Raw genomic sequence first — 144179 nt, forward strand, 5'->3', positions numbered from 1 at the left:
CCTTTAGCTGTTGCTGTTTATCATAACAGCAGGTCATATATGTATCTATAATGACAATCTGGGTATTGCTACAGAACAAACCAAGGGAACAGAGGGGTGAGATGCTGAAAAACATTTGCATGTTTATGCTGTTCACACTTGGTGACCAATTAGGTCTTCAGTGCAAATTGAAGGTAAACCAAGTGCATCTCCCAAATGGGAAAATAAGGATTATTGCATGAACAAAGAAAATTCAGATTGAATCATTTGAACCTAAGAATTCAGAGGCTGAAACTACTTTGTATTAATAGCTGTCTATTTAATTTCAAGTACTGACTGGAATACATCCTACTAATAGATAGGAACAGAGGACAGTGCTATTGGTGAATTTAGTTGAAACATTTCTGCTGAAACATTTTTGTGAGCAGAAACAGTAATTTTCACATATAAAAGCCTTTCTCTATTCCATAAAAGAAATCCAGATTTTCCTGAGGAAAGCCAAAATGCTTCAATACAGCTAAAACTTCATTTTGTCAAAAAATATCTCTGTTGGAAAATGAGAGGGAGATAAAGAGAGGATTTTCCTAGTCCACTCTAGCTGTTAGCCACTTTGTTGTTTGATATCTTGATTTCATGACCTCTAATAAAAAGTTAAGCTACAGGACAGGGAATAGTCCCTGCACGATGAAGTTATTTTTTCTGTCTCTACAAAATGCCTCAATAAATGTTTGGCAGAATGCAAGAAGCTCTGATAAGAGATATTGCCAATAAATTCCCAGCTGCATTAGGATGTAAACATAAAAGACAAGTGTTACCAAAATAAAAAAAAAAGTTACAATTTATGTTAAGGGCATTCAGGATGGAAAAAGCAGTTGCTATAAACAAAGCTAGAGGTTTGAATTAGATCTTTCTTTTGGTTAGCCCACCTACTTCAATCTGGCTCAGGAACTGAAGGCAGAATCTGGCTTTTTCAGTGTATATCTACCATTTGCATATCAGGTCTATGAAGAAGTGCTTCAAACTTAAATCGTTACTTCTCATCTGTTCCCTAAAGGTGAACCCTTTGCAGAAAGAAGACTACGTGGCCACATTTTCCTTACAGTAAAACAAATGAGAGCAAGGAGGGAATAAAAGCCACCAGCAAAACTCACTCCTTCTGTTTAAAATTATAGATGTAAGCAAAGAGCCCAGGGAGCAGCCCATATTAGGCAAAGTGCACTCTTTTCTTGTAAAAAGTTTGAAGAATTGAAGGTCTGCTGTCCCCACTTACAATCATCAGCACGCTAGCGTACTGCAAATGAAAACAAGAGAAGATGCGAGGATACCAGAGCAAAAGGAGGGACTTTAAACTCCTTGCTGTAGGGACTGAAGGGTGGAGGGGGTGACGAGATGTGCACAGAGGGAAATCATGGGGTCACCCCGGTTTTGGCTTGGTCCCTTCAGCCAAGCCGGGGTTGGCATCCCTGCCACTGCACCCGCTCTGCAACCCAGAGGGGACTTTTTGGCCAAGCTCCTCAGGAGAAGGGGCAGCCCCAGCGAGAGCTACATCCCAGGGATTTGTTTGGGGTGCCCACCTCCATGTCTCAGGTAGTGGTGATGGGCTGCACTTTGCTTGGCAGCCCAGCAAACCGTGCCCTGTGCTCCCGAAGCGCCATCAGACAGACTATGTGCACCCAAGACACAACGCTCTGCCTGCGATGACAAAATCAAAGCTCATTTTAGCTCTGAGATCCTCACCGTACGTGACAGTGCTGGGTAACCTAGTGAGGACATCGCCAGTAATCAAACCTGTTCGAAGCACGATGTAATGCTATACCTGGGTCAGGATCCCAGGTATGATTTCTGCCAGCTCTGCAGCTGAAAATGTGCTTTCTGGTATCTGGTCTCTCTCAAGCTTCAGGGATCAGATTGGTTTATGAACCTGCTTATATTAAGAGCAAACAATTTATCACTGCAGATTTTCCGTGGAGTCGCCTCGCTGTTGTTCCTCTGGTTTCACAGCTACCTGCCCCCAAGAGCTCAAACCTCGACCCACAGCTTTTGGGAGTGCTGCAGCTTGTAGGGACTCTGTGGGCACCTCTCCCTCCTTCTGCCTCCAAGGAACACCTCAGATCTGGCATTTTTAACCTTTCTTTTTACTTTTCCTGTAATTATTCCTGCAAGGTGGCTTCGATTGCAAACATTTTATAAAACGTGCTGGTGCATAACATGAGCAGGGATAGTACACTCTATCCTTTACATGCAGTTTTCTACTTTACGTGCCATGGCTTTTGGGCTGGTTACACCACGATCAATAAGGTGTGTTTTTTTCCAGATAGACTCCACATACCATACAGTATGTTTAAAATTGCTGCATCAACAAATCAAAGTAAACAACCTTCTCTCCTCTGTGAGATGATGAAAAACATAAATTATGTAGTCTTTAAACAAATGGTAAAGAGTTTCCTTATTAGGCTTCAGGGTCCTGTGTGTGTATATGCCCCTTGTAAAATCCTTGTCATTCCTGGGTCTGTAGGTCTGTATAATGTTCTTCACAGATTCAATTGAGTGGTCAGCATACCATGCCTGGGCTGGGGGATTTGACATAGACACACACACATATGCAGATATATATATATATTTATAAACTGCAATGAAAAAGTTAAAATCTCTGCTGATTCTTTTGCAGAAATTTTCTTGAGAGTGAAAGCTTGCCTTGCTTTTGGGAGATTTCCTCTTCCATTTCCCTTCTGTAGCATTTTCTCTATTTCTTGGCTTGCATAGAAATGTCTTCTACGTTCAGCATCTGGCTTTACCAGGTAAGAAAGACACAGGCTGGGGACATGACCTTGTCTTTCCCAGCCACGCGTGCCCTAGTCCACCTCCATATCCCCCAAATGATGGACACAGTCACATCCTCACCCACTGCCCTTCCCTGCTCGCCACCTTCTCCTGGGCCACAGCCACCAAGGCACCTGAAAACCAGGGAATAACTTGGTTGAAAACTGAAAAAAGACACTGAAAAGACTGAATAAAAATGTATCGGCAGCTTTGCTCAGTTCCTCTGTGGCATGCTGGGCTGTAGTAGACATCTGGGTGAGCTTCCCAGGGGCAGTGGGTGGGGAGAGCCACGAGGTGCTGTGCTCGCTGCCCCAGGCTGGCAGGGCTGCCCGTGGGCAGGGGACCAGGGCGGCTCACCGCAGCCCTGCAGGAACTGGCTTCTTCAAAACAGGACAACGCGGTGACTGTTGGCTACCCGAGAGCGCCTGTGAGTATGAGAGTCACAGCACCGGCCTTCCCTACATAAATAATTTTGCTTAAACAAATAGCATCCAGTTCATTGTACTTGTTATGGGTAATATCTTGAATAAAGCAAATACTAAGGTTATCAGAGAGATATGTCTTATCTAAGTCAAATGGCAATTTTTAGGGGGGTCATCACTGTTGACTGATTAAACATGATCCTGATGGGATGTCTGGCATGTACTTGTCCATAGAAATGCCTCACTTTTTCTGGGTAGCCTTTAAGAGCAAAACCCTGTCCTGGTCTCTTGCCCAACTTCTATTTCCCATGCAATTACCTGCTATCTCAAAGCAAATGTTCAACAAAGGAGGAGAACCAACAAGAACTTTGCAAAATGGGGTGCTGAACCACAGCTAGGCCTCCAAGGATTACAGCAACACAAATAAGAAGTGTGCATAACCAAATGTACTCAATATCTCACAATCCTGGCAGTTCTCCATCTCCTTTCTACACCAGCTTTTCACCCCACCATGTTGCTGTGTCTAATTTGAGGTGTTACTCACATTAAAGCTACGAAATCTTTCAAGTTACTTTAACTGAGTCAATGAACATCCATCCTAGGATCAAGCCATCAAACTGCAATCTCTGAGGATGATCTTTTTTTTTTCTCTTATTTCTCATGGACAGGTAGGGAACTGTTCGTATCTTTGAAACTGTAAAAAGGACTGAAAAACCACGGTCTGCACAGGTAAAATAGCAGGATTAAGGATGTCTTTAACTATATCATCACCTCAATTTTCTTGCCCCATTGCTAACAATTGCTCTTTGCGGTAGCTGAGCTGTTTGCTGGCATTGAGGAGTTCACCAGCATGACCCCCTGTGAGACCTGATGGCATTACATCTTTTTGAAAGCTGGAAAAAGGAAAAACTAGGAGATTAAAGCCAAAATTACCAACTTCCCAATTACTAGGAGTGCTCAGCTTGAGATTTTTCTGAATGCTCCATGTTTTATAGCATCAAACAGACTTTGTGGTTTGAACATAAAGACTTTGCACAGGCTATGAGCACTCAGACATCTGGAAATCTGAAGTCAAGTAGTAAACCAGTCCTTGTGCCCTTACATCCCTACTGAAGCACAGCCAAGTCAATGGATGTCTTCCACCCGTCCCCTCTCCTCCCTCCCCCAGTGCACGCATACACACCCATTCAGTGGACCCATGAAGGGACAGGAGTGTCAGGAGCAGAGAGCAAATAACGCAATGATCGTTATGTCCAGGGACTTCACTTTGGCTCTCCACTTCACATGGAAGGCACTCAGGTGCTATAAAGCGTGGTGGCAATGTAACACAGTAAAATAAATGTCTCACACTGAGCACCTAGAAAATGTGGAACACACTAAAAAATCGCATGCAAGTAATTTGCCATGTATTTTGTGCAACTCACATGATGGGAAAATCACCTCTGCCATTGCCACCAGGCAGGGTTCACCCCTCATGCCCTGCCCTGCTCAGCTGCCCAGCCCCAGCCTGTGGGAGAAACCAGGGGACATGGACATCAGGTTGTCCACTGTGGCATAGGGATGCTGGCCGTGTGGGAGATATCCCAGCTGCGTGACAAATAAAGCCTTGGCCAGGTGGCATGGGGTCTTGACTGAAACCAGTCTCTGAGTTTAGTTAAGGAGATTGTTTTCAATTAAATGGGCATTTTCTAAGGTGATGAGTAATTTGAAGGTCATTTTTAGCTTTGATGTCTTAGCATATACTGCAGTTGGCTTCTTTAAATCACTGCTGTTTAAAATCCCCGAGGTAAGACAATATACAGTTTCTTCTCTGCTTTCAGCACTATCAGTCTTTCATGGTGCCACATGATTTTTATCTGATTACTCCTAATTTTACTTGTCCTGCCTGGTGAGAATTCCCTGGAGTAATAGCCCTCACATCCTCACCTGTGGCTTTGAAGTAGAAAGGTTCATGATCTGGAAAAGTGGTTAAAGACTTACTGGGAGAAAAAAAAAGCAGCTCAGGCAAGAAAAGCTAGAGATAAGCATTTAAAAATCTTCAATACTTGCCATTTTACCTTGGTTGAGATTTTCTGCCACAGATAATTCAACGCAGTTTAACATAACATTAGGGACCTGACTCCCGTTTCATTTACCTCACTGAAGAAACAGAATAAATCCATTCTATTCAGAGGAGCTAAACCATTTTAAAAGGGATTGGAGGTCACCAGTAGGCGTATGAAATCTAGGCGAATTTACATGATGTAGGAGTCCCCAGCTTTTCAGCCACAGTGTAGCTATTAAGTGAACGATCAGCAGTTCATTATATTAGTGTTGGCACGCAGTACAAGGTAGCAGATGACTGGGTAACACAATTCAAATGATCGCTGTGAATCAGATTTAGCTCATGCTTTCATTGAAGGCTGCTCACCATTATCTCCTGCGCAGATCTTTTCAGGCGTCGGCTTCAGGGGAGCGTGCACTGAAATGCTCTCTCCCTATAGATCAATAGATGGAGAGAGAAATGGAGCAGGAGGTCGATGATCTGAGCAGGACCAGGCTGGGCACTGCAGAAAGCAGCCCTTACGTGGACCAGCAGAGCTTCAAAGCCCCATTGCAGCATCTCCTACCCAGGGTGGAAACCACTGCCCACCCCTGCGCTCCCAGGACAGTTCGTGCTGGGGCAGGACCAATAAATAGACGCTGTTTACATCTGCACTTCCTCAGTCTAAATGTCAGGAGGGTTACAGGGTATATTTTGCTTTTGTGCGCAGTGTTTGTGAGGTGCATCCCACGTTTCCTGCTCTCGGTTTTGCCCGTGCATGCACTGATTGTGTGGATACTGCCTTATCTTTATCCCAGCTAAGCTTTTTTATCTGGACTCTGCTGTTTATTGCTTAATACATCCCCATATAGTCATTTGGTGGCTGCACACATGCCTTGTGAAAGGAAGGAAAGAAGTGGAAGAGCACTTCCAGTAGATTTAGAAACTTATTACAGTAACCAGCAGTTCATGCCAGACATTATACAGCCAAAGCACTGAATAGGATTTCAAAACCTACCAAAATCCAGAGATTTTAGGCTGATTTTTCTATTATTTCTCTATCCCCCATTACTGGATCAAAATAGCACTTTTCAATGTACAGACCTGTACCAGTAATACTTTTCCACATGGGTAAAAGAAAGACCCGAGCACAGGCACACAGGTCTCCAGCAGAGATAAGAATTTGCAGCTCTGTGCCTCCAAACAGCTCCCCAGCAGCGGTGGTGGCTGGACGAAGCACTCTCCTGAACACTTAGGGAGGAGGAACAGCGCCCGTGACCCAGCAGTCTGCCACAGAGAAGAACTGCTAATGGCATTTCTTATCTCTTGGCAAAAGCTGCCAGTGATCACAATTTCCATTTCCACCCATCCCCACCTCCCATTAGACCAATTTGTCTCCTGCAGCAAAGTAGAAGAATGAAATATTTGTGGCGCTGGTATATATCATCACCTCAGTGGCCAGCAAAGCCAGCCATGCAATGCAACTTATTTAGAATGTCATTGTCATGCTTTAGAGACATTCTGGTGGTTTTTTTGCTTTTTCCTCACTCCTCCTTCTTCATCCCTCTGTTTTTTGCCACCAGGATTGCTGTCTGCTTTTTTGGCTTCCACCACAGGCAGAGACACCCGCAGTGACCAGCCCTGCCTGCCGTGTCACTCAGCCCGAGCCGACACCTGCACAGCTCCTGGGGCAGCAATGTGCACCATCTGGAACTGATGGTCAGGTCACAGTGCTCCCTCCACATCCATGGGAGGACTTGGAAATAGTGTAAATGTTGCTGCATCCAGTATCCAGGTCCCTGGCTCCAGGAATAGGGCTTACAATCCCAAATCACGCACCTGCCCCCTCCAAACTGCTTTCTGACCTGTCCCAGTTTGAAGACCTTCCCTTCCCAGGAGGTGCCCCGGAGGGAAACTGAGGCCTGCTGGCAACAGGGCTGCAGTGCCTACGCTACAGATCCACGCCCTTGTTGTTTGTGGTGAAGTTAGTTGTGCCAGCTCAACGGATGGATGGGATGGTGAGACTGTGGGAGCATCAGGGAAGCATCTGGGGATGTGAGGACTCTTTATGGTGACACTGTTGTCACTTCCACTGCACCAGACAAGCCCCAGCAGTGGATCTGGCCATGAACCTTGGGTTTTTTACCCTGCAAAAACTGAAGGGTGGATCTCCCAAGGCAGCAGTACTGCTCTGTGTTTTCACCCCGCCAGAGGGAGGGCAGGCAGGTGGGGATCAGGCCCCATGAGGTGAGCCACACTGCAGAGCTGGGTCTTGGAAGCCCCTCAAAGGGCAGTGGTGTTTGGATGTAGGAGCTTCATTCAGTCTGCAGTGAAGACGGAGCCTGTTTGCAAATCTGTATTTCAGCAGGACTCAAAAATCCTGAAGTAAAGACATTCTGTGATTTAAATAGGGCATGTCTTACTTAAACGTTCATTCAGGAAAGAGTTTAGCTCTTAATCCTTCCTTCTTGAGCCAGAAGGGAAGGATCAGTCCTCTCTGTTTTCCTCCTATTATACAGCACCATCTGAAAGATCATTAGACCCTTCATGATGTTTAGATATAACGCTGATGGGCACATCACGAACTCCTTAGAAAAATAAATTTGCTTTGACTGTTGTAAGTTAATTGGGGATTTATTTTCTTTAAAGCCCGAAGCCCCACCTCTTCAGTGTCTGGGTCGGTTTGAATAGGACTCAGAGGCCCAGCGTTCAACCTGGGCTTTGAATAGGATCCCACAAAGCATTTGCTTCGTTCAGACCCTGAATGTAATGGTGAGAACCCAACAAGTGAGTCAGTGAGGTTCTGTGAATCTGTTTATCAGACAGCAACAATCATTTGTGGAAATGTCTTTTGTAGCAACAGAAGAGTCTATTTGATGGTAGCACTGACTAATGTAAATGAGGATTAATTAATGTTTTCCTGCAGTGATGTTGGCACTGATAGCGCCTTATTCATGTAATTTAATTTCTATTGACAGGCTGCTAATGGAAATGGATAGCAATGGGTGTCTCTTCCATCAGGCACGCTCTGCCACAAAAATAATTCTCTGAACTGGCAGTTGTACTCATTCGTTGCTGGAAACGTGAGGCAGTAAAAGAAGACGAGTCAGAAATGGGAAACAAAGGGACTTATTGTCTGATTCGTAGCAGTCGTCTCCCAGGTATTTGAACCAGGATAAATTTGTGTGTTTGGGTCTAGTTTGGGCTCAGCTGCCCCTGAAGCCCAGCTTCGATTCAGCTCCAAATCATCGATGTGCAGCTTCACAGTGGGAAGGAGCATATTTAAAGTGGGCAGGGGGATGTGCAGACAGTCCCATAGCTCAGGGCTTGGGAGGGGAGAGGCTCAGCTCCTGACCTCCGCCTCCCTCACAGCCCAGCACCGTGGCCGGGGCAGGAAGGGTACGGCAGGGTTAATGTTCATTAAGTCGGGTCCTTCTGTCCCCACAAGAAATCCTGCACATACAGATGCAGAGCAGTCCCCACTTTGAACACATCCCCAGGAAAGCCACTAGTGTTATTCTAAAGCAGTAACCAGAAACGAATGCTTGTGTTCAGGGATGGTTTGAGTTCAGCAAAAGACTCAGGTTGGGACCCTCTTATGAACTGACAAAAATGAGCCAGTTTTCTTCTGGTGTTCAACTCCACACTTTCTACAACTGTTCTCAATATTTTGAAGTGCAGTTGGGGAACTGCAGTTCATCAGAAATCATAGAAGTAGGAAAGCAGAAAGAAATAATCCGATGAAAAAAACATATTCCCTCTTACCTAGCTAATTCATGTACAAAATAATACAAAAATTTTTTTCTGTTTAATGTAATTAGTTCTGCACATTGCTTACTTCTTGAGCAAAGATACACTTTCTAAGTGTCCTTTTGTCCATGGAAACTCATGGTTAATTTCCAGGGGACCATGATTTTATCCTGTACTGAGGAAGTCCCACACAAAGCTGACTGAAAGGGCCTCCGGGTGAGCAGGGAATTACCACCCCATCAGAGCCCGACACAAGCCATCGCCCCTCTCCTTGCAGAACTGAATGGCAGGAAACCATCTTTCAACACCTTTATACCTTCAAGCACCACCAAATGCCTGACACTGAAGAAACTTTAGCTGTTGAAGGTCTTTCATATGGTCACCCTGAAACAGTCAGGGCCACATTTTGGGTCATACTCCCGCTCATATGACAGCCAGTAGAAAAATACCTTGAAATGTGAAATGTGCCTGGTCATAGTAAGTGGGAAGATTGGAACAAAAGCAACATACCAACCTGCCCACAACCAACCTGGAAACAAGGCACAGCAGCACCTCTCTGAGAGGCAGGAGCCGCCAAAGCAAGAGCCCCATGGCCAGTAGCTGCCCCATAACTCTGCTTGTCCCCACATGTACCGGCCTGCAGCTCTCCCTCTAATCTGATCAGTCATTTACATGTTCACCATTAGCATTTGCTTAATCTTCATACCTTCGCTGAACTCCATCCTTGTCCTTTCAAAGGGAGAGCAATAACCTCTCCCCTCCGGGTATGCTGCTGCTGGTATCTCCATTCTCTAACCAAACTGGAGGCTCTAATTTGACGCTTCTGCTGTGCTCTGCCCTGACTGTGGCAAGAGCAAGGAGAGTCCAGCACCTCAGAAAATGAAATCTTTGCCATCTAAAGTCAAGCACCCAGAACTGGAGGATACTGAAGTCGTGAGGGGCTGTGATGTCCAAGTGGACTGCAATGCTACCCCATACATCAAGGTGTGGGGCTGGGTGAGATCAGCTGTGCTCAGAGCTGCGCCCTGGGTGCTGGCAGCAAAGCTGTGGTGGCCTAGCCTGCACAAGCCCTCCCAAGATCCCACCAGCTGAAATCATTGCTGCAGTAGCAATTTATTCCCTGCCGCCTTCTGGCATATCTCCTTGCTGCTGTGAGCAGGGAGGATCCCAGCTGTGGGGACAAGTTCCCCCCTGGTTCCCACCATGGGCACATTCAGACAAGGAGCCAAAACCACTGGAATTCCCCCAGGAGGGCGCCCATGCCTGGCTGGCATACAGAGGCATTCTCCATCCCTCCTCCTGCTGATGCTGAATCAAAAATAACTGTGGCTTTCATTAGCCAGGAGATGAAGAGCAGAAACAGCTCCTCAGCCTTGTGCTCAGGGCACCCCTAAGGAAAGCACTCTGCATTTAAAATTAATCAGGTGCTGAAAGAGTTGGGGGAACAGATACAAGAGCACAGGGCTTTCCTCTCCCTGCCATTAGGCAAGACCAGGGTTGTATGGAGAAATAATGCCCCTCATCAGACAAGCTCACGTGATTAGAGAAAACAGGCAGGTTGCCAGGTCTAAAAGCCCTTCCTTGGGTTTGAAAGAAGCAGCAATTCCAGTCTGGGGATATCTGCACTCAATTTCTTGAATTTAATTTTGTTAATTACTTAAGGTAAGTGAAAAGAAGGGTTAGCACCTGCACAGAAGAGAGGACTATTAGCAAAGAGATAAGGTTAGGAAAAAAAAGAGCAAGAATTCCTGCCTAAGGAAGGGAGAGAGCTTAGTTCAAGGTAAGACCTGAGGTAAAGCATTAATAAAAGCCTGTGGAGTTTTTTTGCAGCCAGCAGAGCTATGGCGTCTGGTTTCCAGGCTCACCTTTGTCACGGAGGTATTTCTCTCCTTTCCCCTCCTTTCCTACAAGCACCTGCCTGCAGAAAGTCCTAAGCATCCCATCTGTGACCAGACAGCTAGAGTGCTCTCCTAAAAGGTGAAGGGAATGGGGCTTGAACCTGTCCCCTCTTACAGAAGTGCTCTAATTAGGTGATGGTACGGAAAGTGACTCCAGCCCACCTCCCTTCCCCTCCTGCCTAGGGAGCCGAGCAGCAGCCCTGGCCCCTTTTAATGGGGATGCCAGTGGGGGTTATGCAGTGTGGCTTCTCTTCCCTTTTTCAGTGTCTCACAGCCATGCGCTGCGGCTGCTGCCTGGATTGGGCCCCTCACTGCCGACAGCATCCTGAACCTCAGCAGGGCTCGGGCAGCAGGGAGGCAGGGGCAGGCAGGAATTCCCACCCAGACAGCAGGTTTGCAGGGGACATGTGGGAGAGTGGGCGATGCATTTGGGTGCTGGACAGAAACTCCAGCTGCCTGCCACGGGATGCCCGATGCTCAATGCTCCCAGTCTGTACTCTGGCCATGCCTGCACGTGCCCCTTCTCCGGGGATCTGGCTGTGCTGGGACTCATTAGCTGATTTTATAGGGCTGCCCCGAGGCTTTGCTGCCAGGGTGCATGCATGGGCAGTTTGCACCCAGTGCACAGCACCCAGGGGACAGCACAGCTCGGAGAGTTTGTGCCAAGGCTGAGCATCGACCTGCTCCCACCTGGGCAGTGGTGGGTGCCCAGCAGCACCCCTGTGTAAGTCTTGAAAGCCATCGCCCTGACAGAGGCACTGCTAAGGAGGCTGGGCAGCTCTGGGGTGGGCAGAAGAGGTTCAATCTTGGGTGCTTCCTCCTATTTTTATCACCTATATCCTTTGCTGAGCATAGCTTACAGAAGCCCCACACCAGATTATAGCCCATGAGAAGCATGGGGTTGCACAGAGGCTGGCAGATGCTGCCTTGCTGGAACTGAAACAGTTGCACAGAAGACGGGAGGTGTTCTGTGAAAATCACTTTTGCACTGTTATGGGGTTCTGCATTTTGGGCATTGACAAACATCTTAAAACCCACTTCCATACGTTTGATCCCTGGGAGGCTGAGTGCTGAGCATCTATGTGCAAGTCTGCTTATTTTCTGCTGGGGTACCAATAATTTCTTTTTTTTTTCCTCATTCATTTGCTGTTTGCTAAGCCCATGAACTGACCTCCATGAACACGGTCACTTAGATCGTCTGTCGAGGAGATATGACTGGCAGGACTCACTTTCTGCTGGATCTATCAATCAAGACTGCCTAGCAGTGTCTGACGAGCATGCTTGCTGATCTTCCGATAATAATAGCATGTCACCCTACATCTTCAACACTCCTACCCCACACAGGCTTTCCATATCTGTTTCATTTACAGAACACAGTAATTATCTGTTTTACACATGAAGATACCAGCGGCAGCCTGTCATTGTTCAGCTCGTGGTGTTTCACCGCAGGTTGTAGTCTCCTCTCGCAGCCCAAGAGGTAAACAAACAGCCTATTTAATAAGTACCAAATTCTGTCAATGCCGGTAGTTGCTATGGTGAGAATTCCTGGGGCGGTGCTGCAGCCCTTGGTCACTCCAGGCAGACAAACGTGGGCTTTTCGGATCACGACACTCTGTTTACCAAGGTAGGTCTGAAATGCATCGGAGGGCAGGGGCGGAGGTTGCTGGAACGGGGAGCCTGCTAAGGAAACCGCCAGAAACAAACACTCGCGGATGGGAATATTTAGGAATAATCAGAAAACCAGCTCGGGTCGGCAGCACTGGTTTCAGTGCCGGCTGAGAGCTGTTCGGTTTCTGTTGCATTGGTATTTTTCAGAGCAACCCAGAGTGTGCAGGGATCCAGAGCACAAAATCCCTTGGTGCAGCAGCCAGCAAAAGCACCACCGAGCAGCTGCAGATGGAAAAATATCTGCTCTTTCAGCCCTCGGGGAAGGCTGTGCAGAAGAGATGAGAAGGCTGATAGCACGTTGCTTGATCTGCCTGCTGCATCCTCGCCTCGCAAGGAAGATTGCAGGCTCCAGGGTTGTCAAACCGTCAACTTTCACTTGGTTTGACAACAAACTCGCTTCACATATATGGTTACATTTAAAGAAAATAAGAGGAGGAAAAAAAGAAAGCTGTTGGAGCAAGTAATGTCCACAGATGCTTCCTAGAAGTAGAACATTATTTTGCGATCTGGCACCAACATTTTAGCAGCCTATAAAAGGTAAAGTTGGTACTACAGCCAGCCATTTGTACTGTACAAATAAGAGCTGTGAATATATTCTGGAAGTAATGTCAAAGAGGACCAGATGGGAAATGAGCAGCATTCATTCTAATTTAACAAAGACAGCTAACCCAGAATATGCATTAACATGTAGCATTTTTCGTCTGCCTCCATTCAGAACAGATTCTCGGTATCATTTCCAAGCAAAGGAAATTGAAGGAATACTTACTCCTTGGTGAATTACTGTTCTCTCATAATTGGAAAAGTTTGGCATCCGAAGCTAGGTGTAATATGTTTTGCCTGGAAATGTATGCAAGGACACAATACACCCACAAAACCCTGCGTTTGGGCGCACAGCCAGCTCCGTGTGTTTTGGTCCATGCTGGATGGATCCAGGGTTTCGGAGGCCCCGGGCACGTTGCTGGCCTGCGGAAAGAGATTTCATACGGCGTGGCAGAGAGGGGAGGCTGCGCCAGCCGTACGGTGGGTCTGACATAGGAGCTGGGGGGTCTCTCTCCAGATGGGGGGGCAGTTTGCACATTAAAGTAACAGCAGGTCCGATTCCCTGTTTCCTTGCATACATACATCACGGCTTGTGTGTGACATATGCTTTGGACACACACTTTGGGGGCTAAAACCAAATTCGGAGGCTACCAAATCCTAGGTGCACATTTTTAAAATGCAAACTCATTTTTGGCTCTTCCAGGACTGCATCAAGTAGGGTGAGCCTGTTTGAGGGGGGGGATCCCTCAAACTGGGATTGCTTCATGTGTTTAGTAGAACCTCTGATCATATTTTTAAACAAAACACCATTTCCACTCCCTCTCTTTTTTTTTTTTCTTAAATATTTAGAAGGGATTAACTACAGAAAACAAGACACATCCTGAACATTTTTTTGCAGCTTGAATTCAATCTTTTTATTCAGAATTGTTCATTACTGGAACCTCTCTCAACTTCCAAGCTCCTTTGTCTAACATTTCTTTTTTTGAAGTCCAGAACTGCTGCAGTTCCCCAAAACCCCAAATCCTGCCACATCACAAAGCCAAAGTTTTATAACATTCTGCTCAGTGGAGCTCTGCATTTAAAGCATACTGTTAATTTATGATAGCAATGCAACTTCAACATGTGGTTAACGAACAGGCATTTGCTGCACTCCAGAGCACTCTTCCTTCGTCCGGGAGAAATGCAGACACAACCTGTGCCAGGTGCCGGGGCTTTTTCTCTGCTGCTCAGCAGTGTTTTCTCAGTTTGCTCTGGAGCCCCCGGGCCAAATCCTGCCCAGTGAGTGGCCCTTCCTGAACCGAACTCATGGAGCCCTGCTCCACAGCCTCTCTTAATAACAGCAAACTGAGTGAAAGTCTGAAAACCAGTTGAGGTCAGACCGGATCACCATCAAGTTTCCATCTGACCTTGAAAAATCTGATCAAAATGCACAGCTTTAACTGCAAGTTGACACTGTACACAAAATGCTTTTTGTACAACTGAAGCATCTGGTTTAATGGATCCCTTTGGTCCCTTAGCTTTTTCTATGCAGAATCATACTTGGAGCAGCTAAGTGTAACTCCTGGCCAGTCATCTATGTCTGCAGGGCACAAATCCTCCTTCTATCTCTCTCAATAACAGCTACAATTCATCCAGCTGGTATGTGAAGAAGCCACTTTCAGAAGCAGAATGGGATCTCCAACTTTCCAGGCGAAGGCTCTGCCCTTGATCCCAGGGACAGCTGTGCTGGCCTGGCTCCACGGGGGACAGGGTGCACTGGGGGCAGACCAAATCCGGCAGCAGTCCCCAGCTAAGGTCTGCAGCCAGCGCCAGATCTGTCCCGGCAGACTCACCCAAATCCCCGCTCCCCCCAGCTCTGGGATTCTGCCCTGTAGGTCCCTGCACCGCTTCCTACGGCGTCACTGCACTAACACGTATGTGCTGTGTAATTCTCCGTGAATAAGACGCGGCGGAGCTTGCTGAAAGCAGTGGCAGCCTGTTTCACTACCTGCTTCATCGCTGCTTCATGTGCTAAGCAGATGCAAAACTTGCTATCGGCGAGTGAAGCGAGGTACACGCATTGAGGCTTGCTTGTTCATGGCTTTGAGAGTTTACAAAGCAATACTGAACAATGTGAGACGGCTGCTGTGTGAGTATGCTAGGGATCATCATGGCCAGGAACAAAAACGCAGGCTGGAAAAAATCTTAACCCGCAATTATGTGCAGTATAGTGCACCAAATCCTCTACGCCCCACAACCTTTTTTTCCTATGCTTTCAGCCTCTGCAAAGCTAATGTGCAGGTTGTGTCCTATTCATTAGGGCTGGAGTAATGACTTACAATGGCTCCTGAAATCGCTACCCTTGCTGGCTAGGGCAAAGCAAGCAGCATGAATCTTTATAGGCAAGAAAGACTAATAATCTCTCTCCCTTCTCCCTTCCTCTAAAATCCTCCCTCACTCCTCCTCTCCCGGAACAAACACACTTTTAAAAAGGCTTTTAAATAATCTCATGTTCCTTAACAAAATTACAGCAGCAGTTTCCTCCTTTAATAGCACTCTTCTTCTTAGTAATCTTGTTTTAGCTACAGTTTTTGATGGGAGAGCACTGGTAGATGAATCATCTGTTGCCCCTCTTGGTTATTTTGCCTGGCTCCAGGAAGAAGGAATTCTGTTTCAGAGCAAGGTCTCTTGTTCAGAAGAGGAAGCTCTCATTTATGTCTGCTTTTAACTAGGAGTGATAAAAATTTTATTTGAATGGTTAATCAGGGCATAAACAGATGAATTGTGAATGTGACGCTGATCCAGCACAATGGATGGCATGGTCCTGGCTCTGAGTCACTTATCTCAAATGAATTGGCCTGTCTTCTGCAAGCTAGAGGTCTGCTCCTGCACATCGCCTTCTTACAGAAAGCACTGGAAGGCACCGGCTGAAAGAACGGTCAAAGACTGACCGAGATCCGAGTGCTAATGGAGACAGGGGGCACAAGTATTTTAGTTCAAGAGCTCTGATGTGTGGGTGATCACTTCTCTGACAACCTCAGCTATACATAAGCCCAAAGAGAGAAGTTTTTAGAAAGAGATCTGATTTTATTTATGAAAATATAAGGGGCTGGAAGAGACAGTGAGGAAGAAGAAAGATTGCGTGAACACGCACATCAGATCAAATTATGCATCAAGCAGTGATGCAAATAAATGCATTAGGAACTGGAAAAAAAATCTACAGGAATGTCATAGCTATTGGTCTTTTTTTTTTTTTTTTTGAAATCAGTGTCACTGTGTAAGTACATTACTGGGCCTTTGCACTGGAAGAGCTTCTCAGGCGCACCTCTGCTGCAGAGGCTGCGCTGGCATGATGCTCACACTGGGACATCACCAGCGTGGTGTTCAGCAGTGCCACATACAGATTTCCATTTCCTTAGGTCTGACTGCTTTACTTTCAAGCACATTGTGTTACAGTGGTCCCTACATGACAGAAGACCCTCATAAAAAGCAATCCCTCCTCTGGCATTGGGTAGGTTTTCCAGGTGACCAGAAATAGTGGGCAGTATCAGCTGAGGATGCTGCTGTGCGAGAGCCTAATACCAGTGAGGAATGCATGAACCCTACTCCACTGACGGTGAGTAGGATGCTTTCAAACAAAGAAGATGGAATCATAGCTTTAAACACCTCACATTTTTTCTTCTGTCATCTACCATACTCTCCACCTTACTCACATTTAAGTTTAACAAGCTGTGAGCTGATCAAGGCCAACCACATGGCTAATGTGGTAAAAGGAATGTCTTTGTATGAAGAGAAATGTACCATTACATCTATGTACATACGTCTGATACCTCAATCCATTGCACCTTAACAATTCATTGCATAGATACATGTCTGCTTTCCTCCCTACTCATTGAATATGTCCCTTCCACAGACGTGGATATTTTATTGCATTTTCTTGAATTCTGCCACCTCCTCTTGGCAGGACAACAGCACCTCCTGGTCAACAACAGCTCCTGCTCCTCCAAGTGGTCCAGATGCAGGACAGGGATGTCAGGCCTCCCTCCTCTGACAGCAGATTATCCAAGATGTCAGTGGCTTAGTCTGAATCTAGATTGGGTTTCAATTAGATAAACTTCTAACTGCATCTTGGATAATTTCCCTATGAATTTTCCATGGGAATTAGAGATCTGATGTGTTGGCAGTTGGCTAGAATCAACATAGCCAGAGTGGGTTTTCTTAGCATTGGTCAGACCAGTTCAGGTATGAAAGGAGCAAGGTAAAATTCCTTCCATGAATAAAGCACTAGCTATTTTGGTCACAAGTGGCATCAGCTACTTATAACTCTTTTCCTGGACATGAACGCATGGCTGTGCAGGTGGCATCACCAGGAAGGTGTTGACTTGCTTGAAACTGGATGGATGGTCCAAGAAAAAGAATTGGTGATCAGAGCTAGCATTCAACTCACAAGGTGCAAAGAGCATCTCTGTGCCCTGACCTGCTGAATTAAAGCAATTAGGATCCTCAAGGACTGGTTTCAAAAGTGAACAGGTAACTACAAGCATCAAGTACTTGGGCAGAGGAGTTATAAACTAGGGGAAATACCATTACTCATAAGAACATCATTGGAGGGATGCTGAAGAGGATAATGGATCACCTGATGAAATAAAGCAAACAGCATAAAGAATAAATCAGAAGGGATTAAAGCCTTGATATATAATCAAAATGAGAACTGAATTTGACTCTAACAAAAGAGAAGGAACTGCTTATAACATGCAAGAGGAATGCAGCTTGGGTGAGAATGACCATGAAACAACAGAGTTCACAAGTCATAGGAAAGGAAGGAAGGAGAACAGCAAAATAAATACAATGGACTTCCAGAAACTATATTTCAAAAACCTCATAGAACTGATAATCATGAGAAACAAGTCTCAGAGAAAAGAGAACTCAGGAAGGTTGGCAGCACCTTAAAGAAACAATGGTAAGGACATCAATTCAAACAATCCCAGCAGAGAAGGGAAAGCAACTGTTGTAAGAGACGGGTGATTTCCTTAAATCATGACCACTTCATTGGCCTCTAATGCAAGAAAGAGTGCATTCAGAAAATGGAAAAGAGATTTACTTGCATGTGAATTTAAATGCATAGGCTGAAGATGTAAGGACAAAACCAGAAAAGTCAAGTTGTAAAAAGAAATACGACCAACAGGATCAACAGGACATTAAGAAAACATAAAATACATTAGCAAGGACATGAAGGCCATGGAAGAACTACCCAACAGGGAAGGAAAGCTAGCAATGCGTGATGTGAAGAGGGTGGAAGTACTTGCCCTTTTTGCTTCAGCTTTCAGTAAAGAGACCACTCGCACACAATTAGTGCCACGGATGTCGGAGAAAGAACTCAATCTAGAAGGAAGAAAGAATAAGTGAAGAATACTTAGCTGGATTAAATATTGTGTGGTTAGACTGCTTGTTGAAGCAATCTCATGGCTGTTAGTAGCTCTCTGAGACCCCACAGAGAACCAGCAAGGTGTCAGAAGACTGGAACAAATGTTCTATAAACATCTGGAAAATAACAAAGAAGTGAGTAACAGCTAACACAAATTTGTTACATCACCCCGATATTTTTCCTGTCATTGGGGCAGCAGGGTATGTGAGAACTAGTAGATGCAACAAACCTATCCTTTATTAGAGATTTTGACACTCGTATCACATTCTCATAACTAGAAAACACGATCTAAAGCTCCAAGGGTAAAAAGCTGCTCAGTGGAGGGCAAACCAAACTGAAGTCAACAACATCAAGCTGTTGCAAGAAAGAAAGAAAAAAAAGGAACATTAAAGCAAGCATCATGCTTGCACACATAGCCAGGAGTGACTTCTGCCTGGTCTGTGATGTATTCCTCCCATTTCATCCAGCACTGCTAAGATCTCACTGGAACTCTCTGTCCAATTTGGAGCACTATATATTTTAAGAAAATTGAGAAACAATGCCAGAGAGACTACAGTAGGGCAATAAGAAGAGGAGCCTGAGGGCAGACCTTATTGCTCTCTACAACTACCTGAAACGAGGCTGTAGTGAGGTGGGGGTTGGTCTCTTCTCCCTAGTAACAAGCAATAGGACCAGAGGAAATGGCCTGAAGCTGTGCCAGGGGAAGTTTAGGTTGGGTATTAGGGAAAAACTTCTTCACCGAAAGGGTAGTCAGGCCCTGGAACAGGCTGCCCAGGGAAGTGGTTGAGTCTCCATCCCTGGAGGTATTTAAAAGACGGGTAGATGTGGTGCTTAGGGACATGGTTTAGTGGTGGACTTGGCAGTGCTAGGTTAATGGTTGGACTCGATGATCTTAAGGGTCTTTTCCAACCTTAACGATTCTATGATTCTATGATAAGAATGATCAAGAGCCTAGAAAATATGGTGTACAATCATATAAGACCAGAAAAATACTTTTTTTTTTTTTCATTTAAAGAAGAGACATCAGAGGGAGGCACAACCATAGTCTTCAACGACATAAAGGGTAGCAGCAGAGAGGAAGGGAATATACTGTGCTCCACGTCTGTTACAAATAGGTCAAGAAGTGGTATCAAAGCGCAGCAATATAGTAGCATACATTTTCTGATGGTTAACCACTAGAACAGGTTATCACAGCTATGAAATTTCTATCTGGGGATGTTTTTAAGAAGAGGTCAGATACCCATCTGTTATGCAAGAAGCAGGCATCATTTGTCCTTCCTTGTGGAATGGGATAAACTAGATAATCTCTGGATATCCCTTCTGACATTATTTTCTGTGATTCATACATCAAGAAAGTCATAGGTAGAGGTTTCTTTGAGGATAACTGCAATGAACCTGAAGAGCAACAGCTGGCTGTAGATAGTGAATATAGCATGGTTCGGTCAGTTTTGAGAAGGCTTCTCAGATGTGTTATCTTCTGAAAATCCACAAAGAAGACAAACCACTAGGAGAGCAAGAACTTCACTTTTAAGAGAGTGGATGGAAGTCAGATCAGCTGAGCTGGTTTTCTAATTTTTTTTCGCAGGTGACCAGTTAACACCTCCACCCTCACCCCAAGTGTTAACATTTTAGGCAGGGCTTTGAAACATGGAAGGTGATCAGTTAGGAGGAACTCCCAACGACTGTGTTCAGTAGATCCCTTCATTTTATTATTGCTGTCCTTTAGTACCAAGCTGTACAAACTGAGACCAACTGACTTCTTGGGCCAGACTCAGCATATGCTTCTGCTGGCAGAAGGCCAGGCCCGAAAAGCAGAAAGCACGCCAGGCAGCAAAGTTGAAACAATAGGAAAACCACCTTCTTTCTGCTCTGGAGCCCGCAGAGACCAGCACCAGCTCAGAGCTGGGCAGCCACTGAAATGGGAAAGGGTGGTACCAGGATCTCAGCTCCTTTCGTGGCACAACTTCCATCAAGCATAACTTTACGTTCCTAGTAGTAGTCAGGAAGGAAGACAGGTATAAACACTACCTTATGCCTTCTCCACTTGGTCTTCTCTTGGGCTGTACTAGCAGCTCAATCCTAACTAAGAGAAACCACTCCCAGGTCTTACACTGGAAGATATTTAAAAACAACATGCTTGTAGTTCAAGCCTGCTTTGCTTCCATGAAGAGCATGCATATGCATGTATACACTCATTAAAGACATTACATGAGCCATACAAATCCGACAGGACTCTTCAGTCAATGTCAAGGGAGAAGACATGTCTTTACCCTGCCAAGTCCACAGCAAAGCTCATAATACCTTGCTCCAGCCAAGTTCCACAAAGAAGAAAGAAAGAAAAATCCTTCTCCTCTGGTTACCCTCTAGCTCTCTTCCTGAGCAGTCTTCTCCATTCATACTGTTAGCCCCAGCCCACAAGGCTTCTCATGGAGGAGGAAGGAGAGAAATTAATTCTTCACAGCTGGTTCTGTCCTGCAATGCCTTGCTTGTAGGACAGGCAGCTGTAGCCTTTCTGGCCAGAAAGGGAGGGTTAACTCCTACCCTGCCAAGTTTCAGATGGACAACATCCAAAATGACCTTCTTGCCTTCAACTTTCCCAAGCGGATGCGTTCTGGCCTGGGTAAATGAGATATATGTCCATATCTATATCCACGAGTATACTGACAAATGACATCCCTATACCTCTGCTGTCTCTAAGGCAGATGGATAAAACCTGCCCTTTCCTAGCTGCTATGATCCTCCAGGGATATTTTATGCAAATGATTTAATGAGCATACTTGCAAAGGATTTGCATACAGGCATAAACTTAGCACAAGCGTGCAGCCAGAGCACAAAAGCAAAAATCCTGGCCCAGAGGGCTGGGAACGAGGAGGTGCGGGATGCCGGCACTCCACCCTGCCTGAGACTGGCGGTGAGCATGTCCCTCCCCTGCCAGAGGGACCGATGTTCTCCGGTCGCGTCCCTTGTGCAGGATGAGTAACTGCTGACTGCAAGCTCAAACCCCAGTTAAAGTCAAGCATGACTTTCCTCAGCCCTGTTTCCACCCCTCTCTCATGCACAGCCCCCCATTCCCACTTGCTACCCTCAGCAGGGGCTGCTGGAGAAAGGAGAAGGAGCAGCAGCAGGAGGAAGTGAGAGAGCAGCAATGGGAGGATATTTATGGGGTTTTTATCTGGATCTTGACAGCCCCTGTTTTGGTGGGGAGGGAGTGAAAGAAGAGCACCTAAAAGCTTGTGCTCGGCATAGGGAAATTTATGTTGACTTCCCCTGAGCGGCAGGCAGGTGCCTGCCTGCACGGGGCTGCATGGGCGGCCCCGCGACTCAACGCAAAGGCGCAGGGACCCTTCTCTGGGGAAGGCAAGGGGAGGATGACCCCGCAGCGCAGAAGGAAAGGTCCCGGCCTCACTCGCTGGGGAAAGGACGGCTGCCGGCGCAGGGCGCAGCCAGATGCAGGATGGCCGGGAAAGACAGCGGGTTGGGTGACAGCAGGCTGGGCTGCAGGTGTGGGTGTAAGAGGAGACACGTTACACTTGGCAGCCAGGGCCTCGAGCGGGCCTTGGAGAGCGCAGCTGATTGGGAATGAGTTATGGAGCTGGCCGCCTCCAGCATGCTTGCTCAGAGTGGGGGAAGCCCGGTCCCATGAGCTGTCCTGCGGCAGGGGTCCGGAGCCTGGGAAATGCTGGAGCAAGAGGGGGGCAAATCCTGCCACCGCACCCCTGGGTGCAGAAGAGTTCGCTGGCCTGTTGGAAGAGTCCAAGACACCCCAAGGGCTGCACAGGAGACCTTTTGCTTTTCATCTTATCTAACTTTATCTCCCCCAAAATGCTAGTGGGCGGCAGCCCCCGCGGGAAGGCAGGGACTGCGCGGGAGGCTGGGCTGTCCCCCTTCAGGGCTGGTCCTGCATGGATGGTCTGACGTGGGTTATCCAAGCTGCAAGGGATGGCTCCTCTTAGCCTTGCTCAAGCATTCATCTCCAGATCTGGCCACTGGGCTTTTTTAAAAACTCAAATTTTGTATGTTAAGAAATATTTTTGCCATGTTTCCTGAAAACCGCCACTATCTCTGCATAATGATAATGAAACAACTTTGCATACCTGCAGAAGAAAAGAGTGAATATCCATAGCACTTGAGAAATAATAATAGCCACAGTGAGAGAACTAAGGAGTTCAGGCTGAAAATGGGGCTGCAGCACCAAGCAGAATAAAATGAAAATTTCCCTGAGCAGAGAGAATGCCTGGAAATAGCTGCACCTCCCCTCTCTGGTCCTGTGAAGTCAGGTTACAGTGAGAAAAGGCATTTTTAAATGGCACTAGAGTTTTTGAGTACTGTAGAATACTTAAAAAGGCAAAACCAAAGCATAAAAAGAGCATGCAGCTTGCTCAAGGTAACAAAGAAATTCTGTGATACAGCAGGTAACCGAGCTTGGCTCTGTAGAGCCTGAGCATATGCTCTAACTATTGGATCATCTTTCTTCTGTATTACATTTTCTTAGCTTGGTGATAAAAATATATGCCTTCCTCCACAGGCATATTGACCACATAATGCTGAACGTAGATTATGAGGTTTTATGTTTGTTTATGATGATACATGCAAACAAAATACCTATCTTGCAAAATATTTTGGCTGCCATCCACCACAAAACAATAGTTAGGCAGAAAGCTAGTCTAAGAAACTCCTTCCCTTCAGCCACCAGAAAAAGTAATTATAAACTAAAGAGCATTTGTCTATTTGGAAGCCAGTGAGCAGCACAGCTGGACAAGGGTAGGGGCCCAGCAAAGTTTCCGATTAGCAAAAAGCAGTGACTTTAAAATAACACCTCAAACCAAGGCCCTGGCCCTCCCTCAGCTCCCCCTTGCTTTCCCTTTGCCGCCTTCTAAAGGTGGTTACAGCAGAGGTTATCTTAACCAAAAAAATGCTTGAATGCAGTTATGTTGGGAGGCACAGTTTCAAAGAGAGGACACAGAATAATTAAAAGCAATATTCACCGCCCCACTTCAGAGAGCTCCTGTTTGAGCTCAGGAGGGATGAGAGGGAAAGTAAGGGATGCTTCCCGGAGAGCAAGTAAGGTGAATCAGGACAGTAGAGGGGTAGGCTCAGGACAGGGGGGAGATAGGAAACCAGAGCAGATTGTGGCGAGTGGGAGACGTGGGTGGGGAAGGAGAAGCAGGTCTGTAGGTGGGGAAGCAGGAAAGCAAGGGGAGCAGGGCGGACAAGAGGATTTTGGAGAGCGGCTAGCCAGCTGGCACACATATAGCAGCTGCTGCTGTGTCAGCCTAGGAGAGTAGCTGCAGCTGCACGCTGGCCATGAATAGCAGAGGAGCAGCGTGCCGGCTGGCTGCTGGAGGGACGGGAGGCAGCCGGGGCGCTGAAAAGGCAGGGAGAGGCTCTGTGAAAGGTTTTCCGTGCAGGGGAACATGACAGCCCTTTGATTTCTGAGCTGTTTGTTCTCCAATTGTCCACTCCGGTGGATGATCAGTACTAAAGAGTTAAGGGGGGGGGGGGGGGGGGGGGAGGGGAAGAGAAACAGAAGGAAAACTTCGGTCCTAAATGCAGATCTGGGCTTTGATAGCGTATCCATAGCATGCAGTTGTCTGGATGTATAGCTTTCATAGTTGTCAGCAGGGATCAAAATCACAGGGTGCTTAAACTAAAGGAGAAATCTCTACTCAGTTACTTTCATACTTGCTTGAGCCACCACTGGAGGAGGACATGATCCCACCACTTGGCCATCTGCTCTGTGTACCGCACATGTCACTGAGAGTGCTCTATAAGCGATCCTGTGTGAACTCCTATGTGGCCGTGGGTGCGCGCACCCTTTGTGCTCCTACATGAGCGTGGGTGCACGCACCCCATGCGCTCCTCCATAGCTATGGGTTCATGCTCCTCAGCAGCTGCGGGTGCATGCACCCCACGCACTCCTCTGGGGCTGTGGGTGCTCCCACCTTCGGCGTTCCTCTACAGCCACGGGTGCGCCCACCCCATACACTCCTCCACAGCTGTGCGTACGCACACCGTGCTCCTAGATGGCTGTGGGTGCTCCCAAGCAGCGCAGTCCTCCATGACTGTGAGTGCATACAGCATACGTACTCCTCCACAGCTGTGGGTGATTCCACCCTGTGCACTCCTCCACAGCTGTGGGTGCTCCCCACCCTGTACACTCCCCCACAGCTGTGGGTGCTCCCCACCCTGTGCACTCCCCCACAGCTGTGGGTGCATAAACCATGCATGCTACATTGCTGGGGTGCTCCCACCCCAAGCACTTCTCCTTGACCATGTGTGCTTGCACCACGCGTGTTCTTCCACGCCTGGACATGCACACACCCCGTGTAGCTCTAGACGAGCGTGGATGCACATACCCCATGTGCTCCTCCACGGCCAGGGGCGCGCCCACCCTCCGCACCCCTCCACCGCCGTGACGTGCACATATCCCACGGTTATTCCTCCAGCACTGTGGGTGCAAGCACCCACCCGCTTACACACGAGTGTGGGCGCTCGTACCCCACTCGTGCTCCCCGTCCCCCACCCCCGCGGCCGGCGGGCAGAGCACGGCACGGCGGGGCCGGGTAGGGCAAGGCGGGGGCCGCCGCCCGCCGCCCTTTAAGAGCCGCGGCGGGAGCGGCGCTGGCCCCACCCGCCGGCCGCGGGGCCGGGCCGTCCCCCTCATTAATATGAAGGCGGCGGCAGCGGCGGCGAATGGGTAATGAAGCTGTCACTCCGGCACCTACTTGTTGGGTGTCCGCGGAGCCGAGGCGCACAGAGGGCGAGCGGAGCCCGCGGGAGGGGAGCGGCGGCGGAGCGCTCCGGGCGGCCCCGCCGGCAGCCCATGCCCTGCGCCCCCCGGCGCGCTGCGGGCGGCTCCCCCGCCGCCCATGCCGGGAGCGGCCGCCGGTGCGCGGCCGGTGGTGGGCTCGGCGGGCTCCTCTGAGGCGGCCGCGCGGAGCAGCAGGCATGCGGGGCGCCGGGCGGCGGAGCCGGGCCCCCCGAGCCGCCGCGCTCGGCCTGGCGCTGCTCCTCGCCTCCTGCGTGCAGGTAGGGGGGCGCGGGGGGCTCCGCTCCCGGCCGCGGGGCGCCGCCGGCGGCGCGGCTCCCTCCTCCCGCTCCGTTTCCACCTTGCGCCTATCTCCTATATATACATATATAACATATGTATGTATACGTGCCGCCGCGGCGGGGTTGAACCCGCAGCCGGCGAAAGTTGGAGGAGGAGGAGGAGGCGGCGGCGGCGGGGGGGGACCGGGGAGCGCCCGGCCGCAGCCCCGCGGTCCCGGCGCTGCCCCCCGGCCGCGGTAGTAACGAGTCCGTCTCCCCTTTGATTTTTATTTTTAGGTGTCCCGGTCCACGGGCTATTTCGAGCTGCAGCTTAACTCGGTGCGGAATGTAAACGGCGAGTTGCTCAATGGGGAATGCTGCGATGGCATGAAAAGCCCCCAGAACCTGGACTGTACCCGGGACGAGTGCGACACTTACGTGAAAGTCTGCCTCAAGGAATATCAGGCCAAGATCACTCCGGTCGGACCCTGCAACTACGGATTCGGATCTACCCCCGTTCTCGGTGGAAATATTTTCTATTTGAACAGCAACAAATACTCCCATCAAGGCAGAACCCCCGAGACGGGCAGGATTGTTATTCCCTTTCAGTTTGCCTGGCCGGTAGGTTGATGATCGGGCTGTTACCGCCCCCCCTTTTTATTTTTTTTTTTTTTATTTTTATTTTCCGCACCTCTTCCCCCCGTCGGTTCTGCAGCGCCTGCCCGCTCCCCCGTTAGAAAGCCGGGAGCTGCCGGTGCGCTGCCCGGGCGGGGCCGGCCGCCTCCCGGGGCCGCGGGGCAGGGCCGGCGGAGGGGGTGCGGGGGCTGTGCGCTGCCCCGGCCCCGCGGAGGGGCGCGGGGGCCGCCGCAGCCTCGCACGGGGCCACCGGCGGCGGGGGGGCTGGCGGGGACGGCCCGGGGGTGCCGGGGCGCGGCTGCGGACTGACCGCCTGAGGGGCTCCCGCACAGGCTGCAGGTGCGGCTCGCAGCGGCTTGTGCGCGAAAAATTTAAAAAAAAAAAAAAGGGGGGGGGGAGGGAAATAGCGCGGTGATAGCGAGAAGCCGCCCGCGGAAACCGGAGCCCGACGGCGGCCGCGGCGCCCCCGCGGCTCGGCGCAGTGCGGGGCTGCCCCCGGCAGGGGGCGCCGCCGGGCGGCGCAGGTGGGGGCGCGGGGCGCGTGCCGCGGCTCGCGAAGGGCGCGAGCTGCCGCCCCTCCTGGGGCGCGGGCGGGGCCGCTCGGCGGCGGCGGCGGCGCGCGCGGCGGCCGTTGGGGCGGGGGCTGGAGGGGCGGGAGCCGCCGCCGGTGGGGGCGAGGGCGCGGGCGGGGGCCGCGGCGGGGCCCCGCACCTGCGCAGGGCTGAGCGCGGCGCTCTCCGCCCGCCGGGTGGCGGAGGGAGGCTGGCGCTGCCCGCCTGCGGGTGCATGAATCGGGAGGGAGCGTCCGAAGCGGAGCCCTGCTCTGATCCGGTTAGAAACCGGATCGGTGCCTCGGTTGTGGGCGTGCGAGACCCTGGTGCTGCCCCCGTCCCTCTCCGCCCTTCCCGCCCCTCAGGATCGGGGAGGGGGGGTGGTGTCTGTGAGTCGCCCCCCAGTCCGTTACCTCAGCCCCCGCCTCCCCATGCGCCGCCTGACCGAGGGGGCACGTCCGCAGGGGCTGCGGGCCAAGGCTCGTCCCCGGCTCGGAGGACGGGGGTACTTCGGCTTTTCGGGGGTGCTGGGTGCTGAGAGGGGCCCGGGCTGGGGAGCGGCGGGCGGGAGGAAAGGCCGGGCTTCCTGCCCGGCTGCAGGCAGGTAGGATCCTGCAGGGAGTTTCACAGCTGTTGCTCCTGGCCCTTCCAAGTGGGCCACGGGGTGGGAGCTGGCAAGTTGCGAGGTGCTGAGGAATGAGGATGGTGCAATGCCCTTGCTCAGGAGGGAGATGAGTATCGGAAGCCTGGGTACCTGCGGATTGCATTTGGCATCTGGTTACTAACAGATGAAATGGCCCTTGCCGACCTCTTGAGATACGTAGCTCGCAGGATCTTTGTTACTTGGAAAACTGCTGCTAGGAATGGTCAGGGACAAAACTGCTCACTTGTATTTTATGGTAAAGGAACCCAATCCCCATAAATCACTTAACTTTCTGTGCTACCAAGGACCCTCCAACCTGATGGTCATGGACTTCAAATTAAGAACTGACCGCTATTTGAAGGTAGGGGTTTTGCTCGAGTTAGATGGTTAAAAAAATGGTACAACCAATGAATTTCTCTGCCCAGAGGCAGTTATGTTCTGATTGCCACGTTGGGATGTTTTGATTGCATTTGTTGGTGCTTTGGCCTGTTGAAGTTAGAAAGATTCCTGTTAACAGGTATAGCCAGTACCATAAAAACGGGGTATTTAGAACGCTGCTGCTCTTAAGTTATAAGATCAAAGGGAAAAATAAGATTCTTTTTCTTCTTTATCGACCATTTAATACAGGCTTGACGAAATCATATACTCTTCAGTAGGAGATTTCGGTAACTTAGCACCTCAGACTTTGTATGTTATCTGCATGAGGAAGTAAAGGTAACTTAACTCACACTTTTATTTTGCCAGTTTCTAGTATTGCTACTTGAAACAAGAGGAGGGTTTGATAATCCTTACAATGCAGGTCCCGAAGCCCAGCCTTCTTTGGTTTTTCTCTGTTGGAATAAGCACATTCCTACCTTGCAGCTGCCGGATATTGTTGTTCTATGCTCATCAAGTCCTAAGAAAGGCCTGTTTGACCTACCTCTTGCAGCTAAATTACCACAGTGTCTCTAGCATACAGAACTGTTGCTGCTGCTGTGTTTTTATCATTGCCTCCAGCACTTTAAAGGACTTGAAATATTTGGTCTTTCTGTCCACCGTTTTCTTGCAGCTGTTGCAAAGCAGCCTGTAATTTATTTAAACAGTGCCACTGCAGTTTAGTGGGTGGCTGGCTGATTTTTGGAAGGTTTACTGAATACTCTTCCTGCCCACCCTCGGTTCTAAAAATAAGTTGTGGAGTAGTTGTACTTTTAAAAACAGTCCCTGTATTGCAGTCTGTGGAGGCACTTATGGAAAGAAGTTCCTCCTGTATGTTGTAGTTACATCCTGAACTCTGGATGTTCAGCCCGTTGATGGGGAACATGGCATCTTTGTCACAACTGTACGTGAACCATATAGATTCTGCAAGGAGAGGCTTAATTGTAATGCTAGTTTAACGCAAGGGGTTTTTGAAGTAGGTTGAGTTCCTGGGTTAGGTTTCAACTCCGTGGGGCAATTTCAAAATTATTCTCAAATAATATTCTCTCTCTATTCAAGTTTTCAAATAAGAAAAGACAATATGGACATAGTCTTTTCGTATGACTTTTTTTTTTTTTGCTGTGCAACAGTAATGAAATTAATGTTCCTTTATTGAATATGCTGGGAAGGGACAAGACTAAAGAGAATCAGAAATTGTGTCCTTCACTTAAGAAACAAATCTGCCTTGGTGCTGGCAGTGAGCGAAGGACTTATTCCAGTAGTTCTAGGTTGCATTTTTACGACTGAAAAATCCAACCCTAATGAAAGCCAGCATTGGTATATGTGGACTTCTTGCTGAACCTCATGTGAAGGATAACTCCCTCACTTAAGGAGACTAACTTATAAATGTGTAAGTCACTCGAGGGAGGTTTTCTTGATGTCTGTTTGATATTGTAGTGTCCTGAGCTAGCAGTAGCTGTAAGGCAAGTAGTATCTTGAAAAGTGTTTTTTTGCCTTGGTTTTGTTATACTGATTAATTTTTTTATTTTACATGGTAAAATTTTACTGTAAAATATGGACAAGTGTCTCTTCTGTAAAGCTGCAGTACCAGAGTTCAGTGACTTCTACTGTTTGATACAGTGTCAGTTATCCAGTTTATTCCTATTTCCTGTCTTTTTTAAATATCATTAGTCTGATCTCTGATTTGCAAGAGGAGCTTGGGATATTGCCAAAAAGTTCTTAAAATTGCTACCTTGGGATACATCATCCACAGAAATCTGGCAGTGGGAGAGGCTGAGGAACAGCTAGAACAATACAGCTGTCTTCTTCACCCACCTACCTCACATTTCTTTCTTTACCTCCTACTGTAAAACTTGAAGCTTAATGCTCGTTTGAGATTGTTAACAAACAAATGATGCAATTAAAATTTATGTGCAACTTTAAAACAAAAAAAGAAGAATTCAAGCAGCTTTGAAGAACTGATTCTGATCACTTAACGCAGTTTAGGTTCGTTAGTCTTGAGTATTTTTTTTTCTAGTACAAAGCTGTTTGTTTGAACACTGAAGCTTCAGAAATACACAGCAATATTTATCAATAACAATTAGGTTATTGGCGGAATTTTAGATTTGGGTTTAATTGAAGGCTGCTTCTGAAGATGATGTTTTAAAGTTATAGGTGTTCTGCTGGATGGGTTGTGTGGAACCATTTTTCATACTCCTTTGCAAGATGGCATGAAATGGAGTTGTGTGTGTGTGGTTTTTCCCTCCACCCTGTTCCTTCCCTCAGGGAATTCACAGCTTTTCCTGCACCATAAATATTGGTATGGCATCCATTACTTCAGTTAATTAGTCATATAGAGGAATTGTTCTGACTAGTTGTGGATGTTGAAATCATGTATTACAGTACGCATCATTATCTCCCCTTGGCCCCTCTGTTTTTGAGATTCTAGTGTGACTGACCGTGCAGTATACATCCGAGTACAGTATACTCTGAACTCCACAGGTGAACTTCAGAGTTCAGGGCCTTGGAGATGAGTAGCAGAAACAAGCAATTTCACCTCTCTTTTTCCTTGGTGCTTAGCTAGGACTCTGGGTACTTATCTGAAGAAGGGGTAGTAGAGGCTCAGGCAGCCCTCATGACTTGCTTGGGTAAAGGGTGCATTCCCTACTGGAATGTGGGCAACTAACTTAGTATTTTTGTAAGTACCGATCTTAAATTTTTCCTATTTAGAGTGTGATTGTAGCACCTCTCTCTCAACTTCTGAAGTAATATTAACTTTCAGGTGGATAAAAATGTGTGAAAGTATATAAATTTAATATCCAGGCCCTGTGTGAGTTTCATCCACCTGCAGTCCACATGTGAGTCTCATCCAAATGCCTGGAAGGGTTCAGTCTTGATCTAAAACATACACAGGAGTGTGAACCATCAAATATGTAAAGCTGTTGAGAGGATAACTTGGCTGCAGCAGTAAATGTTGAATTTCTTAGAAAGCAACCCCTCCTCTGCCAAAACCTGAGCAGGAATACTTGAGCTTATAGCTTTTATTACTTAATGGGTACAGTGTTCTGTTTGGCACTTTCAGATGTTGTCTACTTCAGTGTAGGATTCTGCATCAAGCTCTCTTAATCCTTCTCATTTGAAAAATGAAGGTGGTTAGGCCCTGGAAGGCATCTATCCTTGAAGTGCGTTATCTGGGATCCTTGGTGCCTGTAGGGAACTAGATAGCCTGACTGTAGGAAACGTTCTTGTCTATTTTTGTTTGACTGGTAGATCTACAGTTGGTCTACCTTCTGTCTTAACACAGCCATCGCTATTCTCTGATCAGGATCTTGAGGCTTTGTAATGAAAACATCCTGGATTAGGTTACTCCATGCTCCCTGATAGAGTAAACATGCATCCTGTCAGCTTGAATGGCAACCCATCGTGACAGATATGCCTAAATTAAGCAAGCTGAAGTTAGGCCATTTAGCACTGAAAAAGGTGCTTGTACACAGCTGTACCTGAGGAACTGTATGTACACTTTTCTCATTTAAAAAGATCAGAATTTTACAACTGAAGCATCCTCAAGTGATACACAGCAGGTTTTACCTCTAAATAGTTGTTCTTTGCTCCATTGACACTCCCTTTAAAAAAACAGTGCATACAAACACAGAGTCCCAAGCAAGACCTGAAGGCAGGGAATAAGAAGTGAGATGTAAAGTTCAGCTGGTATAGTGGTGGGTTATAATGCACATGCATCACACCTTGTTAGCAGAGGAAGTCAGTATGGAGAAAAATAGTGTAGTTGATAGCCATATATTGATGAACTACATAAATGTTTAATGTTTTATTTGCCAGGAGCCTAACTTTTTCCCCCCAGGTGGAAGGCTCTGCTGATAGCACAAAGCTTCCTTTTTAATACTGCACCACTTCCCCCCCACACACCCTGAGCTGGCTGCTCACTTACTGACTGCATGATTGGCTTGTCAGTAGATGGGGTCTGTGGTAGACTCTGCTGTGGTAGCTGGGATGCCAAACTACTACTTATTTTGACGAAACACCTGCAGTCCTTTGTGCTTATAAAGCCTTCCCCTGCCTGTTGCAGGTCATGGGCAGATGTATTGTGGATCAGAAAACATGGATCCATGTTTCTCCAGTCTTGGGGAAGCAGATCAGGGAATTGACTGCTTTCACCTCCTCAATACTGTGTTTGCCTTCAAACTTTTTTTGATCAGAAATGAAAGGTTGAGGTTGGGGGAATGATATATAAATGATATTCCTTTAGTTTCAAGTTACACAAATGCAAAGAGTACCTTGCAGGTTTTGTTATATTCTTTACTAAAAGAAGATAATCAGGTGATGTTTTGGAGACCGACTTTAGCAATGCTGGATAGTGACAACTCCAGTTGATTTCAATAGCAGCTGCAGGTGTCACCTCTAAAAAAGAATCAAGGCCTTAATGGTGAGCACTTCAGAACCACTCTTTGAAAAAGGGATTTATTATTGGCATGCTGTGTGTGCCAGCAACTATTTGCAGCTTGCCCAGAATAGAAAGCCTAAAGACTTAAGTTTCATGTAACTATAGAAAATCTGTCTTCTAATTTTAAGCAGAAATGTTCTTTGCACTCTTAATCTTTCATACATCGATGTCACTAAATCTAGAATTTTGTATGTCTTTGAAATAAATATGCCTCAGAGGACAGCATTCTGCTAACTATTTAGGCTTTATACCTTAAAGTTCTGGGGAGTTTTTGAATGTCACAGAGATGGTCAGATAGTAAAGAACACTTCTATTTATACTCCTTGAAAGCTTCCTTAAATAAACACTTGCTTATTTATTAGAAACACCGAGGCTGAACTCAAAACTTGCAGACAAATAACCTTACCTCCCAGACACTGAGAGTGGTATGCTTAGACACCTCTTGTCAACTTCCTAATCTTTGTTCCAGAAGGTACTCCAGCCAGCCTATCAGTGAAATGCTACACTCTTAGCCGCACAGCTGGTGTGGGCATTAAATCTTTGACTGAAAATGGAATAGGTATTAAAGTAGTCAGGGTTACTCTTACACTAGAGGATGTGAGCTGGAGAAGAGGGCGAGGTAGAAACAGAACATGTTCCATTCACCGCAGTGTGATGGAGGCTTCGTAGCGCTGCCGTTGGGCTGTTTGAAGATGTTTCAAACACTCAAAAAAACGAAACCCAAAGTCTGTATATGAAAGATCTGCTGAAGACATGATTACTTGTAGCTTTAATCTTAAACAATCAGGTTTATCTTTAACATGGTTGGGATAAAACCATAATCGGTTGTGTTTATATCAGACTTGTGCTGTTTGGCCTAATTGGGCTGTGGTCCCACTGTATTGTAGACTTTCAGAGCGATCCTGTGAAGTTCAAGGAAATCTGTCAGTGTAGATGTTGAGAAGCTTTGTGTTGTAAAATCTGTCTTCTGTGTCTGATGCTACTGCTTGTATTCCTTGCACAAGTCCAGCTTGCTTTGAGTCACTGTTAGAGTTCACTGTTTGTCAGCACAAAACCTGCAAAAAATTAAGCTTCTGTCAAACAATACATGATGTGAAACAGCTATGTTTTCTGGATGTAAAAAATGCCAAAGATGGTTTAGTGCATTTTTAATGTTTGTTACTAATCAGTTGCCACGAAGTTTTTCTTCTATGAGAAGGACTGTATTTGAGACAGATGATTATTTTTTTTAAAAACTTTTAAAATGACTTTTGTGCCATCCCTGTGGGCCGGTGGTGGTCTGGCCCCTCTTTTGAGCAATGCCATTGAGTCATTACGTGTAGGTGAGATGAGTGGAATTCATCCTTTCTGTGTAGTCTGACTCCTTCACCTGTTTTTCCTGTAGGTGTTGCTTTGTGTGAATGTTGGCTCTGAAATACATGCTATGAACATGCTTTAGAAACTATTAAGTTCATAAAGCAGGTATGATCGCATTGTATACTTGTTCATCTGCAGAAGCTTTAAATTACTGTGTGCCTGAAAGCTTCCCTCCCTCCTCCTCTGAAAATAAGGCCGATGTTTTGTCAACTCTGTGTGGGTCCTATTTGCATTGCTTGCTCTAGTTCAGAGCAAGGAAGGGTTGCTTTCCTGCTAGCACACGAATTTACTTTAGCTTCGTCCTCTCCAATTCTAGCTGCTAGCTATCCTCTGATCTGGAAGAAGCTTGGGAGCAGCAATTTGGAAGGAGAGAGGCTACTTCAAGGAGTGAGGAGTAAGGGTATACTGGCATTGCTTCTGGCTCCTCAATGCTTAGCCAGATGCTTACCCAAAAATAGTTGCTACTGTTCCGTGGCCGTAACTCCACCATTCTCTTCCTCTTCAGCACTCTGATAGGCCTTTGAGCTTCTTGCTAGAAAGCTGCTCTGGTTAGTGGGTGTCTAAAATTGATTGGTCTTTGGCCAGGGATGACCACTGGCAGTACTGTCTGCCGTATCCAGTTGGTGGCTTCTGAGCTGCACGTTCAGCTGTCGTGTGAGCAGGCGGTGGACATGTGGCCTGACTGCTTTCCCCTTCCCCTACCCCCAGGGTTGGGGAATGAACCAGTGCGGATGGCTCAGACCATCTGTGCTAGGTCGTGTTGGGTACCTGCTGAACTTCTGCCTCTCATGGGGCGGTGCGACCCTCTTAGAGCTGCTGCCTTCCCCTGCTCTACACCCAGGGAGACTTGTCGGGAGGAGAAGGCTGAAGAGAGCTGTGTGCTGGCTCTTGTGTAGATCATCTTGAGTCAGGGAGGAGTGGCCATCCCTGATTTAACCGTAGACTTTTGGTGCCTTTGCTTAACGTATAAGGAAAAATACTCTATATAAAACTTCATCTTTAAGTCTGCTGTCTTAAGTGGAGACTATCATATGTGCATTGATACTATAGATGAGCAGTGAAACTAGAGTAGGACTGAACAGATGAGTTTATTTTTCAATTACTCAGATTCCTTTGGCTTTTTTTTTTTTCTGGTCTGATGGCCAGAGTTTTGCTGAAAGATGCTTGGTTTTAGAAATCCAGTGTATGCAACATAGTAGATACCATTCAGCATCACCAAAGATTTAAATACCATCCAGCTCTGGGAGAGAAATGCTTGCTCTTTCCCTGAAATGTCTCTACTGCTGCTTTTGATAATAAGCATTTTTCTTGCAATTATGTTCAGACAGTGTTTTACTGTTACAAAATGCTGTTGTTTAAGAGTTGGGCTATAGCTTATGCTCATTTATTAAACTTTATTTCCAAGGTAATTTTTTTAGAGTTGTAGTTAGCTTTTATTTTGTATAAAAAGGAGGAAATGTAAAGGTTTATTTTTATTAATTGCTGTTTCAGATACTAAATAAAGTATAAAAAGCATATTTGATGTGAAGATCTTCTGATAGCAAGTGTTAAGAGGAACTCTCAGCTGAAACACATAGTAAGCATGGATTTTATCTGTGGCTGAAATGACTGTTTGCTCCTCAATAGCAGTTAGAATGCTATATTAGATGGAAGGGGTAAGGCATTTCAAGGCTAAATGACAATCTTAGTCTTACTTGATTAGAGCTTGCAGAGGTTGCTAAGAAACAGCTTAATAGTCCTTGAGTAACCAATTATATGCCCCTTGGACAGATGCACAGGTGCTTGTTCTCTGAAGTTTGTGTTGTTTTTTTTTTTTTTTTGTTTTTTTTTTTAAATCTGAGATAAGACTGGAGTATTAGTACATAAACTGCAATCTGTTTACATCCTGCTTTGGGCTTGAAAGTCCTGATTATATATACCTTGTTCTGGTGTTTTTTGTTCAGTACGTTACTATTTGATTATTATTACACTTAAATTGTTTTTGTAATGCCTCTTCTACTTACAAATAGTCCACTAGGTCTCTAGTCTTTCCTATGCTTTCTAGTACTCTAAACATACCAGCTTAGGTAACTTTAAGCATCTAACATTCAAATTGGATAAATTTACATTTCTGGACTTTCAATGAGTAGGCAATATTAATATTTATGCAGTATCCTACAACTGTTAGAAAGTGCTAGTTTCAGGTAGAGCTAGCTTTCCTTACTCTTGCTGAAGCAGTTCTGTACATGAGAATTGTAGTGAATTATTGTATCAGCTGGCAGTTAACATAAAACATCAAGTAGGATTCTTTCAGTCTTTTTTTTTTTTTTCCCCTGAATATGTATAATCTTGTTTATAGCATTGTAGAATTGAAATGCCTACCTTAAAACACAATCTATCCTTTTAATGTTAAAGGTCTGCAATTCCAGCTGGAGAACTTAAGTTCCAATTAGGGAGCTTGTTCATACTTGGAAGGTTTGACCGATATGTGCTTTTAGCAGTAAGTTGAGAAATATGTAAATAGCTTAATTATTGATCTACTCCAGTCAAGACTGAAGTAGAACTTTTTTAGGGTGTGCAGTTTTTGGTACCATTTACTGTTCTTCCTATTGATTGAGGACAATCTTAATAGCACTGGTCTGGTAACCTATGCTGCTGCTTAATAGATTTTAGTGGCAGTTCTTTTCTTTTTACACCATGTACAAAAAAGTTTTTTGGGGTGCTTTTGATAGTTCTAATTCTCTTTTATGTTACAATAACGTGGTTTTCCTTATATCACAACATTGAAGTTTCTACTGTAACTGGCTGCATGTAATCAGCAAAGTCTAGAATTCAGACCATGTTTACTTGGACTATTAAGAGCAAGTATAACCATCTGCTGCCCCTCACTAATGACTGTTTTTTGTACATAACAATGAGCTGATAGCACCTCCCGTGTTGGTTATAAACTGTTGTTTAAACCATATGTTTATATATAGGCCCAAAGCGTTTTAGTGTTGTACTTGGCTGTTGGAGACTTTTGTAGAACCGAGTATTGTTTCCATGGTTCATCCACACAGACCAGTGCTTTCTTTTATCAGAAAGTGAGGAAGGGAAGGAAGTAGAGAAACTGAAATGTTTAGACTTGCATACACACTTAAGATGTTGGTTGTCAAATATTTAGTGCTCCTGCAGTGCCTTCGGATGTTTGCTGTTAAGCTGTGATAATTTCAGGGTTGTACGGTTTGTAGCTTGTAGTCACTTCACATCTCTTCTTTTGTAAGAGGTGAAGGGTAAAGTGGTTGCTCAAACCTAGCTGGTGGCAATTCTTTAGAGGTTAATTTCCAGAATTCAAATCCCTTTTTTTCCTAACACTGCATGTCCTGGACTTACACTGTGGACTGTCAGAACGTAATTGTCAGAGGGCTTAGAAGAACAAACTGTTGCATATCAACAGATCTTCTACATATGTTCGTATGTACTCCCAGATCACTGCAAATGTAAGGTAAATAAAATAAGCTTTAGCTGGCAGGAAAATATAGTCTTGACTTGTGGCAGCTTGCTGTCAGTGATAATTTGTTTGTCCCTAAGCCCTCAGGATGGATTTTCAAGATTTGGTAGTCTGTGAAACTTCAGCTTGCCAAGGAATCTGAGGAAGACAAAACAGTGGAAGAGTCAGTGGCAAATGAAGTACTAAAACTGAAAAGTATTCACCAGTACACATTCTTGAGTTATGAGTCCATCTTTGCACTAGCAAAATTAGTTTCCATTTTTTTTTAACATTCACTTACTTCATGTGGCTTCATTCTGTTCTCTATTAATATTCATCCTTATGAGGAAAGCTGTAAAGTTGGTACTCACCAGAAAAGTAACTAGGGGTCAACAATGAAATGAACTCGAAGACTTGCTGAGATAATCTCCCTTTCATAGCTTCCAGATCTATGTCAATGGGAGGAGAAGGGAAAAAATAGAGAAGCACTCTTAATTCACTTGCTTAGAGTAAATTTACAGGGCACGTACCTGCTTTCAAAGGTTGTTCCATGCACTTTGCTGCACTTGTTACAAAGCTTTCCTTCCAAAGGCATGCCTATGTGCATTTTGTCTGATTTGTAATAATATAAAGCTATATCAGATCCTCTCCAGTTTACGTTAATCTGAAAGATATGATTTGATATTAAAGTTCTGATGCTGCTTTATTGTGATGAGATTGATCAAGTCTTGGTTGTCATATATTAAAATAGGTACCCTGGAATTGTGGGCTACGTATACTGTTGTATGCTGTGTTTATTTGCTGCTGTAAGCAGTTCATTTCTAATAGCAATTAAATACAGCGTAATGGTTGGTGCTGCAAACATGTGACAAAGTTTTACTGTTGCCACAAAGTACTGTTCTGAAGATTCAATCCTGCTACTGGAATATGATACAAGCATTTGTTTCAGGAACATGTTTATAAACTTAGTTTTTTCACAACTAAACTCTGGTGCTCTCATGTATGTTTAACAAAGCGTGTATGTCTGTGTGCAGAATTCCTGTTTTAATCCTTTATTCAAGTTCCTTGCGTGTGTTGATCTACATGAAAGAACTTGCACCATCTCTTACAGTGGTGACTCTTATTTTTCTGCTCAACTTATTCCTGTAAATTTATGGAGACAGCAAGATACAGATATAGCTTTGGTTGTGTCTGCAGTGTCCTGATTCAGAGAGCTGATGAGGTTGTAAGGGAAGGTGAGCAGCTATCTATGAAGTTGAAATAAGGTGTTTTCTTTCTGTTTGTTTCTCTGCCAGCCTCTTTAGCACGTGCAGAAATTCAAAACTGAGCTGGTGTTCAGTTTGGGTCTGAAATAAAGGACAGCTTAAGTGCGTTATCCCCTTTTTCTGGATTAATGACATTTCTGTCATGAGCCACAAGGAAATCTATAATCTGTTTGATAAGTCTCTTGTGCAAACGTGAAGTTCAAATTGACTGAAACTGTCATGCAACTCGTGGCAATAAAACCTAGACTTTTTTTTCCTTACAGTGAAAAGGCCTATGACGATACCTGTGCTCAGAGCCAACACCATTGGAGAAAGATGATGTATCTTGTTTGGAGCTGTACAAATGTTTGATCAGTCAGCTGTTGCCATCACTGTGGGCCAGTGAAGCTTTTGCCTCACGTGTCCTTTTTCAAATGTGACTGATGCTGCCCAACTAGCTCTAGAGTTGACTCAGTTGGGTAGGATGATGACGGATTTGAAAAGGACTTACTAAAACAGTGCCCTAATTTCTGCGCTCCCTTAGGAACAGAAGTTGAGTGTGGGCCTCTCTTTTTCCTAGGGCAAGACAATCTAGGCTCATTAGTTTGAATTGGTTTTGTGGGCATTTGCTTTTTCAAAAACAAAGGGAAAGACTGCAGTGCTATCAACAGCTAACGCTATTTAAAAGGGTTAAGATTAAACACTACTCTCTCTTTCCGGAAAATTTGCATACATAGAACTTGGGGGCATATCTATTTTTTTTCCTATATTTGCCTACCTCCTTAGTATGCATATTTCCAATACAAAAGAGAGCGCATGCAGGTGTTCTGTGTTTAGAACAATAATTAAAGTATGTTATTACGTAGTTAGTTTAATTCCCTCTTGACTTCAAGTTGAAATTATAATGATGCATGGCTTGAGTGCCCAGAGGACACTAATATCCATGCCACATGGAGCGTGGAGGGGAGGGGAAGAACAGTATTAATTACTAGTTCATCTTTGAATTCTAAATATTAGCATAAAACAAGTCTTGCACTAACCGTTAATGGGTCTTCATGGTTGTTACATACACTTCAAAAGAGACAATCTAGCTGAATTTTCATTAATGCAACAAGAAAGTGTACATATAATGGGCTTAATTTATCTTGGACTTCTTCCAAAACTGTAGGAAAGGAGTAGGACGTGGATACTTGGTTAATATCAAGTTTGTCTGAAACAGTTCAAAGGTGGTAGCAAGGCTGAAAGCTTCGGCTTAAATCTAATAAAATGATGTTAAGATGGTACCCAACTGTCTGCATGGTGTGGTACTTGTACACGTCTCTTTCTAAAAGGCTTTTTTCTCTGTTCTCTAATTTCATCAATACTTTCTTCTGTTCTTTGCTATTGGATTAACTTGGTGGATTTCTGCAAACTGCTAGTGCTAGCTCCAGCTGTGGTGGCGAGGACTGTGTCTTAATAGCTGTGAAGTCATGAAAGTATCTAAGGTGTAAATAGCTTGTTTATTTCCTTTTCTGTAATGATCAGGCAAAAACTCTATTAAAATTTAATCCTGTGACCCTCTGTCTAAAACAGTGTTTTCTGGTAGGTTTCTGACTTCTCTTTTTATCCACTAAAATGGGATACTAGCAGAGAAACATCTGCTGGAATTGCTACTCTGTTCTCATGTATATAACTTCTGATTGAATCTCAGTTTCTAATCTCAAAAATCAACACCCTGTGTTCTCCCTAAATAGGATGGCAAGGAAGGCTATTACTTGAGGTTCTAGCAGGTTTGCAGGGTTGATGCGCTTGGGTTTAATTTCATTTTCCTTCCTGCTGCTTCTGCTCTAGAACCGTCAAAAAGAGAAGCAAAATCTGGGGAGGTTACACTAGATTCTCCCATCTGAAAGACAGGTACAAGACAAACTGTGGCACTTGTTTACCTGTTACCTGAGGGTAGTCAAACTAGTGTTGTCTCTTCTTTTTGTATGGTTGTAGTATAGCATACCGACTTCTATTGTTTTGATAGCTGCTATATTTTAAATAGTTTTGTTTTGGTAATTGGCTGGCTTTCCTACTGTCTGATTTCTTCTGAGGTATAGAAGGGAGGCTTGCTGATGCTATTTTATATCCCGGTTTGCTTTCCAGAAAACCTCATTGGAACAGGTACATTAACATCTCTATCAAAGGATATTTAAAGATAGGTTAACTTTTAATTAGATTGTGTAAAGATTTACTGTATATAGATGTGTTAAGTAAATTAACTAGCAGAGGGGAGCTGTGGCAGTAGGAAGGATGGCTAATGCTTCTTCTGAGCACTGGTATTGGCTGGTTGCATTAGCTCTTTTGTGTTCTGCACTCATCATTAGCTCTGACCAGCTATTGAAACAAAGCTAAGATGAGCAGGATGTTTTGTTAAGACTCTGTTTTCAGGTGTATTATACTTTGTGTACATACCATCCTTCTTTATAGTGTCAGTTGTTCCACAGTGGTCACCTATGAACAGAGCATTGCAGTTCTCGGGCATCTGGGGAAGAGCTGGCGGTTGGGAGCAGCTGTCCTTTTTGAGGCCTGTTTTCCACATGCCTAAAGCTTTTTGTGGGATGCTAGACCTCTGTCCAGCTGATCTAAGGGTCACCTCCAAGATGCAGAAAAATCTGCCATGCTCTTTGGAGATTGGAATGTGTGTGGCGGGATGGGCTTCCTTTACACAGAAGAAAAGCAGTTTTATTGAGTTGTTGAATGGTATTAAGTTTCTGGAAGTCTTTTCCCATGACTTGTTAGAGACCTGAAGGAGAATGTCTTCTGTGGGTACTGACCAAAATGCTTAAGGCATTTTTTTTTTCTCTCTACACTTTGCAGAAGTGCAAATCAAAAAGTTTACCTGAAATAGGTTTACCTCAATAGGTATGACTTCAAAAGGCCTGTGATGTCTTAAATTCCTGCTTTCCTACCCCTGTTCCTTTTGGTCTAAAATGTGTTTCCTGGGGTCACTAAGGATTCTGGTCTCATCTCAAATTCTGAATCTGTCTTGCCTGAGCCCTGGACTGAGCCTGTGCTGAGTTTCAGGTACATAGCTACTGAGGCAGATCCAAAGGGCTGATCGGATATATCTGCTGTTTCCCTTTATCAGGGGTACTCTAGGTATTCAGGCAGACTATCTAGGAGGATCTGTTAGAAATCTAGGCAATCAGTCTGGCTTGCTCTGAAGAGACTGGATCTTCTTCTGTAGTTTGTGTTTGGAATCTTGAGTAATGACAAGGATTCCTTACAATATTTGAAGATGGGTTTTACGGATAGCGGTGTCACATTTGAGGTGGTTCAGTCAAGTTAGGGAAAATTCTGCAGTAAGTCTGTGACTTTTTTTATTTTTTTACGTCCAGCTTTAAAGTTCTAACACTACTTCTTTCTTGTTAGCTGGTATTTCCAGACTGTCGCAGATGCTCTTGCCTTCGCAGCTTTTGTGCCAGTGATGCTAACGTAATCTTTGCCCTTCCTATTCTGTTCTTCTCCTAATTCCCCCTGGATAATATAGGTGATGTTTTGAAAGCTGTTTTTTTCCTTCTTAGAGAGACTGGTTCCTGAGTGGCTGAACGGTCCAGCTTTTAATGGGGGAGGTACTTCTTGCTTGTGCTTCAGCTAGTGTGGAAGAACGTGTCTATCTGGAACTGTGATACTTCGCTCAGTGACATATATAGACGGTGCAGAATCACTTAGTGGAGTAAGAGTAACTAGGAATAGCACCAGCCTTCATCTGTGTTACATAGATGCCAGTAGGGATTGGTTTTGACTACTGTAAATAGAATAGCTAAAGTTTGGAGATGAATTGCCTACTTATTTCAGTTACCTTTCTGTGTAAACTTCAGTTTAGTCTTCCCCAAGACAAATACTGGTTTTCTTATAGTTAGGCCAGGATTTTTATCACAAATGTGGTGACAAATTCTTGTGTGAAAAATTGCTATAAAATCAGTAAGCTTAGTATTTCACTTGACACTTGTCGATCTTCAGCAAGTTAATAAATGATAAATGCTTGCTCTATTTGTGCATTTCTCTTATCTTGCCTTGGATGACAGCATATTCTGCTTTGTGTAACCTGACTTACTCGCTCTTAAAAGACTGTCTGGGTTACGTTTTCCACAGGGGAAGTTTCAGAAGTCCTCTAAACCTTTATTCCAAATAGTAAGATCTCACAGTTGATAGCTGTAGCTCAGCTTGTCTTTTTTCTGAATAGTATTTGTTACATCTACTGCAATAGGTACACGGCTTGCTATGCATTATTGCATTACATGGTTTGGTGCTTTTTTGCGATTATTTTATTTCATGTGAAATTTCAGTATTGCAGAAAGGAGAATCTTGGTTAGATTTTTTTCAATTATGACGACTTCTGTCGCAGCTTTCAAAGAGGAGTTCTGAGGTATAATTATAAATCTAATTCAGAACTGTTTTTTGTTTCTTCTGGCTCCCTTTTTTCCCCTCTAATATTTCTTGGTCATGATTTTGATTGCCCTGGGGTAGGTACTAATGGCTTGGGCAGGCATGCAAGGTTCTACAGTGTAATTTTTTTTTTTTTTAAGTAGTCTCTTAATGTCAGCTATCAGAAAAAGTGGAATACTTGCTTCAGAACAGCATCCATACTGAAACCAGAGTTCAGGAAATGTAAGCGAATGTTCATGGAAGTCTACGGGCAAGAATAGTGAAAATTTCTTTTCATTCTCCCAAGCTTTGTTTTCAACCTGGGAACTTCCAGAGCCAGTTGTGATTGTTCTCTCCTAAGTATTTGTGCCAGTCTGCTCTTGGACCCACAAAGCTCTTAAAACCACTTTGCCCTTAGGCAACCTGCGTAACATTTTGCCAAGCTTTGCATGAAGTGCTGTCTTCTCGTCTTCTGACCGTGGTTCCTGTTAGCTTAATTTGATGCCTTTTAGTTCTTGTCAAGAAGAAGGAAATGGATGAACTATCAGGCTGAGGAGTTTTGACTAGCTCTTTCATTCCTCTCATGGAAATCATTTGGTTCTTTGTTCCTTCTTGTTGCCTTTCTCTGGACCTTTGATTTCTGAGATCCCCCTCTTTGGGGATGCTATTCATCCCATCTCTTGGGAGAGGGAGACCAGGAGAACCACGCTGCTTCCCTCCAACTTCAGTTACAGAATCACACAGTGGCATAACACTGAATGTCTTTTTCCTTGTTTCTCCCCGTGTTCTCTAGCCTTCCCTTTTCTCCTGGGTGCACTTTCCCAACTGACTTATGAATATTAACTAGCCAAGATATGGATGAGAGTGGGAAGCAGATCTCTTGATCAAAGAACTTGTGTTGAGCTTGTGAAGGGAACTCGCTTAGCTAGAAACAACCTGGCTTTGGTGGATTGAAGGAGTAGCTGTTTATGGAATTGACAAGTCACAAGACATATTTTGTGAAACCTTGTTTATGAATACGAATTCGCACAGAATAGCAAAGTCACAAGTGTCATTAACTCAGGATTATATGAGGCTCTCTGAAAATGTGTTTACATTCAGCAAGGTTGGAAGTTTAAATGACAAGATTTGAAATACTGCGCTCCCATTATGACAGTTGGTACAAAGAATTCTTAAGGATACCGTGGAAAGAGAAAGACATAATTTGTAAGATTAAACTGTGTATATGTTAGTCTAAGAACTGGTTTCAAGACCTCCTAGAATGCCACTATTCTAGTCACTAGAATAAAATTGTAGTTACTGATCATTCACCTAAGATTAAATTCATTATTTTTTTAATTAGCATTTTGCTTGCTCAGCCAATTGGCAAAAAAAAAAAGTTAATCTATGCTACTTATGATGTATTGATTATTTTTATAAACCAATACTTTTGTTGAGACTTGTGGTGCAGAGGAGGTGACACAGGCAGAAGGCATTTGCAGTAAAGTAGAAGTGCTTCAACAAAACTGGTAAATGTGGTAGCTGATAGCTTGGATTGGTATTAAACATCGATGATATTCTCGTTTCTTGCTGGAAAATCTCAGCAAAGGCAAGTTATCACAGGAGTCCTTGTAGCTGAGTAGCTAAGTTTTCACTGATGCTTTTTTGTTTGTTTAGTTCTGGAAGTGTAAGGAAAATAAATGATTTGGAAGCCAATCCTATGTTGTTTGTTCAGATTTAAGTGACCACAGTTGACAGCTTGGACTTCAGAGTTGGAACTTAATCTCCCTGAGTACAGCAGAGAGGTGTATATGCTGGAATCAGGGGAGAGGGGGTGGAGTAGGGTGGGGATGAATAGCAGATACCTATAAAAAGCAGAGGCAGGAATTACTTGTATTCCAGAGGACTAGTATTGCTGCTATGCATGTAATGGTGAAAGGCACCCCTTTAAAATAGGGACGGGCTCTTTTAGAACCTTTAGTGCCCTGTGAGCTGAGAGTAGCTAGCAGATCAGCTTTTCTTCAGATAAGTACTGACATGACTACTGCTGGGTCAGATCTCCTGCAGTTTTTCTAAATAAGAAGCTAATGACTTGCTTCTGGCACTGTGAAAACTGTTAGTGAGGTACATGCTTCCCGTTTACTCAAGGATGCTGTTGCTCTGTCTGCAGCAGCTGTCTGATAGAGGGTGCTTTCAAAGGTCAGGGCCAGTACTGAGGCACTGGGAACAAATACTCTAAGATGTCATTTTTCACAAGGTTGAATCAGCTGAGATTTGCTTTGAGTTTCTGTCTAGGGTGCTAAGTTACGAGACGCTTGTGGAGTCTTTCTTCCAATGGTTTAGCTTCTCATGTGTAGTTGGATCTCCAGGGAGCTTTCTGTTTGCTGTGTATGTGGTCTGAGGTGACTGCATTAATGTCCTCCCTTGAGGAGCACTAGTTGGAGACATGGCATTTTGGCCTCTTGTGAGCTACCTGAAAATGGGTCACTGGTTTCTACAGGAATTAGCTACAGGTAATATGTGACTTCAGATGATTTTTAGAACTCCACAGCTAAAATGTTTGCTATCCCATGCTATATCAAGACCCCCTCATATTGAGAAATTCCTGTTGCATTCTGCCATTGCAGCAGGATCAGAGTATTTTCAAACCTTCACTTGGAAGATCTTGCTACAGATACAGCATCTGGTAAGGTATGTCATGATCTAGTAGTTTGATCACCTTGGAGAGAAACACACTATGCTTCTGTTTTACAAATCACTGGGCACTGCCAAATAGATGTTGTAATACTCCTTTGAGTTCCTCCTTGAAGTTGTTTTATCTTTTAGATGCATGCAGCTGGTAGTTGGTAGGATTCTTCCACCTAGTTGCTGGGGAATTTTCTTTAACTGGAGGTGAGTCTCTACCTGGGTGTTAAATTTGATATATTAACTTGAAGACTGACTAACTTATTCACCTGTTGTTTTTATTTGTGCTCCTTTTGCAATGAAATGAGTCTTAATAGTCTAGACATCTAGATTTCCCCCTGCCACCCCCATATGCGTACACACATACACACCCCTCCAGTTTTGACTTTGCTTAGTTTGGGGGAGGAGTGGAATGAAGTGTTCAAACTCATGTAGGCAGAGATATCGGCTTGTTGGCTGTTAACCATGGCAAAAAAATACCCCTCTCTCCCCCCTGGTTTTGCAGACTTCCTAAAGATTGTCAGGTGGGGCTAATTCATGAAGAGTTCCCCTCACGCAACAGTAGGGCTTCAAAGTTTGTAAACATCATCCTGCTTTTGTGACTGGGCCAAGAGAAGTATAACTGCAGTAATTGCTCTCAAATAGAAGGCTTCAGCTTGCTCAACTGCTTTCTGCTGTCTGCTGCTGATGTTTGCAGTACTCTAACCCAGCCTTCCACAGCACTCCTAACAAAATGGGATTGTTTGGCCCTGGTTTCCAAAGGGAAGGCTTTTGTTTAGGACTTGCTATGCTAGTGGTGCTTGCTTAAATGAAAAATGAGGGTTTAGAGGGTGGGCATCTTTATGATTTTGTGTGGTGGAATGGCTTCTGTGTTCAGCAGACAAGTTCTTGCATGAGAGTGTGGCTGAAATATCCTTCAAGTTTCAAAAAACAGCCCTCTTCCCCCTGCAAAATGAGGAACACTTACTCCTTCAGTAAAGGTCTCCATTATGCCTTTATAAAGTCTGTTTCTAAAAGATCAACTTGCAGGCTTCTTCAATCTATCTGCCCTTAAACCTGTGTTGAAGATGAGTCCTGGACCTTCTCAGAATCTTTCTTCATTTCTTCCTTATTCATTTTGCATTTCTGGCTTATTCATGAGGAAGCTGTAGGAACTTGCCTATCTGCAGGGCTCCTGGGGAAGGAAATGGAATACACTTGCCTTTAAGTCAGATTTTTCCATGGCAAACAGGCTGCTTGGGGGAGGGGGAGAGGTGCTGGAAAAAAAAAAAAGGAGTGGGGGAAGCCCCCATACCTGTGCTTGCCTCGCTTGTCTAAAAGTTTCTTAGGAAAGCAAATCTGAGAGTTGACCACGCTGATCAAGACTTAATGGACTTGGTTGCAACATTGGTGATGACTTATTCCAGAAGTTACAAAAATTAGACTAGTAATAAGAATAGTGATCTGCTGCTGTTGTTTGACCTGTTTTTACGGTTGAAATGCTCAAATACAGATGTTGCCTATCCTTGATTGAGGTTTGAAAGGAAATGGTGCTTACTGGCAATGAGACCCTGCATTTACTGTGTGACTGTGGAACAGGAAGATATTGTGGGCTCTGAATTTGTTTAGGAGACACATTTTTTCTACTTTGGAAGAAATCAGGAATCAGCTATGAAGTTTTTCCCTGTAGAAACTCTAGTCAGTCCTTTTAGTCAAATGAAATTGATAATTGTTTGTTAGAATAAAAGTATTTTAATACATGATAGCTTGTTACCGATACAGAAAACGTGAAGTGTTGATTTCACTCAACCTTAGCTTTTTGCGTTTTTCAGACTTTGAGAATCTAAGTTCTATACCTGATTGAAAGTGCTGTCAGCAGATTGATCATCTTTCTTGGGATGAAAAGTTTGACGTGTCTGGTTTGCAAAACAAAACAAAACAAAAACAACCTTTTGAATGTTGATTTACAAATATCAAGGTAATAGTAATAGGTCATGAAAAGATAATGCCAACCTAATATTACAGGTCTTGTTTCCCCCCCTCCCCAGCAAGGAGGTCGCTGGGATAGTATTGGGAGTGTTTTGTTTAGTGTAAACATTGGAATAATGCTTTGAAGTTGCTTTTGTCAACATGAATCCTGAGAAAAACACGACTGAAGCAGCATCACCAGGATAAACAGGCTTAATTTGTATCTTTCCAAACTGCTTGGCATATCTATTTAGTTAACTCCTGCAAAATGGGTCTTTCATAAAGCTGTGCTCTTCTGCAGAAGTGTGTTGATGCTCCTCTTCTGACTCGTAGCATTTAACATCTTCTGTTTTTTGATTTGGTGAGCCCAAATGTGGTCGTGTATTTAATCCTTTCTGGAAGATAAATCTAGACACCAAAGTCAGTAGAAACAAGTATATTTTCAGTGCTGTATGTTCACCCCGATCCCTTCCCCCTCCAATCTGTGCCATGGTCACTTGTAAAATATTTTCTAAATATTTTGCTAGGACTAGTTGACATGAACAACAGATAACTACTTTACAAAGCTTTTCTTCTGATGTATAAGAACAGACTGGAATGTGCATGTCCTGCTGTTGTGAGGTGCTGGTCATATCAGCCTACAACAAGACTTCTTGTGCAAGTTAGAAAAGAAGCGGGTGTGGTGGTGTTTGTGTATTATGCATAAAAGACTCATGAATTTGGGGCATTCTTAGGATACTTGTTAGAAAACTAGAGTTTTCTGTTAGATTTATGTGGGAACTTGAACATGCTTATACCTGTATTGGTAGCCTCTGTGGAGAACTTCTTACCTTAAGTAGCTTTTAAGCTAGCCTGTTCTTATTAAAGATGTATCAAAGAGCCAATATACTGCTGGATGATGTGAGGGGTTTAAAGATTTGCAGTATGGGTAGACCCTAGATTCTGGACAAGAGCTAAATTAATGTAAGTTCTGTAATTATGTTCTGGAAGCACAATTTAAGAAAGATGTTGTCTGGTGTAAGTATCTGTGCTACAGAAGAGGTACATGCAGCTGGTGATAGCGGAGGATGTGCTGGGTAGTCTATGTTAGGCTTTCTGTCGAAGAGCACAGATGGGACTAATGCAAACCCATGGTAGAGCTTTTATAAAGTGATTGTGTCCATTATGTAAGCTAAAAGTGTTCTTCAAAATTCATATCCATTAGTGTTATTCAGCCCATAGCTCTTACCCTGGTTATTGGGCAGGGTTACAGTATGGATGAGTGTATGGATATTAAAATTTCCACTAATAAATGTTTGTGAGAGTCAAACAAATGTTTCTGATAGTTGAGCAATAACTGGAAAGCTCTCAGTGCAGCATACCATGAACATATTTGGTAACACGGATGCTTTTTTGTAAGTTTTCAGCTGTTGTTTTAAAGTGAAGTGCAAAATTAAAAAGAATTTAAGCAGATCTAGTCAAGACTTCATGCTCATGGTGGGGGGGGAGAGGGAGAGGGGTGTTTTGAACCAGTTGATGAAGGATCTGTTTCCTGTTTTGAGGTGTAGTAATTTTAACGTGATGATCCATCTCACTACCACGGAGAGGAATTACTCTTTAAAGTTATCAACTAGCTGTAGGTGAGGAAGAGATGACCAGTTGGATTGGTAACCTTGGCTGTCTTCTCTAGGTGTAGAATAGCCCCAAAAATCAGTTTCTCTGATTACATTCTTGCTATGTCTGTCAGGGGGTTTTGAAGTGTGACTGTGTAACCGTCAGTAGAAAGCAGGAAGTTGCACAACTGAGAACTGTCCTAGCTGAAACGGATTTTCCAGTAAATGTGTATTTGTCTATCAATACTGTTTATTGCCATTTGAATAACATCTGTAATCTCCTACAAGTGTGACTGGTAGCCTTCCTGAAATGTTACACTCCGTGTGCTTGCTCACATGTAAATGGCCAAGTGCTTGCCTGTTAGCTCTGAAGTAGACATGGGGAAACTGAGTCTATGGGATGCCAGTAAGTGAAAGGATTTAATAGTGTGGGTCTTATCTTTGTTGTGTATGATCTTTCAGCTTTTTATAGATGGGCTTATAGTTCTTGATGGCCACCAGCGAGAGGAGGGTAAAAGCAAACGCTTGAAACCAGGCCTGTGCACCCTGGGGCTTGCAGAGCCACATCCTTGCCCTGCCTGCCACCAGGAGGCAGCACGAGCTGTGCGGGCTGCAGAGGTCAGTTATTTGGCCAGAAATTCAGTTATTCCACATCTTGGAAGAAGAGCAGTGCACCAGTCATAGCTGCTTGTAATGTACTATTAAGTTTCTATAAGGTAGTAGAGGAATATTTTCAACTCCAGAATCTATGCCAGCTTAGATGGTCAGATTTGCCACCAGAGCTATGGGACTCCTTATTTTAAGCATCTTAAAATCGGTAGAGTGCCTCTTTATGCCCATTCACACCTTCCAGGAACAGTGCATGGCGTGCAGCTCTCTTTACCCACAAAAATTCCCTAGCATCCTAGGCAAAGATTACAAATCCGCTTTCAAGTGGAATGACGGGAAGGCATAGTTGATCTGTTTCCTAAGACGGCAAGTCCAGCTTAAATTTTTTTCTGCCTTAACCTGTGTGGGCAGTCAGATGCAACAGCCAATTTGCAGTACAAAAGACCAGCACTTACATAAGATGAGTAAGTGGACATTTGGAAGTACTTCAGCACTATTTTGTACTTCTAATACAAATCGGTGGAACACAGGAAAACTGAGGAATATGTTAGAAGATCAGTTGTTAAAAGCAGGCGAGGTGGGTGACAGAGCTTTGGATCATGCACTGACTTGCAGAATTGTGTCTATGTTAACACTTTTAATTTTGACTCAAAATAAGGAGACTTGCAGTTGCCAGAAGATAATGTTAGGGCCATACCATATAGTGCTTATTTTCTGATACTATTCACTTTACATTTATTTTTCAGGTAGCAGTTCAGGAGAGGGGTGGCAGGTAGTGTTTTCAGAATACAAGGGGATCCTATCCTGCTTCCCTAAATGCTGAGACTGGGGGGCAGGGGAGAGCAGGGAGTTGGAGGGTGAAGCTACTGAAATGCTTCGCTAACACTTGCTTTCAAAAAAATTGTGGAGTTCGGCTGTGCTATATTGTCGTACCTCAGAAGCAGAGGCCTCTAATTTCTCAGCTGATCTCCATCAGTTGTTCCTTTCCAAAGACAGTTCAAGCCCAAGTATGCCTCTGTCCATTGTAGTCACGGCTGAGCTTCCTTTTTCCCTTCTCCCTTGAGTGCAATCTAACTATTTATCACTAAACCTTTTATCTGTTTCAATAATGGAAGATCTTCCCTAGTATATGTCTGAAGGCTGAAAGTAGAGAAGAAACAGTTTTCAAAGGCATAGCTTGTGGTGTGTATGTTAATGTAACTAAGCAATAGAAAAATACATGCTCAGTTAAGTGCATTTCTGAATAGACTGGTCCCTTGCTGTAGTCATGAAGGATCTCGGGCAGAGCCCTTCTGCTTAGGGTGCTGCACTGATCTTTCTTGTTGTTGCTGCTGCTGTTGTTCTAAAACAGGGAGATTTCAGTGTTATGTTCAACCCTTCTTGGTGGGGAGGTGAGGGGTGTACAAAGCACTACAAGCTATCTCAAAGTAAAAATGTACATGTCTTGATGTAACAGTAAAATAGTCCTAAGCACCCTATGAAAGATAGCTGAATTTTTACATAATTCTCTTCCTAAAACGGTGCTCTTAATTTCTTGGCTAAGTGTCCCCAGGTCCATATGAATTCATACATTGTAAGCCTGTGAATCGTGTGCACGTTAAGGCTTGGCTCTGCTGTATTTAATGAGCTTCAGTTTTTGGTGTGGCTTGCCTCTAAGCACAAAGATGTATACATGAGGGTTTTAGGATAGTGGTGCAATAACTCTTTCTGTCCTTGGAGGTTTTTTCCTTGGTTTTAAATGTATGTGAGAATCTCAATGTTAGCTTGGACAAGTTGGAAACTCTCAAAGCTGAAGGGTTTGACAGCTACTCTTGTTAAAACAGGTAAACCCTACATGTATGCATAAGGTAACTTTTTCCTAAATAAGTTTAGTATTTGAATATCAACATCTATCCTACATATTTGGTCATAAAACCAAGAAAAATGCCCGAAGCCTTGCTTTAGTGAAGTACAGCTGCCATGTTTTTTCCAAATCATTTTAAAACTGTCTGAAATCATGCTTTTCCTCTTTCCTCAGGGGAAGTATACTACAAGTGTGCTTCCTTTAACAGTTTCTGCTTCTGCTGTGTCTTTTGCAAGTCTGTTTTTCATACTACCCATTTCATGAGAAAAGTCTAAATTCTTGATAGATGCAGGGTGGATTTTTGTGTGTTCTTCTTTAGATATGTTTTTCTAGAAAACAGCAAACAGATCTGTTACATAGAGTGATCTTTTGTGTGCTTCCTAAAGGATGGCTCTGATTTTATTCCTTTTTTTTTTGGTCTTCAGTTGCTTAAGTCTTAAATATCCTAGCTGTTTCCCAGTGTTCAGAACCCTTCACTTCATTCAGACCTCTTACGGCTACTTCTAAAATGGATTTTTGTGGCCAAGCAAAGCTGAGAATTAGATGCAGTGGGAGGAGAAGAAGAAGAATAATTCAGTCCTTGGTGTGTGTGGGGGAATGTTTTTGTTTTGCTGTCAGCATGCTTTGCCCCAGTTTTTAATGCTGTTACATTTCATGCTTTTGAGAAGATGCCTTCAAGGGCTTTCACATGACAGCAGAGAAGTGAAATTTTTAACTGCTTTCAGCTGGCTTTCTTGTAGCAGGAATATCTGCTTATTCCAAATCACTGTGTGTGTCTGGTGTGCAACAGTAGTTATTTATTACTATCTAACTGGTGTCTTATTTCTTTTCAGAGATCGTTCACATTAATAATAGAAGCATGGGATTGGGATAATGATACAAAAGCTGGTGAGTATTTATGTAAAACTTGCATCTTTCACTTACTCTGTGCTGTATTTCCACAGATTGGGGAGGGGGGAAATGGTACGCTGCTGCGATTGGCCATCCCTCCAAATCAGTCTGAATGCAATCCTGCTGTCTAAGTAAAGGGCATGTACAAATACAAGCAGTGAATACTGGGTTAGGAACTGTGAAAAATTATTACTGATAGGAAAAAGAATGGACAGTAGTGAGTCATGTATTGCACTTTAAATTCTCCTCAGTTTACCCATAACCACATTGTGCAATACTTTGCATGATCAGGTAAACAAATAAGTATTCTTGTTCCCCATAAAGAAACCATGCTTGATGTTTTTGATGCAAGTGTTCTAAATCATGGTATGATTCCTTCTCCATTTGTTTCTCTTGAAGTACTGAAAGTTACCTTTCATTTCTGGTCTGCAAATGCTAATGCTCAGTATCAGAGCAGGGCTATTGATCTGAATGAAAAGCAAGATTATTGTATAAATACTTCAAAATCATATGAAGGTGCTGGTTGTCATATTGTTGCTGAAGTAGGAGTCCAGCTTGAACCTACTCTTTGGTAATGGTTTACAAACCTGTCTTAAAATAATCGATGCCTTTGGCTACAATTGTTAGGTGAACTTTAGGCTTTCATTGTGGTTAATGATGGACTATTTAGTCTTGGCTGGAATCAATATAGAGGAAGATAAGTATTTGGACGTGAAGACAGCAAAGGTTTATGTCCCAAATCATCATCAGTTTCTAATTATAGGTTCCATTCTCTGCTGCTTCACTGGCCATCCTTATCAAGATGCATCAAGCATAAAAAAATTGGCAAAGCTCAATTGGTATTAAGGCTATATTAGAGTTTCAAGGTCCTTTTCCTTGAAGACTGGGATCAGTCCCACTTGCATTTTCCTGACAGACTTTCCTAACTTAGAGGTTTTCCTAATGTACTCTGTCTCCAATGATAGACAAAGTAATGATGAGTTTGTAGTTTGTTCCTGAGCCCTCCCTCGATTAGAATTAAGCTTCTTTTGTCCTGTTGTTTAACAGCTCCTTCAACCTTTTCTAATAGGTATGTTTTCTTTAGATCTCTGATAATGGATGGCCAGGCCCAGAGAGTTGTGGTGGGGTTAAATCCAGTTGGCAGCCAGTCACAAGTGGTGTGCCCCAGGGCCCAGTGTTGGGGCCAGTCCTGTTTAATATTTTTGTCAATGATCTGGACAAGGGGATCGAGTGCACCCTCAGTAAGTTTGCAGATGACACCAAGTTGGGTGGAAGTGTCGATCTGCTGGAGGGTAGGAAGGCCCTGCAGAGGGACCTGGACAGGCTGGATCGATGGGCTGAGGCCAATTGTATGAGGTTCAGCAAGGCTCAGTGCTGGGTTCTGCACTTCGGTCACAACAACCTCATGCAATGCTACAGGCTTGGGGAGGAGTGGCTGCAGAGCTGCCTGGCAGAAAAGGGCCTGGGGGTGCTGGTCGACAGCTGGCTGAATATGAACCAGCAGTGTGCTCAGGTGGCCAAGAGGGCCAATGGCATCCTGGCTTGTATCAGGACTAGTGTGGCCAGCAGGACCAGGGAGGTGATAGTACCCCTGTACTCGGCACTGGTAAGGCCACACCTTGAATACTGTGGTCAGTTTTGGGCCCCTCACTACAAGAAAGACATCGAGGTGCTGGAGCGTGTCCAGAGAAGGGCAATGAAGTTGGTGAAGGGTCTGGAGCACAAGTCTTATGAGGAGCAGCTGAGGGAGCTGGGGTTGTTTAGACGGGAGAAAATGAGGGAGACCTTATTGCTCTCTACAACTACCTGAAAGGAGGTTGTAGTGAGGTGGGGGTTGGTCTCTTCTCCCTAGTAACAAGTGATAAGACAAGAGGAAATGGCCTCAAGCTGCACCAGGGGAAGTTTAGGTTGGACATTAGGAGAAACTTCTTCACTGAAAGGATAGTCAGGCCCTGGCACAGGCTGCCCAGGGAAGTGGTTGAGTCTCCATCCCTGGAGGTATTTAAGAGATGGGGAGATGTGCTTGAGGACATGGTTTAGTGGTGGACCTGGCAGTGCTAGGTTAATGGTTGGACTTGATTACCTTAAAGGTAGTTTCCAACCTAAATTATTCTAAGTAATTCATGTTGCTGCAACCCTTCAGTTGATCCACAGCCTTCTTGAATGGCACTTCCCAAAGTACATACACATGGTATTCAAAATGAGATCTTATGTGCTGAGCAGAGAAGCCTGAATCTTGAATAAGTTTAGATATCCTACATAGCAACAGATTGTAGGTGTCCTCTTGAATGCTTTGTTCAGAAAGTACTACATGAAGTTAATTCCTTTAAATAGTTTCCAGCTTGGGAATAATTTAGCTAGGGGCAGCTAAATACAGTACAGTATTTACTAAAATACAAATAAAATAGCTAAATACAGTACAGTGAATATTGGAATATTCATGCCCTAGTTCTGGATGGCAGATCAACTCATGAGGTGGTGTAGATGGGGGTGAACATGAAGAGCCTATCCTGCAAAAGAGATCTGTATGCATTTAAGTGCTGAATTTTGTTTTTTAATAAGCTAATTAATAAATAATGCTCTTCTAACTTGCTGTGTTTGTCTTAGAATCTGCAGAATCCTCTTGCAAATCTGTAGCTTTAAAATCCAGGGTTTTTTAAAATACTCCTGATAAGGGGACAATCGCTTTAGGCTTCTGTTAAGTCTTTCTTATGCCTTTTAGTTTTTTAACATGCTCTAACAAATCTTTTTTGCTTGATGTCACTTTTTTTTTTTTTCCTGAACTTCAGGACAACAGGATATATAGTGTCCTTTGGAGGCCCAATGGGCCATCTCCTTAATTTAACAGTTTCCATAACTACAGGAGTCTATATAAGTGTCAGATTACAGTTTAGCTCTCATGAGAAACTGCTAATGGAAGGTGAACTTCCCTTTAATATAGGCTGCCAGAGAGGTTCTGTTAAGCTGTATTGTATTTGAAACTTAGAAGGCTTGTCATGTGAATTTAGGAAGGCTTTGTTGGCTTATAATTTGGCAGGAAACTAGCTAAATGCTTGTCTTGGTTAAATGTTTCTGTAGTCTGTTTACTGATTCCATGATAGAGACCTGTTGCTTTGCCATGCTGCATATTAGATTTCTAGGAAGAAGTCCTTAATGCTGAAGATTTTCTTCTTTTTTTTTTTTTTTTTGAGTGGTCTTGGATGGGTGTCCTCCAGTAGGTTTCGCCTTGTGAATCTGTCAAGGTGCAAAGTCACTTCCCTTGTATTTCTGCAAGGACCGCTGAACTGCCAAACAGGGACAGATGAGTAAAAAATTGTATGTAAGATAATAGGAAAGGGAATATGTCAGCTTCTCTAGAGAAAAGACAATATCAGCATCACCTTTTGTATTGCCCTGTGAGTAGCTTGTTGGGAATGTCTGGCCTCTGCTAAAAGCTAATATGTTGATGATCAGTGTTCTTATTTAAGTGTAGTCGTGGCTCCTGATTGCACCGTTACAGTTAAATACTCTTCAGATAAGGATTCCTCTTCCAAAAATCAGATGCTTAATTAAAGAACCACCTTTTAGCCATCATCTCGTGTTATGCAAACATGTGTGCCACTATCTGCTTTTCTAGAGAGACTTGCAGAAAACTTCTTAATAATGAAGAAGCCTGGTTGCTTCTGAGGTGTGGGGGGGGGGGGAGGTTAGAGGGGTGTATGCTGCTTTTTTGACCAATAACTAGACAAATTCAGTTATGCAGTCGTTGCCTTTACTGAGGGCTAAAAGTAATGTGTGTGAGTTCCTAACGTGAATTTTAATGGTAAACCTGATGCAGGGAGCAAACTTGTCTCATCAAAACACTTAAATATGAGAGACTGACTATCTTCAGAAACACTTTGGCATTGTGGAGGAGGAAGGAGGAACGTTGACAAACACGTTCCTCCCTGTGATTACAGATCTCTTCGGAAGATGCACCTTCTATTTGGGATCAGTTTTAAATTTGAAGTAAAGCAGAATTCTCATACTTCAGTACTTAGTATTTTAGTATTAGAAAGTAAATGACTTGGAGCTGATTTCCTGATGCCTTTTGTGGTTCAGGGTAAATTATTTGGCTTGCTTATTTAGGCTGTTAAGGCCTACTTTTACTGATATAAGCTAGAGAAAAAGCTCTTAAGACTCAGAATACATTCTTTTTCAGAGGAGTTTGTGAAGATAAAGTTTGTTCAAAAAAAAAAAAAAAGGCACTATTGGGTTATTTCCTCTGTTCTTGACCCCAGGTATTAAGAGGACTGTTCTGCATAGGTATATTTGTAATAGCTGTAATGCTTGTTCCAGTTGTTTAACTGTCTGACAAATCTGCATTAGCCTGAAGATGCTGGATAAGATTTTAATTATATAAGCCACTCCTTTAATCTCAGGACCTGTTCTTCAGTCCATCTGATGCACTTTGAGGAAACACCTCATAGCCATGGCTGTTGCAGGCTGTTTTAATGAGCCTCTGTTGCTTATAGCTGGAAAATAGCTCTATAATGCCTATTTGCTATTTGTTGAAATTCCTTGACTGTACAATGATTCAGCATTTTTTCTTTATAGTTTTTCATCAAGGTTTTCAGATCAATAGTCATTAGAGAAGAAGAATATCATGAAAGGATGTTGAATCTAATCATGAAGCTTTTAACGGTGATTGGTATGATAGATATCCTGTTCAGTCAAAAATAAAATGTAGGCAGCCTTATCGAGCTTGCAGGTTTCTTGCCCACTCTTATACTGGCCACATGCTGCTGGATGACAGAGGAGTTCACATATAGGAATTTGAGAGTTAAACAGGGGTAGACTTCAGTGTGTCTTGTCTAGCCATAAAATGTTTTTTGCAGACTAGTCCGGGCAAGCGTGAATTGTAGCCTATATATGGCAATACTACTTTTAATATTAAAACAGAGGGATACTTTGAGTTCTTAATAATTGGTGAACCTTTCAATGCCTAGTTAAAACAGCTTTTTTTTAGTTCAATATTCCTTAATTTTAAGAGGAAAGGTTTTTATGGTAGAAGCAAGCTTGAAAAAAAGATGTTAAGATAACAGAATGCATTGCAGAGCCCAGTACTTCTGTAGCTTTCCTTTTCCTTTAATGTTGGAGTGACTGAAAATTGTCACTTGAGTCCTTTTACCTGCTGACGGGGAAGTGCAGCTTTGGTAACCGATGCACAGGATACCTCTCTGCTGTCAGTAACTTACTAGGTGAGAAACAGTCACTCCTTTGGTTTTATTTTCTAAACTGATCAGGCTAATGAGTTCTAGAAAGTAAATACGTGAAACACATTTGCTGAAAATGATAGTTTAGTATTGCTTGCTACCAGCTTGGTGCGTTTTCTATTATTATTAATCTGAAGTTTAGACTTTATCTCACTACCATTACAGCTTCTTGCTGTGTGCAAGTTTTTGGTTCTTCATTTCTTTTAACGTGCGTTTTAAGGAATATTTATTTAAAGAAAATAGATGCTGAAGCTCTGGTCTGGCAATATTACAGCTGTTTCATAAATGGGTGTGAAATTCATATATACAAGTGGAGCTTCTGTTCCTTTTTCTTGTCCTGAAATAGAGCTTGGGGTTCCAGCTGCAGCTTGCGGAGTCACCTATAAAACCTCTTGTAGTAGGGTGTTACCAGATTTGAATAGTGAAAACATTTGAAAGCTCTTATCACTGGGGTTACTCACTGCCTATTCCTACCATGTTTTGCTTATTCTTAACATTTGCTGAAGCAATTGTATAATTTCATTGTACTGACTATAATTGTGTCTCATCTCCTAGTACTGAAGCTTCTATACCAAGAATAAAGTGGATACATACAAAATGGATATTAACAAAAATGAAACTTTGTGTTGGCAGTTCCATAATCTTATCCTAGAATCCTCTTGTCCCGTGTGACAGCTAATACTTTGTGCACATTTGGTCTCAGTTAATGGAGCCTGGCAGGAGCAGTGCTGCTGATGTCTGTGAGGGCAAGGCAGGATGCTTATAGAGTGTATTGCAACAGTGATCATGATTATCAGTAGTTCCACTGGGGATAAGGATAAGCAGCATACAGAGTTGAGAATGGTCCCTTGACAATCCTGGGTTCACTTGTATATTTCTTCTCAATGTTGAATACTAGCTGCACAAATTGATCTATGAAATGCTTGTTAAAGATATTTTGCCTTTACTGTAGAGAGAATAATAAAATGGAAAAAAGCTACTTTATGCACATAATGCAAGCCTACCAGAGCATTTACTATTGCTTAGTAATTTTGCAGCAAATTGAAAGTGTATTTTGTTCCATTTTTAAAATTAAACTTGCACCAGAGAACTTTAATATCTCATCTACTAGGTTATGCAGATTTTGCAATTTTATAAGAACAAAAAGGAGGCAAAAAGAGCCTCATATCAAGATAAAGCTGCTGGTTGTCAGTGTGTGGGTGTGGTATGTTTGGCTGCCTTGAAAAATAAGCTATTTCCTATGGATTATGTTCCAGGGTTTTTTAATATTTCCTTTGGGACACTTTTTTAAATTGGCCTTCCTGTAATGAACTTTGCAAGGCAAAGGAAAAATTCAGTTATACAGTAGATCTTTATCATCTTAACGTTTTCTTTACTAGGTCTTCTCTTAACCAGTTAAATACTTTTGATTTGAATTTATAAGCTCTTGTGTGCTATCAAACTTATCACCTGTTGAATTTACCTTTTCTTGAAAAGGTGAAGACTTGTTAATAGAACGAGTGGCACATGCTGGCATGATCAACCCAGAAGATCGATGGAAGACACTACAATTTAATGGTCCTGTTGCCCATTTTGAAGTACAAATAAGAGTGAAGTGTGATGAAAATTACTACAGTGCTCTGTGCAATAAATTTTGTGGCCCTCGAGATGATTTTGTTGGTCACTACACATGTGATCAAAATGGAAACAAAGCCTGCATGGAAGGTTGGATGGGAGAAGAATGTAAACAAGGTAGTATTGTTTGCTTCATTTTAGATTAGCTCTAATGTGTATATAATAGGTATAAACTGCAGTAGATATTTCTGTAGTGTCAGTGCTGTAGCATAGTAATTTTAACATATACAGACTTTGTCCTTTGAATATAAATCTGTGAAAAAACATTCTCTGTGAAGAGTGGAACCCAGGGCAGGATACAGTGCTGCTTGCAGTGTGTGCTGTGGGGGCTACACAACAAATTTGGGATTTGAAATAGTGAAACATCTTTTTACTAATTGACTTTATTCAATGGTGGTGTTACTTCAAAGCAAGATCATGTATTACATCTGTTAATGTAAGATTCTATTTAACAGTGATGATCTCAGTAATACTGTAGACTTTAATCCTGTAAAAATGCCCTCATAACACTATTTTTGCAAATGAAAAAGTTTTAAGTGTAATGTATGCAAAGCTGAAAGCTTTTTGATAGCTCTTAATGTGAACAGAAATTCAAGTGTAGTCATCCTTTTTAATATACCACTCAATCAAATCTATGCCTCTTGCCATCAGTCTCAGAGAGTAATTAGTGCTAAAATTACTTGATGTACTTGTCTTTCTGTTGAGGGCTGCTTGGTTTTGTTTTCTGTTCCTTTTCAGTAAAAAGCCTGTTAATGAGAGGAAAGACCATTTTTAGGGCTTACTCAAGGTTATGTGCATCTTTTGAAGCTTGGGATTTCCAGCATAATACCAGTCTAATACCAGGTTTAAAAAATAACTGTATTTGATAAATGTTTTGGTGCTGACACTCTTGCTGCAAACCTATTTGGTAGCAACTTTTTCAAGGAGTTACCTTAAGTTATTTTTCATAAACAGTTGTAACGGGGTTGTGCTTTCTGAAATAGCTAGCGGGAAGCAACAACTATTGGACCAAGGCAAAAGACAGTCTGTTTTGCACAAGCAACAAATAGGCTAAGTGACAGAAGCCCTAGCTGAACAGTTGCAGATTGCTGCTGTACTAATGGATACCTAGCTGCCCAGACTGATGCCCAAACCTTTTCCTTTTTACAGCTGTATGTAAACAAGGATGTAATTTGCTCCATGGGGGTTGCAGTACACCCGGGGAATGCAAGTAAGTCTGCATGCTTGAGTATATTTTTTTATGACTACTGATCTTTCTAGTATTTTCTGTGTATGTTGCTACTTTTAAAAAGTCTCCTTTAAAATGGAAAAAATTCTAATCAAAAACATGGATGGAAATAGATCTGAAGTAGATTTCACATGTGTAAGAACTGTATATACTTCATACTGTTTTGCAATCCTGTTGTGTTTTTTGCGTGTATAGGACTCAACAGACTTGCTTCATGTAATCCAAAACTATGCCTTTATCAAATGAGAATAATCTTTTTTCCTTTTTTTTTCTTTTCAAAATACTTAGGAGCTTTGATCTCTATGTACTATCTGTTCTCCTCAACTAAAAAGGGGAACTTGCTCATTGGACTGTTATGACTAGGAAACGCTCACAATGCTAGAACACAAATATATGTATATTGATCACCAGAATACAGTAAGCTTCACTTTTCCAAGAAAAAAGGAGGTTTTGGTAGTAATGGCAATAAGAGTAGCAACCTTAACCTAAACTTTCTACCCCAAGTGAATGGGTTTTGGTCCCTGAATCCACAAGAACAGAGTCTCAAATGTTCCCTTAACTTTGTGATGAAGCCCAGGTAGCTTCTGTGGTAGCAAGAGGACTTGATTGTTTCCTTGTAAAAGTTCAGGCATCCAACGCAGTAGGTGAAGGGGAAATGCGTGTTATTTTTACACTGGCTGTTGAAGAAATAGGACAGGTCTACTTGCAAGTTTGGGAACCTGTGTAAGTTCTTGAGTTTATTTGTGGTCAGAGTTGTATGCATCGCTGTAAGAGTGGATTTGTACAGTGGTTCCTTTTTAAGCCATTGAGTCTGCTTGCTTGGAATGATGTGAAACTGAACTGGCTGCCAGAACCCCTGAGAGCTGACAAATACTATTTGTGGCAAGCTGTGATAGTTTAAGGCATTTCTGCTTCATCCTTCTACTAGTAACTACTACAACCATCACAGAAGTGGCAGAAATAGGATGCAGGTTGCTTAGCTCTGCTGGGCTTAGAGCTAAGCTGGGGTTGAAGTGCCAGTTTGTGAGCTGTGGCAGCTGATGTGCAAACAAGTCCCATCCTGCTGGAGAGTCTGAAGTTTCTGACAGTGGGGTATGGCGGATAACAAAGTGAGTCCTAAATCATTGCACCACAGAGTGGTTTCTTACCACCCTGAAGCTTCCATCAGATGCTGCTGACTTGTAGAAGATTTAGTGTGTTGTAGCTCTCAAATCTGACTGAAAACTGCTAATTCCAGTATATGAAGTGCAGGGTTTCAGTGCATGTGCAGTTTCACTTCTGAAGAGTTATAAAACCTCCCTTAAAAGATTTTTTTTTTCCAAGGCCAGTGCTTAAACCATGGCTTCCTTTTTGTAAGAAAGAATATTTCTATTTAATGTTATTTGGGATCTTTCCATATCATTAAATATTTTGTTTGTGATTTCAAGTATTATGTGCCCCTACTGCTGTTGGTGATTTTTTTTTTTTTTAGGTTACAAGTAGAGTTTGTGGTTGAGAGCTGGGCCAGTATCACTTCTGCCTAAGTGTTCTTTCCCTTGAGCCTTCCAAGAACACATTTTTCCCCTTGAGAACCTACTCTAATGAATATTGATTCATGTAAGGGTTTCTGGAGTCCTGTGGGTATCAAAGAACTGTCCTAGGAGCCTGTGAATGTTTGCTTTTTGAATGCAAGGAGCTTTTGAATAAAAGTGAAAAAGCAGCAGGCTTAAGCAAATGTAAAACAGTACCCTTTTTTGGAGGGGGTGAGAAGGGGTGGTGCAGTTTCCTTTTTAGCTTTCGTTTCTCTGTGGTACCAGCTGTATCTGGGAAGACAGAAGTTGGAGAGGAGGAAGAAGGCTTAAAGAAGGGAATACAAAACCTTTGAAGGTTGGGGGCTGGATGGCTATAGTACCTTTTTTTTAAGGTGTCTGTCTCACATGAGCAAAGCCTTTCCTTACAGCATGTCACTTGATGTGAAGAAGCATCTAATGTTGTAAGTCTAGGTGCCCCTTCCTAACCTGCCCAGCTAAATAAAGCTCACAAAAATAACATTGAGTCAATCGAAGGACTCTGACCAGAAATCTCCCTATTTTCTTGGATGGTTTCTCTCATCTGAAAGGAAGTACTGGGGGAAGGAATAAGGGACTCAGTGTTTCAGATGGATTGTATGCCATTTGTCTTGTTTCCTAACACCCATCTGCTGAAGTGATAGATCTGTGATCAGCAGGCTGAAGGAAAACAGTAGCTTTTCTATGTATGACCACTCTCTTTCTAGTATTGCAGAAGGTTCTCGGCTACCTCTTTAAATGTGATTTGGTAGGTTGAGCTTGTTCACACAGATATCTTTAGCTTGTATTCTGTAATAGTTATTAAGCTACATTAGAAATGTTGCTTTTAACCCAAATGGATAATACTTTCTGTAGAAAAATGATTCTGAACTAAAAATAAGCAAGGCTTACAGACATGACCTTTATCTTCAGCAGTACAAAGGAAGCTGTTATTTAAAAGAAACTGCTATGTTTGGTGCTATTGAATTATAATCTAGATTCCTTCATCCTGGTTTTTGGACAGTTGCCACTGCCATTTAACAGGTGAAAACAATGTCCTTTTTTTAATTCAGAAAGAAAATGAAAATGTGAGAAAAACATGGGTGTGAGATGTATAGAAATCTAGTGGTGCCAATAGCTACTTGGTTGCCAAAATCTGCAGTGGCATTTATAAATAGAAAAGTTGGAAAATGGTTTCCATCTTCAACTTGTATGAACATGCAGGTAACTTAAGCAACAGCTCTGAGGCTTCAGCCCAACTCTCATAGCAAGGATCTACTCTCCATGCTTTGAATGTTCCAAAGTAATTTAGAGCTGTTCTTGGATTAAATGTTATATTAAAAACAGATCTTCAAAGTAGCTCAATGACTGCAGACTGTTAATAAAGGATATGCTGTTAGCAGTTACGATACATCATCTGTTGGGCAAGTTCATGTACCCCTTGTTTTGAGGAAGTTATGGTGGTGTGAAGTTTGACATTTCTTTTGTTTAGCTTTCGTCAAAGAAATGGAAAATAAGTAGGGGATGACCTGATGTCTCAAAATGACCTGATGAGGGAAATGATTTTGTGGTATCGCTGGGTTTAGGTGATAGGTTTTTGTCATTGTGGAGATAGTTCAGAAAAAGTAATAATTTACTGGATAATGAGCAAAATTACATCCTTGAGGAAAGCAAAAGCAACTTAGTTGGATCTTGCGAAGATGGGAAATTGCAGTCTTAAAGGTTGGGGGGGGTTATTTTATCCATATCTGGGCTCAAAGTGTCTTATTGATTGACTTCACCAGCCCAAAGTAGTAGGAAGGATTGTCAAAGAAGCAACACTGCCAAGCCATGATGATTGGTGCTTCTTGTATGTTTTTGCATCATTTGAAGTACTTTGTTAAATTCCATTAAACTCTAGAGAAGAATGGAGTTTGATCTAATGGCTTATAACTGGCTTAGGCTCAATCACTTTATGAAGTTATCAAAGTGAATATAGAAAAACCACAAGTGACAGTCTCCTTCCTTGATTAAAACTGCTGACTTGAGTATGTTTGGTACCACTCATAAACTGTCAGTAGGCTAACAGCTTAATCTTTCACTTCTTTGTGATCCACAGTGGTATGGGTTTGGCAGAAGTCCAGATATGCCTTGTATCCGGGCTACACTGTCATATTCCTGCCAGGATGATTGGTATTTTCAGAAGTCTTTCTACTTTTCCTGTTGCCTTTGAACGTTTGAATTTCTCGTCCAAAGCAAAACAGAAGGGGTCCAACCCCTACCAAGCTGCTCAGCTTGTGTTCAGCTTCTGGAGCTATGGTAGGACCTAGATTATGTCCTGGGAAATGCAAGTCTCACTTCACACAACTGTGATATGAAAATTTCTTTAGAATATGTAGACTAACTGAAATGAGTTAGAAATGGGGTTGTTAATAGTACTTTAATGTGAATTCGTGCAAGGTGAGCAAAGCAAGCATGCAGTTTTTAAAACTTTTTAGGTAAATTAATAGTTTAATCTGTGTTCTTTGAACTGTCTTACTCTAGAATTACTTTTGAACAACATGTGACAAAGTTTTGCTTTTACAATGTTGGTGACTTTGTTTTTATTTAATCATGTCTGTTGTGTTGAAACAGATTTCTCATACTTCCTGCCCAGTGCCATGCCTTCTGTAGGCCTTGTATTCCACTTTGGCCCTGCTTGTGAGGCTGATTTCTTGTGTTCAGCAGTGCCCGCAGGTGCTGTATGCCTCTCCCAAGTGGTTTTGCTCCCTTAACCTGTCACTATAAGGGCCAGAACCTGCTCAACTGTTATTCAGTGCTTTCTTTACAGGGATGCAGGAACAAAAGCCTGAGTTGCAAAATGAGCTACAACTACCTGGAGCGTTGGGGTGTGACAGTGTTCTAGAGATCCTTGTTAAATGTTAAAGGCTTGCGTAGTCTTCCTGTCCTTTTCAGTAGGAGGCCTACCAATATCACTAATCTCTTGCTTATGTTTTCATGACAGTTGAGTGGATAACAGGGGTTAACATCAACATTTGGGAACTCTGCCTAAACTTTAAAAAAAAAAAAAAAAAAAGGCAGCTGGATTCTTGTAAACTCATTCTTGGGTACAAGGAGATCTGGTGAGGCATCTCAAAGCAGGTTGTTATTGACTAACAAAAGATCTTAGAGGACTGACAAAAGAAGGAAATACTTTCTCCCCATTTTTAGAAGCAGGCACTGTAAGAAATGGGGTCCTTCCATCTTAGCTAGATCAGATAGAAATCTCAAAAGAACACTGAAACAGGTATACCATTTCTAAACATCTAGAAAATGCTTACAGATGAGTTACTGGCTAACCAGGACTTGTCAAGAGCAAATCTAAATGATATGGCTTCCTTCCACAATTGTTCCAGAATGGAATTATGAGAAATCTCATAAGCTCTCAAATGAGGAGAAGTCTCATAAGCTGCTCTGAACAGTAAACTAGAAGGTCTTGTTTTGAGCAGTGTGCTAGCTGCTGTGGCATCTGATCATTTCAATTCCTGCAACTTGGACTAGCTATGGTCCCTAAAAAGCACAGAGCTACTGTTTGGCCCTGCAGGAATGCGCTTGGTACCAGTACCTGGACATCATCTTCTGTCTCCTCTTTGATGCAAGGTATTGTATCACAGCTTTGAGTTTCAAAGAACTTGCAAAATTATTACAATTTCTGTGTGTCTCATCATATAAATTCACTTGCCTGTTATCATAACCAGTATGGTTTTATTATGTTTTTATGTCCTAGGGGTGAGCCTCCTGGGATTGTTGGCAAGTATTTCACAAGTAGACTTATTAAGTTAGACAAAAAAGAATCCCATGTTTTGTTTCTTTATTGGTCAAGGAACTGAGGCACACTCTGCACTCAGTTCCTTGGATGGTTAGTGGGTAGAAAGGCACAGAGTATATCCTAAAGGTGGATGCTGCTTCCAAGAGAATGTGAGCGGGTGTACAGGAAGTAAAAACATGTAGTACTTCACCCTGTGTCTACAATAGCAGGTAGTGCAGACAAAGTAGAACAGTAGATCAAAGCAGTGTTGAGAACCCAATATCTATACTAAAAACAGTTAATCTTTTAAATTTTAGATTAGCTCTAGTCTGTTCTTGTGGACTGAATGCCTGTTTGCAGCTGGAACACATTAGGTGTGCTCCTGGCACGCACTGTCTTACATTACCTTAGTTTAACCCAAAAGGAATCCAGTTCCTTTGTTCCAAAACATCTCTGATGTGAACCAACACACCATCAACATGAATGATCAGGCAGTTCACTTAAAAAGCATGCTCCTGGTGTGAACTAATGCAAGTGTAGACACACCCTTAGAGCCACTTAATGCAAGTTAACTGAGCAACCTTTCCCCATATGTTCTGTGTAAACAATTTTGAACCATCCCCTCTATCAGCTCCTTCACAAAATTCTAAATAAAGTACTGGAGTGAGAACGTTAGCTTTCGATGACTTCCTTTATTAGAGGAGAAAAAAGTTTGTAGGGAAAGGTTTGTATATTTTGGTCTAATAAGAATGCTGGGGGTGAGAGGAAAAGATGACAAACTTTCAGGTAATTAAATTATTTGAGTTCATTAATGACCATCTTTTCCTTCCCTATTCACAAAACCATCATGCCTATTTCAAAGGTAGGAAAGTGGAGAAAGCGCTTCTGTGACAAATCTTAGCTACTACGGTACTTGCTTACTATAACATCGAATCCGGATGCTCAGAATCATGGGATCTCCTAACAGCTAGACCATATTGCTGCCTGCTATGCAACAATTAATCTCTTAAAAGATTAAACAGACTTTCTTATAGTTATTTTAAGTAAATAACTAATATAAAGCTATTGTTCTGGCCTATGCAACACCATCCTGTTCACGTCATTAGAAAATTTAGTGGTTTTCCATTTAAGAGGGTTATTTCTCCCCCACCCCTGAATGATGTATTTCGCTTCTGCTCTTAATGTCACTGTTTTGCTTCGTTTTCCTGTGTTGAGTGTTTTGGCCACAGCTTCCAATTGAAATATGAGTGGGAGAAGCTCCCTTCAAAAAGCCTGCTTAAAAAATGGTGTGTAAATACAGCACAATGATCTTCACTTCAGCTTTTGTAGTATGTGCAAGATACCAGTAAGGTGTAACGTGTGGTAATTAAAGGCTTATACCACATTGCCTATATGCTCCCTAGGATTTTTTCAATTTATTTTTAGGCCCCATGTTTTGACCTAGACTTGAAATAGTTTGGTTTTGATTTCCTTCACATTGATGGTTTAGGGGTACTTGTGCAGTAAGTGCCGACAAAGCTCTGTAGCTAGGTGTAGAACAGAATTTATTTAGGTATCCTCTCATTCTCATGTATTGTGAGCCTTTTTGTAAGGTTAATCAGAGTAGATTAGTGATTGGATGAAACCTGCAATATGAAGTTTCTCAGGCAAACTTTCTGCACAGAAAGTTCAGGATTCTCAAATAACCAGAAGTGATTGAACCAGGAGAATAAACCATGTGTGAAGATAGTACAAAACAGCTGAGTTAATATTGGCCATTGAGAGCACCCTAACTTTTTGGTATGTAACAGGCATCTTCCTTTTGGATAAGGAGAAGTTAATCATGCAAGATGCTGAGGGACCATCATTTACAGACTATCAGGATCTGGGTACATCTGTCTTCCTTTCTGCCTCATCTCCATTAACTGCCATTGTAGGATTTATTGTAAAATCATGGAGTTTGGAAAGTCCCACCTCCTGCCCAGAGGAGGTCTAGTTAGACCAGATTGCTCAGGGCCTTATCCTCATAAGTATCCGTTTATGTACAGCAACATGGGATCTTTTGAACGCCTTGTGCCATCTGATTCGGAGATGCTCAGTTTAAACCTAGCTTTCACTAAATAATTGTAACGCAAACATCCTCAGAGGAAAGCAAAGACTGGTATCGGCTTTTCCTTTAATTATGACTGTTTCAGAAGAACATAGGGAAAGCATAGTTCTGTAGAAAAATCTCTTATTTTATTGAACTTGACCAGTATAGCTTTTTCAGTAGCCCCAGGAAAAGCAAAAAACCCGAATATTCTATTTCTTTCTCCTTTCCCCACTTCCCCCCTGGCTCCTGCCTCTGAGTACATAGGTATCTTTGAACTATGCGTAATGGCGGGTGCTTCTGTAGGATTCCTTGATGCTAAATTTACTACTTTAAACACATTGAGATGTACTATAGAAGGTCTTTTTTCCTTGCCCTGGAATTTAGCTGTGTGAAGCCCCACTTGCTTATTGTAACCAAGTATACACTATGAGTTGAATTATTGTGTCGATGACAACAGTATTTTTCCTGCACAGTTGCAGTTTCTCTAATCTCAAGACTGAAATGTTATCTAGAAGCTTTGCTAATGTTAACTCCTGCCACCTCCCCTTCCTCCAGCCTTGTGTTTAAATTCTCATTTTCTATTGCCACCAGACTCTCATTTAAGGAAAATGGAAGCCATGAAGCATGTCTGTAGAATTATCAGGATCTTTTCTGCAAGTTCTTGATTTTGAGATAACTAGCAATTGTTCTTCTATTCCTATTGCACCCTCTCTGTGTTAATCCTGACCTGAAGGGACGCTTTGGTCTGGGAGCAGATGCCTGTACTTCAACCTTCCATCAGGAAGTTACTAAACTGTAACAATCTATTTATGGTAGCTTCTTTTGTACTGCTAATAACCCAGCAAGGGCTAAGATTAAGCAGTCTCTGATTTTGTTTTGTGTGCGTTTGGTTGTAAGGACAAGTTAGAGCCAATGAAGTCAGCAGAGGGGAAGGACAAAGGAAGTAGAATCTTGATTCCAATAAGAATTTTCTTTGTCTGTTGAACAATGGGAATCCTTATGAATTCTCTAAATTTGGCTTTTTTATTTATTCAGATGTGAAAAATTTAGAATTGCAGAAACTTCAGCAAATCATTCTCAACTTGGGGGGGGCAGGGAAGAAGTAACTTTAGCCCACCATTAACTGCACTAGCAGTTTCCTTTCGGCTTTGACACAAGTAATGTTACTTGAAAAGGAATTCTGCTTTCTTTGTTGTTTTTTTAATAGATGATGTTGCTTTTGTATCTGTACGTTTTGCCCTTCTCATAGTGGATCATTAACCTTTTTTCATCCTTGTGTTGTGGCTTTATATTTTTCTCGTAAATGAAAATGTGCCCATTTCTGAATTGATTTCACTTTATTGATCACATGTTGCTGTAGGGGTGAGCTGAGATCTGTGTAAACATTATCTTTTTAGAAGGAAGTGGAATTAAAGCTGCTCTAGCACCTGCTAATGTAGGATGCAACCAGATTTCCTCTTCAAGAGGAAATCCTAATTTACTCTTCCTTGTAAACTGAAGGCTGATCAGCTTACCACATAGTAACCTTTTGACTTGTAAACACTGTGTTCCTTTGGACTGCTTTTAGCCTCTAGAAATTATCTCCCTCGGGCTTGGTGGTAACTTTAATGGTAAACTTTGACTGTGGCAAATATCATGAGAAAGCAGCGACCCTTTTCTGCTGAACTAATTTTAATGCAGTCAAGCATGCCTACAAACTCAAGTAGGTGCTTAAGATACCTTCAAGTTCTAAGAAGGTGGCTGTATTTTTCTTTGCACTCTTAATCACCAGTGCAGTGTTAAACAAAGAAACCTGTTATCCATTGGGTATGGAAAACAAATTGAGTTATTGTGATTATTTGCTTTGTGATGCAGACTTTCAGCGCTTGAAAATGCTTGTTATATGTGGGTGGGGAGTTGGCTCTGGCTAGGATAGTCATGGTGAATCACTGGCAATAGTGCCAGGTTTGGCATGGATGGAGATTTGGGTTGGGGCCAGTAAAGCGAGTTACAGTGCTTTTTTTATTGTTTATTACCAGCCCCTGAAAACATTTTTCTGTCCTTGAGGAGGAAGGAAGAGATCAAATTTAGCAGGAGCAGTATTTGTTTCCTCTTACTGCTAATACAGCAAAAGAAAGCTGCTTCTGAAATGCGTGTGTTCTCCAGGCTTCTGACAGCCTTGCTTAGATGAGCGATTGGAGGCTTCTGGACTAGGTACACAGCTAAGGCTCTCCTTAGGGATTCTGCAGCTGTGGAGTTTTGAATGAGGAGCAGATACTGGGACTAAGAACTCAAAGTAGTCCTAGAACTTTATAGAAAAAAAACTGTCTTGCAAGGATCTGCATCTAGATTCCTTCTGCCTATGTCAGTAGTAGAAATTTAAATAATATGCTGCCAGAATAACCTGTTCTATTCCTCTGGGGATTGATACAGCTTACTGAAATGGTGGAAGTGGATTGATTCACAAGAAACCAAGACTCCTCATTTATACTTCTTTTCCTTGTCTTCTCTCACCACACCCCAAAGACTTAAGAGTTTATTTTCTGTTTTTTTTATGGTATTTAAAGCATGCTGATAATAGAATGGTTGTGTTAAATCTAAAAAAGTACCATTTCCTTTGTAATGCTCTTTTCCCCTAGGCACAGGGCTCCACTGGTGTGCATGTGCCCAAGTCGCATTCAGTGTGTTTTTATGCATCTCTTTGCTGCTAGTATGGCTCTTGAATTGTTTATAAGGAATACTCTTAAAAAAACATTCTGCCTGTTATTTTGTTGGCCCAAAAGAACAAGCTTGATATTTCATACACATATTAATCAAAAAGAAATACATGTTAAAAAAGAAAGGCATTAGCCTATGTCTCTTCTTTTTTTTTTTTTTTTTTTTTTTTTTTTTTTTAAGTTTAGACTTTAACACTTTTCCTGTAGCATGAACAGTTGCTTTTGTTAGCAGAATTCTGTTACAGGATAACGTAAAGATAACCGGTCTCTGAAGAAATCTTGTGAAAAAATTTCAACTCTGCTTAAAACAAATGAATTATTAATGTCTTTTGTTTCTGTTCTCTCTCCTTTCTCCAAAGAGAACCCTTTTTCATAATGTCGCTAGAGAACATTGAGTGTATAATAGAATAAATCTGTAAAAAGGGTTCTCTTGAGAAACTAAGTCCTGAGAAAATTGAGAAGACAGCTGCATTTCTGGCTGCCCTGGTCTTTCAAGACTGTAGCACTCCAGAACAAAGTAGCTAATACCTTGAAAGCTATCTTCATAGAGAGAAAAAAGCTATGGTGCTTGATGCAGTAAGCCAACAGTCTCATTTTGAAAAGTAGTTTCAACTTCTTTATACCAATCACAGCTTTTATCCTAGTGTGAGATGATTACGTGAAGATGGGACTTCTTGTGAAAGAAAAACTAATTTATGTACAGTTCTCATAATGCATAGTGTGTGGTGGTGTTTGTTGCCATGGTATGTAACGTGGTTGAGCAAGATGAGTTCCAGTAAGAATGTTCAACAGGACTAGTATGTCCCTTCTAAACAGGAGAAATAAAGTTGTGCTATCTGCACATTGAACAGTTGACCTTGTTCTTGAGAATGGTAAGTGTAGTGTTCTAAATACCTGTAATGCTGATAATTAAGCATCACGTTGCTAACTTTTTTAACATGTGAACTTACATCTTAGGTGTCATTATGGTTGGCAAGGACAGTTCTGTGATGAGTGTGTCCGCTACCCAGGCTGTGCTCATGGGAGCTGTAATGAACCATGGCAGTGTAATTGTGAAACCAACTGGGGTGGCCTGCTCTGTAACAAAGGTACTTAACATTAATGTACAGGAAAAATAATTAAAGTTGCATGATTAACTGATAACTTATTAACCATTTTTTCCCTGCTAGTGTGCAACTACCTGAGTATTTCTGTGCCTAATTCTTTTATGGCAGATGATGCCTAAACATTATGAGTATATCAAGTTTAAGACAAAAGGCTTGGAATCATCCCAACTCTTCTCACTCATGCAGTTGTCTCTTGCTCATCCTTCTCTGTTCTGTGGATAGTAATGAGATGATAGGCTAGCTAATGGAATATGGGGATGATGTGGGTGAATGATGTTCAAGCCAGAAAGGCATCTGTATGTCTGACTAGGGATTAAAACAGTGAGATTAGTGTTCCCTGTTGATTGACACTTTTCTCTATCCAGATCTGAATTACTGTGGAAATCACCATCCTTGCCTGAACGGTGGAACCTGTATGAATACTGAACCAGATGAATATCGCTGTGCTTGCCCAGATGGCTACTCTGGAAAGAACTGCGAAATTGGTATTTCTGGATATTGCATGTATCTTCAGAAAACTGCAACTGTTTTACGCATGGCTATGTTCTAGTTAGCCAGGTGGCATTTTTATATGCTCATTGTTGCATTATTTTTGTAGTGTGGAAGGCCTGTTTTCTCCTTTCCAAAAGCTAGCTTGGTTTCTGATATGCAACTTGTCCTTTCAACTTGATTGTTACTTTGTGTGACAGTGGGGAAATGCCAGCTCCATCTTTCCAGCCTTAGGCTGGCTATTCAAAAAACCTGAAGACAACAGAAATGCTGCAACAGTTTCCCTTGGATTTAGATAAGACTGAGAATATTTCTTCCTTTTGGCTTCTTCACTTCCTTAATCCAAGCATGCAATTGGGCTATAGTCTCATGGAAATGGGTTACAGGTGCACCTTCCTGTTACCTTTCTCCCTGCTACCCATTTTCTTGTCTTCTGGCTTGCTTGCAAACATGCATCTTATACAAGCTGGTGACTAAGGAAGGTAGTAGTGATGGACACTTCAATTTTAACTGTGATGTGGGGTTTTGGCCCAATTTTTAGTTGCCTTAATGTGTTGACTATCCTTCTTGATCAAATGAAATTTGATTTTTAAAATCATCTTTTAATATGGGACTCTTAATGCATTTGGATTAATGATGCAGATGTTAATTGCTACGGAAATGTGTTCAAGCCCTCCTACAGAATCACCTTGAGCAGTCTAAATGAAAAGTTAAGTGTATTCTCTGCTCCCATTGGCAAAATGGAGGAAAGCATTTAAACCATATTTCTGATGAAGTATGCCTTCTTGACTAGAGTTTAACAGATCTGTGTCTGTCCAACATGACAAACTGCTTCCTATCTCAACTGCGCTACAAAGATAGTGTATTGCTTTTCACGTGTGTCTGTGTATGTGTTATACAAAGACCAAAATTTTCATCTGCCAGAGACTATTTTGGTATTTGGAGACTTCTCCTGACTCTTCTGTCTCTGGAGATAAAGGGGCAAGTGCGCAATTTCTATTTCTTTCCTATTTTGCTTTAAAGATTTGATGTTTGGAGAAAAATGAAAACTTTCAGTTCAACTTTTTCACCTGTAGTATTCACTTGGGTGTTCTGAGGTGACTTTTCTTTGCTGTTACGGACTGTTAAATCCTTTTTTTAGATGTGATATTCCCAGTCTTCCCACTTTGAATTTTGCTATTCCTTGATATAGTTAGTGTAGATGGAAAGAACTGAGTTTTTTTTCTTGAACTCAACTGTTTGGCCTTCAGTTAAATAAACTATTATCAGCAGAAGGTTTTCACATTTAACAGGATATAGGTCGTCTTTGAGCTTCTATAAAGTGCTCTGTGGTATTAATGATACTATCAAAGCTTGAATTTTGCTTCAGCTGGTAGAATGTGATGCAAAGTTTTGGCTATAATGTATGAAATTGTGTCTTAGCTTGCTCTGCAAGTTGTGGGGAAGCACCTTGGCTCTCCAGATGAGGGGGCAGTGATAAAGGGAGCCGTACATTCGATGAGTTCTGTATGGATTATTAGCAGTAGATTGGTAGTAGAGCTACTTTAGGTACTAGTACCTAACTACTAACATCCTAGACAATGTAAATTCAGCTTGCAAACTAGATAACATCCCTGAAAGAAAGATTCCAGAAAATAAATGCTACCAACAATTAGAAAGCTTTACCTAGCAAGAGGATTGTTTTCTTCTTTCCAAAAGCTTCCTTGGCTTCTGAGAGGGAAAATATCAAAAATGATGGCATACAACTTGTCCCTCCAACTTGATTGTTGCTTAGTGCAGCATCTGCAAGTGTTACAGCCCTACATGGAGTGACAACAAGCAGTACTGCCTATAACAGCAAGTAGCTCTATACTTTGCTGTTTCCAAGGAACAGTATTAGAATGAAGCTAAACAGATCTTTGACACTTAAACTACTACTACTGTTCAGACCTCTGCATACAGCATGTCTGTTTTGTCTCACTGAAGGAAAAAATAAAAAGTGCTGGAGCACTCCAGAGGTGGAAGTGCATGGCTGGAAGCAGCAGGTTAATAGGGAACTTCTCTAGCTCTTGGGATATTGAGACATGAGTGACTTGTCTGCCCTCAGGCATTCTAGTCAGTAGATACGAGGGATGAGACACCTTCAGTAAAATCCTGCTTCAGTCTCCTACTGGGAATCTTAGTCTCTGCAGCTGGGAGTGGGAGGCTCCAAACTTCTGTACAGGCACCTCTCTACTGCTCATGCTCTTGGTCACTTTAATCAGAACACAATTTCTAACCATGTAAGTTCTCCTTAATTGATATTGGAAGAGTATTTAGCAAGAATTTCTTTTTCTCTTTCTTCCCAGCGGAGCATGCTTGTGTATCTAATCCCTGTGCTAATGGTGGAATTTGTCATGAAATTTCATCAGGCTTCAAGTGTCACTGCCCATCAGGGTGGAGTGGACCAACATGTGCTATTGGTGGGTATGCATTTACTGATGACTGACCCATTGGGTTGGAAGGGTTGATGCAACTTACTTGACAGCCGTGCTCTGTGGGTATGGAATTTGGTGGTAGTCTTTTACCTTACCCGTCTTTTAACAGCCATGTATTGGGAGCCTCTGAAAAGATTAATGGTACTGTGTAGCCAGCAGTAACTCTTTGATGCAGTTGAGATCTACAGGTTATCGAAAACATAGCTGGACCATATACAAAGAAATGCCCTGTTGCCAAAGCTTGTAGGGTAATTTTTGACTCTTTAGCTGGTCTAAAGCAAAATACAGAATGGGTTTGTTTTAAGAGGTATAAATGTGAACATGAAAGGTTCTCTTCTTAAAGTAGTAGAAGAGTAGATTACTCACTTCAATGCTTAAGTGTCTGGTTTGGAAGACAGGGAAGGGGTTGAAATGTATTATGGACCTATGTAATTGGTTTAAATGTTGCCTGTGATTTGGAACACAGAATTTTTATCCATTTTTCAACAGCAACTGTCCTCAAAAAAAATACTGGCTAAACTTGTGTCATCGTCTAGGAACATGACTTTCAGTGAATGTGTTAATCGTTGGCAGATTAACTGAATTGTCTTCCTGTTTGCAGATAGAAAATTTCAGAGTTCCTCTCTCTCCTATCTCAAAGATGTGAGAAAAGCCTAAGTAAAAATTAGGTTAGAAACATTAGTCTGTTCCTAAGCTTATTTGTTTGTACATTCTCCCCCTTCATCTCAAAATAACTTTAAAAAAAAACCCACAAGTTAAGCCAAATTTTAAACCATGTAATGGAAGGCACACTTTGACTTTCCAGATATTGACGAATGTGCATCTAACCCTTGTGCTCAAGGAGGGACCTGTATTGATGGTGTTAATGCATTTGAGTGTATATGTCCACAACAGTGGATTGGAGCAACATGTCAGCTTGGTAAGTAATTACCTTCTAAAGTTTTGAAGACCACTGGAGATTATTCATAAGTAATGAATAACTGTGTAAGTGTGTTTCTGATATGATTTTTATTGAAGAAAACATTGAGGATGTGCATTGCTATTGGTACCTTGGCTCTTCTTTAGTAGATCTTAAAGCCAGAATTTTCAAGTGAACCTGTAACTGTTTAAGCCCCAACTTAAGCTTACTGATAATAGTTCTTCTAGAATGCCCGATAACTTCTCTGTTTCAAAATACAGCATTGGTGATGGTAGCTCCTTCTTCATGGTGGTAGAACAGTGACTATAAGCTTATGGAGGCAAGGAAGGGATTTGCCCTGACTAACATATTACCTTTTTGAGTTTTGGCAAAGGGCAACAACATAAGATAACATGCATGTGCTACTACAGACAAGTGTGCATTAAAAACCTGTGGTATGTAAATGATTTTAGTGCCATACCAGCGTACAATATGAGCTTCTGATGCTTGGATTGCATGGAAACTTTGCTTGGTGCTGTGGTAATCTGTTTCTGGGTTTGTTCTTTATTCTCTTCTTTCTTTTATCTTCTTTCACAGATGCTAATGAGTGTGAGGGGAAACCCTGTGTTAATGCTTACTCTTGCAAAAATCTCATTGGTGGATATTACTGTGACTGCATTCCAGGATGGACAGGAGTAAATTGTCATATCAGTTAGTATTTCTTTAGTATATATGTTGACCATAGGATGCTTTATTCTTTAAAAAAAGGTTTTATGATGAGCAATAGTATACATACTTGTACAAGAAAAAATACCTGTTGTCAGGACTTTCCTAACTTCCAGCAATGTAAATTGAAAATACTGTTTGAAAATTTATTTAGAAGTGTAATTGGTATTAAAAGGAGGTTAGATACACACTTATATAACTCTAATAAATCTCTTCCTATTCACTTATCCCTGATTCTGAATAATATTGTGTACTGATTCAATTTAAAATACTTTTAGCTAAAATGTTAGATATGAAATTAGCTGATAGCGTTTGATTTAATTTCTATTACACTGTAATAGAAATATGTAATATGTAATTTTCTATTACATATTCTTTAAAATAAGAATCTCTTAAGATATCAAGCATCCTTGCTTTCCATTGAAATATCTAGAAAAATCCTTCTGAAAATAATTTGTTCTGCATTTTTATGCTAGACTTGTACTTTATAGCTTAGTCTTCCAGTATAAATTGTAATGCCTTGTATATTTTATCCATAGATATTAATGACTGTCATGGACAATGTCAACATGGAGGAACTTGTAAGGTAACTCTTGTTTATTGCATGCCGTGTGGAAAATAAATCTTACTCTGCCTAGTTATGAATTATATAGTTGGCAATTACAGGTTGGTTAAATGTAGTTAAATGTTAAAAGTGTAGCGTTGCACTTGCAGGCTCTTGTGCCATTTCACAAAATAATTTTATGTGGTGCTACTGCTGTTCACAAATCCAGAATATAGAAATAACTTGAATTCTTGTGTGCAAGTTTTATTAATAAATAAATCTTTCTACTTTTGCTTTTTTTTTCCCCCCTCTGTGAAGGATGAAGTGAATGGTTACCATTGCTTATGCCCTCGTGGTTTCACAGGAAAAAACTGTGAGACGGAAACAAATGAGTGTGAAAGCAATCCGTGCCAAAATGGAGGCCGTTGCAAAGACCTGGTGAATGGATTCAGTTGCCTGTGCTCACAGGGCTTCTCAGGAGTCTTCTGTGAGGTGAGGGCAGTGGTGACATTACTGCAATACTTTTCATGGATTAAATTCTTGAAAGAAACATATCTCTGGGTTTAAATGGGAGTAACCCAAGGCTAAAGCATTACTGACTAACGTAGCTGTTACTTGACACTCTGAATAAGCAAATTTGTTGTGCGGTGCTGTCATAGTAGCTGTAACACTTGAATTTGCAGCCTGATAAACTGCAAGTTGTTGCACATAGGTGTTGGCTCTCCTAAATGTTTTATGGCTGCAAGTATTCCTTAAGCTTGAAACGTTTTCCTTTGCAATTTTCAGGACCTGTGTCCTTTTATTACACTAGAATGTTTTAGCTCTTCATCCTCGTAACTCTGAAGTACATAATTGAATTACCTTTCAGGTAATCCTGCTGCTGTTGGTAGAAGTATCTACATAATTAAATGGAGGCAGATACACAAGTATTGGCTCTTGGAACTTTCTGCTTGAGATCATTTTACGAATGTGCAGTTCTAGTGCTTAAATAAGGATTCAGATCTGAAATACTGAAGTGCTACTGATAAAGTACTTCATGATAATGAAGATCTGGCTCTTTCTAGGGAGGACATTAGACTTTTCAATGTAAAATTATATTGCCCTAAGTACATACTTTCTGGCTTTTGCTGATAGCCAAATTCATGTAAGTGTGATGGTCAGCCAGCGGCATTGGATTAGAATTTGGTTGTATTTGCTCAGAATTTTTCATGGAGGACATTAGAGTGCTCTCTCTTAAATGCTGAAGTAATTTTATTCTGTATTATTTGCATTGTTAAAGAATTTTATTCAAAATTCTATAACAATGCAAATAATTTTATTCAAAATTAAAAAGGGTTGCAGATACTGACCAGTTTAATGAAGCTGGTGCAGTCGCTAATAGCTCATGTACCATTTCTACATAAGGATCATAGCTTGAGTGCTCTACTCTGGGCTGATTCATACCATGCTGTGTAATTAAAGTTTTAGCAAATCTGTTTGAATAATAGGGGGGAGTTGGCTGCTTGCCTTGTGTGTTGCAGGAAATATCTACCATTGATTCCAGATGCTAAAGTACCAGCTACTGAACTTGCATTGGGAAGGGGAAATTTACACTAATGGAAGGAAACAAATGGAGACATCTGATAGAGGAGATCTGAGAATCTTTCTCAGACCTTAGCTATTTTTTGTAGTTTGCTTTGAATGTTACATATGAGAGCACGAAATAGCTTGCTGAAAATCTCTCTATTGCAGCTGGAATTGTGCGTGCTATTCTGAATTAAATTCTTAACACCATTTGTGTTCCTTCTGTTTTGGTTAGCTTCGATTCCCCCCCCCCCCCCCCCCCCCCCGCTATTTACTACACAACTACTAAAAATAGTGACCAACTATCCACTATCGGACTTAATTTTATGTCTGTAAGGTTGAGAAAGCTATCTTTCTCACAAGAGAGATGTGAAGAGGGAAAAATTCACTTGAGGGAAGGAAAGCAATCCTTGAGAATAACAATTTGGAGGAAAGACACTGTGATGTAACAATATCTCTTTTGGGGCTGCTTTGTGGATTTTGAGGCCAATTTAGGGCATGACCAGTCAGTAATCTTGTGTGTCAGTCTTAGATCTGAAGAAGCAGAATTGCTTTGCTGCAGCAGTTTGTCTGTGTTAAGGGTTATATTATGAAAGCTAGGTTTATATTTTGCTTTTTGAATCAGATGGTAAGAAGTGTTCAAAATATACCTAGTATTTCTGTGTGTAAATTGGCACAGTGACAGTGTTTGTAAGAATAAGGCCCTGAGCACCTTGATCTAACTAGACCTACTTTGAGCAGGAGGTGGGAGTAGCTGACCTCTAGAGGTTCATTCCAAGCTATGTGGTTCTATAATAAATTCTATGTGTTAATTTGAGATGGGGAGAGAAATTGCTCTAGAGATTATTATTTTTAAGGTTCTGTGTATTTTAAGTGTCTTGCAGGCACAAAGTTGACAAGTGCACTGGTATTTAACTTGAATTATAGTACTTAGTATGTGGGTGTGAAGGACAGAGAAGTGACTTAGAATGATCCAGAATAGTCACAGTAAGATGTCTCTTAACGGCTTGTTCTTTGCTAACTAAGTTACAGCAAATGTGCTTAATTCAGCCTCCTGCAATTGAATATCTTTTTAGTAGTATCAGAAATGCTTTGTGTTAGTCAACCCTAAAGTAACTTGAAGTTTCTCTCTGTTGCAGGATGGAATGCAATATATATGATTCATAAACCTTCTTAAAACTTGAGGTTCCTTGTAAATTAGCTTCATCTGTGTCTTTGGCAACACAGATAATGCTGCTTACTCCTGGGAAATGAAGCAGCTGCTGCTAACTATGGTCTCTCTTACAGATGGATATTGATTTCTGTGAACCTAACCCTTGCCAGAATGGGGCTAAATGCTATGATCTGGGAGGAGATTATTACTGTGCCTGCCCTGATGACTACGACGGAAAGAATTGTTCTCATCTCAAGGACCACTGCAAGAACAATTCTTGTAAAGGTACCTGCTGTGGTCCAGAAACTTGTCTTAATGTATTGGTGGTACATTAAAAAAGAAAAGTAGTATTTTGGAAACGGCATAATGCAGAAACATTTTTATTGTACTCACTTGGACTTTGTGAAATAGTGAGGAAGTGAGAAGAAATGCTTGTAACAGTCTTTATTTGTAAGGAGGTAGAAGGTAACTTATAGTTAACATAACTTTTAAATTGTGATTAGTCTTAATCGTTGCATAACTTTTTTAAAACTAAAAACTGATTGGTGATGCAGATTATTAGTCTGATGATATACTTCTTATTCTTAGTAATAGACAGCTGTACAATAGAAGTCTTCAGTAATGCTACCCAAGAAGGAGTCCGTTTCATTTCGTCTAATGTTTGTGGGCCTCATGGACGGTGTATTAGTCAGCCAGGAGGAAATTTTACTTGTGCCTGTGAAAGAGGTTTTACTGGAACATACTGTCATGAAAGTAAGTAGCAGTTTCCTCTAAATGATTTTGTTGCTCTAAAAGAGTTTTTGTTATGAAGCTTTACAACATAAAATAAAATATTAAAATTTTAATAAAGTTGCATGGAGCATTGTTTCAGGTGTACTGCTTGAAATCAAGTTTCTTCTGGTAACAGTTGTCTTTGTAGGGGTTTATGCTTTCGCTGTGAAAGAAAACTGGTTTTAGTCCAACTCCAAAGTGAATGTGTCTGTACCCACTACCTTTATGTACAGTCTTACATGAAGCCATAGATTTCTCCAACATGGGGATGATAAATAAGGGACAGACACATTGACAGCGCAGCTTAGGAGCATGCATATTGCTGTTCCAGGTATTTTTTGAACACCTGGCTATTTTTGCCAGGTAAACTTAATGCTCTGGTTCAACTTGCTTACATGAGAGAGAATACATCTAGAAACCTTACCAGGCTTGAAAACAGATGTTTGAGCTGTTGTTATGTATGTACAAATGGAGTATAACTTTGTGCTGCCTTTGCTAGAGACACAAGTGTAGATCACTCCTCTAGGTAGGTGAAGACAGCCTTGAGCAATAATTGTTGACTTTTTGTTATAGATATCAATGATTGTCTTGGGAAGCCTTGCAAGAATGGTGGGACATGCATCGATGAAGTTGATTCTTTTAGATGTTTCTGCTCAAGTGGCTGGGAAGGAGAACTGTGTGACACAAGTGAGTATTGCTAAGTGTTGCAGGGTCAAATACTACAGCTTTGCTCTAACAGTTAGTGATGGTTGGTACGTGGTTAGTAATAATGGGGTAGTTTCTCTGTTCTATAATTACAGTCTACCCAGTGTTGTTTGCAAAAGTATTTTCAAGAAGATTTTTTGGGTAGTAGCTCTGAAAGGCTCAGTTCCTTTAATAGGACTGTAATCTGATTCTTTGGTATAGTACAGGATATATCTCAGCAGGAGAGAACAACTTCTTTTTTTTTTTTTCCTGAGGAGAGACAAAAGTGAATATACCCTGTTCTGGAGTCTACTCATTATATTGCTTTTATTGCTATAAGCATATGTACTTCTTAGTACTTACTGTACATAAAAGTTTGTCCCTTACCCAATCTACTCATACGCAGTAGTTTCCAAATATGAAAAGCTTTTTAGCTTTAAGCCAGTGCAAGCTATAACGTGCTTCCGCCTTACTGAAGGAATTTAGAAATATAATATCTATTCCTTTAGTAAGAAAAGAACTGATGAAGCCTGAATTTTTACTTGATGAATATTGTGAGTCAGTGTGTTGTATTCTGGGTTCAGTGAGAGCAGGCCCTTACTCTTGCTGCCCTGGCTTGAGGCAGGCTTGGGCTTTAGTTGACAAAGAGGTGTACTAAGCCAGTTCATGGTTAAGTTACCTCAGAGGAAACTACAGTTAGTTGTTCTTCTACTTTGAATGAAGTCCCTTCTAAAAAGTGATGACAGGGACTTGCTGAGACTTACTACAGGACATGCACCAATTGAGATGTGAAATAAAGACTGAGAAGCTATTGGCAGCTATCAGTGTCAAAAGAGCTTTTTGTGTGGTCTAGAAGTTCGATCTGGAATAATTATGGTCTACCTATTAAAACGTTTGTCTCAAGTGAAAAGAGTTCTCTCTAAAATTCATGTTGTGTATGTATATGTATACACACACATATATATTTGTGTGTATATATATGGTTAAGCCATCTAATGGCTTTAATTCTCTGTATTTTGAGACATAAAGCAGGAGAGGGAGCCTTAGCTATCTCATGTGGATGTGCCAGGTTGGGATTCCTTTTCAGGACACTGTGGTCCCTACTAGAAAGTTTTCTCTGAAGTTCAGAATACAGCTGTTTGCTGAAAAAACAGAACTACTTTGGTGCTCTACTTAGAAGCAATACTGAATGATACTTTTTCTCTTAAGCTGTCAGAAAATCTTTCATAATTCATGTTGCTCTGTATTAAATCCAGGTTTTTTTTCCTCACTTATACAAAGATAACCCCATAACAATGAGGAACACTGTCTTCCTAAATAGTACACAATTTCCTTTATGAAGAAGTATTTTATATTTTCTCATGGCTGTGGCTAGGCTAGATCATCTGATTTGAATAACTTCTTTTCTAGATTTCAATGACTGTTCTCCTAACCCATGTCACAACGGTGGCCGATGCATTGATTTGGTAAATGACTTCTATTGTGAGTGTAAGAATGACTGGAAAGGCAAAACTTGCCATTCACGTAAGTGTTCTTTACTTTGATCTTTAGTTTACCCAAAGATTTGTTTTCTTTCTTTGCATGAGACTAGAGTTCCTGAAATTTAAAATAAAACAATTGCAGTGAAATAATAGGCATATTTTCATTACCTCTTCCAGTTTCCCAGCAGCAAAATGGAACATTGAAAAAAAAGTATTCGTTCATGTAGTGAAAGTGTTGTAAGAGATGCCCTTAGGTTCCACTCCTTTGGTTGCTTACGTTAATACAGCAAGTGGGACTATGAGTTTCTAGTACTGTTGCATTTAAATATGAAGTATCTTTAAAAGTAATTTTGTGATTAAAAAGTACCTGATCTTAAAATTCAGCAAGACCAATGGAAATTAAAACTGTTTTATTGTGATGTATAGGTGAATACCAATGTGATGCAAATACTTGTAGCAATGGTGGAACATGCTATGATGATGGAGATACATTCCGCTGTTCATGTCCTCCAGAATGGATAGGAAGTACTTGCAACACTGGTAAGCTTTTTAAGTCGTCTACAGATAAAGCTAGAAGAAGTAGAGAAGTGTTTAAATAATACTGAACTGCTTAGTAAATAGGCATGCTGTTCTTCTAGCTGGCTGGTTCAAAGCTGTTCCAGTTGGCTGGTGACTGAAGTTCAGAGTAATTTCTTCTGCTCACCTGACATGATTTTTTAGGAAGCTGTTCTCCACAGGCTGCTTACATGGTCTTTTACGTAGCTTCTCTTAAGCAGATTTGGAACGCTTGGACTCGTGTCTTGACTTCTCTATTCGTCTTAGAGACCCTGTGTAAAGGTTTTCTTGGGAGCTTAGTCCCCCACTTTGCTTGAAGGTTCATAATGTGAGTAAATTTGTGATCGAGAGGCATATGAGCAGACATATTCAGGAAAAATGAAATTAAGTAATTCATCCTAGGGGATTTGCAGGGTTACTGCCTGCTGTAGGGAACATTCAATCCCTTGATCTTCTTGGGGATTGAATGTAGTCTTCATGGTGCATTTTTCTGAATATGAAACTTCCATTAGGACCAAGAAATTGGATGAAGGTAATTTAGTACAGTTTTTCTACTTTTTAGATACAATTGTGGCATTTAATCAAAATATGAACTTTAAATACTAGTATTTTATTATGAAGTACACCTCATGAGCTGGGTAACTCACTGCCAAAGTAGGAATTTAGCAGTATTTGGAGGATGCTTACACAGATGGGGGAGAAAATAGATAATCTTTTTTTTTTTTTTTTATAAAACTTCATGGTTCAATCAAACAATTGAATTGGGATGATGGTGAAGGTAGGTGAGAGGTTATCATGCAATGTGACTGTTTTTGGACTCCCTTGACCTTCTTGTAAGTCTTGCACTGTTGACTTAAATGCTATTCAGGATTGTGATACTGACATAGCCAGATGATAGATACTTTTTGTTTTCTGTGCTAAATAGAGACCTTTTACTGTTTTCAAAGCTAAAAACAGCAGCTGTATTCCAAACCCTTGCATGAATGGTGGAACGTGTGTTGGCAGTGGAGATTCCTTTTCTTGCATCTGCAAAGAAGGATGGGAAGGACGTACATGCACACAGAGTAAGGCTTTTCTGCTTTCTTCCCCTGCATTCCCCGGGATAATTAGGAGTGTCTGGCACAGAGCTGTTAACTGAAATAAAAGCAAGTTTACAGAGTTCATGTGCCAAAATATCTGAATCATTCGGGGTGGGAGGTAGGTAAAGAAGATGATGCTGGAGTAATGAATGAAGAACTTGTCATGCTTCTTTTTGCACCTAGTCTCTGCCAAAATAAGACTTTCAACCTTCTGTAGAAATACAATTTTTGGGAACGTGTGCAGAGCAAAAAAAAATCCTTACAGAAATACTGATTTTAATAATTAAAAGTATGTGGAAAGGCAGGCAGTAGTGTGTATTCCATCATTTTCTCTGAGGATAGCAGTTAAATACTTTGACGTACCAATACAATGAATTGGTGAGGTAGAGTAAAGCCTGTAACTTCGTTTTTTTATTTTTTTTTTTACACAAGGCATAACATAGAAAGGGGGGGGCGGGGGGAAGGAATCTAAATTTGAGCTCTGTTTTTACTCTAAATCTACTGTGAAATTAATGTTGTATTGATGTATGCCATAATTAGCTATTTTAAAGCTGGCAGTGCTAGTGTAAATGCTAACAAATAATTGGAAGCCATTTTATAATGGGAAAGATTTGTTTAAGAAATCTGGCTAGATCATATATAGATAGGTAGATAGATAGATATGAAGTGCCAAAGTAGTAGTAATCCTTTGAAAGCTTTTAGAGCCTGGTTGAGTTATCTACTATCAATGCAAGCAATACCCTGTTTTATTTCTGTTATGTTGTCATCGTGCTGCATATCAGTCTGTGCTGTTGATATATCAAAATACACCAAAATTGAAAAATTTTGTATTTGTCATCTATTCATAAAATTTAAGGTGCTTCATTGGTCTGTTAGGTCTAACTGAACTTTCTTTGCAAATGTGGAAGAAAATATTCAATTCTGTATTATTGTTCTTTGCTTTCCTTACCAAATACAGTGTCCTTTGAACTATAATATTATACACTAGAAAATAAATATGCCACTACTTACACTAGTCTGTATTCTTTTTTTTATAGATACCAATGACTGCAACCCTCATCCATGGTAAGTATGTGAACTCCAGTTCTGTATCTATTGTGAAAATAAAAGTAAGCACAGTAATATGGATTTCCATTTCAGATTAGAACTAATTCTACCCTAAAATAATTGAAGCCAGCCTCCGTAAAAATCTTAAAACAATTTTTTGCCATGCCTTATCTATTCCTTGACAGCAATGAAGACCACAAAACAATCCTGAGTTGATTCATATATGAACAGATAAGTGTTTTAGTGTAGTTATCATGCCAGAACTGACTAATAAATTACTGTGATACGAAATGTATCAGACTAATAACATTTCAAGCATCTACAAATGAGTTTTAGAATAAAAATGAGGAAATCATAACCTGTTAGTTTACAATAAATAATTTTAGATAATATAAAAATGTCCTGTTAGATCAAATACTATGTAAAAAATGTGTGTTAAAAATAAAATTAATTCTTTGGAAGATACAACGGGAATATTTTAAATAGAGGTTGATATTTATGGTTGAACGGGAAAAATACTGATATGTGAGTGAAGCAAACCATCTACTTTATCTTTCTCTGTTGTCCATTCTGATGCAATAACCTGTACTTCATGTATTAAAAAAAAAAAAAAAACCAACCTTGCAAAAGCTCAGGCTTTCTCCATATTCACTTTACTATGCTGTTTTATCTTCTTGAGTTCTGTTGATATACTTCCCCACGCATGCATGCACTTTTGTAGGATGTTGCTGTTTTAACAGGTGACTTACTAAGCAATATTTTTTATCGAACATTATGCTTTGTTGATGGGATCATCCCCCTAAACAGCAGCAGAAGGTGTAATTAACAAAGCTTTAATTAGAGACCAATGAAACAATGTCGATGGCTTATGAATTAGCAGGGACTCTTAAATTCTGCATTGGTGAATAGTGAGAAGGTACTATGAATAGGGACAATAGAAATTTGCATTTGAACATGCTGCATGAGACCTATGGTATTTGCTCGTCTTTAGACTAGTGAATCTACCCTGAGAACGTTCAGTGTAAGGATAAGTTTATTATTTTTACAGTTACAATGGAGGCATCTGTGTTGATGGTGTGAATTGGTTTCGATGTGAATGTGCGCCTGGGTTTGCTGGTCCTGACTGCAGAATTAGTAAGTACCTGTATGCGTAAAGACCTGAAAAGTCGTGCCGTTCTGACGCACAAATCGGAAAGAATACCCTGTGACCCTTTTTGCATGGGGTTAGCTGAATTCCAAATAATGAAGCAGAAGCCACCTGTCAGTCAGCCAGGTACTGATACCTTGTAAATAACAGCAACTTACGTTCTTGTCTTCATTTCTTTAAATAGAACTGAAATTACTTGGCTTAAATTATACTCAAAGAATTGGTTGCTGGATTTCATGAGACATTTCTGAAGGTTCTGGGGTGCTGGCTTCATAGAAGCTTATGAAGTTTTAAGTATTTTTCTTGATAAGCAACTTGTCGTTAAAGATGGCATGTATCACTAGGCCTTCAGTTTAACATTAGAAACTGAAATCCACTGAGACATGATAAATGAAAACTAAAACGTTAGGAGTGTAGTGCTGGCATGTGAATAACAGAGAAATGTGATAAAAGTCTTTCAAAGCTATAAAACAAACCTGTTGCACTGCAGTTATCCTGAAGGATAGAAACTGAAAAGAAGGAGGAACAAAAGACCCTAAAACTTCATTGAAGTGTTGTGGAAGTGTTGGGTTTTGCTTTTCTTTTTTTTTTTCTTAATGGAATATTAGCATTTTGACTTGCATATGATAGATACCTTATTCTTTATTTTATTTCTGCCTCTCTGAAAGATAAGACTTTGAGTCTGCTGTAGCCTCAAGGCCATTGGGCTTGGTCCTTCCACTCCGTCAGTATGGTGGTGTGCTTTCAAGTTGAGATTTCATCCTCTTTCTGGCAGATAGTAAATGAGCCAACACCTCTAGTCAGAGGGTGAGTGTAGCACTTGTGGTAGCATCAGCTTAGTGATCTCTGGATATAGAACCATGGATGGCAGATAATCACACGTCTAGATCCAAACACACAGTGAGGGATATTGAATTCTCCTTTTCCAGACAAGAAATGCAGAGAGGACTATTTGTAGTCAGACAAATACTGTGCATTTGTAATGGGCCGGCAGACTTTTTTTTTTTTCTTGTTTAGACTGCTAGAGACAAAAGGAGTAGCTCTGACAAAAATGCCTTTTATGGCTGACAACAGAAACAGAGTTAACTATCACTTTTTTTCAGCATGCAGAGGCTGGAGAATCTTAAACCAACATAGCCTGAAGAGAGGAGGAAAGAGTAGTTAAACCCTGTAGTACCTTAGATACTTCTGTATTTGCATAAAACTTCATCTTAGAGCACTTCTGAAGGAAGCTAGAATAGAACCAAAAGCCCTTCCACATCTATTTGGTATTTTCCATTGCCTACATAGGTAACAGTCTCACTACTACCATTTATCACATTTCACTTTCTAAGTCCAGTCCTTTAAACACAGAAGATGAGCTGATACTGTGCATCAGTCAAGAACTGGTGTTTAAACAGTTTTTCTGAGGGGGTTGGAGTGGGCCTTCATTTTCAATGGAAGGAAAGATGCTTTGGAAGAGAATGGTTATGGTTGAAAATGAAGCAGTTGGTGCCTGTGGCTCACAACTTGACAGGTCGGTTTCTGTTGCCTTTGTTGGTAGACTGTTGCATAAATTAGTATTGGTCACTTCCCCAGGATAAGAAATAACACGTTGCTGTGCATCTGAATGGACTATGCTTCCCTGCCTTTTTCAGTAGATTTTTGTGGCTATGAATCTTTGAAGGGTGGTGTTTTTTTTTTAAGAGGCTTTTGTGCTAAGTGTGTATGTACTAAATTAGCCTACTCACTATTTCAACGTTGTTAAGAAAAGTAACATCAAATGTCTGTTACAAACTAAACTGTTACTCCTCTTCTTTATGGTTAATTGTATTGCAGTAAGTCACTTTTTTCGAGCGCTGTTGAGCCAATTCATTGTTCAGCTCTTGCACTGTGATGACTTCCTGAAAGCATGTGCTTTTATAGGAAGCCTAAATGTCTGAGATTAGTGCCAGAACAGGATGCAGGACTTCAGTTCTATAGCTGAATGTGGAGAAGACATTAGCACCTTCAGCTGTCCAACACCTGTGCTCTGTGAGATGAGTCAGCATATGACTGCTTCTTTGATCACCAGACCTTCCATTAGGGTGGAATTATGAGAAATCTGTTAGAGGCTACTGCTGAAATGGTAGAACTGACCAATTAGGGGATTGATTTTGAAGCCAAACTGTCCTTTGCTTGTTAAGAAAGCAGGTATTGTCAGGTTACATCTCAGTAAACGTTCAGTTACGATGTTCCATGTCCTTGTCACTGAGTTTTACCTATTTTCTATCTAGATATTGATGAATGCCAGTCTTCCCCTTGTGGATACGGTGCCACTTGTATAGATGAAATAAATGGATACCGATGCACTTGTCCCCCTGGAAGAATTGGTCCTAGGTGCCAAGAAGGTATTCCTATATCTGCTATCACCCTTTACCCAAAAACCATTAGAGTACAATGTAGCCAGTGTAGAGTTTATATACAGTAGTCTGGTGCGTAAGGAACAGTAGCTAGTATTTTTTGATGTTAAATTTGTATAGCTTCAGTAGCTCGAAGAGGTGAAGTGTCTGAGTGTGCTTTTTTTTTTTTCCCCCTTAGTGATTGGAATTGGAAAGCCTTGCTGGCTTAAGGGAATGACCTTTCCCCATGGCAGCAGGTGGGATCAAGAATGCAACAACTGCCACTGTTTGGATGGCCGTATTGACTGCACCAAGGTAGGCATTTTGACCTATTTTCTTAAATCCTTCTGGCTGAAACAAACCTAGTGCTTTTCATGTGTAAGTTACTCTTTTTTTTTCCGTCTGGGCTCCTGCATAGGTCTCCCCCAAACTGCTTTTGTTTTTGTTTTTTGTTTTTTTTTGTTTTGTTTGGTTTTGTTTTTTTTTTTAAAAAAAAGTGTCTAATGACTTCCTGTAAAAATACTTAGGGGATTATCTTTATAATCATATGCTACTCTTCTGCTCTCTATCTGCTTAGAGCAAGCTCTCTAGAAACAGACAGGCACTTTTTACAGAAAAGGGAATATAAACTGGAACGGAATAATGATCCTTGAAAGGATAAATAACTCACTCTGCCAAAGCTTTGCAAACACAGTTTTAGAGCTCCTAATTTTGTGAAACAGTAGTTGCAAGGTAAAGGACATGTAGGAAGAAAAGTTTCTTCACTGGGTAATAATGGCCTTTTTGTATTGTCCTTCAGTAGGTTTATGAATTGACAAATTGCAACCTTTGTATATTTATTGTGGACTACATCCTGCTGGTTGTGACTTAAAAAAATAAGACTAGCCTAAATGCAGCTTGAGCATGTTAGTATATGTGCTCTAAGCCTTTCAGCCCTCTTGAGATGGCATTTCAGGATTTGTGGTACCTGTGCAGCTTTACATCACGGGTGGAGAGAGACAAGATCAGTGCTGCTTACAAGTTGTAGGACTAGGTGGGTGGCTCCAGATGAGCACTAATAGCGCTTGCAACATTTCACTGGAAGCACCAGTTTAAAAACCTCTGGGCTGTATTAATCTATCCAGCGTTAATCTTGCTTTGTTTAGCTAGGTTTGCACTGTAGGCAAAGAAATAACTAAATCTTGAACTTAGTCATTTAGAAATGCTATTTTAGACCCTTTATGGTGTTGTAATTTCAAGTTTGAGATGTCTTCAGCAGATAACAGTATGTGAAGGTAACTAGAGTCTCAGAAACGGTGGTGCGGTAAATGCAACTTATGCGTATATGGTGTTTGGTTCTTTCATGCGTAACGGTACAAATACGCTTTCTTGCTGACAACTGTGCTTTAAGAAATCCCTAAGTTCCTAAACTAATAGCTGTATAGTATTATATAGAATTTTAAAGGTTACATCATGAAACAGAGCTGTGTTTGGAAGCTTGCTGCACCTTAGTAACTTGGGGTGTACCAGCATAGTGTTTTCATTTGGGAGAGTGGTTAAAGTGACAGTGCTTATCACCAATGTGCATCAGCTCTTAACATCTTCAGCATTCTGTGGCAAGGATCTCAGTGTAAATATTGAAGAGAAATTAATCCTTGTGGAGGTGTTTCTAGATTATAGAAGCCTAGATGACTAGTTTAAAATAAGTGCTTGAACTTGTGTATAACTCAGTTACGTGGGACAAATCCGTAAGCCTCTGAGGAGATATGCCCAGTCACTGGTGTCTCGGGTAATCTTTGCACAGTTTTTACTCTTTTGTCAATACAAAATGCCCTCGTTTTGTGGAAGAGCAATTCTATCTGCTAGTAGGACTACAGCAGTATCAAAATATGGAATTTTTTTTTTTTGCAGTCAGTAGTAGATCATGACCATCTTAAATGAATTGCTTAATTTGATTTGATGCATAAGAGTAATTAACTGTAACAGTACTTTGTTCTTTTTAATTTCTAGGTGTGGTGTGGGAAAAAACCTTGTCTGTTACACAAACACTGGGATAATTCAAATAACCAGTGTCCCATGGGTCAAGAATGCCAGGAGAAGTATATGAAATGTTTTCAGCCACCATGCACGGACTGGGGAGAATGCAGTGCCTCTGAACCTCTGCCTGCCAATATCAAGTGTCTGCCTAATTCTGGATACTTGGACAATGACTGTGCTAGAATTACTTTAATTTTTAACGGAGACAAAGTCCCCCAGGTGAGAACAGAATTATTAATGAAGTACGGCAATATATGTAGGGATATATTCCATGTCAAAGCATGGAAGATTAATGTTTCTAATGTGACTCCTTGCCGCCATAAACTTGCAAAATTTATTATTAGACTTCTCTGTTGCTATTAATTGTGCTTTGTCTAACGGGCGAGGCAAAATTAGGGGTTGTACTGAATGTTTTATTTTCTTTTTTAAATCTCAAAGAACTACTTTCTTACATTTCAGGATGGGTTCAGGCTGTAATAGGATAGTCATGCAAGCTCAGTTTCTCACCCTTCATTCCAAAACCCCATTCTTCACTTTTCTGCCCTTTCTTATTGCCCTCTTTGCTGCCTTCATTAGGTCTCGGTAACTGCAAAAACTCTGAAGATGTTTATTTTTGTGTACTTGAACTAAAGTCATACAATGTCCCTTGCTTCTAACAGGGCACTACAACTGAAAATATCTGTTCTGAAATCCGGTATTTACCAGCTACTAGGACCGTTTCTAGGGACAGAACTCTGATAATATTATGCGATCTGTCTTACTCCACAGAGAATGCAGTGGAAGTTGCTATTGTAAGTATGAGACGTGTATTAATATATATGAAAATGTTTTCTTTTTAGTTTGAGCTGGGAAAGAGGTTGTTTAAGCTTGTTTCACTTCGGTGCAGGTACTGCACTCTGTGGCTTAGTCTGACTGCAAAGCAATTTTGTGATCTTGCAATTTCCTATAAAGCTAGATAGCTGAAACTGCAAGTTTAATTAATGACAGAAGGCTACCACAACCTCCCGATAAATTACTCCAAAGACTGATTCAGCCCAAATTAGTGAACAGGTGCCTACCTGTTCTGTCACAAATCTTGAGTTGTTGACTTTCTCAGTAAGGAGATACAGTTGCAGGTGGCTGGATTGGATCTTGTGAAGAAGTTTCTGCTGTGCATTTAGAGTATGGCTGCTTCAGGGTGTTCATTAAATAAGTGCTAAGTGGGAAGTGGAAGAAGGTACAAGTTGAGTAGATGAAAGTAACTGCTTCCTACTGAGCTAAAGACTTGCTTTAGAGGCATTTACATCCCAGTTGCTTGATGCTTGCGTATTGCTTAGTTTCCATGAAAGAGTTAATTATCATTGTAAAGTGTTTATCCAGGCAGAAGCTGGACTGTCTTTCTCTACCAGTACCATAAAGAACATGCTGAGCCATGATGCAGGAAGCAAAGAGTATGGTATAAATAGAGCAGACTGTTATTAGTTCAAGCTTCTATCTAGATAATCCACATGTCTTGAAGTGCTCCAAACTATGATTAAGTTTAGCTCGGCAGTGTAAGTAACATGCAAGTCAGCTGCCTTTTATTTGAGGTATGTTAGATTAGCAAGTAGGCGTGTTACCCACGAAGTCTGACACTGCATCTGCAGTTTGGATAGAGCCAGCCATGCTATTGCTACAGTAAACTTTTAGGGTACTGTTTTTACAGGTGAATTCAACCTAGTGGACTCAGTTAAGCTGGATTTAAAAAGTAGACGTCCACGGTTAGGTGATTGCAGTAACTTTTTGTTTTTCCCCTTCGCTCCCTTTAGTCTTTTGTCCCGCATCGAGATGAACAAGATAATAGCCTCATACAGAATGCTGCTAATACAATAGTAAATGCAATCACTAAGCGGCAAAACAGCACTGTTATGTTGGCAGTAACTGAAGTCAAAGTAGAGACCATCGTTGTTGGGAATTCATCTTCAGGTAAGGTTCCCCATGCATGCATTCTCTGTGTGTGTAAGCATTTTCTGTTCCCCTACTGTCAGTCTCTTCTTATCTTTCTTTACATGTTTGGGAAAATGATAGATTGGGTTGTTTCTTTAATTGCTATTACTAACTTGAAGAGAAAGTGGCTTTAAATAAAATCAAGATTCTGTGCTTGTGTGCTGGTTTAAACTTAACCTCATCCCTAGCGTAATATCCCCACCTACCCTTGCCACTGTTTTGGCTCTGACTTCTAGCTCTGTTTTCCAGTCTAAGCATACCTTTCACAAGATCAGGAGTTCTTCTCCTTTGTTGTGCAAATCCTTTCCGACTCTCTTACGTTAACCTTAACTCAGCCTCGGCCCTCGATGCTGCTGCAGCACTATGGAAACTGAGGCTGTGAGGCAATGAAAATATGGGGAAGGGGAAGATACATAGTGTGATACTGAGTCTCTTCTGAAGTGCTTATGTATTATTTACCTCAACAAAAGTTAAACATGTCTAATGTTTTCTCATACTTGGCCATGATAATGTAAAACTTTGCTCTCTTTTTCAACATGTGTTTCTCACTAGTGCACAGCTGGCTTAAAATGTAATGCTCATTCCTCTTAATGAGGATATGGTGTGATTGGAGTGACCTTTATCTCTGAATATTGGCTTTCCAAGAGCTATGCCAAAATAAGCAGTTGAAGATTTTGCATGCCTGTGTTCCTGCCTGGGGGAGGCAGGAGACAGTCTTGTGGAAGACCCCTGGTGGGCTGCAATTCAACTAAACCCAAGTGGTAGGAGACTCTCCCAACTTTTTCCTAGACCTCCCCAACACAGTCTTCTGGAAGATCTTCAACCCATAGTCCAAACAGTAAATTGCCTGGTTCCATTTCCCTTCTAGGGAATGCCCTTCTTCTGTTCAAGCCTTGGCAAATGTAGTATTTCCTCAGCTCCCCTGAAGGAGTGTACCAGCTTTGTTCTTGTCTTGAACAGAAATTGCATAGATGATAAAGAATCAAGCTGAGATTCTGACATACCTCAGCCTCTCTTTCTTCTGATTATGTGTTAAATGCTAGGGCAAAAGGGGTGGGGATGACTTTGCCTCCCACCTCAATGAGATTCAAAGATTCTCCTAAGAAAGTGCACAGACTTTGACTTCTCGCAGCTAGTGCTAGAGAATGGTTTCCAGACTCCTCATTTTAATATGGATTGACCACTGGGCCCCTAATTCTTTAAGTGGAGTTGTTACGAAGTAACCTGGACTACTGTGTTCTTTGATTTGGTTTGTTTTATTGTTACCCCTTAATTGGGTGAGGTAGGTGGAAACCTATCACAAAATGTGGTGTAAAGCCCTATGTCTGTGTTGAGAATCTCATTTTCTGTGGGATGCTCAAGTGTCTAGATGGAGATGATCGTTTAGACATTTCATTAATTTCCTCTAGCTTTAAGAAAAAATATTCTGAATTTGGAATCTATATACAGACAGTTTTCTGTGTAAGAACCTTTTATTAAATAAACTTGGATCCACAGTCATATGACAAAACAATAGATGTGATAGCAGTGGGAATGCAAGCTTTGTATTCTGGCCTTGGAGAAGCTGATATGAAGAGCTCCTTTTTCCTTGAAGTATTTTTCTCCCATTCATGGTTCAGTATCAGATTGCTTATGAAAAATGAGGAGAGAATAGCAGTTACTCCTAAGAGCACAATTCTTCCCCAGACTGTTGAAATACAATTTTTAGATCCCTTGAGGCCAACCATGTCCGCAGTTTATTTATCCCCCTTTTACCAGAAGGAAGTGTTTGAGAATGGGTCATATTCCACATAAGAATATGTTCAGAAGACACTTCAACATTAGAATGAATGACCATGGTGTTGAAGGTGTTGAAGCGGTTGGTTGTTTTCTACAGCCATTTGCAGGTTATTCTGTAAGCAGTTGTCTTAAAACTGCAGAGGGAATTTGTTTGAGTCAGAGGTTAGAGTGGTAGGTTGACAGCATTTGTCTGCAGAGTTTTTGAGCAATCCTGCCGTCTCTACAGAAAGCAAAGCACCTCATGTCTTATTGCCTCTTACCATGGGTGAATTGCTCCTTATCAAGAAGAGTAGAAAAATGTTACTCTGTCCTAGCAGTAAAGCCCTTGGGGGCAGGGGAGGGGGAAGTCCAACCATACATAAATTTTCAGGAATGGTTTCCTAGAGGAATAATTTGGGTCTGTGTGGCTGGGAGAGCACTAGTGGGGTTTGTGATTGGGAATGTGGAGAAAAGCAATTGCCTCAACTCCTTTGTTTATTTGTTGAACAGTGAAGACTCTTATCTCTAGTGACAATATTCTGGTGTTTTACTCTGAAGTAAAACTGGAACATCCTAAAGAGTGCATGATTGATTTGGTTACATAGCTCTAACCTGAACGTTTTTCGAGATAGTTGATAACATAAATGTCTGTGGACTTCATGGTAAAGGACTCTTCTTTCTGATAGTAAATGCAGGAAATATTTCTGACACGAGTGCCAGTATTTCTAGAGCAACTTAGAGGCGTAGTACGCTTTATAGCCTGCTCCTGCAAGAATGGACTTTTTTCATAAGAGTCATTACTGAGCTTTTCTGGGCCAACTTAGCTTAGGTGCTTGAGAAAGAGATGCTGCTTCTGTAACCAGTTTGTCTGTTGGAGGGGGAAAAACATTTCAAATTTAGCATTCCCCCCCGCCCCCATTAAGCAGGGAAAACTGTAACTTAGTTTAAACTAGTAAAGAGCATTTCTAGATGGACTAGTGCATTCAGACAGTTGTTATTGTGCTGTAATGGCATCTGATTTCGTTTCTTCTAAAAATCTTTCTAGGGCTAACCTGTAGTTATGTATGGGTACTTCTGTTGCAGATGTCCAGTGCTATATATCTAGTTCTGTTAACTCAAGACTTTGGTTTTTTGTTTGTGTTTTTTTTTTTTTTTTTTTTTCATTTGCCCTCTAGATTATTTGGTTCCAATTCTTTGTGCGGTATTTAGCATTGTATGGCTGACTTGTATAATCATCTGCGTGTGGTGGACTCGGAAGAGAAGAAAAGAGAGAGAGAGAAGTCGTCCTCCCAGAGAAGAGGGTGCCAATAACCAGTGGGCGCCTTTAAATCCCATAAGAAATCCTATAGACAGATCTTACAGTAACAAAGACATTCGTTATGAATGCAAAAACTTCATATCTCCTCAAAAAAGAACTTGTGATGCAGTAGAGGAGTATGTAGAGTATGAGGAAGAGGAGGATGAAGAGGAGGAAAGAGATGAGGAAATGGACAAATTCCTCTCTCACAAACTTGCAAAGCCTTTGCCGACAAAGGCATCTGACACATCAGAGAGCAGTCCAGTAAAGAAATCTCATCAAATAGGCAAAATGGACAACAGATCTGTAAAAAATGTGAATGCATCAAACTTTGAAGGCAGTAGAGACTAACCTGTATTTGGAATGTAGGCAGACTGCGCCTACGCTTGCTGGGGAGGGGAAAAATTGACATCTCCACTTTTCAAGGACTAAAAATCTGGAATCAAATGTTCATAGTTTCTTTATTTTGCGTAAAAAAATAAATAAATAAATAAAAATAATAAATAAAATTTATTTTGTTTCTTTAGCCTTGTATAAATTATTCAATGACTGTCAGATGAAAAAAATGAGTAATCTTTGATAGTTGCTATTTTTGTAAAGTTTACTTATAATACACTCGCTGTGTGGCAGAGGAGAGGTTGTATTTTCAATATGTGTAAAGTTTATTACAAAAGACTGTACACTGTTTACAGAATGTATTTCTTTTTATTACTTGCTCTAATTTAATGGTGGCTTTAAAACCTCCTGGTTGAGGAAATTGTGTGAACTTTAAACTGCTTTCTTGACTTTGAATCTCTATTAATGGCAGCTCACTGCACTTGTTACGTTAGTAGCTTCTGTAAGATTTTTTTTTTTTTTCCAAATTTGCCTTACACACTTTGTAATAGGAACAAAAAAAAAAATCAGAGATCTTTTAACTGTGGTTTAAAAGTGGCCTTTTTATTTCTGTTTAATTACTTTAGAATTGCAGTATTGAAGCATGTGACAAGTGCCTTGAGATTAAACTTTTTCTATAGCAACTGTCAAAGACTGCCATATCAATATAGTAAAATTGTGAGAACTCTAGGTTCCCCAACTGACACAGTTTATTTTCTAATAGTGAAAGTGCTTTTTTGTAAATATGTACATATTAAATGAATCACTCTGTATATTTGATTTAATAACTTAAATATTTTGGTCTTTTTTTACGTGTCATTCCTTTTAATTTATGTTGCAGAAAAGGAGGTTTTATGGCAGTTTATAAGACTTTTTTTGGTATTATGTCCAGATTAGAAAATGATGTTAATACAATCAATGTTAGGAATCTGTTGGTCATTTGTATTTACATAGGAACATAACCACTTACATGTAAATAGATCCAGAAATGTTTGTTTATCCCCATGTTCAGCCCATCTCAAGAACACTAACGGGTGCATCTACTGTACAGTACCAACATAGTGAGGCATTGTTTTTTTTCTTTTGTGAATATGTTAATTACATGTGGTATTACTTTTTTGCGTTTAAATACAGGCCTAATGAAGGGAACAATATTTTCCTCAATCTTGTTTCTGTTGTGCTTTATTCATCTTTTGCTCTAAAGAATAAAAGGCTGGCAAGCTCAGAAGATGGGAGTACCTCATTAGAAATGGTTATTTGTAATAGAAGGCTTATGCGTTTTTTTTTAAAGGCTTTATTATTGCTGTTACCTGGGCAAACTAAGTTTATTTTAATTACTGAAGAAGCATAACACTACATACACCTAGTTACCCTGCCAGTGAGAGGAGCGGATGTTTGAGAGTATAAACTCTGGCCCGTGAACAATGTAAACATGAATGTTTTGAAACCAGTTATTTTATACAGGAACGCAGGATTTGCTTTGCAGGATCTTCTGTTTTAGTACATTTTTGTTTGACATGTTCTTAAAAAAATTCAGAAAAGAAACTATTTATTAAAGCATTTTATAATGATGTTTGTTTGTAACTTTTTTACTTGTGCTAAATATTCAAAACTTATTTTGATAACCTGGTTAGGAGTTAGTTTAGAAAAGGGTACTATCCTTCTCATGTTCCCCAGTATAATCCTGAGTATTTAAACCAAAAACACTTTTTTTTCCTGCTACTCTTGTAACTTTTTGTACTGTAATGCTGCTGTCTTCCATAATCTAATAAAATGATTCCCTCATTGTGTGTAAGATACTTCAGATTGTGTTTGCTTTCGAAGTGCTTGGAGTTCTGATGTGATGAGGCTAAACGAAGGGGGAGTGAAAGTCCTGATGTAATACACGGTGCTTCCTGCAACCCGAGCTTACCGCCTGCATCCAAGCGCCGATACTTCCTGAGCCAACTTGGCAGCCTTGTCCTCTGCCCACTGCTGCGCCATTAACCCTTCGCGTAGGAGGTGGTATCCCATGTGTGGTCTGGAGACACAGACGCCTTCAGTACCTAAACCGGGACTCTCCCCGAGCTGCTCCTTTGCAAAGGACAAAGGCTGGCTTTAGCTGATGGTTACTGACCGTGCGTACGATGTGCCTTTTTTGAAACGGCTCTCCTCCCAGCTGCTGAGCGGAGGCTTGTCTAAGCAGTATAGTTTTTCTTCCTTGGGTGGTAAGAGGGCTCTTGAGCATGTAGGGGCTTGAGGCATTCTTGCCAAATTGAGCTGGATTTTTAAGGTAATACCGTTCTCCTCTATTCTGCGGCCGTTCAGACCTTTTGCTTGTCATGCTCCAATTTCAGTTTTGTAGGTCTGTGCCTGTTTCTTTTGGTGACTTGAATGGCTTTCGTATAGAATATTTTCTGTAGTGAAAGGTAAGATAATAAGGAATATAAAAGTTGAATTTTCCTAGTAGTTGTCAACCTTCAAAGCAGAATTCTAGATCCTAGCAGGCTTTTTATTCCAGTCATCGTACAGTTACTTTTTTATTATTTCCTTGAAGTATTGGCTTGGTTTTATGTTGATAAGTGGGAGCTGTTTCTAAGTCAGTTCTAAAAATGAAATTCTATTGTTATATTTGATTTCCACTTTTCAAATATCTATCTCCTGCCCTTGAAGAAAGGCTGATGGGGGAGGGGAAACACAAAGCTGAGATAAGGAACCAACACTTTTTCAATGATGACTTTCTAAAATCAACTCCTTGGTGCTGTGGGAAAACTTAGTGGCTGCCACTAGCTCCTCAGAAATAGTGGGAGCAATGCTATAACCATTCAGGACAGTGCCAGGTTAGAAAAATGGCTTTTTGTAAGATGCGCTATTCTCAGAGGCTGCAGTATTTGTGAGTAGCTGCTGCAGAGAGCAATTTCTGATCCTCAAAATGCACTTAAAATAGCCGAGAGAACGCTCCTTGTTTGAGTTTTTACATGAATACAAATAAATGTAGTGGGTGTTGCTGCTGTAGGCAAAAGGAGAAATAATAGATTATTAGATACATACAGAATAAGGCTGTTGCTGCTCTGTCATGCAGCAGCGAGCTGGCTCCTGAAGGTGCTAGTTCTGCTTCTTCATGTTACGGAAAGAGTATATGAAGTGATGGGGTCACAACAGTGGTCATCACCCACTGTTCTAAACGAAGGGTCAGAGCGTTCCCCAATGGCTGATACCGTGCCCAGGACTTGTTCCCCTGTGGATTCGTGAAACCAGCATGGACAAGCGTTCAACTTGGTAGTGCTGTTTGCCTACCAAAAACAAGAATTATTTTATGCTATCTTCATGTGATGACCAAGGGCAAGTTATGTGGACTGAGATAAGTGAAACAAGATGAATAAAAGAGGAGGATGAACAAGAAGTAAACTTTTTGACTTGCACGGTTTAACCTTGACCCATTTTATACAGATTTTATTTCTATGCTGCTCTTAAATCAATTGCATGTCTTCTCCACTTGCTCCAGATCACCTTATTCAGTAGTTTTGTTTCCTTTTGACTTATTTTTACATGAAATTCAACTCGTACACCTCAACTTCTTGCTGGTGCACATGAGCTAAGCATTATGTTACTTCCAGGATCATATCTTGTTACAAGAACTACATAATGAGGAAAAGTAGTAAATAGGCATTTCCTTGGGATTTTTCTAAGCAATGACTAGTTCCAGGTTAATTTTTCTTCTCCAGTGCTCTTCTCAAGATCTGATGCTAACCTGAAACACTTGGTGAGCTCAATTCTTCTGGCCATTTGTTGTCTGGTTTGTTGTCCAGCAGGCCATGTCATTAGTCGTCTTGAGGTCAAACTATGCTTGGATGGGAAGTTAGTTCATACAGCAAAATAACTCATTGCTGCCCCATACTTTTTCAAGAACAACCTAAAAGTTGAAAGGCATTTTCGTTGCTGCATTGAAAGCTGCAGAGGATGCTAGTTGCAATGCGAGTTGTGAGGTAGCTTGGACAGTAAGGGATGGGGGGAGCATGGAATTAACTCGCACAGGAATTTGCGTTGGTTCAATTCAGTCACACTTGTGTATCTGTCTCACTGTTCTTGAGTGCTGATGGGCTATCATAGTCCTTTGGATGCAACAGAGAAAGGATGAGCCTGAAGTAGAGTTCAAGTAGTTGTACACCTTCCTAGGCAGTTAGCATCCCTTCTGTTAGGCAGTCCAACTGTGGCCTTTGGGGGGCTTATTGTGAATGAGGAGGGTAGAGGTTGGCTTTGCTTTTTTCTCTTTTCTCAACAGTGAAGTAGGTGTTTGAGTCACTCTTGGTAGGAATCTTGCTCTTGCTTTGGAAAAATTATGTCAATCTCAGACTTGCTCTGTTCAGTGCTGCAAAGCAGTCCCTAACTAACCTCTTGTCCTTATTTCATCACAGATGGTGGAATAAAGAATGGGATTATAAAACAGTACAGGAACAAAAGGTCCCCTTGGGAATGAGATATGACTAAATCCTTCCCATGTTCATCCCTTTTACAGCACCCATTTTCATGCACACAGTGTTTCTGTAAGGATATGCGGAACTTTTGCTTTTGCTCTGTATACGAGTGATTTCTTTCAGCGTGACGGGGACTTCGTGCAAAAATATCTCTTCTTCAAACACTTGATTATAATCATCTCCTCGCAATCAAATGCTTATAAGAATGTCATAGGTAATATTCTTAAATAGGATGTATTTTGTTTTTTCTGCAGGCATCACTAAGTTTCATGGTTCATTGGGTCACCTTTTCCCTTGCAAAAGCCAGTAAAATCTAGGTGGTTTATATGAATCTCCTTTTTACACTGTATGTGCTACATCTGGAGCAAGAAGAAACAGACATTGTACAGGGCAGTGTCTGTATTCATAGCATCGAGTCAGTCTTACAAATGAGCTGGACAGAGACCCAGCTCTCCTGCCTCAAAGTTATTTGAATTATTTTATCCAGGTTATTTGCAGAGAGTCGGCATGATTTGCACAAGGCGTGTGATTTCCTAATGATTCAACAGTGCTATCTTGATGATTCTTGAAGCCAATAAGAAGTCCCATAGTTCCTACGTATAGCCTGTTCCTACAACTATGCAGAAGGAGCACATCCTTCTCAAAGGGCACTTTGCAATACCTTCATGAAAGGAGTATGTAAATCAACTAGGTTGAGTGAAAAATGACCAGGTCTTTAGGAACTCAGAGGAGGTGCTTCAATTAATTTATTTCCCTGGCAACAAACCTGCTTCCAATTTTTCTAGATGGGCAAAAAAAATTCATGGAAACCTTAAACAGGCAGTGTTTAGGAGGCATTATGCTTTTGTTCATCTTAATTATACTCTATCCATATTACTCTTTATAACTACAGAGACACAAAGAATTTGTGCTTTTCTGAAAACCAGACTAAGATTTCTTTTTTTTTTCCAGTGGTGGATAAGGCAGAAGGATCACTTTGCGGGTGTAAACGTGACAGTCCTGTAAGGATGCAAGACCGTGACTAGGGAGTCGCACTATTTTCTGGCCTATGGGTTCCCAAGAGAGACTACTGCTTTCAAATGTTCTGTTAAAGAACTCCACAAAACCAACCAAATGCAAATCCTTCAGCCCTGTTTGGTTGGGAAAGACTTGTTGACTTGTAGATCTTTCTCAGCTGCTATCCTATCTGTTCTCGCACCCATCTGAAGGAGGCTTGGGTTGGAGGGGACTTCTTCCTGCGGCAGATTTGCTGTGCTAATAGGCTACATATGAAAGAAGGTTGAGCAGGGAGCTGTGGAGCAGGTTTGGAAACTGCTGTGGCAGCGGCATACATAAGGCCTTTTGAAGGCTTGGCCATCTGCCTGGAGGCATAACTCTGGGCATAACCCCACCTATTAATTAATAAAGCCCTACCTGTGGGTGGAGGTTGATTCAGCCAGCAGCCCTACTGGTGCAGATCAAATGTTTGTCTAGTCTAGTACCCTGTGTCCTGCAGTGGCCATAGGAAGATGCTTAGAGAAAGTGCAAGAAAGCAGCAAACTGCAGCATGAGCCCTTCTCATAGCCATCCAGCTTCTCTCAATCAGTGGTTTAGGGGCTTCCTGAGCCAGACATGTTTGATAGGCACCTCTTCTCCATGGCATCATATCATCCCTTTTATGCTTTAGGCCTCCACAACATCCTGTGGCAATGAGTTCCACAACTGCACCATGGATTGGGTGGAAAAGAGCTCCCTTTTGTTGTGAATGTGTTCCTTGATAAGGTGACGTGAATACAGCAAGCAGTTGTTACCTCTTCACCATCTCCACAACATTTGGGATTTACAGTGCGGACACCCCTCTCCCCCTAAGTCTTGGGGTTCAGAGTCCCAGTCTCTTCCATCTCCACTTACAGAGATGCTGTTCCACATCTCCAGCTGTTTTTCCTGTTTGAGCTCCATGCCTTTCCAAATTATTCTCTGCTGCTTTTGAGTCGGGATGACCAAACTGAGCAGCATCTGATGCGCGGGCACTCCACACAGACCAGCACTGTTCTCCACTTCGTTCAAATTCTTTCTCGACGGTCCCTGGTGGGCTGGTTACTCTTTGGCCCCTGCTGGCTTCAAGACTGATGAGAAAGCGGAGACGGTTGTTTCATGCCTTGGCTCTGTGTGTGCCAGGTTCTTGTCAGAATGAGGGTGCAAAGCTGTCTGAATCCCGCTGCTCCGAGTGGGGGGGTCCCCAGAGAAGCTCACTCAACCCATGACTGTCTGCGAGGGGCAGCACTGGGAGGTGGGAAGAGGGGGTCCACACTGGGCCTAAGCGTTGTGATCCCATTTGTTTGGGAGGGGGGGAATATGCCAATGCCCAGGACTCGCGCATACAAGGTTAGTAGAAGAACTAACCCTGCAGCCTCCCCAGCAGGGAGGAGGCTGAAAAGGACATGGGCGTCAGTGAGTGAAGAGGACTATGTTTTGGGGAATGCTACATCAGTAAGATCCAGAGATGAGAGTCAGGTAGGTACCACATGGCATTGGTTCATCCCTCTTCCATTTCCCTGATGCTGAAGAGCTGTGCAACAAGTCACAGCCAGCACAGTCTTTCTCAAAAGTGGTGTGTCCACAACCCCGCGCTCTCCAAGGTGAGGCCTAAATGGCCACGTTTATGCTGTACCGCCAGCACTCGCGGTTTGCTGTTGCAGAGGCAAAAGGGAGAAGGAAGAAGGGTTGGGCGGCTGGTGGCCATTGTCCCGTGCCCAGCCTTGGGCAGGCACACAGTTGCTCAAGCCAGGAGGAGAGCAGCCTGGGCAGAGAGTGGCAGCTCCTGTTCGTCACTGGGCTGCCCGTTATTAAAAGCTTGCTCACCTCTAAGTACTGCTGCAGACAGCTGGTTGTTTTAGGAGCAGAGGAAATACCCTGGGAGGGCTTTTCTATGTCCTGGTACCTGACAGTGCTGGAAAAAGCAGCAACATAAACAACTCCATTCAGAAATAGCTCAAAATTACAGTTTTGTATATTTAGGAGCTGTAGTTTTATATAAAGTTGTAAGTATTGTTACATTGTCTTAAAATAGTATATGATAGCTGTTGGGGAGAAGGGGGTTGTTCCTCCTTCGGTACCTCTGTTAGATGCAATCCCAGGGCCTGACCTCCCTATGGGTTAGAAATTCAGGGACAGTATCTATTTCTCCTTTTGCCACGTGGCTTATCTAGTTCTTCCCTCTTTGGTGGTCCCTTCACTGATGTATGTCTACACGACTGGGCTACGCTCCAAAATCATCTGTGTGTTACTTACAAGGAGGTGTAAAGGGGCGTGAGAAAGGGCCATTCGGTGCTGAAACCCCAAGTCAGCCTGCACAGGAGATGTGCAAGCCAGCTCTTGCTCCTGCCAAGGTGACATCCCTGACCTGGCCTGCCATCCGTGGGGCTGAAACTCCCCCGGACAGGGTTGGCCCCTCTGCAGGGCACCGAAGGTTCAACTGCTGCAGCATTTTCTAATCGCCACTTCCCAAAAGCAAATGGAAATGGTGAGCACAGCAGCTTCTCAACAGGAGGCAAAATAAGGTGTTGCTGGAGTTGAATGTTTGGGAAAGTTAAAAGGTGAGTGTGGATCAGCAGGCGCTCTTCTCTATTTCTCTCCTCCCTCCCTTTTTTTTAAATAAAATGACAGCCAAAAAAAAAGATGAAAAAAAATTAGTAGCAAAGAACTCTGCTTTCTCGCAACGTCCTTGAGCGTGCGCTGGGAAGCACGAGGGTGCTGCCTTGGCTCCCTGGACCCCAGTGGGCTGCTGCGGGGTGCCTGGATGCAAACCTCAGCCTGGTGAGGGTCCCTGGCGTGGTGGCACGGCACAACCCTCGTGCACGGCCCTGAGGTGCCACAGATGCGGTGGGCTGGCAGGGAGGTGTTCTGACAGCCCGCTGACATCGCTTTCAGTACAGATAAACCAGCGAGGTTATCTCAAGTGCAGCAATATCCTCTAAAAAAGTGAGGAGGAGAACCTACTTTGCACTGTGTCACCATGGATAAAAACCTGTTAATGAGCAGCGGTGGTGGGAGCGGAGACCCAGCACCTTCTACGGGCATCATGCGGCAGCAGCCCGCGTGTGCGGGACCCCCAGTGAAATGCAGTGGAGGGACTACATGGCCAACATTTTCCAGCCTGGGTGTTTAAATTTTGCTCTATATTTAGTGCCCTAAATGAGTGCTTTGATTTGCAGTGTTTCCAAGCACCTGCTGCTTCCATTGACTCTGGTGGTCTATATGGGTCCCAGCAATCCTCAGGGTTAAGCTGCTCTATCTACATGCCTAAATTTGGGTACTTGGGTTGGGAGCTGCGGGTGCTATATTCTGCTTGGGTTTGTGTTTCTCCTGCTGTGGGGTATGGTGCTAAACTGGGGTTTGTGGGCCAAGTGTTTTCAAAACAAGGGTGGCTTTGATTTGCCAGTTTCTGGTTCAGCTCATCTGAGCAATTAATCGTTTATTGGAGCAGAGAGCAATTAAAACTTCTGGAAATAAAAACTGAATTAAGGCAGACTACTTTTTCCTAGCAGCAGATGCCTGATGCACACCCAGCTCAGCCACTGCGGTCCATGTCTCTTGCAATGGGTGTTTTTCATGGCCTGTCCCCTACAGACCCGGTGGAAACGCTGAGCTCTAACGCTGAATGCAACCGTCCTGCTGTCAAAACCTCCAGCTGGCTGCGACAGCTCAGCGGGGCACCACTGCCAGCGGAGCCAGCACTTGCCTTTTAAGGAGCTCTGGTCTGGAACCAGGGATAAACACTTTTCCCTTTCATGCTTCTTTCCAGGGCAGGTAATTTATGTATCTAGGTAAGCACTGGCAACCGTGTCCATGTTTCTGTCCCTTTGTAATATCCTGTTGTTGCTTTCCAGAGAAAAATACCAGCAGATATTCAAGGTTACTTCCTTAGCATGCTCTGTGTGTTTTCAGCCTGATTGTATCTGCACTGCTTAGACATTTCCTGACGTGCTGTATCTCCCCTGCTCTTGCATCACGGGCTGAGCATTAACTTTGCATCCTTTGATGCAACAGACCTTTCTTTCCTGACCACGGCCCCAACTCTCTTTCAGAGGCTTGCTTCCAGCCACGTTCCCTCTTTTCTGCTACTCCCACTTTCCCAGATTGCTCTGCAGATACTTCTTCATGGTGCTCGCCAGACCTTGAATGTTGAGGCAAGTCTTTACCTGGAGCAGGAGATGAAGAGTGAATGTGGCAAGGATCAGATGCCCACACGGGTGCTGGAAAGGGCCCTCAGCTCTCTTACTTCAAGACAAATGACATCTGCCACAGGTGGTTTTAAAAAGTGTCTCTCATCGTGGGCTGACTGCTCCAAGGCTGCATCCAGCCATTGCTCTGGTTCTTTGCAGCACCTGGACGAGATGGAGCAGTCCCGGGATCCTTGCGTGTGCCTGGTTCACTGACCTGACCCTGCTCCCTTTGCTCATCCAGACCCTGAGAAGTGTGAACCCAGGTTTGCTGTTCCTCATTGCTGCAGGATGCTTCTGCCTTGAAATTCATTAGAGCCCGTACTCATCGCCAGTCCCATGCCTGGGCTTCGGCAGCACGGTCCAGCCCCCAGCACAAAGCCTGTATTGCACATGATGCTGCAGATGAAAGCTGTTGTTTGTTTACAAGCTTTCCCCAATTAGAACTCATTTGCTGCTCACACACTATATTTAAAAGCTCATGTTTAAATCAGCACTGGTGATTTAGGAGTGTCTGTTTTGTTTTCTTTCCTAGATACATACGATAATTCCTCCACCTGTTAAAAATGTGTTGCTAATATTTGCTGTCAGGTTTCTTTTTCTTTTTTTTTCCCTGCCAGGATAGCCAGAGGCCTGCAAGTGTTTGTTTAATTGTAGCTGTTTATTTCTCATAAATTTCCCTGTCTGCAAATCCATTTGGGATCAGGCAGGAAAGAGCTTTGCGATCAAGCTGGATTTGATCAAAATAGACAGAAAGTTTCAGTTTGGGCATTCTGGCAGCCCAGGATCTCTTCAGAGCCAGTCTTTCGGTGAGCCTTTCCGACACAAGCCCTCAGAAGTGTCGAAGGGGTAAGTTCATGTCCCTGTGGCACTTTGTAGACCAGTGTCCTGGCCAGTGTCAAGGGTCCCAGGCGGCGGGGCAGCGGCAGGAGCTCTGCCCACGGGGTGCTTCCCTGAGCCCCTCCAGCTTCAGGGGCCTGCTCCCAGCAGAGCCACTGCACCCTCCCACCGGGGCTTAGGTGACCTTTTAGCCTTCATTGTCACAGGTCAGCTAAGTGGGGAAAAATATGATTGGATTTTTTTGTTGTTTCTCAAGGTTATTGTTTTTACAGCTTTCCTGCCATTTTCTTTCTACTCTGTTTATTCTTCATTATGCCTTTTTGTTAATTCATTACAAACTTATCACCTGATGTCTATGTGTACATTTTTCAGAAAATCAAGTCAATCACATCAGATTTATCCATGGGAAGATAACTTTACCCTTTCAAGAAAAGTTTTGTTGAGATTGCAAAGCCCTTACTGTAAAAATTGTCCTGTGTTTGCGTGCACTTATTTCATTTCACCTTTCCATGAATGAAACTTGTGAAAGTTTCTTAGCCAATTTCCAATGTAAAGTTAGGAAACTTGGGGTCAGCCCAGGATGAAAAGACAAAAGTACAGGTGAACTGATCCAGCAGACTTCCAGGGAAGGGGAGCACCCCCAAGATTTGACACCTATGGCTTTGGGTTTCATCAGTCATTTCTCCCAACTAAACCTGTCCTGCCACAGCCTTATTTGTAGCATTTTCCATTTTAATATTTTTTTTCTGTCCACCTACTGAATTTTTATGACGTTGTATGTTTGCAGAGACCAAGATGGGTTTTCCAATGGGCTATGGACTGGCATGCTGGCAGAAGTGTTCCCACTAGGTATCTGACTGGGACACAGCATTTCTTTCTTCCATGCCCTTGGACCTTCCCTATATTTCATGCTTCAGCCAAGGGCCAAGTGCCAACCCCCGTTTCCCGCTTCCACACTGTGGAAGTCAGCAGAATCATTCTGGAATTTCTGCAATGTGCATGAAAAATTCTTTTTCCTTTCATAATTTTTAGAACAACTTGAATGACTTTGAGGATGCAGTCAGGAAACATAATCATGAGTAAGATAGAAACAAGAAAGAAAGTCGAGTCCTTGTTGTATCTTCCATGCTATTTCCATCTCCAATGGATTTCCTCCCTCAAATTGCTTCTCTCCAGAGTCACACTCTGCCAGAGATAACTAGGTGGCGGTGAGTGAAGAAAGGAACGGTATTGTCTACAGCTTTGAACCATGAATAGCTCTTGGAAAAACAGCAGCAGAGAGAGATACAAGTTCACGTTGATAAAGCGGGTTGCCAAGTGACAGAAGACTTGATCCTGTTTCACTGAAGTTGGCGATGAACTCCCACAGACGTCACTTTTATCGCTGCTCCCAGCCCATCTTGGGTACCGTCCACCAGCAGCTTGGTCAGAGTGTGGGCAGAGCATGGCTCTGAGGATTTCTGCGGGGATGGAGCTGGCTTTGCTGGTTGATCACCGTTCTGCTGCAGCTGCGGGGGCCAGGGTAACGTGCACCCATGAGAACCGTGCTGATGCTGTGCAGTGTCGTTTGGCTTTGTGTTGTTGAAGGAGTGAGCCGTCATGCATACACATATACACATCATGTTTATGTATATCAGGGCCTCATTAGCCACCAATTTGTAAGCAAAAGCCCTAGCAGACAGCATCTGCTGCCATTGACCGGTCCCCGTTGATGAAGACTGAGGCCCTCAGCTCTCCATTGGTATCACAACTCATCCTCAGTTCTGGCTGCATCAGCAAAAGCCACCCCTGACTGTGTCAGTCCAAACCCCAATATGCTCCTCGAATGGCACAATGGGCTGATCCCAAGCGAAGGGCTCACCTCCTTGGCCCTCCACCAGACCCACCACTGTGCCTTCGCCAGGTGATGGAAGGGGACGAAGCAATTTAAGGCTGTTTCGATAGCTGCCGACTTCCCTGCTACCCTTTTCTGCCTGCTCAGCGCACATGGCATGAAACATCAGGCAGCCCTGCAGCACCGTCACTTACCGCTGTCACCGAGACCATTCGTCAAAGCCCTGCATAATGTCAGCCGACAAAGGGAAACCATTTTATTTCGGTGCCTCCAAGGGGGCTAGATGAATAGCTGAACTGCAGCAGCCTAATGGATTTTGGAGGGGGGGGAAGTGGGACGGGACATGGCAACAATTTGCTGGGAGGCGTGTGGGGAAATGTTGTTGCAGCGATGAGGAGCGGGAGATGGAGTAACAATGGCTCCGGTTTACATTGTGCTGCGCCGGCGCTGTGATCTGCTGCCAAGATCAACCCGGGAGAGAGGAACTTGAAAATAACACGAATAGTGTGGCAAGAGAGATACCCTACAGCATATCCTGCTCCCTCGGACTTTGCCTTTGAGTCACAAGTGAAATATTGGAGCTATTGTGGTGAAGTGAGACTTAAAAATAGAAGGAAAAATTGCTGCTCTTTTTTTTTTTTTTTCTCCAAGGGGACATTAATTGTTTTTAAGTTGTGCTACTTCTAGTTTGAGACAAGAAGGAAAACACTTCAAGGCATTGAAAAGGCTAGAAAACATGTCACTCATCAGCTGCGGTGTGAGGGCTGCCCCTTATCTCCATTGCCATAGCAATGCTGCTGCTCTGGTTACTCTCCCCAGTGGGTTTCACACCGCTCCCTGCATTACCCTCCATGTTCGAGATCCTTTCATAGCAAGCCTGGTTAATACCATGAGTCTTATAAAAAACTAGTGCCCAAGCTCAGCTTTGGGCCTGGGGGAGCGTTTCTGGTTACCTGGGTGTGTACCCTGCAGGAGAACGGAGGGCTGGCACCAGGGGTTTCTGCACAGGAGGTGAAGCTGTCTTCCAGGCAAAAGATAGAAATGGTCGTCTGTCTTTCAAGAGCAACACCCTGGAATCAAACTGGGTTTGGGGAGTTACAAAGCTTATATTTCTGGTAGTGTATTAATCCATTTGGTTTTTAATTATTGCGGGGATCGGTGGGCTAGGGCCAGTGCAGTTGGCTGGTAAAGCTTAGGGGTCTCTGGGTGTTCAGAGAACTGCATTTACATGAATGTGGGATGAAGCAGACCATCATCAAATCTTGTCATAACAATGCGGATGCTGTTTATCTGACATCTTCAGAAACAGCACACCCCTCTGTGTTAGGCTCCTGTCTGGCCGCTGCCGGATGCTGCCAACGTTGGACCTCTTAGAGGTGCTTTTCTGGGTGCACAAAACCCTCCCTGTCTGCCTCTGAGCTTCCTTGGGAGCGGAGAAGCTGGGCTGGGACGCCAGCACCACCACTACCCCTGGACAGCTGTGGACGGCTTCCAGCCACCCTCCCAAGGGGTGGCCCCCCATCCCAGACCTGCTGCCACCCTTCGATGAGTGACTGCTGCCACGCGGGGACCAGGCTGCTCCCCTACAAGGAGAACGCTGCACTGGTTTGTATAAATATAGCACATGACATTTATGTCTGAGTTTACCAAATTCAGCCCTTTCCCACCGGTAAACTGTGAGAACCAGCAGGGTTGTAGCTTTTATGGCCAGAAGGAATTGCTAAATCTGGATTTACCCAGATCACAGAACTCAATTGCTCGAGCTCAGTAGCTTGTTTCACTAAAGCTCACATTGCTCTCAAGATGCTGGGAGATGGAGTGCCTCTTTGTCTTTGTCCCAGTAACTGGTTACCATCATTGCTCAGTTGTGTGCTTTCCTTCTGGTTCAAATATGATTGTTCTTAACTCTCAGACCACCTATGCCTTTGTTAATGTTAAAGATTCCAGTAGCACTGAATATTTTCTTTGCTTCAAAGCATGTATATCAGGCTGTCTCTCAGTCCTCTTTTTGCTAAAATTAAGGAGAGATTCAGCTTCTTAAAAGACTGTCTCTAAGGTCTGCCCTCCCCCCCATCCTTGTATTGCTGCTGTGTCTCTTATGTCCACGATGGATAACATATATCCCCAGCATTCAGCATCAGAAACCTGGTCTCTCACAGTTTCCAAAAGTAAGGATGTTTCATTTTTCCAGAGGCTCTGGAAAGGGCCTGTGACCAAACCAGGCACTTTGGGATGAGTTTAACTGAAGACTCCTCTGTGGCTGAGATCCTCCTGGCAGCAGGTCATGGGAAAGCACCTCCATGGGAGGTGGTCACCACTGAACAAGGAGCCGATGGTTTCTGCGGAAGGGTGGGGGACACGGCTGCAGCTTGTCCAAGTGCACATCTCCTCCAGAAGCTCAGAGGAGCCACCGCGTAACGGCTCGTTTCTGCAGCAGATGATTGAATCAGCAGAAGGAAGTGAATAAAGAACAAACAACAGATCTTAAAAGATGGAAAAACTGCTTCTTATCGATGTGAAACCTGATGAAATACCCAAGTGAGTGCTGTTCAGAGATGGCACGACTTGATAAAAATGATGAAAACACAAAATGAGGGCAGAGAAATAGCTCAGGGGCCGGTACTGCACTGGACATGGGGGCTGGCATCCCGGATGGGATCCCTGGCCAGCCGGGACAGGTCTGATGACAGTGCTGTGACGAGTGATCAGTGGTGTTTTGAGTCTGTCACGCGCTCAAGGAGGGGTATTGACTCAAACGCTGAAAGAGAAGCAGGCTCAAGTCTTTAGCATAGGGGCTTTTCAAATGCCCTTAAAAAGGAAAAGGACAATAACACCAACAACACCCAAACATTGGAGGAAAAATGAGTCATCGTCTACAATCTGGACTATTCATACCAGGTTATGGCAATGGTTTTAGGCCCCAAAGCTCTGAGAGAAGGCTGGGGCGAGGAGGTTCAGGACGTAGGACCCTGACTGCCAGAGCTGCTCACTGGAGAAAGAGGTTTCCTTTCCACGATGTGTTTTTTAGCTCAGCACCCAAAGAAAGCCTCCCATGCAGCCTTCCCTCTGTGTTCAACCTCTGGGGTGCAGAGTGGACAGCCACCTTCCTCCTTCCCTCCATCCCAGGGCAAAGCCCAAGAGCTGTGCTCACCCTGCCATGCCCTTGGCTTTGCCCCAGGTAGAGAAGAGCCAGGATCACCTATGGTTTGCACCAGGGACAGGGAGAAAAGCCCACTCACGCCCTGGCTAGCTAGTGCCTGGCCTGGTACCCCTTAGGACAGAAAAATTAGAGGTCAAAGGGCTCCAGGGACCACAGTCTGGGCCCAGGTTTTGGCCACACATGGTCTTACCTCCAGTTTTAGAGGTAAGAAACTAGACAAAGAGCACATTGGATCTGTACTGGCCACACTTCTGGAATTGTCCTTTTGTCCACAGGAATCACTGTCCAGCTGCAGCTCTTTTGCCAAGCTGGGTTTAGTTCATCACAGGACAGAAACATACCCCAGAGCCTGTATACCGCATTAAGGCTCACTTGAAATCCACCTGTTGGGCTTTGCTCACTTCATCGTGTTCAAAGAGCCTGTTATGCTTTTCAGATCTGCTTTTTCCTTTACCTTGAAGGAAGATAATGGCACAGCTCCCTGTTCCCTCGGACTCCAAAGTGGCTGTGAGTTGTAGCAGTGACATCTCAATATCCTGGAGCAATGATATGTTAACCTCCTGGAGGAATGACATGGCAATGTCCCAGAGCAATGACATGCTAATGTCCTGAAGCAATGACATGCTAGTGTCCTGAAGCAATGACCTGTCAACATCCTGGAGCCAGAGGTAAGAACCAAATCCTCACTTGAGCCATGGCAATATTTATTTTACCAGAGGACCATGAGGCAGACCAGACTCATGGTTTGTCACTTTTGGCACAGAGTGACTTCATATAAAAATGCAGGACTGCCTGAGAAACTGTGCTGATTGCAGCATTATTAATTTGTTGTTGTTGTTGTTGTAGTAGTAGTAGTAGTAGTAGTAGTAGTAGTAGTAGTAGTTATTATATTGTATTCTTTCTCTCTTTTCATTCTTCCACATGGTCCCCAAGCAGCTCAGTTCATCCCCCATTTCTGTGCCCTGAGCACAATTATTGATCCCCACTGAATTGTCTTTCCTGCTACAGAGAGTCCTCTTTTAATGCAGATCCTTCGCGGAGTTTTATTCGGTTCATCAGGGGACAGAAAAATATGCCACAGTTTGCATTTCCCATCAGAATGCACCTGAAATTTCGATGAGCAAAAAAAAGACCCAATAAAACTCCCCACCCACAACCTGCCAAGAAAAACCCAAGCCCATAGTCAATAGTTCCAAGGAATTCACAGGGACCTCGCTCACATTCACCAGAGAAATTCCTTGCTGGGAATTATTAGCTTGGTTGGAAGTAAGTGTTTTCTTGCCCTCTGTGCAGTGTTGCATCTCAGATGACAATTTAAGAATCATTTGCCTGCAACTGGCAGACTCCAGAGATGGGCAATGTGCCATTTCATCCACCGGTCTACATGATTATGTCACTGAAAAGGGTCACAGCATGGGGTCTTTTTGGTTATCAAATCATTTCCCCTTTAAAAAGTAAAGTCTTTTCACACCCCAGGAATACTCACACCTTTCTACTACCCTGCTGTAAATCATTCAATCCTCAGAAGAAGGAAAATTTAATATTTGTTGCTTTTAATCTGGACAGGAGACCAAGCAGCCTTCTCCTGCAAAGCTAATTGAATGCCACAGAGCAGTCCATGGCTTGCAAACACGAGAAACCTGTCTTCCTTATGACTATAAATAATAAAAAAGACCCATCTCAGGCAGAGTGTAGTGATTCAGCAAATGCTCCAGCAATGGCCTAGATGGCATTAATCAGCTCTTGTGTCAGAGGTGGTGTGTGTGGTTGTCTCAGAAACCAAGTTCACTGCAGCAGCTTCTGAACACCTCCGAGTCAGCTACAATTTTGAAACCTCGAGGTGCCAAATTTCCCAAGTGACCTCAAGGTGGTTTCCCAAATGGGGAGTCAAGTGCAGAGGGTTTGGACCCACACATCTGCAACGGGACTGGGACACCATTCAGCTGTGAATCTCCTGTTGAGTAAGCCAGCCAAAGGGCTCTTTGTGAAGGATCTCACCTGAGAGGGAGAATGTCATAGGAGAGGAAAATATGCAAAAAAACTTACTGCATGAAGCCAGTCTTTAGTGCAGCTTTTTTCTTCTGCCTTTCCCCCATGTATCCAGAAGATGGAGAGTCAATGAGACCTTCTGAGAGCACCTGCTTGGTTTCTGCCCATACACAGACATGCTCCCAGGCTTGCTCCTTGGGTCTGGACTCGTGTTTGGGTCTGGAGCCAGCCATGGGGGAGGGATGCCCAGCCTGCCTTTGACCACAGAGCATGCCCAGCTCAGTGCTGCTGCTGCTGTGGGACCAGCCCCTGGCACAGATCATTGCCGTGCAGCATTGCTTTCCAAAAAAGTTGTGGTGTGCAGCCACCGTGTCCACAGAAGCCCTCAAATTTTGGTGGTGCAGGTGAGAGAACCTGTTTGGCTAGTGTTCCACTGCCCAGGAATTTGGGTCTCCTCTAATCTGATCTCCACTTCATGCCTGCACTGGTCCTGCGGCTGTTATCCCCTCTGCAGAGACTCTCCTGCCTTGAAACTGTGTCACCGTGCCGGGTAGTCTGCAGCTGGGCTTCCTGATGCCCCTTTGACATCTCTGGGAGTGCAGTCATGCCAAGAGCAGCTGAAGAAAAGCACCTCTGAATATTCTGCTTTTCAGCACTTTTTTTCTCCCCACCACAGTGTGTCATGAAGCTGGGTATCCTCTGGGGTCCATCTCCAGCCATCTCTTGTTTCTATTTCTGCCTGCACCTCCCCAGGGACTACAGCCAGGTTGTCTCCTTTCAAAGGTTAGCAAGAAGTAGGGTTAATACAGTCATAAACCTGCAGCACAGCCCTCCTGAGCCAGAACCCAGGCCACAAACACCACTGGGCATCATTTGCATCAAACTCAGAAAAGGTCCTTGCTGTGCTGCCTGCATGCACCCCCTTCACTGGAGGATGCTAACAGGGCCACTACACCCCACTGCCTTTCATGCTCCTCACAGACGTTCCCAAAGAAATTCTCTCTGTAATCATTTTAATGCCAAGTCAAGTGGATATTGATATATTTGCACCAGGGGCAAGATCTCCTGTGATCTGTGTTTGGATACCTGCAGCTTTTTGATTTAAGAATGTCCATGTTTGGAGAGGGTTGATGGATTTTGTTTTTTTTTCTCTCATAGGCTTTCCCATTCTCCACAGACCGTACGTGGCTTTCTGCCAGCTGAGCAGCTCCTTGCCCCTCTGCCTGGCAGCGGCACTAGCGATGACACATTTCACAGGTCTGCGGGGGAAATGAGTAAAGCTACGCAGGACGAGAATTTCCTTTGCAGGGGGAATTTATGTGATTTTGAAACTTATCTGAGTTTTAAATATGGGTTCCAAACCAAAATGTAATACAAAAAAACCCATCTGAAATCTCCTTCCAGAGGTACAAGTGGGACTTCAGATGTCAGAAGAACATTCTCCATCAATGCTCCTCATTCCAGGCTCAGTCTTTTCTGAACTGCACTGTTGTTTGTAATAGAATATGCATTAAAAATTAATGAAAAGTTGTTTCAAAAAAAAAAGAAAAAAAAAAAGAAAAGAAAAAAGGAAAGAGGCACTTGGAAAAGGCTGAGAGAATATCTTGACCTTGGCAGGAAAGTGCCAGTGTAACTTCTTGCAAAGTCACTGTTGGTTGAAAGCTCTATGTTCCCACAGAAAGTTTCAAATTTTTTTAAGAAACTGCACTTTCTTTTCCTTTCCTTTTTGTTTCTTTTTTCTTTTTTTTTTTTTCTGGCAGAAAAGAACTCAACCTGAATATTTGCAGGCAGCTGTCTAAATAAGCTATGTCAAAAATGTCTTCTTGTGACACTGAAGAATGAGCAAAAGTATTTTTGGTCCCTGAAGTGGATGTACTTAATATCACACATTTTCCCTTTACACTTTTCCCAGCGTATTTCCCAAAGCTGCTGGGCAGCGCACGTCTCTGCTCAGGAATTTAATCCTGGGGGTTTTGCTCTGTCTTGGGCCCATCTGAACCTCCCACTGCCATTTCATGCCGTTCCCTCTTGTCTGACCCAACAGGAGCTGATTGCTTCTTCCCTCTTTTTGGCAGACTGATAACCTCTTCAGGGATTGCAGCCATTTGTTCACAAAGTGTGTATCAGTGCCCGCAGGCAAATTTTAAGTCCCTAAATCCCCTCTTAGATGCCTCAGTGGTGCATTGAATCTGGTTCAACAGTCTCTTAAGCAACAGACCCTCCATAAAGAGCCAGGGGATGGGCACATCCCTTTCTTTCTGCTGCAGTTTGCCCTCCAGGATGAATAGGAGCATCCCAGCTTGCAGCTGATTACTTTTTTAACACTTGGAGACATCTGCCTGGGAAAGTAGCCGCCTCCCCAGGATCCGCACGCGTTTGTGCGTCAGAGGTAAGTAAATGGAGGGCAATTTTCCAGAAAAGTTGCTGGGCGTGTGTGCGACAGCTAGAAATTGCAGGGAGGCCCTGATGGAGCCGGGAGAGAGGCTGCATCCCATAAATGGCCTTTCCCGGAGGAGGAGAAGGAGGGGGAGGGTGGTGAGGAAGATGGGTGGGGGAAGCCAGTGCAACCACAGTGTCCTTTCTCCTTCTGCAGAGAGGAAAGGCAAACACCATTCTCAAACAAAGCTGTGAGCGTGGGGAAATCCTGCATTCATTTCCAAAGACATGACAGATCCAGTGGCTGAGCGACGCAAGCCCCGCGATTTTCTCCCTGTCCCTTTGCAAACAGTTTGTCCCTTGCTCACCACGTCCCCCCGTGGCTTGGCCACGATTGCAGGGCTCTGCAGTGGCTTTCCCTGCCTACACAACTTGTGTTCTCACACAATGCGACAAAGAAACCTTGTAAAATGGGGAGCAAGAACAGTGTTTGGCCCTCCGACCCCTGACCCTCCAACAATTTAGTTAATGATTCTGGTTATCAGATATACTGGCTCAGCAGTACATCCATCACTGGGCTGACAGGGATTCAATCCTATAAGGGGAGGGAATGTGCAAACACACCCAATCCTGGCCCAGCCAGCCCCCAGTGTACCTCTCCCCCTAAATCCAAGAACGAACAGAGAGTTTCCATCGGGGGAAGATCTGCTGTGATTTATTGTAAAATAATACAGAAGAAGGGCCTGTAGATGCTGGCAATGCCTCACATGCAGGACAAAGCCATGAGATGCTTCTTAGCTGCTAATGCTCCTTGCAGTATATTGGGAGAAAAGCAAACAAGCAACGGTGCTTTACTTTCCACGATAATCTTTGCCTGTTCCTCTGCAATATTTTAATTGCACTGGATTCAATCCTGCAGCCCAAAACTGAAGTCAGCAGCTTTCTTTGCTGAACCTAAGGCTTACACCTTGCATCTGTACTGTTTCAATGTCCCGACTCTGCACTAAAACCTCTTGTCCCATTTGTTTTCAGCCCCTGCCCAGGACACCATGACCCTGCCCTGTCCTTTCCAGTTCCTCCACCCCCTTTTGGTAGATTATTCTGCAATAAATCACAGCAGTCTTCACATGATTGAAAAGCTCTGTTTTTTCTTGGATTTGGGGGAGGTCAGTAAAGATGCTGTCAGCCACAGCAGCCCCAAGGGCACCGAAGTGAAGAAGAGAGAATTGGTGCTGCGACAGCAACAGCCGAGGGTCAATTTTCCCACACTTGGACACAACCCAAAGCTTCCCAAGGCTTGCAGCTGCTGGTTTGCCCCTGTATTTTTTGATATCACAGTATTTTCATGGCAAGCAAGGTCTGAGACAAAACGCTGAAATACGGCTGCTAAGCTCACCAGCATTTTTTTTAACAGGCTTGGAAAAATCTGGAGACACTTCCTCTGAACAGGCAGTGCAGAAACGAGCCTGAACACAGAGTCTCTAAAGACCAGTCCCTCCTTCTGCTCAAATGCCATCAGAAATCCCTGCTCCTGCTTCAGTTTCTTGCCTCATCGTGTCACATGTGCATGGGATGGGCGGCAGGGAGGCACAGGGTGTCTCTCAGGGTGTGAATTTTCACCCTCCCAGCTCCTCTGTATGGAAGAAACCCCTCCAGAGGAGCAGTCCAGAGGAACCACCATCAAACCCCGGCTGTCCAGGAGCACCAGGAGACAACCAACTGCAGAGCAGGGCGTGCATTAACCAGCCCACCGTGCATCTGGTTTGCATAGAAATTATTTCAAATAAGGCCAAGGTTAACTAGCTGCTCCTTGTTGCTGCTGCCTGAAACAGGCCACGCTCCATGTGAAGGGCTGCGGTGTGGAGCAGATCTGGCACTTGCCTTCACTCCTGATCAGAAACAGGGCAGGTAGCACCAGGTGGGATTTGGAGGGGTGGCAAACACCTTGCTGAAGTTTATATCTTGTTTGGACCCCTCAAGCTGCCCAAATCCTTGGCTTAGCCTTCTCAAAGCTCACTCATAAGCGGATAACATGAGCACAGGAAAGCAGAGGTAAGGCAACACAGGCATCTCCTGACCGATGGGTGCTCTCTAAAGTGCCCAATGCAAAGGCACTCTTCCTGGAGGCCCTGATGCTCCCTGTACAGGCTCATGGGTAGTTGAAATCCCCTTCACTGGGCTTTACAACATGGCCAGGTGCAGCATCTCTACGCAGTGCTGCTTGCAAGGGAGATGCTGGCTCCAGCCTTGGAGCAGTGGTCAGCCAGGGGGAGAGCTGCAACGAATGCATAGGGTTTCCCCCTGAACTCTTTCCCTTCCCTCCATGCTCATATGGGATCTTCAAGGAAGCTGAACATGGCTGTCAGCTCAGGGAGGATAACCTGAGCGATTTCTGGGTAGTGCTGCTGCACCAGAGACTCTGGTCCCATGCTGGCAGCTTTCGCACTGGCCGGGTCTTGGAGGGACCGCTGTGTTAGGAAAGCCACATTGTAGCACTGCGTGATAAGAGCAGATAAGAGAGTTCCTGCTGCGATTACAGCATGACCAAACAAGTTTCCTGATCCCATACCTACGCCTGCCGCTCCTTGAGACAATACTGTTATCCCTGGCGGGAATGTGCAGGCAAGCAGGAGCAAACCAGAGCTGCAAACCCTGCTGCCCTGTGGCAAATAAATGTCACTATGTACCCTTGTCCCGTGCAGGGGGTTGACTCAGGGACTCGGGGCAGGGCGTTTTCCCAAGGAAATGTTCTGGCAGGGCAGACCATCCTCACTGCATCAGGCTTGGAAGGGTCAGGGAGAGGGGAGTTCAAAGGTACAGTGAAAAGAGAACAGGGTGTGAACCAATGCTGAAAATACGACAAAAAGCAACTAAGAGTGCAGAGAAACAGTCTCTCTTTGCCTAGTTGTGATTTGCAATTGAATGCTATAGGGGAGCTGAGGCTCACAGCAATGGAAGTGTTCTTCACTCCATGAGCTCTTCCCAGCTCCACCATAGATGCCACAACTGCTCCAGTGTGGCAGTCCAGCACGCCCCAAGCTAGCCCCAAACCACCGTGGTCTGACCACCTTGTCCAGCAGAAATGTGCATGGAGAAGCTTTCTGTAGCTTTGCATGTGTGGTCTGGGCTTTGCTGGCTTGGCTGCAAGAGAAGAGCCTGACTGGCAGACTAGCTCAAGCCTTGTGGGTGCAGTCCCTACTGTTTCAGGACAAGCAAGGCTGAGGAACTCTCAGCGATGTTTTCTTGTGGGACTGTTCATTCGTATGGGCATTGAGCTGGGAAAATGCTCACACCCAATATTAGGCACATCATTGCCAGGCTGGTATTGGTATTTTAGGGTAGACCATGTGCTGACCCATGGCGGGGAGACTTTGCTGAATTGGGACCCCACCCATGGGGTTTTGCCTGCCTGATTTCCCTAGCCATTGAGGGATTATCACTTTCCTTTTAAGTGAGCTATGGGCTTTCTGGTGCTTCATAGTTTGCTTAGCTGCTGTCCCAGCAGCAGACCATAGCAGAGAACTCCAGACCCATTCAGGACTGTGCCTCTCCAATCTCTTCTCTACAGTTACTTGAAGGAAACACACCTGATTTTAGAAGCAGACATATTGCACCACTATTGTATATTCAAGTCCTACATGTAGACACTTACCATGTGATTCTTACCCTGTTTATATGGCAGTGAAGTCATCAGGGTTACGCCAGTGGAAAACAAGGGCAAATGCAGCCCAAGCAAGGCCCATACCTGTGTGACTTGGTGTACAGCTGAAAGTGGTTTGTGAATCTCTTGTTTTTGCAAGCTCAATGCGTCTGCGCTCATTTAATTTTAGTGCCCAACCTGCAGTCTGGACAAACAGCATAACGTCATGCCAGGGTGTGCATTCAGCATGTACAGTCAGTACAAAGGAGCAAATAACAGCCCATTAGACCACGGTACTTAGCAAAGCCCACAAGAAAGAGCTTTCCAGCTATCTCAGAGGGCTCATTTGCATCAAGAGAGTCAGTTTGCTTCTCTGAACGCTTCCTGGCCTGCCTGAACAGTGCCACCCCAACGGCTCTCAAGAAACATTTTAATAGGTACCACTGGATAAAACTTTGTAGCTGCAAATCAGAAAGGTGACCAGAAAAATTACTCTAAAGTTCTTTTTTTCCCCATTAAGAGTTAATTTGCATAAGTACAGAGGGATCACCAGGAGGTTTTGCTGTTCTTCAAGCTAGTTTCTGCAAAGGACCCATGAGGCAGAGACGATCTCTTCCCCTCACAAGCAGAGAGAGTGCTCTGGTAAATACCTCTGCAGCTGTCCTGAGGTGCAATGGTTGAACATAGCCTTTTTCATGAATCTCCATGGGGCACTCAGTCCTGTGAAGACCTGCTGGGTGAGCTACCTCCTTTCATCCTGAGAGTCGTGTCAATGGTTGTGGTAGACCGTCTCCTGGTGTTTTGCCTCTTGGGAACTGCATCTTGGCAATGGGCTGGGAGGTCAGACGAAAAGAAAATCACGTGTGTCATTTGGCCAGCTCAGACCCAGGAGATGAGAAGGTGTGTGGAAATAAAACGCATTAATGATATACTCAGACGGTGGTAGTAATTTCTACTTTACAAAGGAACAACTGATCAAGTCTCCTGATTTCTACCACTGCTCATCAGATAGGCAACTCTAGTGTCAGAAGAATAGCAATGATAATTTATCATGTTTAAGGTGCAATAGGTCTCTCTATATGTAATTAGATGCTCTCTAAAAGGAAGAGACTATAGCTAAGCCTTGCAGGCATGTTTACTTGACCACAGAGGGCCCTCATCAGAACATCCAGTACTAATATATTATCACTAATGATGACAACCAACAGTTTCTTCTCCACATGAATTACAATTACACATTCTCACTTGGCTGGAGAGTACAATTTTTCACAATAAAAATTTTTCGCTCATACAGGACAAGAAATATTAGCAACACCTACAGGTTGTTCTTTCCTACTCTTTTTTTTTCTCTGTTTTTCACTGCTAATTTCTTTCAAATTATTTCCAACATTATTAGAGTGGTGTGAATGATCACCTACCACTTTTCTCTTTAACCAGCCCCCATGTGTCCTTAGATGCTCCACATTTTTACAGTTAGCCCGAAGGCAATATTTGATCTCTTAAACCAGCCATCACAAAAGGGTTTGCCAATCTTTATTTCACCACTAAACACTTCTTCAGTATGGCATTTGACATCTGAGCTATATGTTCCTCTTACCTCAAGTTCACCTTTGCAAACGTTCCTTCTCTAACAAGCATATTTTAAGGACCACTGCCCTGATGTCCTATGCTACATCCTACACTTAACATAACAAATTGCTCTGTAAAGATCATAGAAGGCTGAAGCAGCTTTGGAGGAAGACTGCCTACCTCAATGTAATCCAGTGGTCTGGAGGTGACTAATACCCATGTGTAGCAGTGATACCGTGACAGAGCCTCCAAAAGCAGTGCACTTTAGGAGGCTCTGTGAAGCAAAGGTAACAGCATCAGCTCTTCTCACAGCTGGAGATTAAACGTGTTAAGAGGCACTAGCGTGAAGGGAGCCACAGAAGCATTTTGGCTAGACCTCAAACCAGGTGAAATGACCCAAGAAAGAAGCACTAGGAAAGCCTGAAACTGTCTGAAGGAGAAAGTCATGGCAATCTCAGCAGCCTCTGCCAGACAAAACTAATGTCCTGAGCTGCTGTGATGAGTGGGGAGGTATTACATTATCTGGGCTGAAACCACTTCCCCAGCTCTGGGGAAGCACAGCGCCTCTGTGAATCATATCCTGAAGTGCACAGACCAGAGCTCAGCGGTGTCTGCGGCCGCATCCTTCTGGCTGTCTGGCTGGACTGCTGCTGCAGGAGGACAGAGGGCTGGTACCGCCTAGGGAAAGCCCATCAGTACCCAGCACGGCAGCCAGCACCTAGTCCAACCTCACTGTCCCTGCTAACGAAATTTCTTCTAAACAAGATTTGTCTCACTGTATCTGCAAGACAGTCTCCAGGCATAGCAGGCTTTCTTTGGGGCACTGCTCCATCAATCATCTCTCCCCTGAGGGATGAAGACACCAGCCTCACTCCCAGTGCCAAAGGCATCTTCTGGTGTGATGCAAAGCCTGCATCTCAGGTTTACTCTCAGAAGTGAACCTGCTCTCAAGCTGTGTGGATGCTAATTCTAGGCCTCTTCTAGTAAACCTCCTCTTTTATTTTTATCTTCCCCACCATCCCCAAATTGTTACTTGGCCAGAAAACTGCTTAATTAAAATTAAAAAAAAAAAAAAGGAAAGAAATGTGCCAGTGAGTTCAGGGAACACTTCTTTCTTTGAAATGTCCTGGCTAATGACAGCTCTCCAGGCCCCAAGGAGCACACCAGAGAGACCAGGAGTTGCTAGCAGCAGCCAAGGTACTTGGCAATGGGGTCTGAGACCTTGTTCTGCCCCTTGTGTAACGTGCTGGCTCCTGCCCAGGATGCCCAGAAATGAGCTGCCCATTTTAAGCAGCCTCTTCTCCGTGGGGCAGGAGGAGATTGCATTCAGTTGCTCTGTCTTGTCAGGCTGAGGGATTGTGCCTCGGGACTGCACACATATATTCACCACTCAATCAAAGAGCAAGCTGCTGCCTCAACTGAGGCCAGGGGCTGTGTCTTTCAGATTCAGGTGTCTGTCCTGTGGAAGAACTGGAAGGGAGCCAGCACTGGACCCATAGCTTGTTTTACCCCGCACCCTATTTTGACGTGTTACAGAGAGCTCAGACTCAGCTCTCAGAGCAGACTGAGGTTTCTGAGCCCCCAACATCCCCAGCCATGGCTCCAGTCCTAGCTCCAACTGCAGCACAGTATTACACCTCTCTACGCTGATGATTTTGCTGCATCCTGCTAAGTACCTGCCTTTCTAACACTTTCTTGATTAACAAACCTCTGCAGCCACTCCCTACTGTCATTTGCTTAACTCCGCTGAAACCTGCTGGTAGCCTGTCACCAATTTCAGCCAGGCAGCTGGATCTGACCCTCAGAAATCAGGGCACTGAAATCAGTAGGTTTCATTGCCTATAAAACGGAGCTGAACATCACCCACATTTTTCTTGGAGTCTTCACTTGGCTCCAAGGTCCTGCTCCAGCCAGCCACGGAGTCTGTCCTGCACAGCAGTCGCCTCCTTCCCGCCTGGAAGGGACGTGGCGCACTGGAATCTCATTCATGCATCTGCTGTTGCACCGCTGCTGCCAATCCAGCCCAGGCTTTAGGAGAGTAGAACATGATCGCTTCGCAGGGCGCTGGTGGAGTCACTGCACAAGCAGAGAAGACCATCTAATCCTCACATTCCTGCAGGAAAGAAAGCCCCCACTGAGCTAAACATAAATGGCCAACGGTGTGTGTTATTTTTAAGTCCAAAAGCCTGAAGGCAAGGTTTAAAGGCGAGTCTAATGGCATTTTTTTCATGAGCTGTCTTAAGTCCCCTTGTCTCTTGCCTGGATTGCGTCAGCCAGCAGTGACATATTTTGGTGCGGGAGCTGTCTCTGTCCCTGTTCTCAAGGCGCTTTAAGCCTCTGTACACGGCTGGAGAGGGCAAACTGAGACATGGAGCAAATGCTGGCTTCCATCTACATATCTTGTCATCCGGGATTGACAGAGACCACAAAGTGGCCTCATGAAGGGATAAAGTCAAACGATACGCCTGCCTGATGTTTCACGTTATACCCTGCCTCTCCTCCCCGGAGCCAAGGGGAGGCTCGCCATGCCCCGCGGTGATTTCCCTGCCCGCCAGCTGTCCATCACTGACTGCCGGCGAGAGGCCCCGGGCAGCCCCGCTGCGCCGCACCACCTCCTCCCTGCCGCCCTGAGTGGGAGCTGAGAATGCGAAAGCCCAGCGCGCGTCCTCCTTCCCCTCGCTGCTCTGCTGGCCATGGAGGGCTGGGGCTGCACCAGCCCTCCTGAGTGCCTGGGAGCATTGCGACTCCCGTTCCTGCACGCTCTGCTCCCACAGCCAGCAGAGCACTGTGTGTGTCCTGGCTGAGACAAAAATCAACGGCTTCACCCTATGGTTATGTCTAAGTCCCATATTTAGCCACTTTGTTGCTGTGTGGGGCAGTGTTAGGAGATAAAATAAGGGTTGCAAATGCAGAAAGAGGAGCACAGCCTGTGCCCTCCAAGGAGCCCTGGGGAGGCAGCCTCTGGCTCAGCGCCAGCCAAGGGCATGTACCCAGTGTGCCTGGGCACAGGAACCAGCTCTCACTGTGCTTACTCTGCCATAACCGAGCATCCCGGGTACACACTGATATTGTATGGCATTAAGCAATGGGTTCCTGTTTAACACTTTCTCCATTGGAAGTAACTGTAGAGGCAGCTGAATGGTCCCCAAAACTCCACAATATCTGTCACATCACTGATGTGTTCATATTCCAGCAATCATTTCTGACAGCAACGCCATTTTTAAGACTGCTCCAGCCAGCTCTGCCATAACTGCAAGATATAACCAGCTTTGATTTTTGCAATGTTTCATATTCTAAAATTAAGATGAATATTTTTGTTACAGTACAGACGGCTTTTGCTGAAACAAGCAGCCATTCAATCTGGGATGAAATCCAGAAGGTAGGTAGGTTTTTTTTTTTTTGGAAAGAAAGATGACTCCTGGGGACAAAGCAGCCCAGGTCTTTCCCCATATAGAAAGGACTGGGGCCAAAGTTGGAAACCATCATGCCACAATGCCGATGAATGTGAGAGGGGATGGGAGGCAGCCTCAGGGCTGAAGGCTGAGTGTGGATTGCAGTCCATCTTTCAGGATGGCCTCACCTGTGTACACACCAGCACAGGCTGACACTTGATCCTGGAATCCCGAAATCCCTGGCCTGTGCACTCTGCTGCTCCTATCCGTGCTTCTCAGTATAAAGACACAGAGACATATGACGCAGAAAACCACCACTGTTGCTTTGTTTTCTGAACGCAAACCTGTTCAAATGAGCTGTCTTTTTTTTGGGGGGGGGTTTTAGCTTTGGCTGAGACATCTTCTTGGTTGCTCCTCATTTCAGTGACTTCATGCATTTTTGCTCTTCCTAATCCAGGTTTTTCTGTCCCATCTTCTATCACTTGAAGACCCTAGCTCTCACAAACAACAGAGATAAGGGAAATAAGATATGTATCCCTCTATCCACCAGACCAGCTTCCAAAATTCCTTTTCCTCCTCTGCTGTACCAGGCTGGCACCTATGAGGCATCTGGCACAAATGGGACTGATCTGAAAGCAAAGTCCCCTGCACAAACAGGGGAAGGGCCTTATCGTGTGGCCAGTCCCTGCATCTCTAGAAGTGGGTATCTAGAAGCAGCAGTGGCTTGGGGGCAGCAGCGCAATGTTCATGGAGAAACACTCAGACCTGTAACCGTGGCCTCATCACCGCTGGATGAGGGAGTCTGGGCAGACCCCAGTGTCTGGGTATCTATCTTCTTCAGTGTCCCTTGGAACAAAGGACTTGTCCTGACTTGGTGCAGAGAAAACAGAGAGGAAACACCAGCATCAGTTTGGGGATGGAGGTGAGGGGACCTTGTTTCTGAATTTCCTAATTAGTTGGGTCATGACAGCGAAAACAAAATGAGTTTAAAGAAGCCAAACTGATTTTATTAGCAATACGATTATGAATCCATTGCCTTCCCAGGCAGATGAAAGGGTCTCATCTTCAACAGTTTCATTAAAATGATGACTTCTACCACCTCTCCCTCCCCCCAGCCCTCACCACAGGTCCTCCCTCTCCCATGCTGGCGACTGTGCTGGGATATGCCCCCGATAATCTTCTGCTATCCTGGGGGCCTGGGAGGCAGGAGGACCATGGAAAGAATCCCAGCGTTTCCATCTGTCGAATTCCCAAGCGGCAGAAACCTGACCCTGCACGGAGCGGGTACGCGCTGCATTATTGCTGCTGTGGCAGAGCAAGCAGCCTGTGCTCCTTGTCATGCATTATTAAGTGAGCTCAGAGAGAGGGAAAGACACCAACGAGAGGGTGAGTGAACCTGAAAAGTGGAAAAGTCAAATCTATCCCCATAATAAAAAAAAATAAAAAATAAATCAAACTCTGAGCATCCTCAGTAGCCGCTGCAGCAGCTGCTTTCATGGGCAGAGCTGACTGGACATGAGACAAAGACATGACAGCCATACTGATGGTTTGCTGCAATAGCGTGGGCTTTTTCCATGATTTTAGCAACTTCCTAGAAAGGGAAAGAGCCTGTGTGAAAAATGAGGCAGTAAATGTTAAAGCCTGCAATGCACTTGTTTCTGTCCTAATTAGCTCAGGGCTAAGGGAGTGGGAATACTTTGCCATTGCATGAACTGCCCCAGAGCCAAACCCCACAGAAGTGGTGCAATCCCATGCAGTGATGTACAGGCTGCAAGCCTGGCCAAGTGCTCCTGGGGTGGCATTGCTGGCAGCTGAGGCTGGGGGACACCACGGCTGGTGCAAATCAGCTCAGCTTTGGCTCCCCAGGTAGCACATCGCCTTGGTCCCAAAGCATATTTGGGAGTGGTGGCAGGGCCCCCTGCCCCATGCAGGGCCCTGCCATGGGCTCAGCACTCCTAAGCCATGAGCCGAGACTACCCTGGGACCCACATTTAGCTGTGCAGGCGCATCCCTGCAGCCATGCTCCCAGCCAAACTGCTGCACTGTGAAACTGCATGTCACGAAATACAGAGTAAGAGAGTGGGTGCAGGGTTTGTCCTCTGGGACTCCATCACCCATAGAGGTGGATGGGATTTGAGGCAGGGGGAAGGGGGACCCCAGAAGTCACCTGCCTCTGCCCAACTCACCACCATCACAGCAAGAGCAGGAAGGTTTCAACCAGTAAACAACATTGAGCTCACCTGTGGGGAAAGGCCACGCACCAGTGGAGGTCCTGGACCAGAGATGTAAACTTGACCAGGTATGCGATCCTTTGGCAGTCTTTTCCCGAGCCTGTTTAGAGATGCTTTTATGGATGCTTTTGCCAATTTTCCTGCCCAGTGGCAACTATTCCTTATATGGAAAAACAAGACCATAGAGGAACTTAATGTATTTCTAGCTGTTTTCAATGAAATTTAATAACTTTGGCAAGGAAGCAGAATCAGCCCAACTGATTCTTCATGAAGCCAGAGACCATAACTTGAAAGCCTGTCTCAAGCAGATCAAAAATGGCCACTCCTATTATTTGCAGAAGAGACAAAATTGCAAAGGGCCAAGTATTGCAAAACCCCAGGCTCTGCAGAAGGTGATTTATAGTTACCTGCAAAGACGTGACTAAGGAGCTCAGGAATCCCAAGCTGAACAACAGTCCATTGATAAGCCCCAAGACACTGCGGGCCAAACGCTTGGCTACCCCTGAGCTGACCCCTGGCAGTGTCCTGGGCTCGCCCGAAAGGTGAATGTGTGCAGGTGAGAGGCAGCTGGGAGCACAGGAGGGCACTGCTGCAGGCCAGAGGCTCCACGCACCAGGGCTGGCTTGCTTTTGTCAGCAGAGGATGGACTGAATCCATCGCTGGAGGCAAGTGGCTTCATCGCTGTCAAGGGGCTGAGGGTCAGACCTCTGCTAGTAGGGTTTTTTTTTTCAGGGATGTTTTCTTTCCACTTGTGCTCCTGGAAATACAGAGGCACACGAATAGAAAAGGACAAATTGATAAACATTTATGAGCCTTGAAAAAGCTTTCTTCTCGCTCAGGTAAAATCTTAGTTGTGCTCTTTATGTGGCTGGGGTGATTCATTATGCTGCCCTCTCCCCCACAGGCAAGCAGAAATAAACAGGAATACTTTCCAAATTCGGGAAGGACACCCTCCCTTCCTCCCTTCCTCCCTCTTTTCCCCAGTATTAGTATAATTTGCTCCAGACAGCTCAAATTGTTCTCTCTGAATATGTGTAAACTCCTGATCATGCTTGGTTTGCTGCAGCATAGCCTGGCATACAGGCGACTGGTCTTCCAGGCCATGGATATGTTCCTGATCAACAACTCACTTCCCTGTGTGCCAAAACACTCCTTCTGTCCCCTGAGCTCCGCTTTTGCTGTCACTGGAGTCAGAGGCAAAACTTCCCCTGGCTCCAGCGGGAGCCGGAGCACGTTTCGTCCAGCAAATCCACACGTATCGCCATATGTTGCTTTCTCTCCCTGTTCTGTTTTCCTTTCGGCCCTATCTGCTTCATCAAAGAAAGGGAGCTGATCACGGCAGCCACGCGGGGTGTTTGCACAAAGGCGGTAATTCAAGCCCCGGCGCGAGCTGTTTTGGCAGCGTAGCCTAGGCACCGCTTGTTGTTTCAGCTGACCTCTCCGGTGGCGCCTGCCCTGGCCTCCTTGCTGGATGCAGGTGGCTCTCACACCAGCCTTCCCCCTTGTGCATTTTTTAAAACCATTTTCTTGTGACTCTTGTGGATGAAGCAGCTTACGTCCTGTTTAGCAGGAGACCTGAAGGTCCTCCCACCGGACAGCTTGCACCCTGTGTTATTTTTAAGATCCTATGGGGCCAAGAGGTGCTGGGCAAAGGCAGCAAATAAATTGATAACAACACTAAGAGTGGGTGCTGCCAGGGATTTGGCTGGTGTGGGTCTTTGCTTGGGCAGGAGAGCCATATGCTGCTCTCCATCCTGCTGCACATGAGCACACACCATCACGCTCGCGGGACCCAGCTATCGGTGCCTCCACCATCTCATGCTGAGGACAGGCGTTGCAATTCAAAGGAAATTATGACTTTCTTTCATGTAACTATCACCTTTGTAGGTGAATCCTCGCATGGAGGGAGGCACCCAAGCCCTTCTGTTCATCCTTTGCAATGGCCTGGGACGGTGCTCTCAGTCTCTTCTTTTGTAGGGACTTTATTCCAAACCTGTTGCCATCATCCAAGGTCTTTGTAGTGAGTTTGCTGGCCCCTGACGGGTTTGGAGAAAGTGCAGGGTGAAATTTCCTTTCACTGCACGCCTCGGTATGGTTTCTCCCCACTGTGAGAAATTCCAGGATGGAGAACAGTCAGATCAAAGAGAGACAATCCCAGCTGAAACATGCATGATTTGCATATTCCATTAAAAAAAATCAAAGGGGAGGGTGTGTAAAATATTTGCGCCCTGGAGCATATACAATGTATGCCCCAACAAGATGCTCCGTGTTGGGCTTATACTTATTTACTCTGATGCCTAATAACAAAAAAAAAAAAAAAAAAAAAAAGAAAGAAAGAAAGAAAAAGAGGCTGTTGTAATTTTCTCATCCCAAAGGATTCTGGCTCATCTGATACACAGACCATCTCCTTGAAAGAAGTACAGATACCCCTAAAAAGCTTGGGTTGACTTTTAGCAAATTGCTTACTTTTGAAGGTCAAACTAAATACATTCCTTGTGCAGTGGGAGGTCCCCCCTTGATAGAAATCTTTATTGCTCTGGTTCTGCCATTTCATTTAACATTTGATAGGCCCCAAACACAGGGGAGGTGAGTGGAGGATACATGCGCCTTTCTCTGCCAAATTTTAGAATGGCACTGTGAAAAGTCAAAATGGCAAAACTGAGTTTGTTTTAGGCTGAGAAAAGCACGGGTTGTGAATTTAATTCTGCTGCTGGCTCTGCTGCCAGCCAGCTGGATGACAGTGACAAGGTCACCGCTCTGTGCCACTGTTTCTCCATCTATAAAAAAATGTTATTGATCCCTTTTTGGAGTATTTTGAGATTGACTGGTGGGAAAATTGCTGGCTGAACTGTACACCATTATTGTTAGCATTAATATTCTTACTGCTTTTTATTACTACTGTGGTGGCTATTAACACTGCTAGCCCATGTTGCACCACCCTGATGTCTGAGCACAAGCACACCCTTTTGCAAAAGCAGGGTGATACTATTTGAACGGGGAGATGTGACCTGTGCTGCTTATCCTGAGTCTAATGACTGTGTTCTTCTTTCTGCCTACCATTTTCAGCTTCAAAGTCTGCACTGATCTGCACTGCCTTCCAGCAGGATACAAAACATAAAAGTCCAGCTGGTCTGTGCTCCCCGTGGAGCAGTGGGTCTCTGGTCTGCTCTGCCAACCCTCATCTCTGAAGTCTTTCTTCCAGCAGCAGGTCTGGTTCACACATCAGCAGACCCTGAGGGATGCAGCAAAGGCTGCAGGGCAGCACACGGAGAGGAGAGGCAGGGGAAGACGATGGGCACACGCCCAGATGGGAAAACACCACTGGCAAGAGCAGAGCACCTCCTCCTGCCCGCGGCTGCCCCAGCCCTTCCCCTTGGGTGTTCTCTGCAGAGCTAAGGGATGGAGGAGACTTTCTGCTCCTCTTCCCCACAGGGTTTTTCTCGTGGGTAAAGCCCTCCTGTGCCAACGCCCCATGCTCACCTGAAAACCCAACCTGCCGTGTGCCTCATCCCACAGTCCTACGGCCGCTGTGCCTCACTCCAGCCATCCTCCCCCTCAAAGAGGCCAGGCACAGCAGCCGTGCATGGTAATGCCCTAAGAAAGACGCCGGCTTCCTCCTGTTGAGTTTTCCTGGCTGTTGGCACACTGCAGCATCACTGTATTGATTTGCTTAAAGGCAATGGTCTAGTCCCTCATAATTTATTGAAAACCATCCGGGTGGTTTTTGCTGACTCCCACGCCTTATGCAGCTCACATTAATAGCAATCAGGTGCCAGCAACGAGTCAGTTTTGAGAATACAATCCCTCTCACAGAGCATCTTCCAAGAAAAAAATAACACGCAGGAAGAATGCACCTTGAGACATCAAGCGTTTTAGCGTTGGTTTGTTTGCTTTTTCCCAACAGCCTGCCTTTAAGGTACATCATTTCTGGCATCAGGTTTCCTCACGTAGAGACCATTTAAGTACTTAAGGTGCTCTCTATGTACTCAGCCAAATGTTTTGCCAAGAAACCTAGAATTTCTTTGCTTTAAAGGCATAAAGTCTTCCATCTGAGTCTTAATTATAGGGTTGAATACACAATGAAACTGCAGCTAAGCCCCTACATGTATGGAATGTAACACCACTTCACTGTGCCTCACCTGAAAGACAACTTGTAAAAAAGCCACAGATGAGTAATAAACTGGAAGGACACTAATAAGAAAAGAAAAAAGATTTAAAAAAAAAAAAAGCCCTCCAGTAAATAATTAGCCTTTTTCAGATTACACTCCTCCTGATAAAAGACAGAGAGCTCTGTCAGGAAGTGACTCCATCTGAGATCCTACTTCCAGAAAATATAGTTTTAGTGGTCTAGACCATCTGCTCATGGCCACAGGAAGGGTGGGTCTGAACCTGTCTGCAGTCGAACCACTCCGACGTGGGCGCTGAAGCTCTCTTGAATCATGCTCTTGGGCTGGGTATCCCAAGGGAGGCAGCAGGAGTGATGGAGTCCCAAACCACCCCTGGGAGAAGGAAGCCCAAAAGCCATCACTGCTGGGACTTGTCCTTGGTGCTATTAAAGATCCACAGTGCTGGAGTCAATGGGAAATTTGCCCAGGTTTCCACAGGCTTGAGGTCAAGCCCATCTACAAGGCTTGGTTTGCACCTGGGCATGGGCTGAGGTGGCTCTGGTGATGTGGCAAACCCGGCTGCTCCTTCAGGGCTGCCCTGGGGCTTTCTGGAGCACAGCAAAGCCATGGGCAGTGGTCTCATGGCCATGCTCAGGCTAGCTCAGACCTCAGCGGCACTGTACCCACCAGACTCTGGCTCCTCACCGCACCTTTTCTGCTGCCGGGGCTGTGCCACGGGGTCTTGGTGGGGCAAAACAGTGTGGATAAAAGGGATTGCCCAGCTCCAGGGAAGAGGAAGGGGTGTATGGGCTCTCCTTCCTGGGACAGAGAGGGGACAGGCTGAGCCGGGATGGTGCATGGGGTGGAAAGCCCTGGAGAGACAAGTTTGCTCTCCACGGCCACGGCAGCCAGCTTTGCCTTTCCCCTCCTCGTGGGTAACGTGTCACATCATGCAAAGAGCTGAACAGCAGAGGAAAACTCCCCAGATAAATCCCCTGGCATGGCCGGGTCATCTGCTTGGGGACAGAGGCAGGAGGATAACAAACAATGAGACCAAGTTAGTGCTGTCATTACTTTGAAAGAAACGTGCACTGCATTTCTTAGCAGGGGAAGAAGCCTCATCAAAGCATACCTGAAAGGAGGGAGCATGCTTCACCCAGAACACATAATCTTCATTTTTAACCTGTAATTTATTTTTTTTCCATTGAAGGATCAAATTAGTTGCTTTAGCTCCATCCCTAATTAAATGTTTTTCTTTTTTCCTTTTTCCAAATGGCAAATTCCTGCAAATTCAAACAAGTTATATCACCTGGCAGAATTAATTTTTAGTCAGGACATGCCTGTCATTCCAAACAAATTAGATATCTGAAGGGGTGGGTTTAGCCGCATTTCTGTGCACTAACCAAACCAAGCGGTTATGATCCACACAGGGCCAAAAACGATGTTCTTCAGGCGACAGCAACCCCTATGCATACCAGCACCTCGCTGAATCAAAGAGTAAACACCCATTGTACCCAGGCATATGCCGCTGTGGGTCTCTGAACTGATGTTTAATGACCTTGTCAGGGAATGTGTGTGCTGTACTCTTACATTTTTAAGAAAGCATAATGGTGCTTTTGTCTTCTGTTTTTTCCTGTGTGGCAAGTTGCAGCTAGTCCTCAAACTTAGCTTAAAAACTTCACTTATTACTTCTGGACAGTTCTCTTGCCAGTTCTGTGTTGTTTTTTTTTTTTTTTTCCCTCTTCAGCTGGGTGTCTCAGCAGATATCGAACTTTCTTTTTCAGTGCTGTAATTGATAGTTTGCAAACCAGTTGTGTGTCTGTGCATGTGTGTATCTGCAGACTCACAGTCTCCAGTTCATTGAACAACCATACGGCAAGAGCATAACTCCTGCCTGAAGACCTAAAATAAACACTAATACTCTGTTCAAAGGGCTCTGGTGTTTAGCCTCTCTTTATTCAGGAGGGAAGTTCACTAGGTGGTTGCCTTTTGGCATGTGCCAAAGTCCCACTAAATTAAAGACTCTACAAGCTTTTATAGACACTGAGAACAGTGAAAATGCGGGATTCATGACCAAAGTGAAACTTTCTCTCCTCCCCACCTGGAGGCTTTCAGGAGAACTTAGGGGTCTTTTTGCCCATGTTTGTCTTGGTGTGGGCATGGGTGTGCAAAGCACATGTACAGCTCATCAGCCTGCTCTAAATTCACAGCTACAGAACTGGAAAGCTGGTGTTTCTGGCACCTAAACCTGCAGCTCAGCTACAGAAAGGGACACTTCATTACAGATAAGATAACTAATTGTGCACATACACCCAGAAAGCTGATACAGAAGCTTCATAAAAATGTCTTGGGGCCTGTCATTGGGATTGGAAGGTTCAAGAGGATGTTTGGGATTAGGAGTTAATAGGAACTATTCATCTGAAGCAATTAGAAAGAAGTCAGGACTTTTGATGATTTTCTCAGTGCAGCTGTGGATTTTTCATAATTCCTTACATTCTTCTTTTTAACCAACTTTAATTACTGGAGAACAATGTTTGTGGCACAAGAGTAGGATTCATCTCACAGAATTTTAGACATTTACAACACTGCTGTCTTATCAGAGCTCCCTTCACAGTCATGTAACACGTTCTAGAGAAGGATGGATGTAATTGATTTTGGGCATCTATTTTAGCATGAAATAAATCCTGCTCGAAGCCATTGACTCTAAAGAGACAACAGCAGGCTAGATGGTAACCAGCTAGATGGAGGTACCTGGAGCTAGGGAGATGAATTTCACCCTAAGTACCATTCAAGTGTTGAACAGGTCTACCAGCCAACTGTTTTTGCTGCAAAATTTGTAGGAAAATTAGTCAGGGAGCTGGAGGAATCTGGCTCTAGGCAAGGAACATTATCATCTCCTGGCAGGAAGAAAAGGCACTGGGAAGTGAACAATTAGGAAAGTGTATGAATATTAAAATCCTAATGGCTCCTGAGGTGCCTGTTAACTCTGCTAATACCTGAATGCAATGGAAGACACACAATGGGCCTTCTTAAAGAAGATGAGTATGAGGAGTAAGGGAGCCTTTGATAAGCTGATGTTACTTCATGCCCTCTAATGCCTCTCAGGAGCCAACATCCCGCTGGACGGTAGCTGAAGCAGGGAGACCCAGAGCTCTTAGTCTCAGCCATGGAGAATTGCTCTTCAGAAACCACCTGAGAGCATCCTCAAGCATGTTGAAGCGAGGGGGAATCCTGGGAAATCTCCTTAAAGGTTATGAGATTTGGTGCAAGGAATTCTCAAAGAGTCAAGCTCAGATGATTTGCCAGAAGACAGACCCACTTGCTTTTCCCCCATTGCCTTAAGGACAGCTGTGCAGGAGGCAGGGAGGAACCAGAAACGTGGGCTGAAGGACCCCTTTCTTTCCTCATTGCACTACCACATGCCACAAACATGGGTATTAAACACAACCAGCTCTGCAGGGTGGACACTGGAAGAAGATGAGATGAAGGATGGAAAGACAAACGTAAGGATGGGAGCAAGGCCCTGAGAGGGCAATTTACCCTGTGACATGCTGGCTGAATTTCATCACTTGTGCCTCAGCTGAGTGCTTCAGTCCCAAAGACCCTACTCTTCACTCTGGATCAGGAGCTGCTGACTCCATACACCGCATCCGCATGCTGCTCCATACTGCAAGCCTCCCAAGAGCCTGCTCAGGGGCACCATACCATGCTCCAGGGACGGACACACAGCTGAGCCCCAAAATAGCCAGGAGATGTTACTGGGGGCAGGATGCGTCCCTTCCCTCAGCTGGGATGTGGGCGGTTCAGCAGCCCCGACATCCAGCCCCATGCCTGTTGGTCCCACCCCAACATTTCCCATGTGCTCATGCACCATCTTCCAGGGGTCATGAAATGCCACACCACACAGTCCGCACATGCATGTGAGCATGCACTTTCATATGTACTTACAGTCAGAGCTTTATATGTTTATGAATACAGAAAGCTCCTAAGTCTTTCCACAGTGCTATAGGAGACCATTACATATAATGTCAGAGCATTAAGGCCGGCAGATCAGGCCCTGCACAAGTGCCCCACATGAAGATAATGCTTCAGATAAGGGCTTACAATCGAAACATAAGAGCAGGGGCAACAGGTGGACACAGACAGCCAGGCTGGAGGGAAGCACATGGCAAAAAAGGAAACCAAGAAATGCATGCAGTGCTGATGAAGCTGCATGTCCCTTTTATTGAGATTGGTTTTGCCCATTTCTTACAAAGTATTGCATCAAAAAATTCACATGCTCCATTCTGGGTTCTACAGATAATGCTGCAGACAAAAATGGATCAGCGAATACCATACACTCTAGTATGGGCAAACACTGATAACTCATAAGGGCTTGTGTCCTGTACAGGAGATCCCAAATTAGATATTTTTGTTTAAATGACACTTCTGCCCTTACAGCTTTTCTCGCCAGCTGTCCTATGGAGGACTATGTTCTATATCCGTTTGTTTACCTACTCTGCTGTAGGAACCGTTCCTATGACAGCTCCTATTAGAGAGAACACCTGCAAGTCTGAAGCCCCGCACTCCTTGGTTCAGAAATTAATTGTTCATCTTGATGGGCTGAAGCCTGAATCATTTAAAAAAGGGGACAAGCGAGAGTTTCCAAAGAGCGGTTAGAACTGCATACAGGGAGTTGCATCTAGAAGATAGCAGCTTCAGATAACGATTTCCAAAATTCCCCTCTGCCAGCATGTTACGTGATGGATTTGAGATGAAAATCTGCAGTTGCCTTCCTTTGTTAATCACCTGTCTGATGATAAGTCTCCAGGACCCCTGGACTTGCTGTAGCAGGCACTATGCAAACATATAGAAAGCACACAGCCCAGAGTTTACAGTAACATCACAGGATGGGCTTTTTATTCTATTCTGCTCATTGTTCTTTTTTTATTTTGCTCACAAATAAGAGCTGGGAAAAGGTTACTTGCAGCTTCACACAGCTCAGAATCAGAGGGCAAGGCCAAATCCAGAAAAACAAATCTCCACATGGACGCTCCTTCTGCATTGCTGAAATTAAACTGAGGTCCAACATGGAGTTCAAATTCTGGTAGCGTTAGATGCCAAACATCCAACAGCAGACATTGTAAAAGCTATCAAAGATTGCTACACAAGCAAACACTCCAGCAGTGGCATCTAGTATTGGTGTAACCTTCTTTGGCCAACAGACAAATGCCCATTGACTGCACCAAGGAGGACAACCTGGACTACAGCACCTAGACTGGAAACATGCTGTTCAGCCCTCCTCTGGCAGAGAACTGATCTTGTGCAACGCTTGCTAGAAGATTGGGCTAAGTGTCTAGCAAGGTTGTTCCTGTCACTTCCCCAAGAGACATTCCCATAATTTCCTAGAGTACAAAAAAGACATTTTTAATAGGTTAAGTAATAACTTGCCTTATCTGTGGGTCTTTCCACACAGGATGAAGCATGACTGCTGCACATTAGCACACTGCCAGCACATCTTGAGGAAGGACGCTGTGACACAAGCTTTATCAAGCACAAGTAACAGGAGAGCAAACCTGCTGGTGCCCTAAGTAACAGTCAGGTAAAATCAGGGCCATGGTGCTTTCATTGCCCCTTTCCTCTTGCTAGTTAGATGAAGACAGACTGGGTATATAACAATCACCACCTTCCTCTGCAGCCTCATCCAGGCTTTCATCTCTTGGCTAATAACTCCTCCTTACTGGGGCTTTCTGTGCTCCCCAATTTGAAGACTCTCCTCCACCACCTAGCTTGTCACTCCCCATGGCTCCCAAGTCCCATGGTGGGAGTAAGTGGCAAAGAAAAATACCACTTATTTAAAATTCTGATTTCTGCCTTTTGGTTCTACACTGGTAGGATTCATGACACAGCTCCTTAGGTTTGTGTTTGCAGCTGAGTAGCCATGCCCAGGGCTGACCTTCTGCACTTCATGCTGGTGGGTGATAGCCGGCTGAAGAGCAAATGAAACCACTACAAACAAACTCTTTGGTCTTAGAAGCACAAATCTAGGCACATTATTTAACATTTTGGCTCTTGAAGTGATACAGCTGAGTCTCAGGAGCGCGAAACACCTTGACAGGGTCTTGTCCCAGAGGCCAGATTTCAAGAATGACCTGAGAGGTCCCTTGAACTCTAGTCTTCCACTGCAAAAGCCAACTTGGGAAAATGAGACTCACGTATCAGAGTCAGAACCACCTATCTGGATGCATATGGTGGCCCAGCAAGCTGCTGAAGCAAACAATGCCAGCACTACCCCTTGACTCGCCCTGTAACACAATACAGAGCAGCTCTTAGGAGTGATGCTTTGCAGTGCCGTCACCCGAGGAACCACTGGACTCTGCTGGTAAACTAATCCTTGAGGTGAGGCTGGGGGGCAAAGGGGAGAGGGGCACATTGAGAAGGAAAATCCCCATCTCCTTTAAAAATTAAAAGCTGCGTTCCACCACTTGAACACCAGGTAGCACTTTGCTCTGTGAAACACTCACAAAAGCCAGGAATTTTGGGTGTGCGAGCTGCCCAGCTCTAAGCTAGGTGTGACCTGAAGGGGCTTGCCTGGGTCCCTCTGCAGAGGCACAGAGCAGGCACCGTGGCCTCAAAGAGGGCAAGAGAACCCCAGAGATGGAGAGACACCCAAAATCGTATCTCCTGCCCATGGACAGTAAGAGCCTGCTTTGTTCAGATAGCTCCATATTTTCAATTATTTCCATTATTTCATTGGCACCTACTCCTTGAGAGACACTTCCCCATCAGGTCTGGGACTTCGAAGCCTGTGCAGCAAGCAGCACTGGAGATCTTGCAGCCCAGGGAAGACAGCCAGGGCTCAGATGGGAGCAGAGTTGTACGTACATCCCGGGTAGCTGCCCCTCTCCAGCCTTTCACAGGCTGCCACCTCACCGGGGTTATATTTAGTAAGGCATCTGCGGTGACAGTCATTTTTCCAGTATTTAGGAAATGCTAGTGCTGTCTTCTGGTTGGCTGCCAGGTGCTACTGGGAAACATGTGTTGGGATTATTTTCGGCTCTCCCACCACCAGAGTGCCCATCAATCATGCCTGTGGGGCTGCTTCAAGTCTGTCTGGACCACGGCAGCCTTGCAAAGTCCTCCTGCCTCCCTGGGGTGGAGGGCAGCGTGAGCACAAGGAGGCTCAAGGGAGGCATGCAGATCATTTTTTTAAGAAATTCCTGTCACGCCAGGCTCAGCTGAGCCTGCCCAAGTCCACTGCAAACCCTGGGGAAAGGGGTGACGTTTCAAAGGAGTGGGCCCGGGCTGGGGGCACGCTCTGGCTGTGTGATGAAGGCTTCCTCCGATATGGTTCCCAGGAGGAGAAGCCGAGCAAAACACTGTCCTTCTCCAATGTGCTGGCTCGCAGCAGGGGTTTCAACAATCGGGGTGTTGCTTCACTTCATATTGGCTTCTTCCAAGAAGTAGCTCCGAGTTTGCTTTCTGCAGAGGACTTCTTGCCACTTAGAAAGCAAAATGCACCAAGTAATTGCTCGTAACTAAGCGAGGCATCGAAGACCAGCAGAGAGAGGAGGGTTTTATAAGTGTTGTTATTGCCGAATAGATACGCTCTGTTAAACCCTTTATTTTCTTTTAAATGGGATATTTTTTTTAAGTGTACTTTGGCCACAGCAGCATCAAAGAAGCGTGGCTTGAACAAACACTTCTGCCAGGTCTTAATGCGATTTTTCCTGGATTGCAACAGCCTTTCCCTAGTGGTGTTTGCAGGATCTGGACCTGCCTCTGCACCTCAGTCCCCACCCGTTCCCACTGGGGCTCTTCCTTTGGGCTCTTGGTGCTCCCAGATTTTCCTTCTCAGCCTCTCCCCTTCCTCACAGCTATGCTTCCCTTCCCTTTCTGCTCTCCAGCACACATCTCCTTACTGTGGGCCGACTGCATGCTGAGGTCAGCCCGGGAATGTACCTCAGGAAGGGCTTTTGCTGTGCTCAGGTCTGGTTTGCCCATGGGCTCGGCGCTGCTGGTGAGTCCCTGTAGTCTGGGGCGAGAGGTGAGCGCTCGGTCCCAGACATGGGCACCCCATTAGCTGGGGAAGGGCTGCAGCGGCGGTGGCTGCCTCACCAGCATCGCTCCATGGGCTCGCACCTTCCATGCAAACCCCCTGGGAGACTGGATTGCAGTCACAAAGGCTTGTTTCAGGAAAATCCACGCCCAGGGAAAAAGAGAGGGTTTCCCAACTGGCTGAAAACAGCAAAGCTCGTTTCCCAGCCTGGCATCCCCAGCAGGGACCACAGCCATGGCCCTGAGCTTTTGCTCCAAAGCGGCCGCTAACGTTTCTCTCTTTCTCCCACTAAGACTTTCTTCCTTCTCTGTTGTGCCTCAATAGTCTTAAAATGACATTTTAATCTCCACACTTTGGTCTGCTGCTCATTTATGTTTTTCACTGGAATATATACATATATCAAGCTGCTGGTAACTGTAAAAATGTCTTGTAAATAATGTCATTAACAGTCACAAAGTGATGGCTGAGAATTAAAAATGATTTACAGAGGAAATCTGGACACTGTTTAGAACAACTGATAAGATACAGAGTTTTGCAATAGGTGTGTGAGACAGAAAAAGACATGAAATTTCCCAAACACGCTGCTGGTGATGGATGGGTTTGTTACTGTGTTGTATCTCTTGCTTCAGCTTCTGGGGTGTGTGGACTCAGAGAAGCATCTTTTTATGAAATCGCTTATGGAAGTGTTTAGGTTTCCCTGATGGTGATGACTTGCTGATCTGCATTACATATTACAGCAACAGCAGATAGGGGATGGCTGATTTAGTTGCTGGGGGTGGGGAGGTCCTGTTTGTGCCAAGAAAGACATTAGATGCAAATCCCCTGCAGCTGATGTTTTTATGATTCAAGTGGGTTTGCGGAGGTCCCTTTAGCTACGTATGGTGTATGCCATTGTCACAAGCCAAACACACTATGCAGCTCCTGGCAGAAATCGCTGAACCACCCAGTTGCTCTCTTTAAAGCATCCATACAAGTGTTGGAGCAGTGTCCACATCACCTTTCCACACCTAACACTGACAAAAGCTACCAGCCACCAGCTCTCCATGAAATGCTCCTTCTCTGGCCAGGCAAGCAGAGGTGCATTGAACAATCAGAGACAGCAAGATCAGCAAAAGGGTGAATATTCTACCTGTCTGCCACATCAGAGCAGCACAAATGTCCATCCCTCATCTTGCAGGTCAAAGCAGTGGTTCAAAGTAGAAGATACCACCCAACGCAGGATGGGAAGGCATTTGGGGCCATCCAGTCCAGCCCTCACAGCCTTGTGAGCATCACTCAGCTCTCCAGCGCTGCCTTTCCATGCCCCAGCCATGCAGCACACCATCAGGGCTGTCTTCAACACCCAAAACACGTCTCCAGTGAAAGGCCAGAAACCCCAACATGCCAGAGGAAGGAAGCAAGAGGAAACAAATTGTCACCTCTGTCCTCGGCCCAGACAATAGGAGGGCTTTAATAGGTGGATATGTTCCTGCTGAGACATATCCCATTGCCAAACCTCAGACTGCCCAAGCCCCTCCCTAGTTATCATTCCCCTGGGATCTTTGCTGAACTGGCAAGAAAAGAGTTTCTTATCAGTCTCTTGCTGCCCCTCTCCAAATGCAGAGTTTTGGCGATAGCCAGGTTTCTTCCCAGGGTTTCCAGAAACAGGTGAGAAGGACTCTGCAGTTCATGTGCACTCTCAAACAGGGGCCCACAGCATGCTGACAGCATCCCCAGATCCCACAGGCTGGTCTTGGTCACCTTCAAGCTGTCCATGCAGCACATGGTGAATACATTGAGTGCACCCTGGACACCTTGGACCAGCTGTGCACAAATGGTGGAGGAGATTTGTATATGGTCAGGAAGCTCCACGTGTGTTGAAGACATCAGATTTCCTGCACAGTGCTTGCTCCAGGAGCCTGATGCATCCAGCACAGCTGCTGTACCCTCCCTGCATTGCACAGTTTCTCTGCCCATACCCACCGTGTCTTGCCCAAACTCCTGCATGTTCCCAGCTAGGTCAAACCTACTGCTCTGCCTGAGCTGCAAACCACCAGTAGACCCAGCTGCAGGACCTTTGAAGTGGATCTTTAAAAACACAAGAGATTTATCCTATTCTTGCAAGAGGAGCATTGGCTAACCCAGGAGGGATGCTGAGGAGCTAATGCCTTCAATGTGTGGAAAGCACAGCAACACTCATTAATGCTGTCAAGCTTATCAGCCTTGTCCTTTGAGGACAGCAAAGAGTAAAAGGCCAGTGCAGTTGCTAACTACACACCAGGGACTCTGGAGACTGGAGCTTGGCCTGGCTTCCCATGGAGCACAGGCTGGTGGCTGAGACCCATCTGAGCTTGAGCACTTCATGAGGCTCCTAGATTGGAATTTTGCCTCAGGAAACCTTGGAGCTCTGCAGCACGAAGTCCTGCTCAGTTGAGTTTTCCCTTGTCTGGGGAATAGGAGATGGCTCTGGGGTGCTTCCATGGGCCTGGGCACTGCCTCCCTGCTCCCACCCAGCACCATGCCACAACAGTTGCTGCACCTATGCCTGCCCGCAGCAATGGTTGCAGGAGGCATCCAGGGAAAATCAGCTTCAAGCAAAAGAAATTATATCTTGAGGATTATTAAAAGGTGACAGCCTTTTCTCCTGGATCAGAAGCTCCCAAGGTTGCATAGCTTACCCAGAGAGGGCTGCCTGCAATTAGGGTGTATTGCTGGTGTGTAGCTCATTCACTGGCAAAAACCGTTCCTGGAAACACTCATGGTGGGTTGAATTTAAGAATGGCATTGCTCCTTCCCAGAATGGGAAGTATTTTTATTTTATTTTATTTTTAGGTTGTGGACATTTCTCAGAGAAACGTTTGAAGTTGACATATCATTTCAGAAGTGAGCATGACTGACTTTTTATTGGAGTAATAGAAACTGAAACATGACAATTAAACAAAATATTTTGGCTTATAGGGACTCCAATGTTACATTTAAAGCAAAGTGTTCAGAGTGTCTTTAGAAGCCCTTTCTCAGCCAGGCACCCAGCTTACTCCTGCAGTCCTCGGGGAGGAGGGGGGGGGGCACAGGGACATGGCAGGCTCCAAACCCCCTTCTCTCAGCCATGGGGAGAGCATTGCTCTTTGCATCATCCCTGTGCAACATGTACATGGGGCTTGTTAGAGCTCATCTTGCAACTGAGAAACTGGATCACAAATTTTCCCCTGAGCGGATTTTCATGTCACTGACAAATCTCTCAGCATAAAGTCTATTATTGAAAATATTCAGAAAAAATATAGAGTATCAGGGAGGAATTTCTTTGTCTTCCTGCATATGATCTCATTTGAATCATGGCTACTTGGTAAAGGCAAAACTTGTGGAGTTGCACAAGTTTCCCTACTCAGGGAAATCTTCCCATAGACTTCAGCAGGATTTTCACATGGGTAAAAGTCCAGAATTCATCCATGATTGTGAAAGAGGTGATTCTTGTGTTTAGTTGTCCAGGTTTCATAAGGAAAAAGGGGAATCAAAAGCTGTTATTTCACATTAAATGGTTTTTACGTGAGATCTACAGAGCTAATTTCAGGAAAACCTCTGTGTGTGTGTGTGTGTGTGTGTGTATGTTGTGTGTAACCCTGGTGACTTACTGCTCTGGAGCCTATACATACAAAGACTTCAATCAAGATTAGTTAAAATGTAATAAATCTAAGTAGGCAGACGTGGTCTGCCCTGACTATTAATAGTAGGAGTGGGGAACTCAACAACTGCTGGTTGCTCAAAGGGCTTAAATGGATAAAATGAAACAGAATGTATATGTTTTATTATAGGGTGTCACAGTGTTATCAGATGCATGGAAATCATCCTTGCAATGCTACTGCACCACTAAATCTTGCATGCAGGCTGAATGAAGAGGATTATTTCCAATATCCTTTTGCTCATGCTGCTGTCACAGCTTTTCCATATTTGACTTTGGGAAAAGAAGAAAAGAGTTTGCAAAATGAAGAGTCATGGCAACACTGAGTGCTAACACCAAATCAAATCACCATGCACTGCTCTCATTGGTACATCAGAAGAAGTTACCAAGCCAGCAGAAATGGCTCAAGATCCTTTGCAGGGGTCCATTGGCATCTGGGTTTATATCCATTTCAAAGGGAAGAAGATGTGGATAAAGCACTTTATGGCAGACTGGTGTACAGCACATATGAATGTAAGGGAGTAGGCAACTTGTTCCAGTATGCCAGAGGAAAAGTGCATTTAGACCTGGATTTTATTTTCATCTCTTTATATTGTCTGACTCCAGTTTGGGCACTGCTTCTTAATCCTTGCCCACCTTTAGACTCCCTTGGGCACTAGCACTGCCAGTTGTGTGGCACAAGCGTTGTTTCTCAACATAGGCTTATTCAAGGGCTACCCCAATGTGCCCAATCTTATTGTCTGTAGGAGCTATCATAATGCTAATATAACCTGTGGGTTGGCTTGAAATGTTTTAAAATATACTTCCAATATGTCTCTCTGTGTGGGTATGTAGCTGGGATTAGCTGGTTTTCTGCAGGTATTACTAGAACTGCTAGAAATGAACAATGGAAAATAAAACCTAATCTCCATTACTTTCTCTTGCCTCTTCCAGAAAAATGACAAAATATATTAGAACGTTGGAAGTAGGACACATTTGTTTGACTACAGATATACCACTTCCAGTAACAGCTATTATTGACTTACAAAGTTCCCTATTTTTCTTTCAGCTTCTAAATTCATCGTACTATGAAGGATGGCAAGTCATAACGCTGATGGGGGATTTTCCCTTTTGTTGGCACAACATAAAATCACATCCATCTTGCTCACATTTTTGCTATGGGCTTAGGAGTTTGCTTTCTATTTAGTCTTCCAGACTTGAATATAGATCTACAAGTTGAACCTTTGGCCCAGTGACCCTTTCAAATGATGCAACTTCCTGAAAATCGACCACAACCTTAGGAAAACCAAGCAATGGGAACCAATGAAATAGTGGGAAACCCATAAAGGTTACCTTGGAAAATGGAGGATGGTCTTGAAAGGCTATTTGTTCATTTGATGGGCTCTATTAGATGTGCTTACTCACATGATGGAGAACTTCTGGACTCCTAAGGGACTACGCAAAATAAGGTAAGCCACTGAGGCCCAGATGAACCATGGAGTAGCAGTGGTACGGGCACTTCTCTGCAGTGCTCTTGCTTGTGTGGCCTGTTGCAGAGCAACCCTTACTAAGGCTGCTCCATTCCTATCTATCATGGTCCCTCACTTCTTGGATCAGAGGGATTTTTCAAATAAAGCCTTTGCTGCTCTCCCTCCAGCTACAACCGCTGTCCAGAGCTGCCCGTTAAGTGAGGTCATGCAAGGATTAGTGGTTCTGCCTTGAGTTTCCCATCACACAGGAGGCTTAAAAACTAGTATATTGGTCTATAGATGCATGGGCAGGTACGGCCACACCGTGCTCCTTCCCAAGGGGAAGCACGGGGCTGGTCCGAAGGCACCGATACCTAAAACAAGACAGGGGACCTTTCTGGGACACCAAGTGACACGAATTGATTGTGTCCATGCTCCAT

The 144179-nt window shown here is 43.6% G+C and overlaps 1 protein-coding gene across 1 annotated transcript; it reads left to right on the forward strand.

Annotated features, from left to right (window-relative positions):
• Positions 1-25197: 25197 nt before the first annotated feature.
• On the forward strand, positions 25198-97601 carry JAG2 (jagged canonical Notch ligand 2; the record flags this gene model as incomplete). The annotated part of the gene is made up of 26 exons (XM_082318668.1): positions 25198-25533; positions 25831-26154; positions 52144-52198; positions 58912-59166; positions 60199-60259; positions 71294-71424; positions 71808-71927; positions 74259-74372; positions 75193-75306; positions 75883-75996; positions 76551-76597; positions 76874-77047; positions 79406-79556; positions 79860-80024; positions 80616-80729; positions 82137-82250; positions 82634-82747; positions 83710-83826; positions 84879-84906; positions 85937-86022; positions 88291-88404; positions 88595-88710; positions 90385-90630; positions 91071-91202; positions 92199-92355; positions 95310-97601. The coding sequence occupies 26 exons, from the start codon at positions 25198-25200 to the stop codon at positions 95780-95782; spliced, it is 3972 nt and encodes a 1323-aa protein (XP_082174794.1). The 3' UTR covers positions 95783-97601.
• Between the last annotated feature and the right edge of the window lie 46578 nt (positions 97602-144179).

Source organism: Platalea leucorodia (assembly GCF_965183815.1).
Source record: "Platalea leucorodia genome assembly, chromosome: 7".
NCBI classification, from domain to species: domain Eukaryota; kingdom Metazoa; phylum Chordata; class Aves; order Pelecaniformes; family Threskiornithidae; genus Platalea; species Platalea leucorodia.